General features: G+C 40.0%; 1 protein-coding gene across 6 annotated transcripts; it reads left to right on the forward strand.

Moving 5' to 3' along the window:
- The first annotated feature begins 19097 nt into the window (after positions 1-19097).
- LOC126174836 (SAGA-associated factor 29) lies at positions 19098-80976 on the forward strand. Of its 6 annotated transcripts, none has more exons than XM_049921220.1 (6): positions 19098-19115; positions 28786-28948; positions 38179-38313; positions 45855-46136; positions 57357-57585; positions 80780-80976. In XM_049921220.1, exons 2-6 carry the CDS (start codon positions 28910-28912, stop codon positions 80968-80970), a joined length of 876 nt encoding a protein of 291 aa, XP_049777177.1. In that variant the 5' UTR covers positions 19098-19115; positions 28786-28909; the 3' UTR covers positions 80971-80976. The 6 variants fall into 6 exon arrangements, with proteins under 6 accessions (XP_049777177.1, XP_049777176.1, XP_049777175.1 ...); XM_049921219.1 differs by lacking the exon at positions 19098-19115 and adding an exon at positions 19497-19684; XM_049921218.1 differs by lacking the exon at positions 19098-19115 and adding an exon at positions 19497-19684 and having other exon boundaries at positions 28789-28948.
- Positions 80977-144179: the final 63203 nt, after the last annotated feature.

The raw sequence follows: 144179 nt of genomic DNA on the forward strand, positions 1-144179 counted from the left end.
CTGAGTGCTTTAGCTGGCCCTCTCACTTCCATCTCAGAAAACTGGGCCAATATAGCACTCAAGGTGAATTTACGAAACCAATCGGCGATTGACATTCTCCTCGTTTCCCCACCATAAATAATGAAGACTTGTCTCTTCAATGCCAGAGGCTACTTTTGAGGGGGGGGGGGGGCAGTATCCTGCCATTTAACGACAGGATACTGCAAAGATCATTGACTACTTTGACGAGCTCCATTCCCATCACAGGAAGGCACACCCTTAGAAACCCCATAGGGTCGCGGTACTCTCCTGTCGGATTTTCGATTCTTGTGAATGATATTCCCTCCTCAAAGGCGTCTGCAATCACCGAGTATTGTAACTGCAGAATGGTGTCACTGACCCGATGTCCTTCACTAAAAGGACGAGAGAGGGAATTGTTGTTAGTCACAGGATCTTCTCTATAACTAATAATACTACTACTAGAGGGTGATGAGGTTCATCCTGTTGATGATGGAGTCGGTGAGGTGTACAGGGGTATGCGCCCAGGCACACATACCTTTCCTTGCAGGCGATGATGTTGACAAGGCTGAGAGGGATGATGAGGAAGCCACTACCACATCAGGCCAGTGGGAACAGCTTGGCCGAGGCGACGGTTCCTGATGCTACTGCTGCAGTTGTAGGGCTGACTGAGTAGCCTGAGGAGTGGTAGCTCCTTGCATGACCCAGAGACGAAGAGGTGTGGTGGTTTTGGCGGCTGCCGCGGTTGCAGCGGTGGCGGTGGCTGCAGTTTCTCGCTCGGTGACAAACGGCGCACTTGCTGGCGAAGTGTGCCGCACAGGACTCCGTCTCGATTTTATAGGCTTCGCCGCCCCTGGTGCCCATGTCACGCCGTACTGCATGAATTCTACAGCAGATGCGGCCGCTGTAGAGGAGAGAAAGACAAATGAACACAATTAAGTACAAGGTTCTAGACATTGCTTGCTGCTGCTGCTGCAGCAAGGAAAGAAGGAACACTGATTATTTTTAAGGAGAGTGAGTAATTACCTTTCACACTCTGTATCCAAGGCGTGAGCATTTTATCGACATTGTCATGTATCTCTACCACCCCTTCAGGGAACTCATGGTCTAAAAGGGCCAGGTCACACTGCCTTTGCAGCTGTTCATTTGTGGCCATTTCCCTGACTCATTCAGATACTCATCTCGTCAGAACTGATATGGCGCCTCTGGTCCATTTTGTCTACAACAACACACACACACAGATTTGTTAGAGATGAAGAAGGAGAAGAAGAAAAACTTTCTATACTACAGACACAAACAAACAAAATTATAATCCGTTTTTGCTTTTTTTCCACTTACAGGACTGCTCTGCTGTCTTACTGGGTGCTGGAGACTGCTGCTGCAGTTGGCGAATAGCCTCCAGCTGCCTGACTAGGAGGTCTAGCCTCTCTACAGTTGTTGCTGTAACAAGACAAAACAATTTTTTTATTTGACTTACATAGCTACTGCTACATACACATTTCTTTCTTTGGCGGCATTTGGTGCTGTGTATTCACTGTTTGAGTATGTTCCATAGCGTGTTGCTGCTGCATTTTTTCAGCCTCCAGCATTGCCTCCAGCTAGAGCTGCACTTTCACCATGTGAGCTATAACAGGTACAAGTGTGATACAAGAAATAAACCAACGATACAAAAAACAAATTACGCTACCACTACCAAGAAATTTTCTTTTTTTAATACTCACATGGCAGCTCTAGTTGCAGACTTTCCACAGGAGGCTGATCCACGACAGGGAGAGTTTGCTGTGTCCCAGCCTCCTCCTCCTCCTCCCGTCTACACTTCCAATCCAGGATAATATCCTGGAGTTGTACTGTAAAAGAAGGAAAAAGAATTGAATTACCGACGAGAATTTTTTAACACACTGAATGTTTTTCCTGATTTCAACACCATAACCACACATTTACAAAAACAAATTATTTACTTACGTGGCATTTAGTATTCTTCTTCTTCTACAAGTCTACATCGTTTGCCACTAATGTTGATGGTGTTTGATGTCACCGAATGCTTCATCTTCAACAACAAACAGACACACACATACAACTGAAAGAACTACCACTCTGGGGAACTGACGCTGGCAGAATGAGACTGGGAGTGGAGGGGACAGGATTTACATAGACATACTGATCTGGCAGGAACCAGTCAGGAGGGGCGGTTGATGGAAAGTCCTGAACAACATTTTCAGGAACCAATAGGAGTGCTGCATTCCATCCCACCTACCGATGAATGCATGTCTGAGCACACAGGAGAAGTTGGTGGTGGCCTGACTGAGCGCAGTTTTCACTCACTCGCGGATCCGTCCGGAAAACCCTACTTCTGGTTGGCACTTCACTCTTTGGTGACCTGAAAGACATGATGCCTCTTTGTGGTTCTCGAGTTACGACCATGCATCGAGGAGCAAACTATTGTGATAGTGTATTTAACAATATTTTTTATATGCTGTAGGGGCGTCTTCAGAGTTTCCACAGGATGTATTTCCACCCATTCATTTTAGTTTCAATTCATAAACAATATTACCCAATGATTTTTTTCTAGTAAATTTTGCCATAATGTATTTCCATTCCACATGCACCTGGGAAGATGGTGCAGTGTTTCGTGTGCGAGTGTATTTGAAACAAATTATTTAAAGCAATGTTTCCAGATGTATTGAGGCCTTAAACACTTTACCTAATTTGTTTATGAACACAAATATTCCAGAGTAGTGGAGGAAGACTGACAGGTTTCACAAGTGCGCCACGATCCTTTTAGAGACTGTGTCCAAGTGTGGCCCTATACACTGCAAAATTCAAGCAAACTATTTTGCAGCAATCCTTCTGAAAGTGCATTTGGAGACATATTCAATTGGATTTAGCAACTCCTGAAGTAGCTCGTGCTCAAAGACAAGGGCATCTGCCACAAAAGTGCACGAAGTGTCTCAGGGACGATTTCACAAGTGTGTCGCGATCTTTTTTTAGCGTCTGTGTGCAAGTGTGGTGGTGGTATTCTTCGGAATAAAATGTGTTATTACACTGAAAATTGTTTAACTATTCTTGTGTCATCTGCAAAGCTCTCTCACTCACTTTGTGCAGTGGTACATTTAGCTCCTGTGACATCTTCAAGTTATGTATTTGACAGTATTCTGCACATTGCTTAAACACCTGATGCAATATCCCAAAGCAGTTCGTGTTCAACGACAAAGGGTATTCATGTACTGGGCGAGGGATGGAGGAAGGCTGTGGGTATTTCCAACGTGACAGAAAGTATGCAGCCACCCCTGTGGCTGCCATGTGGTGATGCCATGAGCCCAAAGCGTGGCCTCTAGGGCAGGAAGTGGACACACTGGAACGAGCGTTTTGCTTCTTGTGCTCCGGAAGACTGACTGGACTTTTATCGAATGATCTACAGCTATGGCACACACATTTATCAGCATGAATTGCAAAGTGTAACTTATCCCCATCCTGCTGCATCTTCATTATTTGATGAAGCATATTCATCTTCTTCATACATTCACCAAATATCACTGCTATCCAAACATCGTGCAGGTGGCTATGGACACAGTCCTCAGCTGCACGATTTCAGATAATATACCAGTTGAACTCATCCTTCTCCTGCACAGACATCTCATCCATTGAACACATAGTACGTCCATTAAACAATTACATCCATGCTCCCAGTCCAGCACCGAGACACAGACTGGGTCCTTTTCCTGCCAATTTTCTCCAGACCGCCATTTTAGATTACATCTCGTGAGGGGAGAGGGGGAGGGCTAGCAGTATCCTCTGGTGGTGCTGTTGTGAATTAGATCATTTGGATTCTGGACTTCAAAGGAAACACACTGGATGGAGCTACTGCCTACGACAACTCAAACTGTTCAAAAAAACAACTCATACAAAATAATGATTTACGTCCATCCTAATCGCCAGCACAGCACAGACTGAGCCCTTTTCTCTCCAATTTCCAGATGGGGGAGGGGAGGGAAGGGGAAAGGAGCTTGTTTAAATAAACAATGCATACAAAATAAAGATTTATGTCCATTGTATCTGGCAGTCCAGCATAGTCTGAAGCCTTTTCCACCACTTTACAGATTGGAGAGGGAAGGGGTTGGAGTGAGGGGAGGGGAGAGGGAGGGTGTAAGAGAGGGGGGACTAGAGTTAGGTTAGTGGAGGTAGACCAATTGACCTATTTTCGCGCCAAATTTTGAACTTCCCGCCATGACATAACTGTGATATTGCCACATCTATGGCCGCCATCTTGGATTCGCCTTCTTGTATAAATTTGGCAACAATGCAGAGTGGGGTGCTACCTGCTTTGCCCTAACACTAACAGCCCGTTACATAGTCATATCAGATTAAAGCTGTCACTCATGAAGAGCCTACTAAACAATCAAGTGAAACTCTACCAGACAAACGAAAGAATCAAGATCCTCATCACGTAGAAGGGAAAACAACAACTGTCGAGATGCTAAGCAACCCAAAGATACCTGTAAGAACATTTGATCTTGACATTATTCAGTAGTAAAATTACATTGAGGAGGATAGCATTAAGGCCAATGAAATGGGCAGACGATGAAATATCCACATAGCCTAACAATAAATGGTGCAGTCATGCCGTCAGTAATATTTTCACTCTTTAACATAAATCAGATATCCGATGTTACTAAGATAGTTACTCTTAAGAACTTCTTAATGGAGATTAAATATGATATAGTTTTAGTACAAGAAATCACAAGCGAAGCAGTTAATCAAATTGTCGAGTTCACAGTAATTTCTAAGATCTACCCAGAGATTAAAACAGATACTGCCTTATAATACATCGTGACATTGAGGTAAAGGAGGTAGAATTTTTACCGAGTGGGTGTAGAATCGCTTGTTCCACTAATGATGTACTCTTGTGAATGCTCACACTCCATCTGGTAGTGAAAAACAAGAGCAATAGAAGCCGTTTCTTTGGTCAAGAAATTTGCCAGTTACTTCATCGAAATAATATAAGCTTGTCATCAGTGGCGATTTTTACCTTGTAATTAATAATGATGATCAAAGCCTATTCCAAACTAGTGTAATAAACCTACATCACTAGTTAACAGTTACCCTCTCGAAGACACTTACCGAATTTTGAACCCCAATAAAACCAAGTACACTTATTTTTATACTAATATACACAGCACACTCGATAGGATATACATATTACCTTCAGTCCTAGCTCAATTAATTGAAACTGAAACAAAACCGGTAATATTCTCGGGTCATTGCGGCTACATCTGCCAAATTAAGTTCCCAAAAACACATTTTTCCCATAAGAAAAGCATGAAAGGCTGAACATCAGCCAATAGGGAAACTGCCTATTGATGGAAGAATCAGTCACATGACAAGAGTTACTCAAAAAGCGGTGCCACATTTAAAGCACTTTGGAATGTTGGCTCATGCAAGCTAAGCCTGCTCTTCGAAATTAATTAATCAACTACAATGCCAAGAAAGCCCTTCGGCCCCGATCAACCTCATAATTCCATCAGAGTTGTCCACAAGATTTCGATAGGAAAATGACAGTTCAACCGAACTTACTGCAAAGTTGAAACAAATTAAGGTAAAACTTGCATGAGACCTACGAAAGAAAACTCAAGGAACCCTTATAAGGGGTCAATCAGTGGAAGGCAACACAGAAGAACCTATCTCAATCTACCACTTAAACATGGAACAAAAAAGAGGTGGGAATTGCTTTATAAGAAACAAAAAAAGAATTATAGACGTTGACTTCGAGTGGGCACTGATTGTAATCAATGGGGAAAACTGAAAATTTGTGCCTGACCGGGGGTCTTTATAAGGGAATGGAAAAAAACATAAACGGCCAGAAAACTACCGGTGAGTATGAAATCAAAACCGAAATCACCACCCACTTTACAAACCTATTCAAAGAAAGCGACATCAACCCATCCGCAACAAACAGTTTTCTTCAGGAAACACCTCTCATGCTTACGGGAAATAATCAGACGTACCTTAAGGCTTTTAGACGAAACAGAGGAAACAATCAAAACAAGTTCTAAAAGAAAATCTCCAGGGGTGGATGGGGTTCCTGTTGAATTTTATCTGAAATATGTTAATACTTTAAGGGAAGTTTTACTAGATATTGCTAATGAAAACCGTAATGCTGATGACATACTGGAAGAATTTCTAATAGGTTGCATCACATTGATTCCAAAATCTAAAGAAGCACCAAATTTACAGAAGGTACAGGAAATCACATTACTCAACCTGGACTATAAACTGATCATATGGTGCTTCGGTGTGAGATTAAAGCAAACAATGAAAAAAAGTGGACAGTCATTATCAAATGTGTGCCAATCCGGACAGAAATACGTAAGATGTCTTGGAGATTGTACACTGACGAAAAAAAATCGCAGCACCAAAAGATAATTGAGGTAGAGTAATGGAATTTCAGGAATACTTTTGTCTAGGTAACATATTTTAATGATTAACATGACAAGATCACAGATTAATGTGAAAGGGAGATAAGCAATTGTAAATGTGAAATACTGGTACATTAATTACCAGCTTAACCGCCAGAACGTTGACTGCAAATGTGTAAACGTGCATGCATCGTGTTGTACATGCACCGGAACTCAGTTTGTGGCGTGGAACTCCATGCCTGTTGCACTTGGTCAGTCAATACAGGGACCATTAATGCTGGCAATGGATGACACTGGGGTTGTCATCTGATTGTGTCCCATGTGTGCTCGGTTGGAGACAGATATGGTGATGGAATAGGCAAAGGCAACATGTGGACATTCTGTAGAGCATGTTGAGTTACAACAGTGGTATGTGGACGAGCATTATCCTCTTGGAAAACACCTGCTGGGATGCTGTTCATGAATGGCAGCACAACTGGTCGAATCACCACACTGACTTACAAATTTGCACTCAGGGTACGTGGGATAACCACGAGAGCGCTCCTGCTGTCATACAAAATCGCACCCTAAACCATAACTCCAGGTGTAGATGCAGTGTATGTAGCATTCAGATAGATTGATTGCAGGCCCTCAACTGGCCGCCTTCTACCCACCACACCACCATCATTGGCACCAAGAAAGAACCAGCTTTCAACAGAAAACGCAACAGATCATACACTGACCTCCAACGACCCATCACTTGATTCCACTGAAGTGGTGGTTTTGGATTCAATGGAATGCACACTACATGGTGTCTGGCTCGAAGCTGTCCTTGAAGAAACAGATTTGTAATAGTTTGTTGTGTCTCTGTGATGCCAACTGCTGCTCAGATTGCTGCTGCAGATGCAGTAAGATGCACCAGACGCAATGGTTTTCTCTCTCAGTAGTGCTCTCAGGAGCCCGGTCTTCTTGCGATCATATATTCCCTTGCCAGTTGCTGCCATCTATTATGTACAGGGCTACATTATTGCAATGTCTTTCTGCAGTAACACAGAAGTAACGTCTAGCTTCTGGTAGAACTATTACGTAGCCTCTTTCAAACTCAGTGAGGTGCTGAAGATGGCGTCTTTATGGCTTTAAAGGAATTCTTGATTAACATCAACACATCATGTCCAATCTCAAACTTAACTAAGAATCACGACTGTTAAAGCGTGTATTTCATCAAATGTGATTTGCATCCTCATAGTCGTGCTACGAGCGCCACTCTTATACAACTGGAGCGAAATTTTAATAGACATCATATTTTAGAAGCAGAAACACGTCTGCCAATTTTCGTTAATATCGCACAACTCCTTCTTGGTGTTGTGATTTTTTCCCAAAAACCGACATATCAAAGGTAGCAGCCTATTTTGATGATAGACTTTAAAAATGCTTTCGATAGGGTTAGTCATAAATATCTGGGAAAAGTCATGACTAAAATGGGCTTTGGCACCAAGTTCACGATTGCAGTTCGGAATATTTTGGTCAATGCTGTGTCACATGTCATTATTAATGGCAGGTTAAGTAAGAAAATCCCATCTGATCTCAGTCAGACAAGGTTGTCCATTATCTATGGTGTTATACGCAATAGCTTTAGATGCAATCCTCTCCTCTGTACCAATTATTGTGAGTGTGAGGGAATTTCAGTAGGAAATGAACGGCTCACATGCAGAGCTTACACCAATGACATGGAAATTTCAAGAGAGGCTGACATCTTACATAATATGCTATGACATTACGAAAAAGCTATAGATGCTATTGTTAACCCAAAAAGACTGTGATGTTGCCAACTGCAAATAATAAGTGGAATTTTCACCGGAATTAATTTACTCTCAAAGATCAACACCAAGCGTTAGGCGTCATCATGACAAATAACTCACAAGGAATGGAGGCTCTCAATTGGTTCAAATGGTTCAAAAGGCTCTGAGCACTATGGGACAACTTCTGAGGTCATCAGTCCCCTAGAACTTAGAACTACTTAAACCTAACTAACCTAAAGACATCACACACATCCATGCCCGAGGCAGGATTCGAACCTGCGACCGCTACGGTCGCGCGGTTCCAGACTGTAGCGCCTAGAACCAGTCGGCCACCCAGGCCGGCCTCTCAGTTGGCGCATGACGCTACATAAAATAAGGGCGATAGACAACTGTGTGCAGGTAGACATCTAGCTGTGACAGGAAAGTTCAAGTACACAGTCAACACACAAATACTTACAAAAAGGTAATACTTAGCTCAGGTTTTCCCGGTATCCAAAAAAATAGGGAGGGCTATACAACAAGTGATATATTGGCTTGTATGTAGGAGTGAAATCCTTAAGGCCTCTCTGCAGACCTGCGTCCTCAGCTTAAATGAGGGTGGACCAGGACTAACGGTCTTACATGCAAAACGTGCAGCACTACTCGTCAGCAGAGCTACGTATGTAATTGAAATGGGACCACACTCGCCAACTGCTGTAGGCTACTGTTTCACAAATAACACCTGACATCAGAGCTAGCACCGACTAAAATTGTCAATACCACACACGAATTAAGCTTTGTCTGAAATTATTATCTCAACTCAAGCTACACTTCAACAGACGTCTTGAAACAAAGCAAGTTCGTAACATGGCCACAGATCTCAAAGGAATACCAATTCCTAATAAATGGGAGCTGCGATTACCACAGCATAATTGGAAAATCGTATGAGAAAATTTAGCGACGAAAATGATAACAGAAGATGCCAGATCGACAGGGTACAAAGTGATAAATCGGACAATAGAGACCAACTCCAAACCTTATTCCATCCAGCTAAAGCTGTCAGTTCTATGTTGAAATTTTAATTTGGAGGGCAGAGTCGAACATCGTTTTGAGTGCCCAAAATTTGTTTTGATATAGCACGCAGCAAGGAACATGATTCGACTGATCTATAGAATGACATTAGCAATACACAGGCTACTAGAGCCGTGATACCCGAATGGAAACACTTTTCCAAAGCAAAGCGACACACAATAACGTGACTCGTGGTGCACACAAATCATATAATTTTTTGACTTAAATCAACGGTAAACTTCCAGTATCTGGCATACTTTTGGATGAATACCAGGAAGTAATTCGTCATCCTAAATACAGGATTACATACGAAAATTGTCTCAAGATTCCACTATGTAAAGCGTTTGATAATGTTTTAACATAAAAGTTTACATAAAAAAAGAGAAATGAAATATGAATTCTGCAGAAGTGCCATTTGAGAAATAACTCAGTGGACAACTTCTTGCTGATTTCCATACTAAAAACCGAAATGTAAATGTGCTCTAGAGTAGATAATTATTTTTAAAATGAGTTTGTTTTCTGTTATGTAATATTATTATGAGAAACTGTTAAATAACAAACATCTTAAAAAAGAAAAAAAAATCGTTGCCAACTAACTCTTACTTGCGCTGGGCTGGAGCACTTCTGGCCACCAATTCGTCGGGGTCACCCACTGCCAGGCTGATAACCCCTACTGTTCTTTCAGAATGCAGGCCGAAGACATGTGTGGCGTCATTAGAAGCAATAAAACAGTAATAAAGATTATTCCATTTATAACTCAACATACAAGTCGTTGCCATGTCTTCGACGGCTGGAATCTACATAATATGGGGAGGAATCTGCTGAATCCAAAACGTTCTCACGGGTGCCAAAGACGCTGCATCAGCTCAGAGCGGATGTTGATGATACCCTTATGTGGCGGACTGCCGCCCGCTGGTGAGGTAGGCACACTCTGTAGGTAGCCCTAATTAGAGATGGCGATGACGGCGACATGTGTGTTTGATTCACATGCCTCTTCGAAGAGTACTCAGTTGCTCATAGATCTTTGCCCACGTAATCCTCTCAGATGGACCGCGATGACAAATGCTATGCTGAATACTGAACCTAGCCTGCCAGTACGATAGGCCATCAGACTCTTGGAAGCTGGAGTTTTAGGGCAGCTTCTTCCCTGGACCGGGGCCATGTCGCTAGACCACTGGCTGCTGTGCTGACTTCAGTACTGGATACTGGACTTCATTATCTGCAGCTAGGATCGCCGAACTTCTCGTAATGCAGAAAATGTAAGACCAAAACTGGGATGTCACCAAACCATGACCAGACAATCCACTGCAAACTACATGAACGCCATCAATCTTGCTGATCGAGTGCTCTAAACTTGAGGGGGTGGAGTATTAATGTCGTCGAGGAGAGGCTCCAATCTACGGCATCATAATGACCAAATCAGTTATGCTTATCTTGGGTTGTTGCAGTCTGAAGTTCCACTACATTTGCTCAACGAACTTGTTACAGTGTCTTTACTGCTTAGTCAAATTTCTGTTGGCGATGTTGCGTCCTACCAATCATCCTTTACAAAACATTATTAGAGCAACGAAGCCAGTTCGGTCTGTGCTCTTCATACCATTTTCTGCGAAGCCCACAGTCGCACACAATAGGGTGAGATTGCTATCTCCCTGATCGAGAAATGGTGTTGAATTTTTTACGCTTCCCAGCATGTGGCAGTTGATACTTCCACATGTTTGAGTAATGCCGGCTGTGAGAACATTGAAAATTCTACTGTCCCATTTCCTTACTACTTATGTCGTGTAACTGTCATACACTGTGTCTAAGAGTCATCAGGCACATTTTCTCTGGTGTTTCAACGCCCACTGTCGATGGAAAACGTCGTTTTCTTTTCCGTTACAAAGAAAAATATTTTTAAAGAGAAGTTTTGTGTAGCTGTTTGACAGAGTGTCCCCAGGTTAGCCTACAGCGCTACCTGTTTTCTCGATATGTATTGGCAGAGACAGTGAAACACGAAGAATGAACAGAAATTCAGCAGCGACTCAGCTTTGCTGCACGCTTCACACTGGCAGTAAGTGTGGGTCAGGACAGTTCTGTCAGTTCTGGAGTATCAGTTATTGTTTGAGTTTTACTGCTCCTGTTAATAAATATCGATAAATCAAATATCGCACTAGACTAATCTGGGACGCTCTATTGAATCGGTCCGTAAAATTCCGCTTTAAAATCATTTTGTCTGTAATGGGAACAAACTGACGCTTTCTGTCGACACTGGGCATCGCATGAAAGACATGCTGAGCTCTATTTGTTTGTGATGACTCCAGCCACACATAGCAAAAATCTAACTGGAAATATCAGCTGAAACACCAGTAAAAATGCGCCTGACGAATCTTAGGAGAGATACCCCATGCATATATAGTTTACTTACATGTTGCTTTAGTAATAATGAGCTGTTGTTGACATTCTCTGCTTCAGCACTGCTTGTACTGACACCATACTATTACAGTGTGTATGTTACTTGGTTTATTGAGGCTCTGTGACATCTTGGATTTTATTGACATTTAGCACAAGACACATTGCGTATTATAAAGTAATGTTTCTGTCACATTCTGTGATATCATTGCTACAACAGATATTAATTAGTACATATACAATAAATATGTAGATGTTTAGGTGATTATGTTAATATTATTTCATGTGTTTCTACATCTAACTTCTTTGGAACATCACAAATGAGCCACACAGGGTAGCTGTGCAGTCTAGGGCACCTTTCCACTGTTCGCACGGCTCCCCCCGCTGGAGCTTCGAGTCCTACCTCAGACATGGGTGTGTGTGTTGTCCTTATTGTCCCTAGCGTAAGTTAGATTGAGTAGTATGTAAGCCTAGGGACTGATGACCTCAGCAGTTTAGTCCCTTAGGAAATTACCATAAATTTCCAAAATCGCAAATAATTCTTGTTTTATTCCAATACATCGTTCATCCACATGAAGCATCCAGGGACGAAATTTTTGAGAGTTTCATGGCTGTAAGTTCATGGTTCTCAAAGCTTGTCCGAACGCTGATACGAGCTTAATGAGCAATAGCATCAGCAAATTCTAAGAATAAATAAAACTGCAGTTCTGGTCTCAACAGTGGGTGGGTTTTGCCATTTGTTGAGTGCAGCAAGCAGGTGAAGTCAGTCAGCAGAGCCACTGGCGTGCAGCTCTAGTGAATGACTGTATGAGTCAGTCATGAGAATCTGTCTCTAAGATAATTCAACTGTCATTGATACAAAAGTTCTATGAAATGGTTAAAAGTTTAGTTAAACTAGTAGCCACATATCTTGATAAAATATATGGCAATGGCATGTAGTATTTAGTGAAGTTTGGTTATGGTAGAAGAAGCTAGCAGTGATAAAAAATAAATATTATCAAGCAGAAATATTGTGTAAGACAATTAAATCAGTTTCCTGATTCATACTACATCTTGCTTTAGGGCAAGAGAGTTGGAAGAGATCTACGAAATAGCAAGCAGTTTGAGTGTAGAAGAAGTAATGTTATAAGTGTCTTAGTTTAGCTATATTTGTAGAGCACAGGATTACGGCTATAGGTGTATTAATAAGAGACAGATCTGGTGTTAATCCTGCAGAGACTTCTTCAAGAAACCGAATTTTTGATAACTACTTCACAACACACACACACACACACACACACACACACACACACACACACACAAGCAAAAGCATCCAGATGTCATTATATAACTTGGGTCTGACCACTAGATGTCATGAGAGACAGATCAGCCAGTATAAAAGGAGGCATGAAATAGTGTGTTGGCAGTAGAAGGAGTAAGCACTGAATGATTTGCTGAGGAGACCACAGTGACGTCGAACATGGACTAACTATTGGATGTCACCAGCAGAACGAATCCACTGGGAGCATTTAAATTCTTCTAAAGATGCCTGCAGCTGAAAATGAGGGGAAACAACAGCTATTAATTTTCAAAAGGACATGCTGCTCTACCATAGCGCTAATGATGACATTCTTTTGGGTAAACCTATCCTTGAGGTAAAATTGTCTTCCACTCAGAGCTATAGGAGAGCTGCTCATGAGGATGTCATCAGGAAAAATAAAACTGACATTCTATGGACTGGAGCTTGAACTGTTAGATCACCTAATCTGGTAGGTAGATTAGAAAATTTAAAGGGCAGTGGATAGGCTGAGGTAAAATGTAGTCGGACTTAGTGCAGTTCTGTGGTAGGATGAACAGGACTCCTGTTCAGTTGAGTGCAGAGTTATAAATTAAGCATCAATTAGGAATAACACAGGAGTATATCTAATAGTGAATAAGAAAGTGGGAATGTGACTAAGGCACTATAAATAACATAATGAACACTGTACCATAGCCAATATAGACATGAAGCCCATATCATCACAATAGTATAGGGGTCTAGGCCAACTAGCACAGCATGTGATGAATAGATTGAAAGTATATACAATGACACTACAAAAATAAATTATTCAGAAAGGTAAGGGAGAGGAAAATGTAATTGTGATGGGTGTCTGGAATTCGACTGTAGCAAGAAACAAGGAAGAAAAATAATAGGAGAATAAGGACTGGTGGAAGATCATGAAAAGAGGAAGCCACCTAGTAGCATTGAGCATAGAGCGTAATTTAATCATCGTTGACAATTGCTTTAAGAAATATGAAAGAATGTTGTATATGTGGGAGAGACCTGGAGACAGAGGAGGGCTTCAGATTGTTTACATAATGGTAAGACAGAAATTTCGGAATCAGATTTTAAACTATAAGTAATTTTCAGGGGAAGATGCGGACTTTGACCACTAGTTACTTACTAGTTATGAACTGTCGATTAAAACTGAAGGAACTGCAAAAAGATAGGAAATTAAAGAGAGGGGAACTAGATAAATTGAAGTACTTAGGTTTGTTAAAAGTTTCAAACGAAGTATTAGGCAACATTTTATTGAAACTGGAGAAAGGAATAAAGTAGAAGACAAAGGGGTAGCTTTGGGTGTGAAATAGTGAAGGCAGTAGAGGATCACATAGGTAAAAAGGCTAGGCCCAATAGAAGTCCTTGGATATCATAGGAATTTAACTGATGAAAGAAGAAAATATAAAACTTCAGCAAATGAATTGGTCAAAAGGGAACACAAATTTCTGAAAAATGAGATTGACAGTAAGTGCAAAATGGCTAAGCTGAAATGACTAGACGACAGATGTCAGGTTTTTGAAGCATATTTCACTAGGGGAAAGACAGATACCATCTACAGGAAAATTAAAGAGGCCTTTGGAGAAAAGAGTAGTATGAATATCAAGAGCTTAGATGGAAAACCAGTACCAAGCAAAGAAAAGAAAGCTGGAAGGCTGAAGGGGTGTATAGGTTCTGTACAACGGAGATGAACTTGCAGACAATAATATAGAAAGGAAACAGGATTTAGATGAAGAAGACGTGGGAGAAACGATACTGCAAGAACATTTTGTCCGCGTAATGAGAGACCTAACCTGAAACAAGGCCCCTGCTTTGGACGACTTTCCCTGAGAATTACTGATACTCTTGGTAGAGCCACCCACATCAAAATTATTCCACCTGGTGAGCAATGTCCTTGATACTGTGGAAATATATCAGAATTGAAGAACAATATAATAATTCCAATTCCAAAACAAAAAAGCATGTGTGACAGGTGTGAATATTAGTGTATTATCAGTCTCATAGGCCATGTTTTCAAATACTGACACAAATTATTTACAGAAGAATAGAAAAGCTAGTACAAGCTGACTTTCAGAGAAGAATAGTTTGGGTTGTGGAGAAATGCTCTGCTCTCCAAGTGGTGATCTGCATGGCAGCCATACCACAAAATTGCATGGCTGGCCGAGCTCCAGTTACAGCGAGCTCAATGTGTGCTAAATCTGGCATCTGCTGATAAGAAGATTCACCATTCGCCATTTAATAGACATTACAAAGAGATTTCATTTGTCAGTTGGTTATTTACTCATTTGTTTCGAAGAAATGTATTTACAGCCAACGTTCATGTCACCATATCCACCAATACTGAACATAGTGTGTGGTTGCAATAGTAAATCCAGCTCTATCAAAAATTTTTGAGAAAGTAATGTATTCAAGAGTAGCCTCCCATATTTGTAAAAATAAAGTACTAACAAAACGTCAGTTTGGTTTTCAGAAAGGCTTTTCAACAGAAAATGCTATATACGCTTTCATTGATCAAATATTAAATGCTCTGAATAACCGGACATCACCCATTGGTATTTTTTGTGATCTCTCAAAGGCCTTTGATTGTGTAAATCATGGAATTCTTTTAGATAAGCTACATCATTATGGTTTGAGGGGGGCAGTGCACAAATGGTTTAATTCATATTTAACTGGAAGAATGCAGAAAGTTGAAATAAGTGGTTCATGTAATGTTAAAACAACAGCTGATTCCTCAAACTGAGGGGGGGGGGGGGCTATCAAGTATGGCGTCCCACAGGGTTCGGTCTTAGGTCCTTTACTGTTCTTGATATACATTAATGACTTACCATTCCACATTGATGAAGATGCAAAGTTAGTTCTTTTTGCTGATGATACAAGTATAGTAATAACATCCAAAAACCAAGAACTAAGTGATGTAATTGTAAATGATGTTTTTCACAAAATTATTAAGTGGTTCTCAGCAAACGGACTCTCTTTAACAGTATATACAGTTCTGTACAGTAAATAGCACAACTCCAGTAATAAATATAGACTTTGAACAGAAGTCTGTAGCTAAGGTAGAATTTTCAAAATTTTTAGGTGTGTCCATTGATGAGAGGTTAAACTGGAAGCAACACATTGATGGTCTGCTGAAACATCTGAGTTCAGCTACGTATGCTATTAGGGTTATTGCAAATTATGATGATAAGAATCTCAGTAAATTAGCTTACTATGCCTACTTTCATTCACTGCTTTCATATGGCGTCATATTCTGGGGTAATTCATCGTTGAGTTGAAAAGTATTCATTGCTCAAAAACGTGTAATCAGAATAATTGTTGGAGCCCACCCACGGTCATCCTGCAGACATCTGTTTAAGGATCTAGGGATCCTCACAGTAACCTCACAGTATATATATTTACTTATGAAATTTGTTGTTAATAATCCAACCCAGTTCAAAAGTAATAGCAGTGTGCATAGCTATAACACCAGGAGAAAGGGTGATCTTCACTATGCAGGTTTAAATTGACTTTGACACAGAAAGGGGTAAATAATGCTGCCACAAAAGTCTTTGGTCACCTACCAAACAGCATCAAAAGCCTAACAGATAGCCAACCAACATTTAAAAATAAATTAAAAGAATTTCTAGATGACAACTCCTACTCATTGGCTGAAATTAAAGAAGAAAAAAAAAAACTTAAACATTAGTGTCATGCAATATTTTGTGTAATGTAATATCTTGTACAGACATTTTTTTTTTATTAACATGACACATTCCGCATCATTACGAAGTGTCGTATTCATGATCTATGAAACAAGTATTAATCTAATCTAATCTAATCTAATCATTGTATGACTGACATGTAAAGGCGATATTCACATGTTTCTGCTTCATTGATCTAGTGAATTATCTTAGAAGAAAGGCAAACCTATGCTTACAGCATTTGTGAACTTAGAGAAAGCTCTTGACAATATGTGACTGGAATATACTCTTTGGGACTCTGAAGGCAGTGGGGAGAAAATACAGGGAGCAAAAGCTTAAATACAAATTTTGCAGAAACAGATGGCAGTTATAAGAGTTGAATGGCGTGACAGAGAAGCTGTGGTTGAGGATGGAGTGATATATGTTTATAGCCTATCACTATTGTTACTCAGTCTGTAAATTGAACAACAGGTAAAGGAAGCCGAAGAAAAGTTTGAACAAGAAATTAAAGGTCAAAGAGAAGAAACAAAAACTTTGAGGTTTGCTGATGACATCGTAATTCCATCAGAAACAGTGAAGGACTTAGAAGAGCAGCTGAACAGAATGGACAGCACGATAAAAGGAGGATATAAGATAAACATCAACAAAAGCAAAACAGGGTAATGGAATGAAGTCGAATTAAATCAAGTGATGCTGAGGGAATTATGAAATGAAATGCTAAAGGTAGTAGATGAATTTTCATATTTGAATAGTAAGGAACTGATAATAGGCGAAGTAGAGAAGTTATAAAATGAGACTGGAAATGGCGAAATAAGCATTTCTGAAGAAGAGAAATTTACATATTAGGAAGTCTTTTCTGAAAGTATTTGTGTGGAGTGTAGCATTGTGTGCAAGGGAAAAGTTGACAGGAAGCATTTCAGACAAGAAGAGAACAGAAGCTTTTGAAATGTGGAGCTACAGAAGAATGATGAAGATTAGGTGGGTAATTCTTGCAACTAATGAGGAAGCATTAAGTGGAATTAGGGAAATTTGTGGCATACGTTAACTAAAAAAAAGGGATAGGTTGGTAGGACACATTCTTAGACATTGAGGAATTATCAGTTTAAAATGTATGTGTGGAGAAGGGGGTTAAAACTACAGAAGGAGACCATGAGATGAGTACAGTAAATAGGGACAAATGAACATAGGTTGCAGTGACTACTCTGAGATGAAGAGTCTTGCATAGAGTAGTGTGGAGAGCTAATCAAAGACCAGGCAGATCTCATGTAATGATGGACAATTAATATCGAGCACCATGGAGAGTGGTTGTAAAAAGTCTCATGAAATCAGTTCAGTTCTAAAGTGTCACTCACAGTCCAGCTGGCACGACTGTATGTAGGGAGATAAAAAGAATAGGTGTAATGGTCGAGCATCTTCTCGCAAGAAACACATTTCCATAGTAAATGCTAAGTGATGCTTGTTGTTTAAAGAGTGATGCCACTGGGATGAGTGGAAACGAGTGATGAATCACACTATACCTTGTATAGTGTAGTAAATGCTAAACTGCACTTGTGTAAAGAGTAACGCCACTGGGCACTGAATTACTTGAAACGATGATTTGGAGTGATGAATCACACAATAACCTGTGGCAATGCGACGGAAAGGTTTAGTTTTGGCGAATGGCTGAAGAACGTTATCTGCCAAAATATGTAGTGCCAAGAAACATTAAATGTGGAAGAGTACAGCGTTGTGTACTGTGCACAGCAGAGCAACAGTTCGGAAATGTTTGTATTAGTATAACAATTTATCCTGTCATAAAGTAGCAACTTTGAGGAATAGTTGGTGGGCAATAACTTTCCAGAAATGCACAGGCTTATCTGAAGTCCTGAACTGAATCCAATGGAACACTTTTGGGGTGAATTAATACGTCCAGGCCCAAGTATGCAACATCACTCCCTTCTCTTGTTTCGGCTCTTTAGGAAGAATGCGCTATTATTCCTCCACAAACATTCAGACACCTTACTGAAAGTGTCATCACAGAATCCAATACTTCATAACCGTGGGGTGGACACAACCAATATTAATGACCACTGAAAAGTTGAACTTTCTGCAAATGCTATTTCCAACAGCTGTAACTCATTTTTTGAATGCCTGACATGCAGATATTGGTCTTTGATTACATCTACCGGTTTCAGTATTAGACCATCAACATGGTATAAATGATCAGTTATTAATGACATGCCTTTGCATCTGTTATTATGGCAGTCTACGTAATTCTTGTCTCATTTAAATTGCTAATCAAATGCAGAGCCCAACTGGTTTTCTTTGCACAGATGATGGTGTGTCCAGTTTATAAATTAAGTGGTAATCGGATTTGTGTGTGCATTTAGGACTGCAGTAAGGATATATTAGTGCTATCAATTTCCAGGTATCTTAGTGATATTCGTAACTTAACGTTAGCTGCCATGACATCTGACAAATGTGTATCTTTGATTTGAACACAGGAAGAAAAACAGACTAGAAGAATTTAAATGTAAGTTTCATTCATTCGAAAGTGATTTTGAAGATCATTTCGGTCTCTGACGATATCTTTCATTTGCGTATTCAACGCCCAGAAATGAATTCTGTGATGAATCTATTTTTATATACGGTATTTGGTGGGTCTGTCTTCTCTCCTTTAGAGTTCCTTCAAACTTTTAAACAAAAATCTTCACAGCTACATGCAGTACCTGTCAAATTACTACCTTGCGTCTAACAACAAAAACTGACCTCCGAAGTCGTCAGTGGAGGACACATGTGCAAGTTTTAATTGCCTGTGGGAACACCGCTGTACGTGCTCTCAATAGATGTTGTTCCTACGAATGCCTCTTTCCCCACCTTAGAATACTTTCCGTTCTCATTGCACTGTCGAGTCTTATCTTTGGAATGGAATGTATTTTAGGTCGAGGAAATAAAGCTACAATAAGGAGCACGTGTTGGTCCTAGCGTCTCCGGGATCAGCTATACCAAAATACCACTCATAGTCTCATAGTGTATGTTCATCACAGTCGAAAATGTTTGGGTGTGATGTTCATCTTCAATGATACCAACCAAGGAGATTCGGTGCGTATAAAATCAAAGATTTTTCTTCTCCACAGTCTCTACTGCAGACAGAAGGACTTGTGTTTGTTTGTTTACAAATAAACTACCGTGACAATTTTTCGTAACAGCTTTTGTCATTCGCAGTGTTATGTGAACAGGAGTTATGAGAAATGAGAAGCAATTGCGACATGTAGTGAATTTTGTTAGTATACACATTGGAGAACGTGAATTTTACTCGCATTTTTTATCGGATATATTGCATTGATTATCCAATAAAGATGTGAATGAAACTGTTTGTTTAGTTTCTTGCACGAGAATAAGTGTATACTTTGTTTATTTATTTACAAGTCGAGGAGCGCCGGAACAAAAACCGATAAATCCGCATTTGCTGTTAATACAGAAAGTAACAAATAGTGATCTCTAAATGGCTCCACAAGCTATAAAGAGAAAAAAAAAACACCATAAAACACTTGATGTCGCGTTGTGCTGAAAATTATTTTGTGGCAGCATGTATTTTTACTTCCGTATCTCCCCCCGACAGCTCAAACACGCGAATACAGCAAAATGGATATATCGGGTTTTGTTCCGGTGCTCCTCAGTTCTTATGACTTTAAATGAAATACTTAGGTGAAAGTTAATGTAATGTTATTTCGTGTCCACCTAAACAGGGGATCTTTGAACACTACAAATACACAGCTTATTTGCTATATATATTTTCGCCGTCGGTGATTTTTTTTTAAAAAAACGAAGTACGTTACATTTACATTGTGTTTTAGAGTTTGTGTGTAGGTGCTTCGTTGTAGGATATTTACATGTAATGGCAACAAAAGTCTCGTCTGAGAACATTGAGGGGTCAGGCCGTGCTTTTTTTGTTACGGAAGGACACTTTTCTGTGGAATCTGGGTAAAAAACTTTAATTAAAAATCGAAAACTAGTGCGCAACATGTAGTTGTTGTGGTCTTCAGTCCTGAGACTGGTTTGATGCAGCTCTCCATGCTAATCTATCCTGTGCAAGCTCCTTCATCTCCCAATACCTACTGCAACCTACATCCTTCTAAATCTGCTTAGTGTATTCATCTCTTGGTCTCCCTCTACGATTTTTACCCTCCACACTGCCCTCCAATGCTAAATTTGTGATCCCTTGATGCCTCAGGACATGTCCTACCAACCGATCCCATCTTCTAGTCAAGTTGTGCCACAAACTCCTCTTCTCCCCAATCCTATTCAGTACCTCCTCATTAGTAACGTGATCTACCCACCTAATCTTCAACATTCTTCTGTAGCACCACATTTCGAAAGCTTCTGGTCTCTTCTTGTCCAAACTAGTTATCGTCCATGTTTCACTTCCATACATGGCTACACTCCATACAAATACTTTCAGAAACGACTTCCTGACACTTAAATCTATACTCGACGTTAACAAATTTCTCTTCTTCAGAAATGCTTTCCTTGCCATTGCCAGTCTACATTTTATATCCTCTCTACTTCGACCATCATCAGTTATTTTGCTGCCCAAATAGCAAAACTCCTTTACTACTTTAAGGGTCTCATTTCCTAATCTAATTCCCTCAGCATCACCTGACTTAATTCGACTACATTCCATTATCCTCGTTTTGCTTTTGTTGATGTTCATCTTATATCCTCCTTTCAAGACACTGTCCATTCCATTCAACTGCTCTTCCAAGTCCTTTGCTGTCTCTGACAGAATAACAATGTCATCGGCGAACCTCTTTAAAGTTTTTATTTCTTCTCCCTGGATTTTAATACCTACTCCAAATTTTTCTTTTGTTTCCTTTACTGCTTGATCAATATACAGATTGAATAACATCAGGGAGAGGCTACAACCCTGTCTCACTCCCTTCCCAACCACTGCTTCCCTTTCATGCCCTTCGACAACATATATTCTGCAAATTGTTACAAGCAACAGGATTTTTTTATGCATTTAAATAGTAATATTATGTTTCCATATTTTCAAAATTAATTATTTTGCTGAGTGTTACGGAAGGACAAGAAGATCACTGCTTTTTTGATACTTGAATATTCCTGCTCTGATGTTTATGTTTCACCTAGAAAATTTTTTAACTGTTTAACTGTATCTGTTTAGTACACAAATAAGGGCATAATAGATTTTTTTAGCTCTTAGATTAAATGCTGCATCCAAGAAAGTGAATAGTTGCAGTGTTACGGAAGGACATTTTTTCCCAGCTATACAAATTTGACTTTTAACACAAAATACATTGTTATTTATTGAATTTTGTAACAATAAATGCTATCATACAAGTTACATATTAATTTATTTCTGAAATTAAAATTATGTAGCATAGGAAAATGAAATTATTGTTAGTAAAATATAGACTTTTGTACATACATAATTTAAAACACTGTTCTGAGAAAGTACCCTTTATATTTAATAAAGTAACACTGGAAAATGGTTTATAAACATCCAAATAATTGAAAAAATACTACTTGCTTAAGACAGCATGAGTAATGGTGCTGAGATATTTCTTTTTTTGTTTTTTTAAGAAAGTACCAGGAAAAAAAACTTTCATTTAGTTATTGTTCCTAAACATCAACAGGATCTAAAAATTTATAAGTAAGTCTTTCAGAACTACCATTAATATTTGGTTCACTTGACACAGTAGTAATGTCAGCAGGAGAAACATTAAAGACATCATTCTGGACAATTTTAAATGTGTTTTTAGTATTGTTTGTTGACTTCATTCCCATCACTTTGTAAATGCCTTTATCAGCATTAAACTTCTGACTAATTCATGCATACCTGTATACAACAGCCGTATCACTAAATACTTTGCAAAGTAAAAATGACCCATTAGGCAAGATTGAATCATTTGTTAACTTGCTTTGAACTACTTGGTTTTGCTGCTGCTTGAAAACATTTGCACTCTGAATAAGTTTGTAGGTCCTTCCACTACTATGCTGCCCAGAAAAAAACAGAATTTTCCAAAAGAGTGACGTGTTTTTTTGTTTTTTATCAAAAGAGGGTTGGGCAAAATGATATTTTTGAAGGCCACTTATAGGCAAACACTTATTCCATCGTCTTTCCAACATTTTCTTTACTGCTTCAATTCTTGACTCTGGGATGTAAATCACAACAATATTTTGGCAAGATCTTTAGCAGCTGCTGCAAATTCCTCTGCATTATTTACTACTATTTTTTTTCTGGAGTATGGAACGAAAAATGACTCTCTTCAGTACTACTCCGGTGCCATCAGTGGACCCTTTCCATGAGCTGTTTCGAAGTAACTTCGATCACCTGTTACACCAAAATCTTCTTCATGAAAAAGAAAATCACAAACAGAGAACCGACTTTTGAACTGACTTGCAGCTCCATCACTAAAGTAGTGGACGTGTGAAATTGGAAACCCAACTTTTGTTTTCAGATGTGCTAAAATTACCTGATTGTAAGCATGGACACTTTCCTTACTATGTTCTAAAGAATCAGATACAACACAGTAGCTTATATGCTTCAGTTCAGGACACTTGTAATACACAATGGCTGTAAAAATAGACACACTGGGTGAACACCAGTGAGCCTGCATGATCTCAAATTGATGTTTTATCGAAAAGCTTTCTGAGAAATCCGCTAGTACAACAATGTCTGTTTCGGGAAGGACACGTTTTAACGTGCACAATTCCGAGTGCTGCCTACGTACATTGTAAACATGCCTGGTCAAAGTCTGTAGTTTTAAATAAAGTTGTACCTTTGCTTCTGACAACTTTGTTTGCATTTCTTGTTTCTTTGTACGACCTTCTTCTAGACACCATATATAAAAAGTTATTCTTTCGTTTAAATCTAACCCTTCAAAACAGCTGTCAAGGTTTGAAGTGCCACACTCTTCACAATTCCTGACTATACAGCTGATATTGGTGGAATCACAAACTGTTTTCTCAAGTACTTCATCTAAACTTTTTGGTATGCTTGGCACATGCTTCTTCAAAGACCTTAATAACATAGCAGCATTTTCATGATAAATGCAGACACAAACTTCTCGATCTCTTAGTGTTTTAGGTACAACATGCTTTGGTCGTAATTGTTTGAATTTTGACAGTCCAATTGGTAACTTTGCAGAAAAGTTCATAAATTTCTTTAATATTGTAAGAAAAATCTCTCTTGCCTGTACTCTTTACCACGTGTAATAGAAATTAATTTCTTTCTGCCAGGGCACTGCCAGCTTATGTCATCTCTTTCATAAAATTGTGTCACCTTCTGTATTTTTAGATTTGGCACAGAATCCCTTCTTTTTTTTCTTTCAGATACTGATTGTTTTACATTCCTAGCAGTAAAGCCAGTAATTTCAAAAAAATTATTAAGTTTTTGAGGTGAAAAGGATTTGACGAGTTATCCAAGAACTTCGGGATGCTTGGAAGGTGATTTTTGGGAGACATCTCTTGATTCTAATAGTAGCTTTACCTAACGTGCTAGGTGACATTTTTAATGTTGGATTTGCACTGGTTTGATGAGCAAGGGCGCGTTGCATCTATTTTTCTTTTCTTTTTCATATTTTCGTAAATGATCTATCTTTCCCTCAGCTATTAACTTCTGTTGTTTTGCTTTCTTTCTCTCGTGATCTTTTTGATGATACACTTCTGCTGTTCCTTCGTTCATTTTTCATTTTCTGCATTCCTTGGCACGCTCGGCACCAGTTTTGGTCATCACACCTGCACATGTATTCAAGAAACTTGTTAAGTCTATAACTGAACCAAAGAAGCAATTGAATTTACATTACATATCCAAAAATTTCATAGTAAGCCATTGATGTACATTACATTTTATTTGCAAGCTCAAAGAGTGAACATATGCTCAGCTCAAAGGAGATATGTCGTGTTTGTTTAGAGTATAAATTAAAAATTACAAAGCCAAAAAATTGAGAAATTCTTTTTACATGTTTTTAAAAGTGTTGCACATAACAATGTCACCTAGTCTTTGCAGAGTAGGCAACGATATTCCTTCACTGTTAATAATTATAAAAATATTTGGAAGTTGTCAGATAAATACTAACAATATTAACAAGATGCCTTAGCATGTAAATATTTGATACACTTGCTTATATAGAACATGGAATTATAGCCTACATTCTTCACTCAGGATTTTGAAGTAATCAGGCTTATTCGAAAAAATGTTTCAGACTTGTGCATAAGTAAACAAAGTTTGTTTACATTAAACTAATACTTACTTTCAAATTGTTTATAACTTTAATAACAAGCAAATTTACACTTCCAACATGAACAACCACTTGAAACCTATACAACAATGGAGAGAGAGAACAGAAAACTGGAGGGAAAACATCTGACAGAATTGTTTCATTGGCTAGCTAGGTAAAGACATGCCGTGAGTGGCTGGTTTCATTTTTAGAGGGAAACTCAAATAGACATTTATAACAAATGTCCTTCCGTAACAAAAAAATGTCCTTCCGTAACAAGTTTTACAAAATAAATATTTATTAAATAGTTGTGTTTCATGTGGCTTTATGGTACTGAAGACATCATAATACTCTTATATTAGGAAGTTATGGAAAAGAAATTTTTATATTAACTTTTCATTATATTTTATATTGAAATTATGTCAACAATTTGTTACGGAAGGACATTTACAATTTTGGGGGAAATTTTATGTCTTTGATAAACATACCAAATTCCTTCTTTTAATACCAATGTATTCCTGTTAGGCTGACTTAAGTGCCCAGATAGATTTTGTCACAGGATCATCAATGTGTGTGATACAAATAATAAAAATGAAATGTCCTTCCGTAACAGAAAATATTTTATTTTTTCTAAATGTACGAGGAAAAATTACACTAATAATTTTTTTTAAATGAAAATGACCATAGCATATGAAACTACATAGTTTTCTGAACAAAACAGCACAAGTTTTATAGTGATTAAAAGGTTTTTGAATTTCAGTACTTGTGGCATACCCTGAGCTACCTGTACAACTTTAATTTACTGTGTAAATTTAGTTTGTATGACGAAATGTCCATTGAATATGGCGCTAACGTAGACATCATGCGATCTCACAGATTAGTCTGTTACTATAAATTTTAGGTCAGAGTAGTATTTACACCCCACCCCCAGAATCTTGGTTATAGTGACAGACTGATCTGTATGGTAGTCCAATGTTTAGGTTAGCTTGAGAGGTGATAATTTGAATTGTGAATGTTTTAAGTTAGTACCATATTTAAATGCACTTTGCCGAATTTAATGGACCTTTTCTCATAAGAACTAAAAATCCTAGATATATGCAGAAAACATAGTATTTTGATGCATTGCACAGACTGATATATATTATACATAAACTACAAATATAATGATGTAACTTTTACCCAGCATTTATATTTATTTTGTAGCTTCACCAAAGCACAAAGAACTTGTTACTTCCCAACCCAGCATAAATCTTCAGCTACACTATATATCATCCTGTGACCATTGTGTTCTGGTGGAGCTACTATTATGCTCCAACTACATTTGTGTGTAATTTATTGTAACTTTCAACTTTTTGACCAACAAAATTGTTGGTATCTTTCTTAAACTGTATAGTGTTATGTCCTATATCCTTGTGAAAGTGATTCACAGATAAATAAATACCAGAACAAGTCTGCAAAGGCACATGTCCTATTTGATACACTCTGGTGTATGAAACTGGAACTAGAGCCCAGAACCTTCCTTGTCGTGCGCACTGCTCATACTGCCCTGAACTACATATGTATGACTCAACATTTGCATTCACAGCACTAATTTGTGCAGTGCCTTTCTCCAGTTATCAGAGCTTCACGGAGGTCTGCATGGATAACCATGTTAGCAAGAACACTGCCGATGATATATAAGATTCCAAGTTAAAGATCCATGTCGACATAGGAGCGTAACTGGTTATGAATGTTAGTTGGTTATATATTTATACTCCAATTTTAAATTGTAAGCCTAAGAACTCACTGATGTAACTCACTTCTGTTGTTTTTCCTTGGAGTCTTATGCAGTAGCATGTAAACTCTTATCTGTTTGTAGGCCACATCACTTCATATAAAACACTTGAGCTTTCAGTAGCTGTCTCTACCATCGTTATGAGGAGTTAAAAACACTGACTGCCAGGACTGGCATGATGTTCTCCTTGTTGTGTTGTCTGTATAGATTAAAGACCAATATGTGTGTTCATATTAGTTTAAAGCTTGCAAAAGAAGCTGGTTGAGGGATGAAATATGCATTAGTGCTGAAGTAAATGCAAAGTTAATATCAACTTTCGAAATTCTATTGAAAATATGCTTTGTTGCAAGATGCTTTCTTAGCTTTCTGTATTGAAGGTCTGTCAGATTCTGTAGCTATAGAGTTTGTTTCTGAGGTAGTCTCTCTCTCTCTCTTTTTTTACAATAGTATACCATAGAACTCGGGCTGGGAGAGAAACTGTGCTCAGTAGTTGAAAAGGCTTCCTTAGTTACACCTGTCTACTAGAAGGATAGCAGATATGATGCACAACACTGGTATCTGGCATCTTTGACATCTATCTTTTGCAGAATTTTAAAACAGAATGACCTCCTTCATGCCATCGAGCATTAATTCCAAAAACATTGTTTTCTCAAAGCTCAACTAATACTTTTCTCACATGACATCGTAAAAAAGCAGTCAGGTAGATGCAGTAATTGTTGACTTTTTAGTCATTATCACACCAATGATTGTTAACAAAAGTAAAATCAAATCTGTGTACTGGACTGGGATTTGAACCTTGGACCTTAGCCTTTAACGGGTTAGTGCTGTACCGACTGAGCTACCATGAGTTGGGCATGGAACTCAGTTTGGTGGAGCACATGCCCCTGAAAGGCAAAGGTCCCACATTCAAGTACCAGGCCAGCACACAGTTTTAATCTGGCAGAGTGTTTTGTATCATGGCACACTCTGATGCAGAGTGAAAATTCATTGTGAAAAGTAAATTTGTATGAAGTATCAAACAAAATGTGTGACCAGACTGAAGATTTCTTGGGTGGAGGATGCAGTACATTATCTTAGATGGAGAATCATTGACGAGAAGTAGACATAACTTCTGGCATGCCCCAGAGAAATGTCCTTGCTTTTTGTGTTGTGTATTAATGACGTGGCAGACAATATTAATAGTAGTCTCGGGCTTTTTGCAGGGGATGCAATTATCTGTAATGCAGTACTAACTGAAAAAGCTGCACCAGCATACAGAAAAATCTACATAAGATAGTAGTGCAAACGTTGTCAACTTGCTTTAAATGTTCAGAAATGTAAAACTATGTGCTTCACAAAACAAAAAAGAGATTTCCTATCACTCAGTATCAGTGTATCACAATTGAAGTCAGTCAACTGATACAGATACCTGTGGGATGCTCTCCTCTGATGTTTCAGGTCAAGTCTGAAACCTGAACACTATGAAGAATACAGAATGCTGCAAAATGCCATAAAATTCAGTAATATGAGCTGTGTGATTCTGTGGAAGATTCTCTGTAGATGTGACATGTGGTAGATTGAATCGGGCTTAAAAGTTTCTCAGATAGCAGAAGTGGTTAAGACGACCATTCCTGATAATTGGGAAATCCATGTTTGAGTTCCAGTCCAGGACATATTTTCATGCGTCATAAACAGCTGTTGTCAATGTATGCTCACAATATGCAAATCTGTTTCGTAATGTTTACCACAGCTGTAATTGTCAGTGACAGTGTCTGCTCTTTCAGAGAAACATGCATGTTTTAATGACATTGTATTGTGAAGATACAGACACTGTACAAACATAGACACTGTAACCATCCGTATCTCTCAGAAAGCAAATCACAAAGTTTCAAAAACCAACATTAATGGAGGAACCTTGGTATATAATAAAACTTCTGCAGGGAGCACAAAGACAAGATTTTTTATAATGATTACGGCACGCACAAACACATATATGCAGTTTTTCTTCCACACTCTGTACAATGAATAAAATTGTAAGGAACCCTAATAGTGACACAATAGGAAGTACTATCTACCATACATTTCACAAGTGTTTTTGTTATGTTCCTTTTTTCCAGTGTACTGTTGATTTGTACACCCATTCCTGATTTGGCAAATGATAGTGTTGCTGTATTTTGTGCAATGGAATTTATTTTGTTCTCCTCCAGCAGGTATTGTCCATCGTAGTGTTCATTGCTTGGGGTTATGTGATAGCTACTGGTCATTATATGTCAAACCAAAATTTAAGAAAAAGTCAACTGATGTGTTAAATTTCTTATAATATTCAAAGTCATGGCATTTTCTGCTGATGCTGCTGCTTTCCAGGTGCAGGTAAGTTATTAAAATTATTTTTCTATTTTCTGTAAATAATTATGATTAACTACTCATTTTAGTCTCAAATTTTCCCCATTTGTTTGAAATATAGATAATAGTTACATCTTTGTCATTATGTTCAAATAATAGTTATTTTATTGTTTAATCTGCATGTATTCCTGTATAGAAGAAGGTTGTCCACCAGTGAAAATATTAGGCTCTCATTGGGAAGGGTGGCAGTTCATGTCCCCATCCAACCATCCAGATTTAAATTTTCAGTGGTTTTGCTAAGTTACTAAAAGTGAAGACTGGTTACTTTGAAAATGACTTGACTCAGTTACCCTTCTTGTCCAAACCAGGTTTGTTCTGTGTATCTAGTGTTGATGGATTGTTAAACACAGTATAATAGACTACTACAGGATGGCAGTGGGGATAGGAGTAGGCCCTGCCTATGTGCATTAATTTTCATGGAGGAGCCATTAACAACACTGTGACATAACAAAGAACCTCTTTGATAGTCTTTTTAAAACAGACATGATGTCTAACAATTGCTTCTGAACTTAATGTTTTATCATTATGGTAGGCTGTACCTGCAGACAACTAATACTGTTTGATCATTACGGGAAGCTGTGCCTGCACACACAATACTAGTTGTCTGTGGTCTTCTGACTTCTGCTAGTGCAGGTGTAAAGAGCTGAACACTAGAAAATGTTTGTAGATTGTATGAAGATAATCTGCTGCGGGATGATTATACCTTTTTGGATCAGTATAAGATGAGATAAGGAAAGGTACCTTGACAAAAGTGCACTGACAGTGTACTGTGGCATTTCTGTTGAATGCTGTTGTTGGTAACTGTGGGCATGGTGAATGATGGGGAGTCAACACGACTTGTTATGAGTCAGTTGTCAGAAGTCAATCGCCATACTCATCTGTAATTTCCAATGGTTCATGAATGAAGGTAGCTGATATTTTGTCCCATTAAGTTACAATATAACAACAGGGTCAAAAATAAGAGCTAGAAGGTTATTGCATTGTCCAACATATATTGTGCTGCACATTAGGCTATGACGGCAATCATATTTTCATGTAGATAATTTGTTGTCTTCATTAATTAACAACCAAATTGTCACCCTCCAACCTAACCTAGGCCTCAGAATTTGCTACTGGTCAATATGTCAGCTCATCATTACTTTGCATTACATCAGGTTTTCTTCCTAGTCTCCATAATGAAAACAGATCAGATCACCCCTTCACCCAAAATGAATCATTAGAATCAGTGACTCTCAATGATTACCATTTATTATCATCCCATCAGTTATGACCAATGGAAACATATAGCCATCAGCAGCTCGTAGTGGAGGAAGCCTAGGACACTAGCTGGCTGGTCCTTTTTAACTAAATGAAGAGCTACACATTGTCCAAGTAAGACAATATGGACCAAACAGTAAATAGGGCTACAATGGTGTATTTTATTGCATCATTAAGTATGCTCAGGCAATGACTAGTATGAATGTTTACCAAAAGGACATCTTAAAACTAATATGGGCCTAATACAAAAGGAACAGAATGTATGATATAGTATTTTTGAATTCTTATGTGGCTCCTACTCTCATTCTCATGTAATTTTTTGCTGTAGATAATGAAGGTATGTTGTAAAGAAATGATAGACGTCTTCATGTAATCTCCGACATAACTCCAATGCCATCAAAATGCTTAAATACAGTTCTGTCTCTCAATGTCTCTCCAGTAGTTACTATTTTATTCATGTAGTGCATGCTTCTTTATTACTTGCCGAATGGGCTCTTAATGAAGGCTGATAGTATTTAGCATGTCATTAAGTTTCATGTATAAAAAGTTATGTTGAAGACTTTTATCACTGAATAAAGTGGTACAATGATTAAGGCACTGGTCTCAGATTTGGAGGATTGGGGTTTAAAATCCAATCTATTTAAAGTTTCCATTGTTTCTCTAAACCACTCATATGTCGTCAATTAAAACTTCTTGTCTGTGTCGAATGACACCTTTCTGTATAGTAATGTTACATGAAGCATAATCTTTCTTCCACCCCTTTCCCGAGTACGTTTCTGACTGGTATAAAATTCGGTGTGAATTGATATGCATAATTTTACTGAAGGCAAACTGTATTTTCAATAGAAAAAGAGGTTGCACACACACACACACACACACACACACACACACACACACACACACACACACACAAGTGCAACTCACACATATGACTGCAGTCTTGGGCAACTGAAACCACACTGCGAGCAGCAGCACCAGTGCATGATGGGAGTGGTGACTGGGTAGGGATGAGGAGGAGGCCAGAGTGGGGAGGGGGAGGAATAGTATCGTGGAGGTGGTGGACGGCGAAGTGCTGCAGGTTAGTCTGTGGGCAGGGAAGAGGTGGGAAAGGGGGGGGGGAGGAGTAGTGGAAAAGGAGAGAAATAAAAAGACTGGGTGTGGGAATGACAGCTGTGTAGTGCTGGAATAGGAACAGGGAAGGGGCCGGATGGGTGAGGACAGTGACTAATGAAGGTTGAGGCCAGGAGGGTTACTGGGACATAGGCTGTATTGCAAGGCACCCACTTGGCACCATCCTATGCCAACCTATTCATGGGCCATCTAGAGGAATTCCTCCTAAAAACCCAGAATTCTAAACCCCTCACCTAGTTCAGATTCATCTTTGTTATCTAGATTGAAGGTGAGGACACGCTATCCACATTCCTCCAAAACCTAAACAACTTCTCCCTCATTTGCTTCACCTGGTCCTACTCAACCCAACAAGCCACCATCCTAGATGTTGACCTCCACCTCAAAGATGGCTACATCAGTACCTCCATCCATATCAAACCACCATCAATACCTCCACTTCGACAGCTACCACCTGTTCCATACCAAGAAGTCGTTTCCGTACAGCCTAACCACCCATTTCCGTCACAACTGCAGTGATGAGCAGCCCCTCTTGAAATATACCGAGGCTCTCACTGAAGCTGTAACTGACCATAATTACCCTCCCAACCTTGTACAAAAACAAATCTTCCGTGCCTTATCTTTCCAGCCTCCCACCACCTCCCAAAGCCCCACCATCCAGCCACAGAGGAGCATTCCCCTCATAACTCAGTAACACCCAGGACTGGAGAACTGAATTACATACTCTGCCTGGGTTTCGATTACCTCTCACCATGCCATGAAATGAGAAATGTCCTGCTCACTAGCCTTCCCATCCCCCCCACAGTGGTATTTTGCCATCCATCAAACTTACACAGTATACTTGTCCATCCATACACAACTCCTGCTACCAATAAATTACCTCCTGGCTCATGCCCCTGTAATAGGCCTAGATGCAAGACCTGTCCCATACATAATCCTACCACCACCTACTCCAGTCCGGTCACTAACATCACTGGTCCTATCAAAGGCAGGGCTACCCGTGAAACCAGTCGTGTTGTCTACAAGTAAAACTGCAATGAATGTGCTGCATTCTATGTAGGCATGACAACCAACAAGCTGTCTGTCCTCATGAATGGCTACTGACAAACTGTGGCCAAGAAACAAGTGCACCACACTGTTTCTGAACACACTACCAGACATAATGTCCTTCATTTCAGTGACTGCTTCACAGCCTGTGCCATATGGATCCTTCCCACCAACACCAGCTTTTCTGAATGAAGCAAATTCTTACATATTCTTCCATTTATGCTTCTTTGACTTTTGTTTCTGTCAGTCACACCACTTTCCTTCCCCATCTCTTCATTACTTGTATTTCTGTCACATTCTTCTTATGTTCTGACTCACTCCATCACTTGTGTATGTTGCTGCTAGTGCCCTCAGTGTGACTTGTTCTGCTTCTCATGAACTAATACGAGCTCTGTTTCTTGTACTTGACTACTATCACTTTCCAGTATTGTTGCTGTAGTGATTTCGAAGCAGTTTATCCCATACTAAGTGTAAGTCTTGTTTTAAATATATGTGCTGTTATGTGAACACAATGTGAAATATGTAGAATTCCTGGTCAGATATGAAAGAGGGCTCGAAAATTACACATATACCATGTGTATTAAATGTTAAATTTTAATTGTGTAACTAGAATATAAATTTGTGCGTAAGATTCAATTTCATACAATTTTTGAAAGCCTTATCTCCTTTTATTTTTAAAAAAGCTGATGAGTAATATATTAAACAAGCTTCCAGCTTCACCAGTAACACATGTTGCTAGTTTGAGGACTCTATATGTTACACAATAATTAATAATTTTTCGTTCCTCTTGTATTATGATCACTTATGTCCTTGGTGAGGAGCTTATATCACTGACCACCAAAGATACAATATGAAGATGGCATCTGTTCTTTCAGACATGTCCGAAAGAACAGATGCCAGTGGTGACCGTGCAGCTCTCTTGAACGAAATTACAATTAAATCATTACCATTAGCTGCTGACAGGCGTTGATATATATCAATGGGGGCAGTTGAAAATGTGTGCGCCGACCGGGACTCGAACCCGGGATCTCCTGCTTACATAGCAGACACACTATCCATCTGAACCACCGAGGGCACAGAGGATTTGAGGATTTATCGGTGGCACGCCCCCTCCCCCCTCGTGAGACCCACATTCTCAACTTATAGTCCACACACTACCTTCGTAGTGCCCCTGCCATTATACCCGTTACTCGTGGCAGATGATCCACCGAGTCCCGTAAGAGTTCAGGCAATTCGTGTGCATCTGCACTGAAGGTCAACAGCTGGTTAGCCTTAACGATATGAAGATGGCATCCGTTATTTCGGACATGAAATTACAATTAAATCAATACCATTAGCTGCTGGTGGGTGTTGATATACATCAACAGGGACAGTTGAAAATGTGTGCCCTGACCAGGACTCGAACCCGGGATCTCCTGCTTACATGGCAGGGGCACTACAAATGTAGTGTGTGGACTGTAAGTTGAGAATGTGGGTCTCACGGGGGGCGTGCTGGCGATAAATCCCTTCAGTCGCACTATCCTCTGTGCCCTCTTTGGCTCAGATGGATAGAGTGTCTGCCATGTAAGCAGGAGATCCCGGGTTGGAGTCCCAGTCGGGGCACACATTTTCAACTGACCCTGTTGATGTATATCAACACACATCAGCAGCTAGTGGTACTGATTTAATTGTAATTTCAAAGATACAGTAGTCTGAGAGTCATCTGATAGGAAATTAGAAATGTAGATTAAGAGAATTTTCTTAAGAACAGTTTGATGTACCAGACAAAACTAAGTAATATCTTATAAAGATTAGATTAGACTCAGTTTTAGTTCCGTAGACCAAAATTGAGATGATTCTCTTGACTGTGGAACATGTCAAAAAGTATAGTGATTTTAGGTCTTTATGTAGATTGTTCTTATTCCTAATGTTGATACTATCTATTGAGCTATTGGTTGGAAATAGAGATATATTACTTACAACAAATTTCATTAAGGAATAAATATACAGAGAAGCAGTGGTTAGAATACAAAGTTCCTTAACAGGCTTCTACAAGATGTTCTTGAATTTACACTACAAATGATTCTTACAAAACGCTTTTGCACGCTAAAAACTTTTTCCCGGTTTGATGAGTTACCCCATGATATGATGCCATATGACACAATAGAATGAAAGTAAGTTAAGTATGCAAGTTTTTTTTTATATTTATATCTTCTACATATGACATAATTCTCACTGCAAATACAGACTTCAGCAGTTCTATGGTATGCCTTCCCCACTGAATCTATTATTGAGTTGTAATCCAAGAAATTTAACACTGTCAACCTCTTTGATCTGCACATGCTGGAAGGAAATCTCTTACAGGTTCTGAACTGCATAGAGTGGGTCTTTTCAAAGTTTAATGAGAGTGAATTAGCTTTAAACCATTTATTAATGTCAGTGAAAATTTGATTAGCAGCTATTTCTAAGTCTGTACTTGACTTGCTATTTATTGCAATGTTTGTATCATCTGGAAACAAAACAAACTTAGCACATGGCAGTGTAATAGTCGAGAGGTCATTAATGTACACAAGGAAAACCAACGGACCCAAGATTGAACCTTGAGGAACACCACATGTAATAATTCCCAATCAGATGAAGACTGACTGCTTACTGCACAGGTATTTCACAGTGACACCCTCTATTTCCTGTCAGCTGAATAAGGCTCAAGCCATTTTCCGGTGATACCATAATATTCCAATTTACTTAAGAGAATGCTGTGGTTCACACAGTCAAAGGCTATTGACAGGTTACAGAAAATGCCAGTAGCCTCTAATTTATTATCTAATGAATTAAGTACCTTCTCACTGTAAGTGTAAATAGCGTTCTCTATATGAGAACCCTTAAGAAAGCCAAACTGTGACTTGGACAATATATTATTTGTTGGCAGATGCTTAAGGAGACACTTAACACAACCTTTTCAAATACTTTTGAGAAAGCTGCCATAAGTAAAATTCGTCAGTAGTTTGATGGTATCTCCTTATCCCCTTCGTGTTAAGAGGCTTAACTTTGGCGTATTTTAGTGTCTGGAAATGTTCTGCTGATAAGAGATTGATTACACAAATAACTTAAGAACTCAACTCACATGAGCATTCTTTGATTAACTTCATTGATATATTATCATACCCTCTAGAATATTTAGATTTTAAAGATTTTATGATGGATGCTGCTACTTTGGGAGACAGGAGTGTCACTTCCATTTTACTGAAATTATTTTTAAAGACTGGTCTCAGGTGCTTAACTGCACTTTTCATCGAACCTGATAACCCAAACCTGTCAGTAACAGAAATGAAGTACTTGTTTAAGAGGTTTGCAACACTACAAGCATTTTTACCAAAGTCTCATTTATTTTTAGAGCTATCTGTTCCTCTTCTTTTCTGGCCCCAACTGTCTCTGTCTTCACTATATCCCATACAGTTTTTATTTTGTTGCCTAATGCAATTATCTTTTTCTCATAATAAAGTTGCTTTGATTTCTGGATTACTTGCTTCAGTATTTTGCAGTACTTTTTGTAATGCATTACAATGCTAACATCAGAGCTGTTCCTAGATAGCAGATAGTTTCTCCTTTTTGTCCCACATAATATCATTATTCCTTGTGTAATCCATGGATTATTTTTTGGCTTTTGTGTTATTTGAGTTACCTTTAGGGGAAAACAATTTTCAAAAGTAGAAATAACTTTATTATGGAATGCTTTGTATTTTCCATTTGAGCCAGAAGTGTTGTAAATGTCTATCCAGTTCATGTCTGTAAGTAATTTCCTGAATTTTTCAATTTTTGACTAATTTATTACCCTCGTGTATTCAGATCTAATAGATTTTTTATCCTGACAAGTTTCAACATTTAACACAAGATGCTGCATTTCATGATCAGAAAGCACATTTACTGTTCATTTTGTGATATGACTTTTTCACCTAGAGTTGCCTACAATGATATTATCGATAGCAATGAAGATTTTTCAGCCAGAGAGCAAAAGAAAAGAAAAAATCTCAAATAGAACGAGACAGCTATTAAGGAGAAGATAAGTGTCAGGCAAACAAGCATAGGAACATGAAAATAAAATGAATTAAATAAAATTAAAATTAGAAGACTTCTTTATGCCTGTACAGTTCAGAAGAGAAAACAGAAACAGTTGATACTGAAAGTAATGACATTCTGGAAGTAAAACCAGGTGAGATTTATAAAGTTATATTACTGATTAAGAGTGTAAAGACATCTGCAAGCATTGTTTCAGTAAAAGTGGTTGAATTTGAGGACACGTAATGTAAAAGGAACTTGGAAAATTATTTACACAATGACTGTGGAGGAAGACAATTCAATGTATCTGAAACAATGCTGTAACTGCTCTATTTCAAAGAACAAAAGCTGTAGACACATCAACCTTCACTGTGTAATGTATGAGATACTTGGTAGAATATACAGCCTGCATAGATAAAAATGTTGGATTTTAGTAAAGCAAAGGAAAAGTTCAGAAATATTTGTAATGCTATGAGCCAGCTTCACTTAATCAAGAATTCATGGATTTTGAGGTGGTTTTTGAACCAGTTTCAACAAAATTTGTACTTTTCCAGAAAAAAAAAAACATTGATGTTAGTAGGCTGAGGAATGTCTGTGTCAGAACACAGCTTCCACTAGACTGCGTCAGGACAGTGGGAAATTCAGAACTGAAGAACAGTTGGACAAGTAAATTCCGTGTCACTATACTTGACTCAGCAGCACTGTGACACATTTCCAGATCTTAAGATGAAGGAGGTCATTTGTTACTGAATACACATCTGAATAATTTTCATGCTGCAGATGACCAGTTTGCTTGTAATACAGATAAACTTCCAACATCTAAGGAATGAAGAAGGGAGCAAGTTTGAAAGTCGGTATAAAGATCTTCTACAATAATACAAAAGTAATATATAGTCCACACATTGAAAAGAAAATAGTACAAATCAACGATGAACTTACAGAACTGGTTAATGAATCTTTTTTTCTGCTATTGAACATGGCAAGATGGACAAGGAAAGAAATAAACAGAAGTGTGTTTTTGGTAATAAACCATTAAAAACTGAGGAAAGCTCAGCAAGCAATGGAGAGATGCATCCTGGCAATTACTAGGAGAAACAGGACTACAAACGAATGAACCAGCAATTAAAAACATAATTATGACTGTAATGAAACTGGAATGTGGGTAGACAGGACATGTAACCTGGAAAATAGAAGGCAGATGTTTGTTGAGTTCCATGAAATAAGAGACTGGGAAGTGGGTGGATGGAATCATAAAATACACAAGAGCAAGATGCATGTGTGCAGCTGAAGACTGTAATGCACGGAAAAGTCTAGAGAAAGAACTTCAATCAGCAGTGGATGCCATATGGCTAGCCATGGTGATAACATTTTACAAAGAGATTGCAAATTGTGTATATATGTGGGGCGGGGTAGGGTGGGCGGGGGTTTCACACGTACACATACCGTGAAACATCCTTCATGATTAAGACCAGCTATGATCTTGTGTTCAGCATTAGCTAACTCTAATTATAAACATGAACAGCCAGCTGATGACGAACCTTCTGGTTCAAAACTGGCAATGGCACTATTTGGTTTTAATAACTAGCCTTACTAACAGTGAGTGGTTGTAGTCTGTTTTTCTTTTTTAAATTTTTTTGTGAGAATTAAACTGTAAATAAACATTTGATTCTGAACCATACAAACATTGATGTAATTGATTATGCTTAATACACTGATATATTTTCATTTAGGAACGACTGAAAGCCTTATATCATCTTGTGCATGAGATTGAAGAAGAAAGAGTACGGAGTGAACATAACCTTAACAACATATCTAAAGCACATGACAAAATAAATCAAGAAGAAAAAGTTTCTCCATATTACCAGGTAAAAAGTGCTCTTTTTAATAGCACCTGGGAACAGTTTTGTTCCTGTACTTGTATTCAATTGCTGTTTATCGATGGTTACAATTCAGTCATAATTTGACCATTTGGAAATTTATTCCTTATTGTATCATTTATATCAAAATAAACCTGAAAATTACAGCATACAATGATGTTGTCCCATCTTATTATGGGCTTTCAGAGGGGAGACATGCATGAATTTGGTTTTTATGCAGCATTATCACCATTGTAAGATATAGAAGTAACTTGCATGTGTGCCCCAGGAAAATGTGTTACGACCTTTGCTGTTCATATTGTATATTAATGAACTTTCAGACAATATTAATAGTAACCTCAGACTTTTTGCAGATGATGCAGTTATCTATAATGAAGTACTGTCTAAAAGAAGCCCCATAAATGTTTAGTCAGATTCTGATAAGATTTCAAAGTGGTGCAAAGATTGGCAACTCGTTTTAAATGTTCGGAAATGTAAAACTGTGCACTTCACAAAAAGAGAGAAAAGAAAAGAAAGAAAGGGCAGTATCCTATGACCACAATATCAGTGAGTCACTATTGGAATCAGCCAATTCATACAAATACAATGTAACACATTGTAGGAGTATGAAATTGAATGATCACTTAGGCTCAGTTGTAGGTAAAGCGTGTGGTAGACTTCGGTTTATTGGTGGAGTACTGGGGAAGTGCAGTCAGTGTACAAAGTAGATTGCTTACAAATTACTTGTGCAACTGGTCTAGAATATTGCTCAGATATATGGGACCCATACCAAATGGGACCAACAGGGGATATTGAACCTATACAGATAAGGTCAGCACAAATGGTCACAGGTTAGTTTGATCCATGGGAGAGAGTCACAGAGATGCTAAAGGAATTGAGCTGGAAGACTCTTGAAAATAGATGTAAACTATCCCAAGAAAGTCTGTTTACAAAGTTTCAAGAACTGGCTTTAAATGATGACTCTAGGAATATATTACAACCCACTACAAATTGCTAACAATGCGTATAAGATTAGAATAATTACTGCATGCACAGATGCATTTAAACAGTCATTCTTACCATGCTCCATACGTGAATGAAATGGGAAGAAACCATAATAAGTGGCACAATTGTTTGCAGAGAACAGACTTAAATGTAGATATAGATTATCTCCTGATAGTTTCGAACATCGGCCTTTAGGCTATATATATTTAAGGCATTCAATTAGATTCAATCCAGAATCCCCCTTTTTTAAAAAGCTTTCGAGCTTGCAAGGAGGCTGATAATGCTGAAGTTACATAATTTCAGTGTAGGAATAGCAAATCTAGCGATATTAGTTCAGCTCATACAGTGTAGGGCACGTGAAACAGTAAGGTATATAATTTTTCTTAGCAGTTGCAATTTCCCAAACTACTAAAACACTTACATCAATAGTTTGCAATGCAAGCTTATTTCAGTGAAATAAAAAGTAACTGCAGATCGACCTTGCCCCACGTCGTGAATCAGTAAGATTTCAAACATTTTGCACCTTGATTCAGAAGAGAAGAAACTGAAAATTATGTTCATTAACACAGAAAACAAACTGCAGAATAGACCATTTGCAATTCTGCACTTTCTTATGTTTTTCACCTTGAGATTTGTGCAAATAACATATAGTAACAAGAATGTTCATTGCTTTCGTAATGTGCGTGTTTCATTTGTAACATTTGATTCTGAATATGGTTTTTAAGCCTTCTGGTGACCTCAATTCAGTACATTGTGGAAGCAGAAATATGGTCTGATTTCTGAATACCAAGCAACAACACACAATATGTGTGCTAATCAAATCATCAGCTACCATGCACTAATAGAGCTGTTTCAGTATCCTGAAAGTAGAAAAACATTTTGCTAGGAGACTGAAGGACATTGGGGTATGTAGTCAGAGCTGCTATAAGGCAGCCTGTGACTGACTGTCAGATTAATGGCATGTCTACCATGGAAGATTATGCCTAAATTTTCTTTTACTGGTTTAACCCTTATTTAGACTTTAATACCCTACCCATCCCATCCTCTCTAGTTTTGTATGATCACTCAGAGGTGCAGGATACTGGTAATACTTAATATGTAGACAGGTTTTGCTGATCCTTTATCTCCCACCATCTATTCTGTATACTTTATCATACATCATCTGCATTCATTGATGGTAATGACAAACTCCACCCACATCTTTTCAATGGAGTTGAGGGCTAGTTACTTCAGCACAAAGGGAAGAAGTTTTATTCTTCGCTGTTGTTGGAACCAGTTCTCGATAGCTCTGATGCTATGAATGAGATCCTGTAAATAAGTAATCATGTGTTAAATTTGAAATATTATATTTCTGACAAATGCTATGAATTTTTAATTTTGAGACTGTGAAAGAAATTGGACCCCTGCAATGGCTGTGTCATCTAAGCAAGAGGTTTAAAAGTCGTACTCAGAAAAGAGTTTTCAGAATCCAAGATACTTCAGTGAGTGCGGCAGACAGAAAAGCACGGCCACAAGAGGAGGGTTGGGGATTGGGATCAGAGTAGGGAGTGAATGAAGATGTAGTTTAAGATACCAAACATCTCACATTTTTAGGCTTTCGTTCAGGACGTATCGACCTCGGCAAACATATAAGATTAATTTAAAACAGCCTCAGCTTTTGTAATGGTGAGATATTCAACTGTGTTTGTTGTTAGGCTGGCCTGTTTGAGGTCTAGCATTCAATAAAAGCCATGTAAAGTGTTACTTTTTTGTTTTCCCTGATGTCAGAATTTTTGAACTTCTATTAGATTCTGTTTCGTGTCTGCAAGCAGTATTTTGCTTCACCTTTTCAGTTCAATAACTAGCCTTTACTTTATTTTTTTCCCTCTCTTTCCACTCACAAAGATACAATAAATATACAGATCTATTTTCAGGCGGAGATAGTCTGTGCGAACATCACACATGTTCAGTCACTCAATATGCGGCATTTACTGAAGGCAGCCATGGCCACTAGTGTTGCCTCTTTGCACCTTGTGTGAATGCCATCACTCATGACTTTTCGTTCTTTTGATATATATGCATAAATAGAAGGTTAATAAACTGTAGCTGAAATAAGTCAGACAATGCTGAGGCAATTAGCCTAGGGAATGAGATGCTGAAATAGTGGATGAGTTTTGCTATGTGGGCAGCCATGTACATGATGGCTGCAGAAGAAAAGTGGTTATAAAAGGTAGACTGGCAATACCAACAATAGCTTAAGAGATAAACATGCTAACGTCATATATAAATTTGAGTGTTAGGAAATCTTTTCTGTAAGGATGTCTGACGGTTTTCCTGCTATTGTTTAATGCTGTTGGTTGTTTTCAGTACACACAAACACTAGGATTTACACATTATCTGAGTCACAGAAATGGAAATAATTTTATTAGAGTATTATTCAATATTCTACTCTTCTTAGACACGTGGCCACACTGCATATCTGAAATTTGGAGTGTACAGTGTCTCATATTATATTGGATATCTGGATTCAGTCATGCAGGATTCCAGCTATGAAAATGCATTCTTCTTGCCATTAGTATGGCCAAGACAGTGCAGCATTGTGGGCATTGTTTGGAAACACTGTTGTCAATAGGGATTTGCCAGTGTGGGACTGACTTATCCTACTAAATTTGCTTTATCTTTCTTTGTCATCTGGATGAAATATTCTGAATAAGTCCTACTTAAGACATCACATCAAATTACTAAAATAAACTTTTTTGAGTCCAAAGAGGTTGTTTCATATGTTAAGTTACCCCTACTCTGTCTTTTCACATTGCGAAGTATCTACGTCAGTTTGATTTTGGCAACGAGAGGGTGTTAACTGCACCAATGCTTTGTCAACATAGTTTTTAAGTACGCGCTTTCTAAAATGGGAGCGCCATCTGAAACTAGTACAGTTTTGCTGCTAAATATGTATCTAATTAATTCCTTTTGCTGTGCTTTAATTGAGCTGCTAACTGTCACAATCAAGCGATGAATCTTAACCCTTTGTCTAATGTGTATCCTGGCAACCCTGCAGGAGTTGCCATAATCGTCTGCTTCGTGAGCATCAAATTACATCAGCAACAAAAAAAGAGAAAGTGTCAAAAAAGGTTCAAAGCAACTGTAAGTGTGACAAATCTAATTTTGTTCATATCTTGATATCAAAGATGATAGGAAAACTTACAGAAGCAACGAACAAGTTGTTATTTATGATGCATATGGGGGTGAAAAAGTAAGAAAGTACACAACTGCACTAGCCTACTTCTTCTGTTTTGTTTCTGCTTCAGTAGTCATAGATTCAGTTTTTTCTTATTAATCCACAGTTTGGCTTCAATGTATTTACTCTATAATCCACATCATCTCCATATTTTGTTGGTATTCCTAGTATTTTAGTTGTGTACGGCACAAGACCAGGTACAATCCATTTGAGGTGGACAGTGCATAGATCTTACTGTTTCTTTGGACAAGATCATTTTGCACTCAGTTTGTGAAAATAAGCTTTCACCACTGGCCGAGCACGGTAGGGGTACAATTCATTTGTATTTTTCAATGCCTATGTTATCTGCTCTCAGATTCACTTAGATGAGTGTCTGCTAGCACAACTCCACTGATGGCTGGCTGGAGCAGGCTATGGATAGCAGTGAGGACAACGTGAGCCATCCAAGAAGTTCATCATATTGTTAGTGCAGTTAAGATGTCACCAAATTGCAGCGGATGTTTGGTACCTCTGTGCTCATTCTCTCTCTCTTGGGATTGGTGCTGAGAGATCCTGCTAAATTCTTATAATATTCTCTTTTATACTGTGAAATAATTTGTAGTAGTCATTATGTTTGTATGAAAAAGAGATCACAAATTTAATTTTTCAACCCTAAGAAGGTCATTCCACACTTAAATTGCAACTGGTTTTATATTTCATATTGTGAAGTGTCAGCATTAGCTGTCACCAGAGAAATGTTAGAGAGCTGATTGTGAAAGTGTCATGTTAGCTCCTTGGAGCACGCTTGTCTCATGATCTAAGGCAGGCATAGTTGCTGGTTCATATCTCGTTAGTCTAGCGAGGTGTATGACTTCAGTTTTTATTTTCTCTTTGCAAATTGCCAGAATGGAATTCAGTAACAAAAGACTGAGAAAACCTTTGCATTGCATCAACTGAATTATTACCCAATTTTTATTTTTCATCTTCAACAGTCTTCTGTAATGCAATAAACTTCATTCATTACTAGTTTGTTGTTATTATTATTATTATTATTATTATTATTACTATTATTCATTCACTTGCAAGAGCTTTCCTAACCCTGTTTAGTACTGATACATATGATTACTATTATTCATTCACTTGCAAGAGCTTTCCTAACCCTATTTAGTACTGATACATATGACAGTGAATATGGAAGAATGGAATATTGTAGGTTTTTCCATGCAGAGAACACACATGTATATTTGTGACTGATGATCACAGCAATAAGAAATGCCCAGTAAGAAAAGGCAACATCAGCATGGTACAGATTTGTGATCGTGACAGTGGTTTACCCGTGGCTCAACTACAGGTTGCAGTGTTACAACTGTAAATGGAAAACCAAAATCAAATTTTTTGTTCTGCTGCTGTTTGAATGGGCTATGCCGATGGATAAATTGGTGTGTTTTTTTATTTATTTATTTATTTTTTTTTTTTTACATTACCACAGCTATTTAAACTTCTACAGAAATTCTGAGTAATCAGATTCGTGTTTCACACTTGACTTTTGATTTCGAATATCATTGGTAAGCCTTCTGGTGACTTTGTTCCAGTACCTCCAGGAGCAGATGTAGTGGTCTGCATTATGAATACCAAGCAATAGTACACAAAAAAAGTCACTGGAAATATTCAGAAGAGCTATCAGTGATACGGAATGACATGGCGTTGGATTTTTTCGTCATTTAGGGACCAAATAAGAGTGTAACATTATGAAAGCAATGGACAGACTATTTAGTATATATTATTTGTATAGATCACAAGGTGAAAAATGTATAAAGGTGCAGAGTTGGACATTGCTAATATGTGCAGTTTAGTTTCTGTGTTAATTGCGCAAATACACCATCATTTGGCCATTGCACATACTCCTGTATGGAGAACATAGTAATAAGCATTGCTGGTTTAGAGAAACAACTGAAAGAGTTCAAAACAAGTAAGTCACCAGGTCCTAATGGAATCTCAGTTCGGTTTTATGAAGAGTACTCTACAACATTGGCTCCTTACTTAGCTTGAATTTGTTGTCAATCTCTCACCCAGCACAAAAACCAAAGCAACTGGAAAAAAGTGCGGGTGACTCCTTTGTATAGAAATGGTAAAAGAAAGGACTCACAAAATTACAGACCAAATTCCTTAACATAGGTTTAGTCCAGAATTCTTGAGAATATTCTCAGTTTCAATGTAATAGATTTCCTTGAACGGGAAAAGCTTCTATCCACAAATCAGCATGGTTTTAGAAAGCACTGCTCTTGTGGAACTGAGGCTGCCCTTTTCTCACATTAGATCCTGTGAACCATTGATGAAGGGCGACAGGTGGAGTCCATATTCTCAGATTTCTGTAAAACATGTGAGGCAGTGCCACACTACTGACTGTTAACAAAGGTACAAGCATACGGAATAGGTTACCAGATATGTGGCCGGTTGCTGTGGCTGAGTGGTTCTAGGCGCTTCAGTCGTGACCCGTGCTGCTGCTATTGTCACAGGTTCGAATCCTGCTTCGGGCACGGATGCGTGTGATGTCGTTAGGTTAGTTAGGTTTAAGTAGTTGTAAGTCTAGGGGACTGATGACCTCAGATGTTAAGCACCATAGTGCTTAGAGCCATTTGAACTGGATATGTGAGTAGCTTGAAGACTTCTTAAGTAACAGAACCCACTATTTTGTCCTCGATGCCAAATGTTCATCAGAGGTGAGGGCATCACTGGGAGTCACCCAGGTAAGTGTGATAGGAACACTGTAGTTCTCTATATACATAAACAGTGTGGTGGACAGGGTAAACAGGAATCTGTGGCTGTTTGTTGATGATGATGTTGTGGTGTATGGAAAGGTATTGTCATTGAGTGGCTGTAGGAGGATACAATATGACTTAAATGAAATGTCTAATTGGTGTGATGAATGACAACTAGCTCTAAATGTAGAAAAATGTAAGGTAATGCAGATCAGTACAGAAAATAAACTCACAATGTTCAGATACAGTATTAGGGGTGTGCTGCATGAACAGTCACATTGATTAAATAATTAGGCATAACGTTGCAAAGCAATATGAAATTGATTGATCATGTAAGGATTGTAGAAGGAAAGTGAATGATCGGCTGCAGTCTGTTGGGAGAATTTTAGGAAAGATTGGCAGCCATGTGTTAGGCTGGATGCCTTTCATTTGGTTTTAAAATGCAGGCTTTTATGCCGTTTGCTTATCCATTTCACAATAGCATCAGTGCTAATGCAGAGTGAATGTTTCTTTCAGAGACATTTTATATTTGTTAGCAATGGTTTTGCTTCTAAATCTAAATTTGAATGTATATTTGCTATATATTTCAGCAAAAATTGAAAGGCTTATACAAAGCAGCAGTATCTGATGCAGCTCAAGAAGAGGAACTTATAAGAAATGCCCTTAATAAAGTGAATGAAATTCGGGCAATTAGAAATGAAAGGAGAATTCAAGCAAGAAATGCTGGTAACAAGGAGACAATTCGTAGAGGGGCTCTCATGAAAATGTTGCAGAGTTCTGCTCAGACCTTACCACTTTGGGTGGGAAAATTAGGGGAAAAACCACCACCACTTTGTGGAGCAGTTCCAGCAGAACCTACATATATTGCAAAGGTTAGTGACATGCTGAGAAATGTACAGTATAACAACAGTATTAAGTACTTATTTTTTAGACTAATTGCTATATCATACTTATAAAGTTGACTAAATTGTACCTGTTTACCTTTTTTAATTCACATGAAAATGGAAATTCCTTGTTGGGATATACACAATGCAAGGAGTAAAGGTAGCAACTCACTACACAACTGAGACATTGATTGGTCAGTAATTACATAAACAAGACTGAAAACATTAGTAAGCTTTTGGATAATGTCCTCCTCTGGAGCTAACTAGTGCAGAATACTCATACACCTGTATGGCTACGTTGTAGTCAGCAAGGACAGTGTAACCGTGAAAGTGTATGTGTAATCTGCACTAGTTAGCTGTGAACAAGAACAATGTTCGAAAGCATTACAATGTTTTCAGTCTTGTTTGTGTGGCTACTCTCCACACCCTCATCCTCAGTATGTTACAAAATTAAATAAACCAGTGTGCAGGGCATATCATTGTCCTGTGTTGGTATTTAGTGTCAGTGCAATTTGTTCTCTTAGACCTAGGAGAAGTTTATTAACAAAATATCATAATTTATTCACTCTCCAATATTCTTTGTTTACTAATTTCTGTTTGGGAGGGAATTCTGGTGAATTTACATTCTGCTCAGTGCGTCAACATAATGAAAAATTTATGATATGAATATAATAGAGGGAAACATTCCACGTGGGAAAAATATATCTAAAAACAAAGATTTTGAGACTTACCAAACAAAAGCACTGGCAGGTCGATAGACAAACAAACAAACACAAACATACACATAAAATTCTAGCTTTCGCAACCAACGGCTGCTTCGTCAGGAAAGAGGTAAGGAGAGGGAAAGACGAAAGGATGTGGGTTTTAAGGGAGAGGGTAAGGAGTCATTCCAATCCCAGGAGCAGAAAGACTTACCTCAGGGGGAAAAAGAACAGGTATACACTCGCGCACACACACACATATCCATCCGCCTGCTTGTGTCTGTGTATGTGCGGATGGATATGTGTGTGTGTGCGAGTGTATACCTGTCCTTTTTCCCCCTGAGGTAAGTCTTTCCGCTCCCAGGATTTGAATGACTCCTTACCCTCTCCCTTAAAACCCACATCCCTTTGTCTTTCCCTCTCCTTCCCTCTTTCCTGACGAAGCAGCCGTTAGTTGCGAAAGCTAGAATTTTGTGTGTATGTTTGTGTTTGTTTGTGTGTCTATTGACCTGCCAGTGCTTTTGTTTGGTAAGTCTCAAAATCTTTGTTTTTAATGAAAAATTTAGTTAGACATAAATTGTGCACTTGCTTTCACCTTACCCATTCCCATCCTTTAGACAAACAGTGAAATTTATATTACTTAGTGAATTTAGGAGCTGTCAAACATGCACACACAAACAAACCATTAACATTAAGTAATAAAAGGAGAAGTATAAAGATATTGATAGTAATGATTCCAGTTTACTTAATCAGTACTTTTGTAAATTTCCCAGCATCTACATCCACATCTACATTTATACTCCGCAAGCTACCCAACGGTGTGTGGCGGAGGGCACTTTACGTGCCACTGTCATTACCTCCCTTTCCTGTTCCAGTCGCGTATGGTTCGCGGGAAGAATGACTGCTGGAAAGCCCCTGTGCGCGCTCGAATCTCTCTAATTTTACATTTGTGATCTCCTCGGGAGTTGTAAGTAGGGGGAAGCAATATATTCGATACCTCATCCAGAAACGCACCCTCTCGACACCTGGACAGCAAGCTACACCACGATGCAGAGCGCCTCTCTTGCAGATTCTGCCACTTGAGTTTGCTAAACATCTCTGTAATGCTATCACGCTTACCAAGTAACCCTGTGACGAAACACGCCGCTCTTCTTTGGATCTTCTCTATCTCCTCTGTCAACCTGACCTGGTTCAGATCCCACACTGATGAGCAATACTCAAGTATAGGTCGAACGAGTGTTTTGTAAGCCACTTACTTTGTTGATGGACTACATTTTCCAAGGACTCTCCCAATGAATCTCAACCTGGCACCTGCCTTACCAACAATTAATTTTATATGATCATTCCACTTCAGTCTTGTACGTGGCAAGTTTGAAAGAAATCAGCAATTTGAAGATTTTTCAGTTCATTATATTATTAGCATGGACATCAGTGTGTGTATCCTTTATTGCAGACTGTTCCAAGTTAGCTGGACAGGGTACAGGGTGCCCGTGGGTGTTCACAGGTTCACCTGGTGAGCAGGCACTTACGCGGTAGGCTGCCTGCAAGGGTTCATTTTACTGCATACGCGCACCCGCCATTTTACGTGCCTGGCACCTAGTTGCATCTTGTGCTTTTTAATGGACTTAGTGAAGACAGTCACAGATCAGCCCATTGCCATTTTCATGAAGTTGGAAAGAACAGTTTTTGTTTCCTGAGAAAGATGTGTGGCCTCATTTCCTTGTGTGTCACAAAGTTTGAATACAATGAAAGATAATATTGTACAACGCCACTACATGTCTCTTTACATGAAACAGTATGGTGAGCTCGATAGTAATGCAAGGAAGCAAATCATTTTCACACTGAAGGACGAAGTTCAGCAACAGGCAAATGATGCAAAATAAATAAATATATCAAATGAATACATATTTCTTCTACGCACTCTGTGTGTGTGTGTGTGTGTGTATATATATAAAAAGAAAGATGATGAGACTTACCAAACAAAAGCGCTGGCAGGTCGATAGACACACAAACATACACACAAAATTCTAGCTTTCGCAACCAACGGTTGCCTCGTCAGGAAAGAGGGAAGGAGAGGGAAAGACAAAAGGATTTGGGTTTTAAGGGAGAGGGTAAGGAGTCATTCCAATCCCGGGAGCGGAAAGACTTACCTTAGGGGGAGAAAAGGACAGGTATACACTCGCACACACACACATATCCATCCGCATATACACAGACACAAGACATAATGTCTGCTTGTGGGCTTCTGTATGAGCTCAACAAATACACATGTCACTGTCAGCATGTAATTTATGAAATCACCTACCCCATCAGTTCTGTAATGAGATTTTGATGGCATTGAACCACAGTCATGTAATACTTTCTAAGAGAGTAAACCATCATTTTACTGTGTATTATTATAATTATCTTCTGTACTATCTAGATTTTGGCTTTAATGGTGTAACAACTTTTAGCATTGTTCTTGATAATGGCATAAAAGCTGAAATCTGAATAGTACAAAAGATAAATATAATAATACATGGTCAAATAGTAATTTACTCTTTTAAAAAGTTCAGTAATGTGTTGTAGCTAACACTGACTGCTATGTTGGGTTCAACCTCACATCCAGTACCAATGCTGCTAACATCACAGTTAAGGACCCAGCTACTTTAAAGCTATTGCTAGCGCCACTGGTCTGTCATTGCCTCTGTGAGATGTGAAGTCAATTACACCACACATTCACTTGCTGGAGATGCTGTTAGTAATCCCAATCTATATATGAAATGAAATCTCAGACATTCCTCATTCTGTCAAGAAATCAAATAGTTGCCAACTGCTGCCAGTCTGCACATGAGGGGTCCTTGCATAGGAATCTTAAAAGAATGGTATGTAGGTGATGAATCAATTGCTCTTCCCCATTGCAGCTGACCACTTCTTTATTTTATTTATTTATTTTATTTGAGATACATTTTCCATAGATCCAGTCTGACGTGATTACGCATGGATGTGGAACAAGTCAAAGCAGATACAATATAGATATCATACAATACAATACTTACTGGTATATTACACATGGTAGATGAATGATTCAAAACTTGTACAATACAATAATATATTAGAGATAATAAACAATACAATACAAAAATACAATAGTGATAAAAAACAATACAGATACAATGACAAAGTAAATAATCTGAATTACTACTCAAATTATTTATCTCTGCTGAAGAATTCATCTAAAGAGTAGAAACATTTTTCCAGTAGGAATTCCTTTAACCTTTTTTTTTAATAGCATTTTATTTTCTTTTACACACTTTATATTACTCGGGAGTGTGTTAAAGATTTTTGTACTTGTGTACTTCACCCCTTTTTGTACCAGAGACAGATTTTTCCATTCACAGTGCATATCCTCTTTCTGCCTTGTGTTATAATGATGGTATGCCTCATTTGTTTCGTACAGGGTGGTGCACGAAATGTGTTACCAATTGCTTCTTTCACAATTTACAACGCACATTAGATATCCCGCTGGGATCTCTACAGCAGTACCAGCAGAGTTTGGAAAAACAAATGAGTTACGAAACGACGTGTAATTCACGATACTGCCGCTAGGAAACTAGTAAGCAGCAATGGCAATTGTGTTACTTTCTCATGAAATGAAAAGCCTTGTTGTGACTCAGAGGCGTTTCCGACAACAGTTTAACACACGATGGATCCCTTGCAAGAAGACCATCCACAGGTTGTACTATAAATTTGTACAGGAAGGAACAGTATTGGAAGCAAAGCAACCTCGGGCCTAAGCCTGTTTGTTCGCCAGAGAATATTGAAGCGGTATGAGTCGCTGTACAGAGAAGTTCCGGGAAATCGTGTAGAAAGGCAGCAGTGCAACTGGGAATATCCAGACACTCCGTTCAACACATTCTTAAAAGTGACCTCCATATGTACCCATACAAGATGACCTGTGCACATAAGCTCACTGAAGAGCACAAGCAGCAGAGACTACTGTTTGCTCAGTGGACGGACGATAAAGAAGAAACTCTCAACAACGATTGGTTTTCAGACGAGGCGCATTTTCATTTAGATGGTGTGGTTAACAAACAAAATGTACGCTTTTGGGCCACTGAAAACCCACAAGTGCTTCATGAATGACAACATTATGCTCTGAGGATTACAGCGTGGGCAGCAATTTCCAGTCACGGACCTATTGGACCCTTTTTCTTTGAAGAAACTGTGAACAGCGAGTGTTATTTGAGCATGCTTCGCAATAGCTTCATTCCACAGCTTCGTGCTACTGCCTTGCCCTTCAACACGCAGTGGTTCATGCAAGATGGAACAAGGCCACATACTGCAAACACTGTGTTGGAGTTTTTACACGAGCATTTTGACATGTGGATCATTTCACTCAGGTTTCCAGGTTGCTTCAATGATGGACAAAATTGGCCCCCCAATAGTCCAGACCTCAATCCATGTGACTTTTTTCTTTGGGGGTACCTAAAGGAAAAAATTTTCCCGAAACGTCCACGTGATTTAATGGAGCTCAGAAGACTTATTCTTCAAGCTTGCAGTGAAATTACGGAAGACATTTGCCGTAGGGTAATACTAATTTCAGTGTTCGTTTGAAGGAAGTTGGGAAACGAAATGGTGGACATATTGAGCATGTGCTGAGTTAGAACAAATCTCCATGGATGGCTCTTCATTGTAGTATATGTTCCTTTCAGATTGTATTGACAATAAAGTTTATATTCAAAACAAAATGGTAACACATTTCGTGCGCCACCTTGTATTCAGAGGCATTGAGAAGTGTGAAAGCCATGAGTGAGAGGAGATATTGTGTGTAGTGGTTAATATAAGTAACTGTTTAAAAAGATTGGCTCTTGGAGGCTTTTTCTGGCTTACAAAAATTTTTTTTGAAAGTGGTGAGTTGCCCCAAAAGATTATTCCATAGCACATCAATGAGTGGAAGTAGCCAAAATATGCAGACTTTGAAATGTTGATGTCTCTAATTTTGGAGATTATTCGGATGGCAAATGTTGGTGAGCTAAGCTTTTTTAGTGTTTGCTGTATGTGGAATTCCCAGTTGAGCCGGTTATCTATGTGAACGCCTAGGAACTTAATGCACTGAATGGTCTGTAACTGTTGGATCTCGTGTGCAATGTTAATCTCTTCTGGGCTTATGTAACTGGGTTGGAACTGCATGTGATTTGTTTTACTGAGGTTTATTGCTAGAGAATTTACTGTGAATCAGTTCAGAGCATTTGCAAGTCCTTGGTTGGCATTTAACTCAATGTCAGTGGAGGTTTTGCTGGCTGTCACTGTACTTGTGTCATCTTCAAACGTTGTGGTATTGCTAGCACTGTTTGAGAACAGGGGTAGGTCATTAATATATATAATAAATAGGAGGGGACCAAGCACTGACCCTTGTGAGACTCCATGATGTACTGCTCCCCAGTCAGACTCTACCTCTCCTACTTGTAGATTGTTAACACCTAATACTATTTTTTGTTATCTGTCTTCTAGATATGATCTGAGCCAGTTACCCATTTGTCCACAGGTTCCATATTGGGCTGCTTCTCCTAAAAGTATTCTGTGATCAAGGCAGTTAAAACCTTAGTCAGGTCACAGAATATGCCAACGGGTAATTTTTTCTTGTCAAGGCATTCTAAAATGTTATTTGTAAGTGTGTAAATTGCTTCGGTTATAGATATACCTGATCTGAAACCAAATTGTTGTTTACTAATTAGTGCAAATTTTTCAAGGTGATTGACAATCCTGACATATATTAATCTTTCAGAGACTTTAGAAAATGCACTTACAAGAGAGATAGGACGATAGTTGGAAACATCTGTGGGATCACCTTTTTTGTAGAGGGGCTTCACAGTAACATACTTCATTCTGTCAGGGAAGATACCTTGATTTAGAGAGGCATTGAATATATGAGCTAGAACTTTAGAGAGTTGATTACAGCTGGCTTTTAGCAGTTTACTGGAAATATTGTCTTCACCCGATGAATTTTTACTTTTTAGAGAAACTATGTTTTTCTTACTTCTTGCACAGTTATGGTGGCCATACCTATCATGCCTATAAAGTAAGGGAAAAGTTCTTTCAGAGGTTTTATTGCCTTTTCTGAAGAGCCTTTGCATGCTGTTTTCTCAGCAACAATTAAAAAGTGCTCATTAAAGATTTTAGCTACAATATCTTGATTTTGAACTAGCTTACCTTCATTGTTAAGAGCAATATTTTGGGTCTTGTTGGAGTAATTTACACCAGTCTCATTTCATATCACCTCCCATATAGTTTTGATTTTATTAGTGGAGTTATTATTTTTGAGCACAGATGCGTACTTATTGATTTCTGAATGACTGTGTTCAATATTTTACAGTATTTTTTATAGTTATTTAAAAGGTTAGGGACATCTGATTTTTTTGAAGCAGTGTACAACTCACTCTCTCTTTTGCATGAAATCCTATTTCCAGTGGTAATCCAAGGCATATATATATATATATATATATATATATATATATATATATAAAAAGAAAGATGATGAGACTTACCAAACAAAAGCGCTGGCAGGTCGATAGACACACAAACAAACACAAACATACACACAAAATCTAGCTTTCGCAACCAATGGTTGCCTCGTCAGGAAAGAGGGAAGGAGAGGGAAAGACAAAAGGATTTGGGTTTTAAGGGAGAGGGTAAGGAGTCATTCCAATCCCGGGAGCGGAAAGACTTACCTTAGGGGGAAAAAAGGACAGGTATACACTCGCACACACACACATATCCATCCTCATATACACAGACACAAGCAGACATTATGCCCAAACTCTTTGCCTTTACAAATGTCTGCTTGTGTCTGTGTATGTGTGGATGGATATGTGTGTGTGTGCGAGTGTAAACCTGTCCTTTTTTTCCCCCTAAGGTAAGTCTTTCCGCTCCCGGGATTGGAATGACTCCTTACCCTCTCCCTTAAAACCCAATCCTTTTGTCTTTCCTTCTCCTTCCCTCTTTCCTGACGAGGCAACCGTTGGTTGCGAAAGCTAGAGTTTTGTGTGTATGTTTGTGTTTATTTGTGTGTCTATCGACCTGCCAGCGCTTTTGTTGGGGAAGTCTCATCATCTTTCTTTTTAAATATATTTTTCCCACGTGGAATGTTTCCCTCTATTATATATATATATATATATATATATATATATATTGGGAAGATACTTTCAAATATTAGAGCCACTTCATTACTGAAAAGGTTGTATTCGGAATAGGCATTTTATACATTATATACTGGACCCCAGTCTACGTTTTGGAGACGTGATTTAAAGATCTCAATAGTTTCTTCAGTAGATTTACTATTAATTTTCCAGTTGGGACCACTATTAATCTGACAAATACTTGAATTGTTAATGGTGAGTCTTTGTCCATCATGGTCAGAGAGACTATTCAGGTCTTGCCTGACAGCTATCTCATCAATCTTGGCTATATCAGTAAACACATTATCAATTAACGATTTTGTTCATGAAGTTATTCTGGTGGGAAAATTTACAACAGAAGCAAGATTATATGAGGACATCAAGTTCTCAAGGTCTGTTCTGTCTCTGGAGTTCGTTAGGAAATTTGCATTGAAGTCTCCAACAACTATGACATCTCTACTGAGTTTAAATATGTATTTAAGAGTGCATCTAACTGTTTCAAAAAATGCTTAAGTTACCTGAAGGTGCCCTGTATAAAGCTACTACTGCTATGTAAGAATTATTTAAAGCCAGCTCTATGGAACACACTTCAAACTGTTGATCTATACAAAAATTCTGCGCATTAATTACACTACATGTGATGCTGTTTGTGACATAGATTGCTACTCCACCTTTTTCTATGAATTTTCTACATTAAGATGTTGCTAAGCAGTAATTATCTATAGCAAGTTTTTCAATATCTGACATAACATGGTGTCACTAAAGCACAGAACATGGACACAATCTATAACTTGTGTCTCCTGGATGTTAATTAAGAGTTCATTAATTTTGTTGCTCAGGCGACATATGTTTTGATGGTAAAGAGTCAGATTTTGATTTTCAGAACCACTTACACATTTATCCCTAAAAAAGAAATATCGGTTGACAGAGTGGGTTTGGTATTTTTCACTAACCATATATTCAAGTTGGTCTGTTTTCACGTAATGTGAGATTGGGATGAATCAGCTTTACCTGGTGTTTTCAGCAGCCATTTGTCCAAAGTTGTCTGTCTAGACCCATTCCTGCAGTCTTCTTGTGATGTGGAGCACTCATTCTTCGAATGTGTGTTTTGAGTATACGTTGCTCGTAGGATTTACGACGATTTCACAAATAATGGATGCTAAGTGACTTTTTCAATGCCAATTGAGGTGAAGGCCATGTATGGTGTAAAGTTCTCTACTAAAATTTTGCACGTTAACCATTTGTACATTTGCATAAGAGTTAAAAATTTCTGCATATTGACTGTCTGTATATGCTACTGCCCTGTTAACACACGAGAACTGAGGCAAGTCATATCTGTCTGGAATATCGCGAACAATGATGTTTGAGTCATTTAGGTGGTTTAGAGCAGATTTTAAGGCATTAACAGCATGCAAACCATCGCCTGCAACTTCATTTGCACCACCACAGATTACAATGAAGTCTTCCTTCATTGTCTTTCGAGAAATATTGTTTACAGTTGAAAGCACTTGGTCAAAACGAGTGCCAGGTTTAATAAAATCTAATTCATTTACTTCACTGTTTACACTTTTTATTTCGTGTGCAAGGCCTCTAAGATTACTGTCACCCATTAAATATACATTTATTCTTCTTGCTGCATTTGTTGTGTTAGTTAAATTAACTGTCATCTTGAATGTTGAATTTACCTTGCTTCTGTTTAGGACTGATGGTTTTGGCTGGCGAGGTTCCACGTTTTGCTTAATAACAGAATTTTCTTTCAGATGGTGCCCAATTTGATCTTTTGTAGTAGGCCTACCATTTTTTGGAGCACGCCAGGAGAATTTATTACTAAAGATGACAAAATGTTCACGCTATGCTTAGCGTTACCGGTTCACCCAGAATGTGTTGGAATACTTGAAATGGCGACAGAATCTTCGGTCACTGTGTACACTTTATTTCTGTCGAATTCACTTATGCCCTGCTCGGCAGTTTTTAGTTTTCTATGATCATTTTCAAGACATTTGAGTCTTTCAGCTAACACTTTGTTTTCTGCCAATGATCTGGGCACAATTTCTTGCAACAAATTAATAGTATCAACTAGTTTTGGTTTCTCAGGATGGGATTCACATTTACACACTTACATTTTTAGCTGGATGATTTTTCACTGCGGATTTTTTTGCGTGGCACTAGAGTTGAAACTTTGTGAAGAATTTTTGTTGATCATCTTCTTGCTATTGATGCCAGATAACATTTGAAAATTCGAAATATCTAGAGGCACAAATTCACTAAACTTTTCAATCACCGCCTTCTTTGCATGGGCCCAGTGCAGTCCCCCTAACTGAAAGTGTAGACTGCATCATTGATATTCTCAAATCATTGCATAGAGTATGTATGTGTCATCTACATGAATCCAGATGTCTCAGTATTTATTGATGTTTTTTCAGACTTAGCAAAAGAAATGGAAGCTTTTCATTTCAGTAATTTTTATCCTAAGTAGGCATTTATACAAGTTAAATACTCACCATACCCCATGTACAAGTTTTTACTAATATTGCTACAGTGTAGGTTATTGTCAACAATATATTTTTTATTATGGTGGCTTGTGTGGAACTTAAGAGCCCCCTGTTCAGGCCTGTCATCTCTGTGGGACTCACTGCTTTTTCATAAATAGTGTAACATTCCATGCATGAAATAAGTCACATTTATTAATGTAATACCATAAGTTATATACCTTTGAACATGTGTCACTAATTGACTTTTTTTTTTTTTTTTTTTTTGGGGAGGGAACTGATGAATTTACATTGTTGATATTGTGGCTGAATTGGCACATGCTGTAACATACATTTAAAATACGTTTTTCCTTTCCGCTGTGCAGAAAGCTACAGATCAGACCGAGTCTAGTTACTTCTTTGTAAAATTGTAAGTCATTAATAAAAAAAGAAATAAATTTTCAAGAATATTGGAGAGGATGACACAGAAGAAATGTAGAATTTCTATAGCCAGATGTCTCTGAAGATTTTTGTAGGTGGGCCAAAATACAGTAAAAGTCAAATTAGGAGAAGAGGGAGAGATATTTAGCTGTGCAGTACTCCAAGGAAGTAAACTCTGATCATATATGTATTACCATTTTAGGAGGCAGTTATTTTATAATGCCATTTAAACTCTGATATGATTACTTATAATGTTAAATTAGGTATTTTAGAAAATGAATTTTTTCTGTTAATTTTTGCACCATTTGTATGAAAAACTCTTAAAAAATAATATCTGTTTGTAATTCTAGCTGATGAAGATGATTTTGCAAAAGACATTACATTCATCCCCTATTTCATTAAATTACTTCAACAAAAAATGCATAGTTCACTATTTTTCAGATGGGAGATATGGTGGCAGCTTTAGTTAAAGGTGCTGAGGAAGGGGACAATTGGATTCTGGCTGAGGTTGTGCAGTTCAACCAGGCAACAAATAAATATGAGGTGGATGACATAGATGAAGAACAGAAGGACAGGCATATTCTTAGTAGGAGGCGTGTTGTTCCTCTTCCTTTGATGAGAGCTAATCCAGAGACAGACCCCCATGCTCTGTTTCCTAAGGGAGCCACAGGTATGTTTCATAATCACACAATGAAAACATTTACAATTCTCATTTCTTTGGAAAGTAACTTCAATTTAATATGAATGCGTGCGTGTGTGTGTGTGTGTGTGTGTGTGTGTGTGTGTGTGTGTGTGTGTGTGTGTAATATTACTAGCGTAAGTCATAAAATTGGGTTAAATGATCATGAAGTATATGTTATATACATAATGCGGGCAATGTAAAATGCAGAATACCTGGTTTCTACAGTGTGGCATGTGAATGTGGCGAAAATCATGTAGGGCTGACAATTCACACCATAGCTGAGCTTTGCATCGAATGTAGCTGGCACATCATGTATGTAAATCTTGAAAAATTAGTGATAATTGTAGCCCTTACTGAAGGACGTAAGAGGCATAAGATCAACTTTGAAAATATGAGGATCCTCTGCCACATATTGAGTTACTATGATTTTGTAATAAAAGAAGCAGTAGAAATTTTCATTTGTGTCTATAAATGAGGCGTTGGCGCAGGAAGGGTATGAAGTGCCAAGAATTATTTTTTTCATTTTTTTCTTGGATAAGGTAGTAACAGCCAAAGTGAACAGCACACAGAAAGTTGTTTGTCCAATGGCAATTAGAACAGCTTGAAAACATTTCTGCTAGGTGGCTCCTGTAACAAGTACCAGGTTCAACATGCAAAGAAGGCAGTAAGTCCATTCTACACCAATCAAGCTCAACAGATTAATGCTTGAAAATGACAGAAAATGTATTGTTGCACAGCAATATGCCTCCAAAGTCATTTCCTTGTAAAATGGTATGCTTAAATTCTGTTTTTGAGTTGTCAGTTTTCTGACTCGTTTGATGTGGCCCACCATGAATTCCTGTCCTGTGCCAGTCTCTACATCTCAGAGTAGCAGTTGCAACCTACGTCCTCAGATATTTACTGGATGTATTCCAATCTCTGTGCTCCTCTACAATTTTTACCCTCTATAGCTCCCTCTAATACCATGGAAGTTGTTCCCTGATGTCTTAACAGCTGTCCTGTCATCCTGTCCCTTCTCCTTGTCAGTGTTTTCCACATTTTCCTTTCCTCTCCGATTCTGCAAAGAACCTCCTCATTCTTTACCTTTAAGTCCACCTAATTTTCAACATTCTTCTGTAACATCATATCTCAAATGCTTTGATTATTTCTGTTCTGGTTTTCCCACAGTCCCTGTTTTACAACCATACAATGCTGTGCTCCAAATCTACATTCTCAGAAATTTCTTCCTCAAATTAAGGTCTGTGTGTGATATTAGAAGACTTCTCTTGGCCAGGAATACCCTTTTTCACCAGTGCTAGTCTGCTTTTTATGTCATCCGTGCTCTGTCTGTCATGGGTTATTTTGCTGCCTCGGTAGCAGAACTCGTTAACTTCATCTATTTATATTATCACTTAATTGTTGCTGTTATCATCAGTGTCCCAGAAGGAACTACTTCTACAACTTTGCTGCTGGAACTGATAAATGTTTGAGTGCGTCTCCCCTTAAAATGAGCGCCCTCAGCTGGATTCAAATTCCCAGAGAATATTTCCCGATGACTTAAATGAGGCAGCCGTTCAGTCAGCTTTAAATGTGGAAATACGTTATAATATTCAAAAGGCATGAGTCATTCAAGGCTATCATAAGTCTTTAGAATGGGGGAGAAGAGTGATTCTCAGCGAGGTGAAAAGGCAAGACTTATTATCAATGATGGACTTTTTCAGTGAAAAAGAAACCTGCATTTTACAGAGAATTTTGTGACTAATGAAAAGAGTTTCTTGTAGGAGTATTGATTGTGCTAAACTTTCTATTCCAATAATGTATAAACTACTAATTAACCAATCACACTATGATTAATCCTCAAAATTCAGTTTTCAGTATATTGAGTGAGTGGATTTCTTCAATTTGGAATAATTTTTTATAGAAAGTGTCAGTCATCACAAATCATTTTTTCATCTCCTGGAAAATTTCATTTTTGTTACTTACTATCTTTCCCATGTCAACACCTAAATTGGTTCAGAGGTACAGGTAACCGTCTCAGTGGCAACTGGAGATGAGACTTGACAAGAAGCATCTCCAAAAATATATAACCAATAGATGTAATTCTTAAGCAGATAGAATTCCACCCCTCTATCATGTCTCACTGGGTGGAAGTGGAACTTTCTGCCTAACTGCTGATTTCCCGCATCTGCATGTGAATCCTGTCCACCAGGTGACATCACTCCACCGGTAAAATGTAGAATTCCAACTGATGTATCACTCAACCAATAAAATTTGTAATTCCAACTGATGCGTAATGCTCCCCAGTGTTGATGAGTAATTTTTTCAAAAGCTTGATTACTTTATATTATTTTTCTCACATTACTGTTTCTTCATGGCCATGGATATTAAAAAGCTCGGACTTCTCCTTCGGTTTCTGCAGTAGATACTTGAAATATAAAAGTCAGCATAATATGCAGTTGCGTAAATAAGTACAACATTTCTCCAATCAATGTGACGTGTATTCTTTCAATACAGTTCTCTTCATGATGAAGTATCTTTCTTTCTCTAGGAACAGTGCAGTAATTACTTGACTCACAGTCTCAACATAAATATCAAGTTGATGGATTAAAATACAACAACAGAACAATCAGTTTTTGACAGATCTCTCTGTATGTCTTGTGATCACTGTGACATCATGAGCATTGCCACTGCCTGCTTCTCCTAGCGAGGACATATTGAAACATAGAACAAATGCAATACCCAGCAGCTACCACAATTCATGGTAATATTGTAATTACCATTCCACCTTGAAGACACATTGTCCATCCTTATCTGCTCACATGCAAAAACCTCCAAACAGTTTTTGATTCCAAAATATTTAAGTAATAAATGGTTCCACGTTCTGTGATCGTTATCCATCAGCTAATTAGGCATTGAGTAAAACATTACTCGGCTGGAGTGATATGTTACATGACTATAAGGGAAGCAGCCATTACTTTCAACAGTCAGTCATCTCCTAATGAAGATTGTGATTATCTTCAAAAGCTTGCGATTTAACTCAGATTTGACCAGAATACTGAGAAGATAGGCACACATATTCTTGTCAGTTTGTCACATCAGCATTGCAAGTAAATGGTTTCATCAACATGCCTCTTTCTGTAAGCTAACTGGTTGCTTCCCATTTGATTTCCATTGCCATATTTGTTAATGTGTCAGATAAAATCGGCAGGTAATAAGGAAGTTTGACACAGTTTAGAGAAGAAAGAGTATTATTTTATTTTATTTTATTTCAGGCTGAGTCCATGTCACCAGATACAATAATGATACATACAGAACATTGGTTTGATTTAATTACAAAATATAAAACACAGTTAAAAGAGGTATGGGATCAACAGAGTAGTCTGACTACACCGTTACAGTAAAAGCAATGAAATTTTTTAGCAAGAGATCTATTCGTGAAACTAAGTGCTTCCCCAAAAGAAAAATAGGCCTAAATTTATCAGATTTTATGAATATATGTACAGTGTCCTCGCCTGTTCATCTGTGTGTGTTATTATTTTGGAGTCCCATAGTACAGTTTCATTGTTCCTGTTGACTCAAACCAATGGGTAGAAGTTTCTTTTCTGACCCTGAATAATTCAACTTGTTTTTGTTGAGACTATGACTAGCAAATGGTATCATTTGACACACACATCTTTCGGGATCCCATTCTCTTTGGAACAATTCACGTGTGAGAAAGTATTCTGGTGTATCATTGCCAATTTAAACTGTTCATTCATTTTAGAGCGATTGAAAATTTCAGCTTCTAGCACTGTTTGCTTTATTTTGTTGAATACCTCATCTGCACCATCACCACATATCCATTTAACCTATAGTTTTAATAAGTTTAACATAGTGGGTGAATATGGATTGGGGGTAAGAAATGAAAGAGGAAGCCGTCTGGTAGAATTTTGCACAGAGCATAACTTAATCATAGCTAACACTTGGTTCAAGACTCATAAAAGAAGGTTGTATACATGGAAGAATCCTGGAGATACTAGAAGGTACAAGATAGATTATATAATGGTAAGACAGAGATTTAGGAACCAGATTTTAAATTGTAAGACATTTCCAGGGGCAGATGTGGACTCTGACCACAATCTATTGGTTATGATCCGTAGATTAAAACTGAAGAAACTGCAAAAAGGTGGGGATTTAAGGAGATGGGACCTGAATAAACTGACTAAACCAGAGGTTGTACAGAGTTTCAGGGAGAGCATAAGGGAACAACTGACAGGAATGGGGGAAAGAAATACAGTAGAAGAGGAATGGGTAGCACTGAGGGATGAAGTAGTGAAGGCAGCAGAGGATCAAGTAGGTAAAAAGACGAGGGTTAGTAGAAATCCTTGGGTAACAGAAGAAATATTGAATTTAATTGATGAAAGGAGAAAATATAAAAACGCAGTAAATGAAGCAGGCAAAAAGGAATACAAACGTCTGGAAAATGAGATCGACAGGAAGTGCAAAATGGCTAAGCAGGGATGGCTAGAGAACAAATGTAAGGATGTAGAGGCTTATCTCACTAGGGGTAAGATAGATACTGCCTACAGGAAAATTAGAGAGACCTTTGGAGAAAAGAGAGCCACTTGTATGAATATCAAGAGCTCAGATGGAAACCCAGTCTAAGCAAAGAAGGGAAAGCAGAAATGTGGAAGGAGTATATAGAGGGTCTATACAAGGGCGATGTACTTGAGGACAATATTATGGAAATGGAAGAGGATGTAGATGAAGATAAATGGGAGATATGATACTGCGTGAAGAGTTTGACAGAGCACTGAAAGACCTGAGTCGAAACAAGGCCCTGGGAGTAGACAACATTCCATTAGAACTACTGACGACCTTGGGAGAGCCACTCCTGACAAAACTCTACCATCTGGTGAGCAAGATGTATGAGACAGGCGAAATACCCTCAGACTTCAAGAAGCATATAATAATTCCAATCCCAAAGAAAGCAGGTGTTGATGGATGTGAAAATTACCAAACTATCAGTTTAATCAGTCACAGCTGCAAAATACTATCGCGAAGTCCTTACAGACGAATGGAAAAACTGGTAGAAGCTGGCCTCGGCGAAGATCAGTTTGCATTCCGCAGAAATATTGGAACACGCGAGGCAATACTGACCCTATGACTTATCTTAGAAAATAGATTAAGGAAAGGCAAACCTACATTTCTAGCATTTGTAGACTTAGAGAAAGCTTTTGACAATGTTGACAGGAATACTCTCTTTCAAATTCTAAAGGCGGCCGGGGTAAAATACAGAGAGCGAAAGGCTATTTACAATTTGTACAGAAACCAGATGGCAGTTATAAGAGTCGAGGGTCATGAAAGGGAAGCAGCAGTTGGGAAGGGAGTGAGACAGGGTTGTAGCCTCTCCCCGATGTTATTCAATCTGTATACTGAGCAAGCTGTAAAGCAAACAAAAGAAAAATTTGGAGTAGGTATTAAAGTTCATGGAGAAGAAATAAAAACGTTGATGTTCGCCAATGACATTGTAATTCTGTCAGAGACAGCAAAGGACTTGGAAGAGCAGTTGAAAGGTATGGACAGTGTCTTGAAAGGAGGATATAAGATGAACATCAACAAAAGCAAAACGAGGATAATGGAATGTAGTCAAATTAAGTCGGGTGATGCTGAGGGAATTAGATTAGGAAATGAGACACTTAAAGTAGTAAAGAAGTTTTGCTATTTGGGGAGCAAAATAACTGATGATGGTCGAAGTAGAGAGGATATAAAATGTAGACTGGTTATGGCAAGGAAAGCGTTTCTGAAGAAGAGGAATTTGTTAACATCGAGTACAGATTTAAGTGTCAGGAAGCCATTTCTGAAAGTATTTGTATGGAATGTAGGCATGTATGGAAGTGAAACATGGATGATAAATAGTTTGGACAATAAGAGAATATAAGCTTTCTAAATGTGGTGCTACAGAAGAACGCTGAAGATTAGATGGGTAGATCACATAACTAATGAGGAGGTATTGAATAGAATTGGGGAGAAGAGGAGTTTGTGGCACAACTTGACAAGAAGAAGGGACCGGTTGGTAGAACATGTTCTTAGGCATCAAGGGATCACAAATTTAGCATTGGAGGGGAGCGTGGAGGGTAAAAATCATAGAGGGAGACCAAGAGATGAATACACTAAGCAGATTCAGAAGGATGTAGGTTGCAGTAAGTACTGGGAGATGAAGAAGCTTGCACAGGATAGAGTAGCATGGAGAGCTGCATCAAACCAGTCTGAGGACTGAAGACAACAACAATAACAACAACAACAACAACAGCAACAACATCCTAGGATCATTCGTGGCCTGACCTATTACAAATCTCCTGTAGAAACCAGCTAAACTTAAAAACGATAGTAGGTGTTACACATTTTAGGTTTGAGACAGTACTGGGCGGCTCTTATTCTTTCAGGGTAAAGATGTATTCTTGCAATTTCTAATTTTAATTTTTGTCTCAGGTAATGCAGGTTAGAGAGTTTTATTGTTTTTCCCTTTTCTTATAATAGACATAATGTTCAAAGTAGTAATTTACCTTCCTATGAATTAGAAACAAGAAGTAAATGATCTACGGTATTATTAAATCCTCAACTCTCTGCCCAAATATTTATCTCAAGCTTGAATAAAAACTTCTGCTGAAATATTTAATCCAGAAGCAATACCTTAAACTGGTATGACTTACTTTTTGAACAGAAAGGCTGTAAACAGTTTTGATTCTTGAGCTAATGGAACCTGCCATGTTAGGTTCATTGAGGTAAAGAGCCAGATAATAACTGTCCAATAGGTACAGTTGTATCCCTTTCAGTCTGTGTCCTTATTCAGTTTTCTTGAGTCTAAAACCAAATGAACTCTGACTGCTGCTTTCTTAATTACTGACAACTAATTATTATACACACTAAGACTGTTTCACATCATTATCAACCATCTTCTAAATTTCTTCCGTAATAGCAGCCCTAAGACTCATGCATACAGAATAAGGTTTACAGAAGAAAGATTTATCCTCCTCCATCTCAGACTTACATATGTAATCTTTATTTACATCTGGTTTATCTGAAAAAACTTTCTTCTATTCTTATTTCATATTGAGCTTTTTCTTCTCGAGTCAGATTATGTGGTTCCTGAGAATTTCAATTTGATACTTTTCTGTAATTCTTGCAAAAGCTTTTCTTGCTCATTTGCTACAGTATTATCACTTGATACTACCAAATGAATATGCTATATTTGTTCTTCTGTAAACTCCATTCAATTATCTTGGGGAACTGTAGTGGCCTCTACACCACGAACTCCTCATAAAACCCCTTTTCCTATAAAAATCTGATACCAGTTTCTTTTCCAGTAACCCGTCTAAACATTACAGGATAATTGTGTTTAAATTAGATGTTACCAACATAGTTTGGGCAGAAAGTGTATGAGGTAATAGTGAAAACTAATTGTGTTTCCTCGTTAATTGGTTTCCCTAATTTACCATAATTCCAACAACATACATCCATGTTATTGGTAGCACGCGACAACAAAACATTTCATAATCATGCTAGAAATTTCTGCAACAACGAAGATATTTCATGTCCAGAATTGAAATTAATGTCTACTCTTCTTCTGCAAATTTCGCCTGCTGTAATAGATCCTAACCGTTCCTTTTGAAGTTCCATCTTTCCTTGCTCAAATAATCACTCACAAATAGATAGTGGATGTGTGAGTGTGCTACTACCTTGTTTTGCACAAAGGCCTACCAGTCCATTGAATGTCTACATCTACATCTACATCTACATTTATACTCCGCAAGCCACCCAACGGTGTGTGGCGGAGGGCACTTTACGTGCCACTGTCATTATCTCCCTTTCCTGTTCCAGTCGCGTATGGTTCGCGGGAAGAACGACTGTCTGAAAGCCTCTGTGCGCGCTCTAATCTCTCTAATTTTACATTCGTGATCTCCTCGGGAGGTATAAGTAGGGAGAAGCAATATATTCGATACCTCATCCAGAAACGCACCCTCTCGAAACCTGGCGAGCAAGCTACACCGCGATGCAGAGCGCCTCTCTTGCAGAGTCTGCCACTTGAGTTTGTTAAACATCTCCGTAACGCTATCACGGTTACCAAATAACCCTGTGACGAAACGCGCCGCTCTTCTTTGGATCTTCTCTATCTCCTCCGTCAACCCGATCTGGTACGGATCCCACACTGATGAGCAATACTCAAGTATAGGTCGAACGAGTGTTTTGTAAGCCACCTCCTTTGTTGATGGACTACATTTTCTAAGGACTCTCCCAATGAATCTCAACCTGGTACCCGCCTTACCAACAATTAATTTTATATGATCATTCCACTTCAAATCGTTCCGCACGCATACTCCCAGATATTTTACAGAAGTAACTGCTACCAGTGTTTGTTCCGCTATCATATAATCATACAATAAAGGATCCTTCTTTCTATGTATTCGCAATACATTACATTTGTCTATGTTAAGGGTCAGTTGCCACTCCCTGCACCAAGTGCCTATCCGCTGCAGATCTTCCTGCATTTCGCTACAATTTTCTAATGCTGCAACTTCTCTGTATACTACAGCATCATCCGCGAAAAGCCGCATGGAACTTCCGACACTATCTACTAGGTCATTTATATATATTGTGAAAAGCAATGGTCCCATAACACTCCCCTGTGGCACGCCAGAGGTTACTTTAACGTCTGTAGATGTCTCTCCATTGAGAACAACATGCTGTGTTCTGTTTGCTAAAAACTCTTCAATCCAGCCACACAGCTGGTCTGATATTCCGTAGGCTCTTACTTTGTTTATCAGACGACAGTGCGGAACTGTATCGAACGCCTTCCGGAAGTCAAGGAAAATGGCATCTACCTGGGAGCCTGTATCTAATATTTTCTGGGTTTCATGAACAAATAATGCGAGTTGGGTTTCACACGATCGCTGTTTCCGGAATCCATGTTGATTCCTACATAGTAGATTCTGAGTTTCCAAAAACGACATGATACTCGAGCAAAAGACATGTTCTAAAATTCTACAACAGATCGACGTCAGAGAGATAGATCTATAGTTTTGCGCATCTGCTCGACGACCCTTCTTGAAGACTGGGACTACCTGTGCTCTTTTCCAATCATTTGGAACCTTCTGTTCCTCTAGAGACTTGCGGTACACGGCTGTTAGAAGGGGGGCAAGTTCTTTCGCGTACTCTGTGTAGAATCGAATTGGTATCCCGTCAGGTCCAGTGGACTTTCCTCTGTTGAGTGATTCCAGTTGCTTTTCTATTCCTTGGACACTTATTTCAATGTCAGCCATTTTTTCGTTGGTGCGAGGATTTAGAGAAGGAACTGCAGTGCGGTCTTCCTCTGTGAAACAGCTTTGGAAAAAGGTGTTTAGTATTTCAGCTTTACGCTTGTCATCCTCTGTTTCAATGCCATCATCATCCCAGAGTGTCTGGACATGATGTTTCGAGCCACTTACTGATTTAACGTAAGACCAGAACTTCCTAGGATTTTCTGTCAAGTCGGTACCTAGTATTTTACTTTCGAATTCACTGAACGCTTCACGCATAGCCCTCCTTACGCTAACTTTGACATCGTTTAGCTTCTGTTTGTCTGAGAGGTTTTGGCTGCGTTTAAACTTGGAGTGAAGCTCTCTTTGCTTTCGCAGTAGTTTCCTAACTTTGTTGTTGTACCACGGTGGGTTTTTCCCGTCCCTCACAGTTTTGCTCGGCACGTACCTGTCTAAAACGCATTTAACGGTTGCCTTGAACTTTTTCCATAAACACTCAACATTGTCAGTGTCGGAACAGAAATTTTCGTTTTGATCTGTTAGGTAGTCTGAAATCTGCCTTCTATTACTCTTGCTAAACAGATAAACCTTCCTCCCTTTTTTTATATTCCTATTAACTTCCATATTCAGGGATGCTGCAACGGCCTTATGATCACTGATTCCCTGTTCTGCACTTACAGAGTCGAATAGTTCGGGTCTGTTTGTTATCAGTAGGTCCAAGATGTTATCTCCACGAGTCGGTTCTCTGTTTAATTGCTCGAGGTAATTTTCGGATAGTGCACTCAGTATAATGTCACTCGATGCTCTGTCCCTACCACCCGTCCTAAACATCTGAGTGTCCCAGTCTATATCTGGTAAATTGAAATCTCCACCTAAGACCATAACATGCTGAGAAAATTTATGTGAAATGTATTCCAAATTTTCTCTCAGTTGTTCTGCCACTAATGCTGCTGAGTCGGGGGGTCGGTAAAAGGAGCCAATTATTAACCTTGCTCGGTTGTTGAGTGTAACCTCCACCCATAATAATTCACAGGAACTATCCACTTCTACTTCACTACAGGATAAACTACTACTAACAGCGACGAACACTCCGCCACCGGTTGCATGCAATCTATCCTTTCTAAACACCGTCTGTGCCTTTGTAAAAATTTCGGCAGAATTTATCTCTGGCTTCAGCCAGCTTTCTGTACCTATAACGATTTCAGCTTCGGTGCTTTCTATCAGCGCTTGAAGTTCCGGTACTTTACCAACGCAGCTTCGACAGTTTACAATTACAATACCGATTGCTGCTTGGTCCCCGCATGTCCTGACTTTGCCCCGCACCCGTTGAGGCTGTTGCCCTTTCTGCACTTGCCCGAGGCCATCTAACCTAAAAAACCGCCCAGCCCACGCCACACAACCCCTGCTACCCGTGTAGCCGCTTGTTGCGTGTAGTGGACTCCTGACCTATCCAGCGGAACCCGAAACCCCACCACCCTATGGCGCAAGTCGAGGAATCTGCAGCCCACATGGTCGCAGAACCGTCTCAACCTCTGATTCAGACCCTCCACTCGGCTCTGTACCAAAGGTCCGCAGTCAGTCCTGTCGACGATGCTGCAGATGGTGAGCTCTGCTTTCATCCCGCTAGCGAGACTGGCAGTCTTCACCAAATCAGATAGCCGCCGGAAGCCAGAGAGGATTTCCTCCGATCCATAGCGACACACATCATTGGTGCCGACATGAGCGACCACCTGCAGATGGGTGCACCCTGTACCCTTCATGGCATCCGGAAGGACCCTTTCCACATCTGGAATGACTCCCCCCGGTATGCACACGGAGTGCACTTTGGTTTTCTTCCCCTCCCTTGCTGCCATATCCCTAAGGGGCCCCATTACGCGCCTGACGTTGGAGCTCCCAACTACCAGTAAGCCCACCCTCTGCGACTGCCCGGATCTTGCAGACTGAGGGGCAACCTCTGGAACAGGACAAGCAGCCATGTCAGGCTGAAGATCAGTATCAGCCTGAGACAGAGCCTGAAACCGGTTCGTCAGACAAACTGGAGAGGCCTTCCGTTCAGCCCTCCGGAATGTCTTTCGCCCCCTGCAACACCTTGAGACGACCTCCCACTCTACCACAGGTGAGGGATCAGCCTCAATGCGGGCAGTATCCCGGGCAACCACAGTCGTAGTCCGATCGGGGGATGCGTGGGACGAACTGGCCGTCCCCAACAAACCCCCATCCGGACCCCCACAGTGATGCCCATTGGCAACAGCCTCAAGCTGTGTGACCGAAGCCAACACTGCCTGAAGCTGGGAGCGAAGGGATGCCAACTCAGCCTGCATCCGAACACAGCAGTTGCAGTCCCTATCCATGCTAAAAACTGTGCAAAGAACGTCTGAACTAATCTACAGAGAGCGCAAACAAAACGACACAAAATTGAAGCGGTTATTAAAATACAAGATTGCCTAGTAAATGCAGTAATGCTGCCACTTGTGCACTGCTGACACACTGCTCGGCGGCGGAAGGAGACTACGCGATTTAACACTATTCGAGTACTAAAACGTGATGCTACAACTCTCAAATACTATAATACGCCCGAAATTTATGAATTAAACAATGCAAGTACCAAAAACACGCAAAGAAATTAAGAATTAAACTATGTAACAAATGAGTGAGCTAGGAGTATACGACTTGCTGCTGCAGCTGCTTATCCAACGGCGGCAGGGAGCACACTGACTGTGACCAACCGACACTGGCCGTTCAAAACAAAAACAGTTGACAGACGACTACGCGAATTTACACTATTCAGGTACTAAAACGCGATGCTACAACTCTCAAATACTATAATACGCCCGAAATTTATGAATTAAACAATGCAAGTACCAAAAACACGCAAAGAAATTAAGAATTAAACTATGTAACAAATGAGTGAGCTAGGAGTATACGACTTGCTGCTGCAGCTGCTTATCCAACGGCGGCAGGGAGCAGGAACTTAGCTCCTGCTTCAGAACAGCATTATTTCCTGGCAACTTGTTCTGAAAAGGCCACTGTGTTGGTCTATTTACATATTCATTGGTTGTATTCTCTGAATTAAATGATTTTACAGTATTTGCCCAACATCTTCCAGATATGCTGTTTCCTCCTGGGATGTATCCCCTTCTAAATAACTGAAGACAAAAATCTATTTTTTTTTTTTTTTTTTTTTTTTTTTTCATATCACCCCAATGCTTTGATAGTGCTCTTGATGAAGTGTGGGATGGACATTCCCTCTGTCATTAAATTCCGTACTTGAGTTTATCGCTGATTCTAAATGAAGTTCTTCTAATAATTCTATGGGAAACCCACAACATCTATTACATTTTTTTTAATTATGTGAAGAATTTTATTTAGAATTGGCGACAAATTTGAGTAAACAGTTCCCAAAATTTAAACATGAAGGGGTTGTCCATCTTGTGGTGTCACCGCCAGACACCACACTTGCTAGGTGGTAGCTTTTAAATCGGCCGCGGTCCGCTAGTATACGTCGGACCCGTGTGTCGCCACTATCAGTGATTGCATACCGAGCGCCGCCAAACGGCAGGTCTAGAGACACTTCCTAGCACTCGCCCCAGTTGTACAGCCGACGTTGCTAGTCATGGTTCACTGAGAATTACGCTCTCATTTGCCGAGACGATAGTTAGCATAGCCTTCAGCTACGTCAATTGCTACGACCTAGCAAGGCGCCATTTATCCTTTGCTGGTTATCTTATAAAGCCTGTACCGTCAGACCTATGTTCTCCAATTATGGAATAAAGTTAAGTATTCTACCAGTTACTTCCTGTTTGCTAGTCTTATTTCTCTGACCTGTGAGTTTGCGTGAGCTTTAACAGCGTGCATTTCGGCCTCCTCAAGAAACACGGTGTTGGCACTTTTGTCAACACTTCACATCTTACATATTGTTTTCAATATTATGAGAAGGAAAGTTGCTGCTCACCATATAGCAGAGATGCCGAGTAGCAGATAGGCACAACAAAAAGACTCTCGCAATTAAATCTTTCAGCCATTAAGGCCTTTGTCAACAAAACACACACACACACACACACACACACACACACACACACACACACACACACACACACACAGGTTAGATTAGGTTGTGTAGTGCTGGAATGGGAACAGGGAAGGGCCGGATGGGTGAGGACAGTGACAGACGAACGTTGAGGCCAGGAGGGTTATGGGAATGTAGGATATGTTGTAGGGAGAGTTCCCACCTGCGCAATTCAGAAAAGCTGGTGCTTATGGGAAGGATCCAGATGGCACAGGCTGTGAAGCAGTCATTGAAATGAAGGAGATCATGTTTGCAGCATGTTCAGCAACACGGTGGTCCACTTGTTTCTTGGCCACAATTTGTCAGTGGCCATTCATGCAGACAGACAGCTTGTTGGTTGTCATGCCTACATAGAATGCAGCCGAGTGGTTGCAGCTTAGCTTGTATATCACATGAATAGTTTCACAGGTAGCCCTGCCTTTGATGTGATAGATGAGGGATAGGGGTATTACGGGGTATCAGCCATGATTGGGAGCAGGGGTTGTGTAAGGATGGACAAGTATCGTGTGTAGGTTTGGTGGACGGCGGCATACCACTGTGAGAGGGGTGGGAAGGATAGTGGGCAGGACATTTCTCATTTCAAGGCACGACAAGAGGTAATCGAAACCCTGACAGAGAATGTAATTCACTTGCTCCAGTCCTGGGTGTTACTGAGTTATGAGGGGATTGCTCCTCTGTGGTTGGATGGTGGGACTGTGAGAGGTGGTGGGAGACGAAAGATTAGGCACGGGAGATTTGTTTTTGTACATGGTTGGGAGGATAATTACGGTCAGTGAAGGCTCCAGAGAGACCCTCAGTATATTTCAAGAGGACTGCTCACCACTGTACATTCAATGATCACGGGTGGCTATGCTGTATGGAAGTGACTTCTTCCTGTCGAAGTGGAGGTATTGCTGGTGGTTAGTAGGTTTGATATAGATGGAGGTACTGATGTAAACATATTTGAGGTGGAGGTCGACATCTACGAAGGTAGCTTGTTGGGTTGAGTAGGACCAGGTGAAGCAAATTGGGGAGAAGTTGTTTATGTTCTGGAAGAATATGATAGGGTGTCCTCACTTTCGGTCAAGATAGCAAAGATGTCCTCAGTGAATCTGAACCAGGTGAGGGGTTTAGGATTCTGGTTTTTTTGGAAGAATTCCTCTAGATGGCCCATGAATAGGTTGGCATAGGATGGTGCCATGCAGGTGCCCATAGCCATACCCTGGATTTGTTTGTAGGCAATGCCTTCAAAGGAGAAGTAAATGTGGGTGAGGATATAGTTGGTCATGGCGACTAGGAAGGAGGTTGTTTGTTTGGAATCCATCAGGTGTTGGGAAAGGTAGTGTTCAATAGTGGTAAGGCCAAGGGCATTAAGAATGTTAGTGTACAGGGTGCTGGCACCAATTGTGACGAGCAGGCACCTTATAGTAAAGGGACAGGAACTGTGGAGAGTTGGTGGAGGAAATGGTTAGTATCTTTTACATAGGAGGGTAGGTTCCAGGTAATAGGTTGAAGGTGAAAGTCTACAAGAGCAGATAATCTCTTAATGGGGGTACAGTAACTGGCCACAATGAGGTGTCCAGGATGGTTAAATTTATGGACTTAAGGAGGCTTGTAGAAGGTAGGAATGCATGGAGTGGTAGGATTGAGTAGAGAGGTGGTCTCTGGGGAGACTAGGGTGGGGCTAAGGATTTCAGTAGTGACGAGAGATCCTACTGGATTACTGGAATGGGGTCACTGTGGCAAGGTTTGTAGGTGGAAGTATCTGACAGCTGGCAGAGTCGTTCCGCCAGATAGTCCTTGTGGTTCAAAACAACAGTGGTGGAACCTTTGTCCATAGGTAGGATTAAAAGGCAGGATCAGTTTTTAGATGGTGGACTGCCGTTCTTTCTATGGATGTGAGGTTAGTTTGCATGTTGAGGGATTTGGGGACTGATACTGAGGCAAGGTAAGAGGTAAGAAATTCTGAAAAGTTAACAGTTTAGGGGCAGTGGGGGTGGATCATGGTTGGCTGGAGGAGTGAACTTAGTTAGGCAAGGTACAGTATTGGTCTTTGGTTGAGTCTGATGGTAGTATTGGTGGGGAAAAAAAAAAAGAAAAGAAAAAAAGAAAAAAGAGTTTCCACTGTAGGGACTTGGAGGAGAGAAGGTCTTTAACAAGTCCTGGCATGATTGAAATTGGGAGTGGGACAAAAGGTGAGACTTTTGGAAAGGACTGATATTTCTTAGGGGCTAAGGCTTCCGGAGAAAAGGTTCATGACTGTGTTGCAGGTCTGTTTAGGTTCTGGATTCTGTGTGATGGTGGGATGGAGTTTTGGATGGTGGGGTAAGTGTAGTCTGCAATGTCTGCTTGTGTCTGTATATGTGCGGATGGATATGTGTGCGTGCGAGTGTATACCTGTCCTTTTTTCCCCCTGAGGTAAGTCTTTCCGCTCCCGGGATTGGAATGACTCCTTACCCTCTCCCTTAAAACCCACATCCTTTCATCTTTCCCTATCCTTCCCTCTTTCCTGATGAAGCAACTGTGGGTTGTGAAAGCTTGAATTTTGTGTGTGTGTTTGTGTTTGTTTGTGTGTCTATCAACATACCAACACTTTCGTTTGGTAAGTTACATCATCTTTAATGTGCAGGATGCAGTGAAATTAATGGGTGCGAATTGGGATAGAACGGAGAAAGGGTGGGGAGGTGTTTGCAGGATGAGATACAAGAAGATCGTGTGGCACTGGAAAGGTGCGGGCGTTAACACAAAAAAATATGGGTGATGATGCAGGGAGAGTGATCTGTTTAAAGTATAGGATTAATGATATCGGCGGGAGTAATGTGGGATATAAGATGCTGCACCAACAAACAGCGTGGTCTTATAGCTGTCTGTTGCGCGCAGCCAAGACAGTTGATCAGTGTGGCTTGTAAGTAGAGTGTGTAGTGTGGTTTGTAAGACAGAAAGAGAAACACAGGAAAGAAGAGGGAAAAAAGTATGGAGATCGAGTATTGTGATGCATATTTTTTCAGAGCATTTTCAAAGCATTGGAGTGATATGAAAAAAGTGGATTTTGTTCATAGTTATTTAGAAGGGGATGCTGCCGACTGGGCAGCAGCACGTTTGAGATGTACTAACAGATGACTCCATCTTTTCTTGCACTTTTTGTTCAGTCATATTATTCTAATGTTACTAACGAAATTAATTATTTAATTAGTAATTAATAATTAATTTTAATAATAATTATCATAAATATTAATATAAAACCAAGATTAACAATATTAATAATAATAATTTATCAATAATAATAAACTTAATGATCTCATAATGTAATTCATCATTTAAAGTAAGTATAATTGTTTTTAATTCTACTATTTCTTGATTTATGTTCGCCTTTTTATGACATGTCTCAGCAATATGTTCCTTGTAACTTATTAGCTTGCTGCTCTATCTTTTCATCAGTTGCATCTAATTTGACATTTGTCTCAGGAACATTAATATTTGTTTGTCCTATCTCTACTTTCAGATCAGTAACTAAGTCAGAAATAGCTCGTAATCTGACACTTGACTAGAAATTCACTGCTTAAATTAAACTCTTTTCTCTTTCACTGTCAAAGTACCATACAATACAGGAAAAAAAAAATTAAAATGTTCTGTTGTTTATATGGCTCCCCCGCGTGCACTGTGCTGTACACCGCATTTTGATGTGTACTGCACCATGTCTGTGTTGCTCTCGTAACACTGTGAAGTAATTGTGCGACTGTCTCCGGAGCTGAAAATTGCTGCATATTCACTGCGGTCAGTTAATATCTGCAAAGTAATCGTCTGTCTTTGGTCTGTTCCTTCTTCTTTTAAAAGTCTTTGCTGTGACCTTTAATTGTAAGTCATCAGCACCTGATTACTTCATGTTGCCTCCCTGGTCCTATGATTATCATGCACAATTTCGTTCTTTAATCTGTTAGGTATTTCGTTGCTATTGACAGTGCAACCCCTTTACGATTATTGTTCATATACACCTACATCTACAAGAATACTCTGCAAATCACGCTTAAATTCCTGGCAAAAAAATTCACTATTATTCCACTCTCAAACAGTGTGAGGAAAAAACGAACATCTATATCTTTCTGTGCATCCTTGGATATCCCTTATTTTATTATGATAATCATTTCTCCTCCTCCTACTTCTCGACAATACAAAATGTGCTGCTCTTCTTCGAACTTTGTCAATGTACTCTGCAAACACTATCTGGTAAGGATCCAACATTGCACAGCAGTACTCCAAAAGAGCATGGACAAGCATAATGTAGGCAGTCTTTTCAGTAGATCTGTTGCGCCTTCTGAGTGTTCTGCCAATAAATCACAATCTTTGGTTTGTCTTCCCCTCAACATTTCCAGTGTGTTCTTTCTATTTTTAGTTGTTCTTAATTGTAATTCCTAGGTATTTAGTTGAATTTTCAGCTTTTAGGTTTGACTGATTTATCAAGTAACTGAAGTTTAATGGATTCCTTTCAGAGGTCCCGTGAGTTACCTCACATTTTTCATTATTTTGGGTCAATTGCTAATTTTTGCACCATACAGATATCTCCTCTGAATCATTTTGCAATTTTTTTTGATCTTCCAATGACTTTACTAGATGATAAACAAGAGCATCATCTACAAACAGTGTAAAACGGCTGCTCAGTGTGACTCCTAAATCAGCATTTATATAGATACAGAACAGCAGAGTGTCTGTAACACTACCTTGGGAAAAACCAGGAATCATTTGCATTTTACTCGATGGCTTTCCATTAGTTACTATGAACTATGACCTCTCTGACAGGAAATCACAAATCGAGTCACACAACTGAGATGATATTCCATAACCATGCAATTGATTACAAGCCACTTGTGAGGTTCTGTGTAGAAAACAGGTGTTTCTTCACATATGTTTCCTTCCTATACTCTTCTTTTAAAATTTTGTTTAATATTCTTCGCTTTTGTCATTATTTGTGGTCTGCATAATATTCTCTTTTGAAATTTAAGTTTTTGTTACACTTTCAGAAATAAACTGTTGTCATTTGGACTGCATTCTGCAATTGAGGCACCACAAATCAGGTATAATATTCAATTTCTTCTCCGACTATAACACCTTTAAAATTGTGGATTGCTATGCCACATGTCTATGAAATAACTTGTGAGACTCCTGTTGCGTTAACAGCATTTATATTCTCTTCGCCAATAGATACATTAATCTGATTACATTAATACTTTCTTGATTCAATATCCAGAATATCAGTGAGAAACTAAGTTCATTTTACATTCCTTATAACAAGCTTCCATGCGTTAGAGGTCTGCTCATTTCCAAGGCTATATGTCATGCAATATTTATTTCTGTGTCCGAGCCGGTATTCCCTCTCATGAAGTCACTGTGATCACTGTCCCCTGTTGCAGATGCACATTGTTCCTTGATTTATGAGGATGAATCAAAAAGTAAATTTCACTTCGAAGTTATGGCCATTTTTTTAACCGCATATACCTTCACAACACTGCCATGACAACATACTAAGTAAGTTTGCTTTTCCACATAGTCTCCAAGGGACTTCCCAGAACAGGTAACCATCTTATCGATTCTGGATGAATAGGAATCATATCCAGTGATATGTTATCACCTACATATAGCTGCTTTCACCTTCTCATCGTTTCGGAACCACCACCGTCCGAGATCCCCTTTCATCTTGCTGGAGACATAATAATGACACGTCGCTAGGTCTGGACTGTATGGAGGATGTTGCCATACCTTCCATTTGAATCACTGCAGCAGTCCTAATCTTTGACGAGACAAGTGCGGTGTTGCATTATCATGCAACAAAATCACACTGGTGCTCAGTTTTCCCGGTCGCATTTCTTTAATTGTGTTATGCAAAAGGTGCAATGTTTTAACAATACGGAGCAGAGTCGATTGTCATGTATTTTGGCACAAATCTCAGGTGCACTGCACCTCCTTGTCAAAAAACCATCGCCATCACCTTTCCTCCTGAAGGTAGGACCTTAGCCTTCTTTCACTGTGGTGATGTGGTGTGCACCCATTCCATCAGTGTTCTCTTTGTTTTTTTGGGGGGGGGGGGGGGGTGAAGTGATAGTCTCACATTTCATCCCTTGTGATGATTCACTGCAGAAACTTGTTGCCCTCCACAGAATACCATTCCACAAATGCCAGTGACAACTGAAAATGTTGCCCCCTTGTGAACATTGGTGAGCAGCAGTGGGACCCATCTGGCACAGTTTTGGTATCCAACTTGCTGGTGAACAGTGTAGAACACACTGCCATATGAAGTGCTCAGCATGCTGGCAGTGTTATGCAACAATCCTGTCTGATAATCACATCCACGCCGTCAACATTTGCAACATTACTGACGTTGCGGGTCTGCCTTTGCAATATTTGTCAGTGAGATCCATGTGCCCTGTGTCAAATCGTGTACACCACTTTACAATACCTGGACGAGAGATTGTGTGCTCATCATATACAGCAGTGACTTCATGATGAATGTCCATTCAACTGAGCTGTTTAACCTACAGAAATCTGATCATTGCATGCACCTTCAGTTTGGAATGAACATCCAGTTGACATGCCATTGAGCTTAGCCCACTCCTGTCAGATGTGTTAGCAGTTACTTTGCATGCTACTCACTGGCCATGGTCAGGACATACAGCATGCTTTTCCAGCGAGTTAGTGTAACTTACTTTTTGATTGTGACATTTGAATCACTGCAGCAGTCCTAATCTTTGACGAGACAAGTGCGGTGTTGCATTATCATGCAACAAAATCACACTGGTGCTCAGTTTTCCCGGTCGCATTTCTTTAATTGTGTTATGCAAAAGGTGCAATGTTTTAACAATACGGAGCAGAGTCGATTGTCATGTATTTTGGCACAAATCTCAGGTGCACTGCACCTCCTTGTCAAAAAACCATCGCCATCACCTTTCCTCCTGAAGGTAGGACCTTAGCCTTCTTTCACTGTGGTGATGTGGTGTGCACCCATTCCATCAGTGTTCTCTTTGTTTTTTTGGGGGGGGGGGGGGGGTGAAGTGATAGTCTCACATTTCATCCCTTGTGATGATTCACTGCAGAAACTTGTTGCCCTCCACAGAATACCATTCCACAAATGCCAGTGACAACTGAAAATGTTGCCCCCTTGTGAACATTGGTGAGCAGCAGTGGGACCCATCTGGCACACAGTTTTGGTATCCAACTTGCTGGTGAACAGTGTAGAACACACTGCCATATGAAGTGCTCAGCAGGCTGGCAGTTTCTTGCAGTGTTATGCAACAATCCTGTCTGATAATCACATCCACGCCGTCAACATTTGCAACATTACTGACGTTGCGGGTCTGCCTTTGCAATATTTGTCAGCTTTTAACTCACCACATGCAAAAGAAAGATAAAACCAACGAACAGTATCTGTACATTTATACTTGACCTGTTATTCTATGTTACTATTATCGTACTGTATTATTAACTTTCGGTTACAAGTATCATCTGTTTATCACATAACATTTATATTACTATTTTAACTAGCTAGTTTCTCTTCTTCTCCCATCCATCTTTACCTCTCACTCCTTTGTATCCAAGTCTGGCAGAGAGCTTACTGATGCAACTTTTTGACCACACTCTTATGCCTTTTTCTTTTGGTTAGATACCCTTCCTTCATTAGTAGTGCTGTTTGTTTATTTCTGTGTGTTTCTACCTACCGTACTGGCAGTTGCAGCCTTTGAATGTCAGTGCTGGCAGTCCATTTATTTCTTAGTGAATTTAATGAATTTAATATTACATCATCTCACATTAGCATTTTATTTAAATGTTTAATCTGCTAATGTGATGGGGAGTGATACGATGCTTGTAATGATTTAAATAAGTTAAGCCTGTCTCACAAAGGGATGTTACAGAGTGGTACTCTGCAATTTTCAGCGTATTTGTAGGATTTGAAGATTGGTGCCCTGTTATCAGTTTCCTAAAACACTGCATTTAAAAACTAGAATATTTTTGAATGATGTTAGGAATAAAACATTTGATGCTGGTTGGCAAATTCAGTGGTTGCTCAGCACTTAGCATAATCGGTTTGAAATCATAAAGTCACTGGAGTAGATGTTGCTAGCAGCATACTTTCTTTTTAAATTCCATATATTTGGTAACAAATGTAAATGTTAATTAATGAATAGAAAACCATAATTTTTAATGAAAAATACACATTTTTCAGAATAAAATTAAAATGCAAAACACCAAATAGAGAACCAAAGAGACATTTAACATTTCTGTATGAAATTTGTATTGACACATTTCTGTTAAAAATTATGATTCAGTATTTGTTGGTTTGTTAGTTATCCGTAGAAATATTGGAAAACGTGAGGCAATACTGACCCTACGACTTATCTTAGAAGATAGATTAAGGAAAGGCAAACCTACATTTCTAGCATTTGTAGACTTAGAGAAAGCTTTTGACAATGTTGACTGGAATACTCTCTCTCAAATTCTGAAGGTGGCAGGGGTAAAATACAGGGAGCAAAAGGCTATTTACAATTTGTACAGAAACCAGATGGCTGTTACAAGAGTTTGAGGGGCATGAAAGGGAAGCAGTGGTTGGGCAGGGAGTACGACAGGGTTGTAGCCTATCCCCAATGTTATTCAATAAGTATATTGAGCAAGCCGTAAAAGAAACAAAAGAAAAATTCGGAGTAGGTATTAAAATCCACGGAGAAGAATAAAAACTTTGAGGTTCGCCGATGACATTGTAATTCTGTCAGAGAGAGCAAAGGACTTGGAAGAGCAGTTGAATGGAATGGACAGTGCCTTGAAAGGAGGATATAAGATGAGCATCAACAAAAGCAAAACGAGGATAATGGCATGTAGTCGAATTAAGTCAGGTGATGCTGAGGGAATTAGACTAGGAAATGAGACATTTAAAGTAGTAAAGGAGTTTTGCTATTTGGGGAGAAAAATAACTGATGATGGTCGAAGTAGAGAGGATATAAAATGTAGACTGGCAATGGCAGGGAAAGCGTTTCTGAAGAAGAGAAATTTGTTAACATCGAGTATAGATTTAAGTGTCAGGAAGACGTTTCTGAAAGTATTTGTATGGAGTGTAGGCATGTATGGAAGTGAAACATGGATGATAAATAGTTTGGACAAGAAGAGACCAGAAGCTTTCGAAATATGTTGCTACAGAAGATTGCTGAAGATTACATGGGTAGATCACATAACTAATGAGGAGGTACTGAATAGAATTGGGGAGAAGAGAAGTTTGTGGCACAACTTGACTAGAAGAAGGGATCGGTTGGTAGGACATGTTCTGAGGCATCAAGGGATCACCAATTTAGTATTGGAGGGCAGTGTGGAGGGTAAAAATCATAGAGGGAGACCAAGAGATGAATACACCAAACAGATTCAGAAGGATATAGGTTGCCGTAGGCACTGGGAGATGAAGCAGCTTGCACAGGATAGAGTAGCATGGAGAGCTGCATCAAACCAGTCTCAGGACTGAAGACCACCACCATCACCACAACAACAACAACAACATTTGTTAGTTAACATTTCCATTTGTTAATAATTATGGAATTTAAAAAAAGAAAAATATATATGCTTCTAGCAGGATTCAACCAGCAATTTTGTGATTACAATCCAATTACACTGCTCCTCAAACTACTGGCAAAAAGGACTCAAAAATTTTCAAATCATCAAAGGTGAGTTTTAAAATTTTTTGAGGATTTTGTCATACTGCTGTAGGAAACTGATGTTCAGACACTGACCCCCAAATCCTATAGGTATGAAGAGAATTGAAGAGGACAGAGCAGTCTTTAAGGTCCCCTCCTCAGTATAAATATGAAATTAAGTTAATTACATTGTACAAAGTATTAATAGATCTGTATTTTTGCAGTAATGGCATTATATCCCCAGACAACTTGCTTCTACAAAGCAGTTGTGAATCAGCTGCCAACTACTTCCACTGAAGAATATGAAGTTCTGTTTGAGGACTCATCTTATGCCGAAGGTTATTCACCACCTCTCACTGTGGCACAACGTTATGTTATATCCATAAAGGACAAGAAAAATAAAATTCAAACTTGACACACATTGTTTATCATATTATTTATTCCTATTTCCTTGTCAGATTGAGAATATCTATGCTTATGGTTTGCATGATATGATCTGTGTATTTTTGAAATGAGATCACAGTATGACTGAACATCAAGCATATGGTACTATCTGACTGAATCACAAGTGAAAAATGGAGATGAGGGTGATATGAAAACAGGAAGTAAAGCGGTATGTCGATGTTTCCAGTTGGTTTAAGCCAGATTTGTTTGTAAAATAAAATGCTAATGATCAATAATGCAAATTCAGTGGTGGTTATGTTGATTTACTCTAATAATTAGAAGCTAAAATTGAGTTTTTTTTAGATGCTGAGATTTACAAATGGTAAGAAATTTACTTCAAAGAGTTTTTGAGGGGGGGCTCCTAAATTCCAATTCTCAGTTTCAATTAGTATAGTAAAAAAGCTAAAAATCTTAGACAACAGGTAGTTGTATTAGCAGTCTGGCATAAAATGAGTTGTTTACTTGCCTCTGAAAACAACTATTTTAGCCGGAGTGAAAATGCAGCAGTGAACTACTGTGTGTAAAAATGATTTTTTTTTTTTCCAAAAGGCTTTTCTTCATTGTCAGATTTAAAAATTTTTCATACAAATATTTGTAACTTTCTTACACAAAATGCATATGTTGAAATGATAATCTGGTTCATTCTATTATCCTTTTGCAGCAAGTATCCAAAACAAACAAGACCTGCTGTAATTTAAAAACACCTGCTCATTCTAATATGATGAAAATAGATGGTGATACTTCGCAATGTGACATCAAAGTCTGCACACTCGTAATTTATACCTAGAAATAATTACTACCATCTAGTAAAATTAATAACAAATAATTCCTCAGGCATTCAATGTGCTTTATGTATCCAAAAATTACTTTCAGTCACCAAGTGGTTGAGCAATTGTCACAGTTGATTTATCAACTACTTTGACCTCATATAACCCAAAAATGTTGAATGACACTGTTTTGAAATTTTAAAAATTGCACACCTCATCCATTGGGCTAATATTAGTTTCAAAATACTACCAACAGTAAAATATGCAACAGACATAGGACATGATAGTAAATGTGAAGTTGCTTGAAACAAACTACTTATATTTGAATAATATCCCAGCAAAGAGAGTAGAATTTTTGAAAAATTTTGATTTGATGCAATCCATGTATGTCCCTAAATTAGAACTACCAATTGCAGTCAAATAACTTTCCATCCTGCACTGAACCCATACCTTTGTGATGTCTGTTTGATGGTAGTACATGACGATATATCTGTGTGAAATGAATTTTACGATACCATTCAAATTCTAATGATGTTTCTTTGTAATTGCAAAACTTATTTTCATTTACAGAATTTTAGATATCATTATGATGATTGGCAACTGTTATTTGAAATTTCATTTATCATATTATATTGTGAAAATCCATTTCTTTCATTTCCATGTTGCTTGTGAAAACATTAATTATCGTATGAAACTGCATCGCCTTCTATCATCAGTAAGTGCAGAAATTTGAGCAGTAACACTATTTAGATATCAAAACTACATTATAAAATTATACCTAAAATTATTTCATTGTATTATAATTATAAAATTGTTTATTTCTTGAATATTAATTTTTTGGTAAATGTGGAATTGAACTAACTTCAGTATTCACCTTTGACTCATTGCACCATTGAGTCAGGCTATCTTTGTTTACTGCCTGTTTGGTATGACTTTTAAGGAGTCTTCAGTGTGTGCTGAGAAAGGACAGAGGCATGGCTGTGACTTGCCCCTATGTAAGATGGAGTATAATTATTGTCTGGTGAACTGACATCTGTTACATGCATGTGAAATCAAAACATTAATTTTTGTAAATCTGAGAGTAACTTCCACCTCTGTTATTAAGAGGATTACAGAGGATTATTTACTAGGGATTGGCAAACTTGCTGCAATCTTAACAGATAATGCTTCAGATGTCACAAGTAGTAAATATTTTTTTTTTTTTTTTTTTTTTTTAAGGAACAACAAATAAGGCTTAGTTTGGTTCCGCATATTCACCCATAGGGAAGTCCAATATAGAGAGTATTCAAAGAACTCAACAGGTTTATTATAACCTACACTCCCCACAAACAGACTAAATGGATAGCGTATTTAGGTCCATTTCAACAACTTGTCAACAACCTTCCCCACACTTCCACTGTTTTCATGCCGACAGATATAGTGTTTTGAAAAACTAAAACAGATGAGTGGCCCAAACCACTACCACAAATGCCTCAGAATGAGGTATCATTGGAAGAAAAGGTGAGCCAGGCATTGTTACTCGTATTGAGAGGGCAGAAAAGAGAAAGAAAACATATGACAAGAGATTAGAGCATATGTGTATATTCAGAAGTACTCTTTACACATCCTCCTCAAATCAACCAATCGGAAGAAATTAAACTGCAAGTGGCAACTGTTATATATAGGGCCATACATGATATCTGACATTCCACATCTTGGATGCTATCTTTTGGAACACCCAAATTCAGGAAAGGTGCAAGGTTTATATCCGCATAGGGGTCTAAAGAATTTTGTACACTGAAACAAACATGTAATGGGACATAGTATACTAATGCCAAATATGACAATTGACTGAAGGTGATAGATACTGATAAAACTGCGCAAATGTAAATATTAATTTTAAGTTTAGACTTAAGAAAGATTAGACTAAGAAAATGGACTAAGAAGGGAAATGTGAACTATTATATACAAAAATCTGAACTTTACTGTAATATGAGCTTGTGGCGACAACACTTTGACATTCTTTGCCACGAGCTAATTAAAACTATACTATTTACTAATATGTACACTAATATCTATAAGTAGCAACTCCAGTAACTCAAAACTCTAGAGCTAAACACGATGATTAACATCGAGTGGAATTGGAAACAATTATGAGACATAACAGTACACTGTGCTATTGTGAAGGATTTATGACATAATTCAATGAGCATGATTCTCAAAAGGTAAGTTTTACCAGCATATTTTTACCAATGACAAATCAAATTAGGCATAAAGTTATTGTGCCAATGCAAGAGTTAATACGTGAACTCACTAGTATGAGCTTCATCAGGGCGAGTCTAATTTTAGTACTTGTAGACAGTGTGAGATACAAGAATGACATTTCACATGAGTGGGAAATAATGTGTTCTAAACTACTCTGCCAGTATTTTACTTAGGTATGAATGGTATGCTGGCTTACCTACAGCTAGTCATGCAATTAGATATTATGTATAGTGGTAAATTTTAAGTGAATGATGCGGGTGCTCGTCTCAATTAGTAGAGGAGAGTATTTATGAAGGTATGTGTAAATACAGTGATAGGAGCAGTGAGGCCACGGCTGATACGAAGTGTAATTGGGTATGAGTGTGTGTGTGTGTGTGTGTGTGTGTGTGTGTGTGTGTGTGTGTGTGTGTGTGAAGATGAACAATATGTGGAGTAGCTAGGCATGCATGAATATTCATTACTGTGGATGTAAAAGTAACGATAGCTGTAACATAAGAGCTGAAATTGTATGCTGTGTGTCTGTCCTGATACATACAGTGAATCATGGAAGAATGACAAGAATCAAGCTACACATCAGTTAATGGTGTATGTTTCACAGACTCGTGTAAAAACATTTAACAATATAAAGCAAAACTAACCTTTCACCTCTCCCCACTCAGGATGTAACCATTTGCATTTTACGTTAATTTAATACGGAACCATTGGTAGTACCAATACTTGCATAAAATACATTTTTCAACCCTTTCACTACACCTGTACTAAATACAATACTCGATATTGCTCATTCATGAAGACAGTGCATTAGTAGAATAGTCACACATTTATGTGTAAAACTATAGGAGAAATGTGGATTACTAAAATTTGCCACATAGGAGAATGAGGTTAATTATGTCGATATTTATAGTTATAAGAATGGCTGATGGAAAAAATGACCAGAGGTAGATACATATATATCACTATATGAGAGGTAAAATGACAGTTGAAATGATGAAAGTATATTTGCAGAGTTACAAAAAGGATCAAAATTGGAGAGGACTTGTGGGGCGGCAGGTGGAATAATAGAATAAATGTTTTGTATTTATGCTGTTTGCCGTTCTCAACACTGGCTCTCTAACTACAATATTGGCAACCAGAAAGTGATTAGCAAAACGTGAAGCCTGTAATTAAAATTCCTAGTGCCCACTTCATCTGAGAAATACATTTATAGCTACAGCTTATAGCTCTGAAGAATTAGGAGATTGTCTGGAAGAATTAGGAGATTGTCTGGGATTCACAGTCAGAAACCATTCTCTCTAAAATTTTCACTATATTCTGAAAGTCACAGACCAAAAAGAATCCACACAATCCAACTACCAGAGCAGTTCAGAGTCTAATGCGCTGATGCCACGATAACTGTTCAAATTAAATGTTTAAGTGAATGCTCGCCATAATTTGATGATAATGTTCATCAAACGCCACGCTAATAATCATAGAATGTCTGTCCTGTGGCAGCATGTGAAAATACGACATACACAAACTGAAGATAGATCATTAACGTCGTCCCAAAATTAACACTTCACTCGAAAACGATTTCATGGTTACGCGTATCCTGAGTAACTTATTACTGCATCCAAGGCTGTTTACATCAACGATACCGATGCTACGCAACGCGACTCCCGGCACAGGTGGTGCGCTAATCAGCGTCTGGAGAGAACTGGGGCCTTCCTCTTCTCGCGCAGCATTCTTACATATAAAGCCGTGGTGTGGACGGCTAAGGGAACGCCTGATCAAATCTGCTCTCCCGACTAGCCGCTGGGCTAGTAATGCACCACTTTAAGTTATCGAATAAATCATTGCTTCCTTTGCTGATGGCCGATGAAGCTTTCAATTTAATTGTGCAATCAGCACACAAGTAAGTAATCATAATAAAAGTCTGACGTGGCTAAGTCAAATATTTTGGGCGAGAGAATTAATTTAATTACACTACACGCAGTAGACGAGCTCTGAACTTGCTCTTTGGAGATATGCTATAACTGTAGTTTTATAGTTATTCTGTTGAAACTTCTCACATTTTTATGATTATAGTGGATCTCCCTTCTACTTAAATTTAAACATCCTAGCTTTATTTATTTGCCTACTTAATCCATCTTGCTTCCTTAATTTCTAAGACAAAAACCAGAAAATCATGAATTTCAACTAAAATTTTAATTTGTGAGATCCAGAATACTGTTTCTACTGAATTATTATGCAAAAGGAACCTAAATATAAATTTTTAAGTTCCTAGCTCTTTTCTGTTGCGCTAATGATTTTTACAGAAAAACGTCCAAATTTCGAAAATGGTTAAAGTTATTGAACTGATATTCAACACATATTGGTTTAGTATTACTCCTGACATGCTAGAAATGTTTCAGGTTATTTACTTGATTTTTAAAGTATTGCGCAATATTTATGACATCAGAGCTAGTCACAGCAGACTGGCTGGCACACAATGGAAAGACTGATGTGAATTTTATAAGGCGTGAGTAGGCTGCTTCCCTACAGACTGAACGATACCACCTATGAAAGTTGAAAATGATGTTTTGATGCAGTATAGTGCGAATACAATGTCGCCTCCTGTTTCAAGTCATCTGTGTAAATATTGCAACTGGTGGGAAGGTAGATATTAGGGTACACTACATTGTTCATTATAATTTCTGTCTCAATGAAACATTTCCATTGTAGATTGGCCATGTCTCTTCTATTTGTAGAATATGTAAGCCTGTATTATGTTGGGTCTTATCTTCATTCCTGCAATTGAAAGACAGCTTCTAAGTAGGTAAAGTAGTACTCTCTCCAACTTTTGTAGTCCTGTCTTCCTCAGTTGCGTGTAATATTACGGTATATTGATAATTTTTACTTATGGACCATCTGACAGCAACTGAATAAAACACAGTTTTAGTGCTATATGCGTTTCGCCTTTATTTTCTGCAAGGCATCATCAGTGGCCTGGAATATGTACATATGTTAGCTATTTAATTTACATTTTTGTCACTGTGCCTATAGGTTATAAACTGTTCCGCTGGTTGGTATTTCCTATTAAGTAGTAATGTTTTGAACTGTACTTACAGGCTGCATGGACAATTTCTTACATATTACGCTCCTGTTGCATTTTTGGTGTTGTTCTTCTTCTTATGAATGCCAATTTGCAGTTTTTGTCCCACATTCCACAGCACTATGAACTGAACGCTTGTTTCAATGCAATGTTTTGGTTTCTGTTGCTGACTGTCAAATGTTTTCACCAAAATAACAAGAGCAGCCAAGGGAAATGTAACAGTACTTATGGATAAAGAGCAATACATCACAAAAACCAAGGAATACATAAACACCAATGCCATACAAAAACTGAAGTCAGACCCAACTACACGATTCCAGGCAAATGTGAAATGAACACTGAAAATCATTGAACACACACTCACAGACAAGCAGAAATACTACATAACACAGAAAAACCCACAAGCACCAGCACTCCGCAGTCAACCGAAAGTACATAAAGACGGAATGCCAATGACAGCTGTTATCAACTTCAAGAAAGCCCCAACATATCACATAGCCAAACACCTCCTTAGTTACAAAACACTATAAAGTAGAAGACAACAGTACAGTGAGAAACACAGGAAACCTAATAGAAAACATACAGGTACCACACACAGCATCACGGATTTCATACGATATAGAAAATATATATACCTCCATCCCTATCACAGAAACAATAGAAATCATAGAACAAAATCTCTCATCCCACAGCAACCTCACCACAGACGCAATAAAAGAAATAACAGATATGCTCAGACTGACACCTGAACAAAACTACTTTCAGTTTGAGAAAGAATATTATCTGCAAAGTGATGGACTGCCCATGGGATCCCCAATATCAGGAACACTAGCAAACATTTTCATCAGTCACCTAGAAAATCAGATATTTGAAAAGATTACCACTGATGAAAGTTACAAAATCATATATTGGTACAGATACGTGGATGACATTATTTGTCTGGTAGATGAGCAAAGTGAAAAAATAGATGAACCCCATTCAGAAATGAACAAAGCTCATCAGAACATAAAATTCACACTTGCAAAAGAAAAAGAAAATCAAATAAATTTTTTCGACATTACAATAAAAAAAAAAAATGGCAAACATACATTTAACATCTTTAGAAAACCAACAGCCACAGACACAATAATACATTCCACATCCAACCACCTCCACAGCCAGAAATTTGCAGCACTAAGACACATGTTGCATAGATTAAACAGAATCCCACTCAGCAAGAGAAACTATGAACAAGAAATGAGTACAATCATACAAATAGCTAGAAACAATGGGTATGACACACAGGTGGTACACAGGCTCAATCAAAAAATAAAAACACAAATACAAAACAAACACAACATTTCCAGAATACAAAAGAACTCACAAACTGAAAACTTACACGCACACTCAACAAACACACACAATGACAACACCACACAGAAAAGAACCAGATGGTACACCATGACCTACACACATAAACTAACACACATAGTTGCAAACATCCTAAAGAGACAGGGCTTCAGAATAGCATATAAGCCTAGGCAAACCCTCCAATCACACCTAAACCAGCCAGCTACCAAGAGGGACAAATTACAACAATCAGGAATATATAAACTTGAATGTCAAAGTTGCGATGCGGTATACATAGCCATGACATGCAGGAATTCTGAAACAAGATACAAAGAACATATCAGATGTTGGAAGTATGAAAAAAACCATTCCACATTTGCAGAGCATTTAAAACACCATAACCATCATCCTACAAACATGGAACAAGAAATGAAAATAAGCAACCAAGACAAACATCTTATACAAACGCAAGAAAACTTCCACATCCAGAAAGCCATAGCAGAAAACAAACGTGATAAATGAACAAACACACATCAGCACAGGCTCCCTACTACACTTAATAAAGGAAATGATAACATAAAACAAACAAAAAAAAATTCTTCACCACACACACACACACACACACACACATACACGAACATATCACAGATACTTCAATAATTACACTCGAAAGTTTGGCAATAACATTTGATCTTTGGCAAAAACATTTGACAGTCGGCAACAGAAACCAAAACATTGCATTGAAACAAGCGTTCAGTTCATAGTGCTGTGGAATGTGGGAAAAAAACTGCAAATAGGCATTCATAAGAAGAACAACACCAAAAATGCAACAGGAGCGTAATGTGTAAGAAATTGTCCACGCAGCCTGTAAGTACAGTTAAAAACATTACTACTTAATAAGAAATACCAACCAGCAGAACTGTTTATAACCTGTAGGCACAGTGACAAAAATGTAAATTAAATAGCTAACATACGTACATATTTCAGGCCACTGATGATGCCTTGCAAAAAATAAAGGCGAAACGCGTATGGCACTAAAATTGTGTTTTATTCAGTTGCTGTCAGATGGTCCATAAGTAAAAATTATCAATATACCGTAATAGTACTCTCTCATCTATAGATGCTGTTGATCTAGTAGCAGGTGCGTGGATTACAGATTTTTGATTAAGATTTTCTGATAGCTACTGTGGTGTTGATAACATGCAATGTTTCTCTTTGCCTATAAAATGAGAAACCATGAATTAGCTTACCATCCTTTGAAAAAAAAATATTCCACAGTATATACTGTGAATTAATAGGTGATGTGAAAATCCCAAATGTAATTTTTAAATAGGAAAGTTTTCAAATGTAAGAAATCAAACTTTAATGTACCTTTATATGTAAAGAGAAGTGTAAAGTATACATGTAAGTCGAACTTATATGACTGTTACCACAGCACTGAAGAAGAGATAAATGAGACTTCGGTAAAGTGAAGTTTGTAGAAATGGGAAAATTATACAGTTCTACAGTGAATACCTGTAAATACTTTTCAATTAAAGTGATAAAGTTACTTGTGCTGTGGAGTGTTGGCTTTGAAGTAGAATTTCAAGTATGAGTGAAGGTAAACATGCCCCAAAGGAACAGCAATCAGTGCCACAAGATGGACTACATCAAACTAAATTACAATTACTTGCCAAAGTTGCTGGGCTAACATCATGACTGTATATACCATCTTCAGCTTTCACTAGGCCATGGATGCACTGTTATAATATCCTGGAGATACAGGTACATCAAGCAGGCATGGGGCTAAAACCAGTGTATGGCCTAGTGTATTTGCGCCGCCCAACGGTCTGAAGCTTGCCTAGACTTCAGCAAAGCTGTTGACGTTATTGAAATTGACATTTTATTTCTCAGACTTAGCAGCGTAAATTTCTCGCCAAATGCTGTATAATGGATTCGGTCCTACATGACGTCTCACTAGCAATGTGTTGTGTCTGGCACTATCAAGTCATGATGGAGGCAAGTAGTATCAGGTGTCCCCTCTGTCTCACATTAGATCATATACTCTTTTCATTGTATGTCAATGATGTGTCATCAGTTTCGTCCTGTTGCAAATATCACATGTATGCTGATGACCTCCAGTTGTAGCTAAGTGCAAAACCAATAAATCTGAAGACAGCTATCATGAATTTCAGTACTGACCTACGCTCACTGTCAAAATGGGCACAGAATATAAGGTTATAGCTCAGCCCATCCAAAACCCAAGCAGTACTGGTTGGTCATTCCAGACTCATTGGCCCAAGAAATTGGGAATTCCTGTAATATTTAACCCTAAATGGGACAAATATAAGTTTCTCTACCTCAGCAAAGACTCTATAGAGTAAATAGTAGATGAAAATCCAAATGAGACTCAGCATGTCACAGCATTATGCAAGAAAGCATGTGTGTGTCTCCATTCCCTACAAAGAATACAAAAAGCTCTTCTCTCTTGGCCTGAAAAAGAAACTTAAACAAACACTTACAGTTCCAGTTATTGACTAAGGCATTGTTGTCCTGCAAGAACATTCTCTGAAAAAGCTTGTGGTCCCTGGAACTAGTTGTGAACACCTGTGTTTGATATATCTGTTATGTTTAACTCTTTGATCATATTTCATGATCATATGCACAGTCAGCCTGGCTGTGTGTAGAGAAGTGCAGAGATCTCCATACACTCTGTCTCCTCTATTGTCTTGTCAACACACACTGTCCCTCATATCTCTCCTAAACCTTAATGCTCTTGTCTGAACAACATAGTAGAAACATTTAGTGAAAGTGTGAAACTAAACTTCTAATTTTTGTTGTTTATAGGTCCTCTAACTCCGACTTCAGAGCATTTCTTCTTAAGCTAGAGAGGGTTCTTGATCCACTTTATAGACAGTACCAGAAATTAGTTATATGTGGTGACTTCAATACTAATATTTGATAGTGGAAGAAAAAGGATGTTGATCTAAATTAATATGATCTGATGCAGATTGTGTTTTTTCCAACTAGGGTGCAGGGAAACTGTAGCACAGCCATAGACAATATTTTTAATCATTCTTCATTACTAGATGGGCATTCTGATAGTAAAAGAGTGAATGGCCTTTCAGACAATGATGCACAAATTTTAGCACTAAAGAGCTTTTATACTCAAACAAATGTCACACATAATTACAAACTATGTAGGAAAGTTAATCCAACAGCGATAGAGAGTTTCTTAAACCTCATCAAGGAACAAGAGTGGCAGGATGTTTATAGTGCCAATAAAATAGATGGCAAATGTAAAGCTTTCTTTAACACATTTCTCATGCTCTTTGAGAGTTGCTTTCCATTAGACATTCTGAACGGGGTACTAGCAGTAAAAAGCAGTCTGGGTGGCTGACTAGTGGGATACTGATATAATCTAGAACAAAGTGGGAATTATATCAAAATGTTAGAAGCTACAGTAGCCCATTACAAACAGTACTTTAAGATGCTTAAAAAAGTTATTAGGAAGGCAAAGAGTATGTGGTATGCAAATAGAATTGCTAATTTACAGGATAAAATTAAAACCATATGGTCAGTTGTGAAGGAAGTGTCTGGTCAGCAGCACAATGTCGACGATATAAAGTCAGTTCATAGTAAAAATATTTCTGTTACTGATAAATCAGACATATGTACAGTATTTAACAATCATTTTCCGAGCATTGCTAGTGAATTAAATAAAAATTTTGTTTCTACAGGGAATCGTATAACTCTCTTGGCAAATGCCTTTCTGAAATTGATGTCTGAAATACTCCTCTGTGATACCTACAAGGGGGAAATTGAGTTGATAATTAAATCACTGAAGACTAAGGGCTCCCATTGACGTGATGGAGTCTCTAGCAGAATATTAAAGTGCTGCACTGCACTGCACTGCACAAGTTAGCCCTGTACTTAGCCATATTTGTAATTTTTCCTATAGGACTGGTCAGTTTCCTGAAGGATTAAAATACTCAGTAGTAAAGCCGCTTTATAAAATGGGAGAAAAGGATTATGTAGACAATTTTGGACCCACTTCTATCATTTCTATGCCATCAGTGTTTGCTAAAGTTATTGAAAAGACTGTGTATGTGAAGATAATTGATTGTTTTATATCACATAATTTGCTATCAAATGTACAGTTTGGCTTTAGAAGTTGTTTAACAACTGAAAATGCTATACTCTCTTTTCTCTGAGGTACTGGATGGGTTAAGCAACAGGTTTCGAATGCTAGGCATTTATTTTTAATTAAGGCATTTGAGTGTGTTGATCACAAAATATTGCTCCAGCAGTTGGACCATTATGGGTAGCTGACAATTGGTTCACCTATTATTTTAGCAACAGACAGCAAAAGGTTATTATTCACAGTTCTGAGATTGGCTGTGATGTGGGGTCTGAGTGGGGCATAGTCAAGTTGGGGGTGCCCCAGGGATCAGTGTTTGGGCCACTCCTGTTCCTTATTTATATAAATGATATGCCCTCTGTATTACGGGTAACTCTAAAATATTTCTGTTTGCTGATGATACTAGCTTGGAAGTAAAGGATGTTGTTTGTAACATTGGCTTGGTTTCAAATAGTGCAGTTCATGACATTATTTCTTGGCATGGAGAAAATAAACTAACGCTAAATCACAGTAAGACTCAGTTTTTACAGTTTCTAACACACAATTCAACAAAACCCAACGTTTAAATTTCACAGGATGGGCATATTATTAGTGAAACTGAACATTTCAAACTTCTAGGTGTTCAGATAGATAGTAAACGGTTGTGAAAGCCCATGTTCAAGATCTTGCTCAAAGACTTAATGGTGCCATTTTTACTATTTGAATGGTATCTGAAGTAAGTGGTTGTTCTTCGGTTATGTCATGTGATGATATATTCTGGGAATGCTCTTCCCATTCTAAAAGGATATTTTTGGCTCAGAAACAGGGAATTTGGGCAATAAGTGGTGTAAGTTCGTGACCCTCTCCTTTCACTCAGTTAATACTTGGCAGAAATCCAACCTGCATCTGGATCGGACCTTCTTAACTCTTGTGCAGTATAATGCCACATCCATTTTCAATAAGCTACCATAAGAAATCAAAAATCTCAGCAATAATCCACGTGCTTCCAAACTGAAACAAGAGTTTCCTCATGCGTCACTCCTTCTATTCTGTTGAGAAGTTCCTTGAAAAATTAAACTGATTCCTATGTTATCTTGATGTGTAAATAAAATAAAATAAATCAATTACCATCAGAGAAAAATCCTTTCTGTCTCCCTTTAACACTCAGTCACTTTCTCAAAGTCCTTCTCAGTATCAGGAATCTGATTTTGGAGTAACCTCCCTCATTGTATTAGAGAACAGAATAACATCTCCAGTTTCTAGAGGCAGGTAGTGACATATCTACTGAAGCAACAATAATGATTGCCATTGTCCTTGTACACACTCGTTACCCCTTTACATTCTTCTTTCCAACCCAATCTTCCTCATTTCCCAACATTCTTAGCTGGTGGAGTCTCCTTAAATTTCCTTCCCCAGTACTCGCTATATCAGAAAATGTCTATTTTGTGCACCTATAAATTATTATTATATCTGACAATCTCATAATCAGTATTATTATCACTATTATGGAATCGGCAGTAGTAGAAGTACAGCCAGTGTTAACTTTATCAAAGTGTAGCCAGGAATATTTATTCACTTTTCCCAACAGACACTCAAATCATTTTATACTATTTGTCATATTAAAATTATTGTTATTTCTTAGGTAACTATGATGTTAAAAAAAGAAAGTAAAAAATTGCACAAAATGCTTACCTAATTTTTTCATACTGTACCTCATTCATTATTCAGTCTACAGCAGAGAACTTGTCGACAAAATGACACTACGTCAACAGCACAGCTTCTGAGAAACTCATTCACTGGGTAGATATTATCATCGAGTAATTATACATCAACCGCATTATTTCACACAGCCACTCACTTTATTGAACAGTTTTCATTTATAATTTAGCTAATAGTCCATGATGTATATTGATGTTAATACTATCATGTGAATACATACACTTGTTAATTATTTTACAGTTAATTTCAGCTTAAGCCTGCACTAACATTATAATCTAGAGACCTCCTCAGCTTGTGTTGTTGATGACAGTATAAAGTCCAGACAGACATACAACTGTATAGAGACGTTGAATTTTGTAGTGGATGGCTACATATGCATTACATGGATTCTTTCCATAAGAACGAATGCATTTACACTTCATTAAAACTGTTGTAATATGACCACACTTCACTTCAGACATACGAATACACTTAGAACTGGACATGCACTAGAGCTGGTGGCGGTACCAATAGCAGTTGTGGCAGTAGTGTAAGTGCTCACAGGTTATCAGCAGTCTGGTCGAGTGATATATCTCTAAAGTATTTGTGTTGGTCCCACTTCTGCAATGACAGACAAAAAAATTGTGAGACTAAGAAGGAACTGTGTGACAAAAAAAAAGAAAGTTGGTAGCATGTTTCTGCATCTTAAAGATTGCATATAGTGAAATTTTGCATCAGTCGCATAAGCGAGGCACTGGTAGCACCACTATGAGGATGCAAATCAATTTTTCTCTAAATACATGGTGTAACTGTCATGAGCATTAGTTACCTTTGAAGTTGACTGTGGTGAGTTACATTAGTCAAGAATGCCTTCAAGTTGACAAAAATGCCATTATCAGCAGCTCACTGAATTTGAATGAGGTCATGTAACAGGGCTACAAGAAGCTGGATGTTCCTTTTTCAATATTGCAGAAAGACTTGGCAGGAATGTAGGGCCACTGTACATGATCGCTGGCAGTGGTCACCCGAATGAATGGTCACAAGAAGACAGGGCTCTGGACAACCACATGACACTACCGAGAGGGAAGACCATCATGTTCCACATATGACTGGTGCATCTTACTGCAGCTACAGGAGTAATTGGCACCACAGTGACACAATGAAATATTACAAATTGGTTACTTCAAGGACAGCTCTGAACCAATCACCTTATAGCATGCACTCAACTGACCTGAAACCATCGCCATTTGTGACTTCAGTGGTGTGAAGCAAGAGCTTATTGGAAGCCAGGTTGGAGGTCTGTTGTGTCTTCATATGATATCTGGTTATGCCTCGGTGCCAGTGATGACCCTGAGTTGGTTAGAAGGAGGCCAGTTGAGAACCTGCAACCAACCTGTCTGTGTGCAAAATTTTCTGGACCTATACCCGGAGTTATGGTCTGGGGTGCAATTTCATAAGACAGCAGGAGCACTCTCATGGTTATCTCACACACCCTATTGCAAATTTGTATGTCAGTCTGATGATTTGACCTGTTGTGGTGCCATTAATAAAAAGCATTCCAGGTGGTGTATCTCAGGAGGGTAATGCTCACCCACATACCACTGTCGTATTCCAACATGCTCTAGAGAATGTTGACATGTTTCCTTGGCCTGCCCAATCACAAGATTTGCCTTCAATCGAGCACATATGGGATATCATTAGATGACAGTTCCAGCATTATCCATAACAACCATTAACAGTCCCCGTACTGACCGACCAAGTGCAACAGGCACCGAACTCCACCCCACAAACTGAATCTGGCACCTATACAACACAGTGTGTACAAATTTGCCTTCTTACGTTCAGCATTCTGGCAGTTACACCAGTTATTAATGTACCAGCATTTTACATTTGCAATGTCTTATCTCACACCTACATTAACCTGTGATTTAATGTTAATCTCTTAAATACATTACCTAGACAAATGTGTTCCTGAACTTTCATTGTTGTTGTTGTTGTTGTTGTTGTTGTTGTTGTTGTCTTCAGTCCTGAGACTGGTTTGATGCAGCTCTCCATGCTGCTCTATCCTGTGCAAGTTTCTTCATCTCCCAGTACTTACTGCAACCTACATCCTTCTGAATCTGCTTAGTGTATTCATCTCTTGGTCTCCCTCTACGATTTTTACCCTCCACGCTTCACTCCAACGCTAAATTTGTGATCCCTTGATGCCTCAGAACATGTCCTACCAACCGGTCCCTGCTTCTTGTCAAGTTGTGCCACAAACTTCTCTTCTCCTCAATTCTATTCAATACCTCCTCATTAGTTACGTGATCTACCCATCTAATCTTCAGCGTTCTTCTGTAGCACCACATTTCGAAAGCTTCTATTCTCCTCCTGTCCGAACTATTTATCGTCCATGTTTCACTTCCGTACATGGCTACACTCCATACAAATACTTTTAGAAGCGACTTCCTGACACTTAAATTTATACTAGGTGTTAACAAATTTCTCTTCTTCAGAAACGCTTTCCTTGCCATTGCCAGTCTACATTTTATATCCTCTCTGCTTCGACCATCATCAGTTATTTTGCTCCCCAAATAGCAAAACTCCTTTCCTACTTTAAGTGTCTCATTTCCTAATCTAATTCCCTCAGCATCACCCGACTTAATTTGACTGCATTCCATTATCCTTGTTTTGCTTTTGTTGATGTTCATCTTATACCCTCCTTTCAAGACACTGTCCATTCCATTCAACTGCTCTTCCAAGTCCTTTGCTGTCTCTGACAGAATAACAATGTCATCGGCAAACCTCAATGTTTTTATTTCTTCTCCATGGACTTTAATACCTACTCCGAATTTTTCTTTTGCTTCCTTTACTGATTGATCAATATACAGATAGAATAACATTGGGGACAGGCTACAACCCTGTCTCACTCCCTTCCCAACCGCTGCTTCCCTTTCATGCCCCTCGACTCTTATAACTGCCATCTGGTTTCTGTACAAATTGTAAATAGCCTTTCGCTCCCTGTATTTTACCCCTGCCACCTTTAGAATTTGAAAGAGAGTATTCCAGTCAACATTGTCAAAAGCTTTCTCTCTGTCTACAAATGCTAGAAATGTAGGTTTGCCTTTCCTTAATATATTTTCTAAGATAAGTCGTAGGGTCAGTATTGCCTCACGTGTTCCAACATTTCTGCGGAATCCAAACTGATCTTCGCCGAGGTTGGATTCTACCAGTTTTTCCATTCATCTGTAAAGAATTCGTGTTAGTATTTTGCACCAGTGACTTATTAAACTGATAGTTTGGTAATTTTCACATCCATCAACACCTGCTTTCTTTGGGATTGGAATTATTATATGCTTCTTGAAGTCTGAGGGTATTTCGCCTGTCTCATACATCTTGCTCACCAGATGGTAGAGTTTCGTCAGGAGTGGCTCTCCCAAGGTCGTCATTAGTTCTAATGGAATGTTGTCTACTCCCGGGGCCTTGTTTCGACTCAGGTCTTTCAGTGCTCTGTCACACTATTCATGCAGTATCGTATCTCCCATTTCATCTTCATCTACATCCTCTTCCATTTCCATAATATTGTCCTGAAGTACATCGCCCTTGTGTAGACTAGAGATGGGGGATCCGCTCTTGTACTAATTCATAGAGTTCAATCTTTCAAAGGAGTGAACAATCAGTGATTCAGAAAAAAAGAACGGTAGCTCCAAACGTTTCCCACGGCAGAGAGAGAGAGAGAGAGAGAGAGAGAGAGAGAGAGAGAGAGAGAGAGAGAGAGACGGAGCATATCAGCAGCGCCTCTGCTGGTCAGAGCACAGTGCACGCCACACAACACAGCCAGCGCCGGCCTCTGCCCTGCTTCTACCTTGGCTGCCTGCATTGTGCAGTGCCCCATTGGATTTTGTGTTTCACATATGCCGTGCCGTCTCTGTGCGTCGTCTGCCGCGCAGTGTCTGGCGCAGCGTAACTTCGCATCGCACTCTGTCGGCGATCGTTTCAGTCACACGTCCTGCCCTCTGGGCAGTTGATGCGAGCAACAGGACAGAGAGCCACCTAGCGGATAACATAGGAACTACTTGCAACAACCTGCTTGCAAGGGAACGGACGATTTGTCTCGGAGCGGGTGAGTTCACCGCTCCCCCCACCCTCGGAACTCGCCCGCTCCACGCTCACCCCACTGTCTCGACTCTAGGCAGAACGTTGAGCAAAGCGACTCATGTGTCACTGTGGTCTCTGCAGTCTCAGCTCACGCAGTAACACAGCTTGCGGCTCGACCTGCTCGACTCAGCGCCTCTGCATCGGAGTTCGTCCCTACTGGATATTGTTCTTCGTAGTAATACCGCTATGTATATTACATTATTATGTTATGTATACATCAATGGTTTTTATTTTATTTTTATTTGTTTAAACTGATTAGATTAGGTTCCTGATGACTCCTCTTACTATAGGATTTTTATTATGGACACTCGAATTTACGCTTTAATTACGAGCGAACCGATAAACGTATCGCAAAATGTGATACACCAATATTTTCCTTGTTTTATTCTGCGTAAAGCTATATGCAGCACTTTAGTTTTACAGTCAAATTTATATATTTTTTTCTTATTCTGGTATGGATTTTGCGATTTTAGGCGTCTTCGGAAGGAAACGTTCACTTTAAAAATATATGGCTTGCGATGTATTTGTATGAGGTTAATGAAATTTTAATACATTATAGCCAAATATATTGTTAATGTAAATCTCAAGTTACAACATTTTCTGATCACCCAAAAAACCACGATAGTGCAAAATAAATCAGTAATCAAAAACTTTGTCATATCGTGGAAATTTCAATAAACAATACAAAATTCTTACTCATTATCTGTGTTACTTCAAAATAGGATCAAATAAGATCAAAATACAGGTATAGTACTGGAATAAACCAAGTTTAAAGGGCAATGTGCCTTCCATTTATTTTCTATTGTAAATGAGTGGTGAGTCATGAAAAAGAGCTAATTCATTTCAGGGAGTGAACAGTTCAGATCCAATCTCTGAAAAGAACAGTTTTGCCCATCTCTAGTGTAGACCCTCTATATACTACTTCCACCTTTCTGCTTTCCCTTCTTTGCTTAGAATTGGGTTTCCATCTGTGCTCTTGATATTCATACAAGTGGCTCTCTTTTCTCCAAAGGTCTCTTTAATTTTCCTGTAGGCAGTATCTATCTTACCCCTAGTGAGATAAGCCTTTACATCCTTACATTTGTCCTCTAGCCATCCCTGCTTAGCCATTTTGCACTTCCTGTCGATCTCATTTTTCAGACGTTTGTATTCATTTTTGCCTGCTTCATTTACTGAATTTTTATATTTTCTCCTTTCATCAATTAAATTCAATATTTCTTCTGTTACCCAAGGATTTCTGCTAGCCCTCATCTTTTTACCTACTTGATCCTCTGCTGCCTTCACTACTTCATCCCTCAGAGCTACCCATTCCTCTTCTACTGTATTTATTTCCCCCGTTCCTGTCAATTGTTCCCTTATGCTCTCCCTGAAACTCTGTACAACCTCTGGTTTAGTAAGTTTATCCAGGTCCCATCTCCTTAAATCCCCACCTTTTTGCAGTTTCTTCAGTTTTAATCTACGGTTCATAACCAATAGATTGTGGTCAGAGTCCACATCTGCCCCTGGAAATGTCTTACAATTTAAAACCTGGTTCCTAAATCTGTCTTACCATTATATAATCTGTCTGATACCTTCTAGTACCTCCAGGATTCTTCCATGTATACAACCTTCTTTTATGATTCTTGAACCAAGTGTTAGCTATGATTAAGTTATGCTCTGTGCAAAATTCTACCAGACGGCTTCCTCTTTCATTTCTCTCCCCCAATCCATAATCACCTACTATGTTTCCTTCTCTCCCTTTTCCTACTCTTGAATTCCAGTCACCCATGACTATTAAATTTTCGTCTCCCTTCACTACCTGAATAATTTATTTTATCTCATCATACATTTCATCAATTTCTTTGTCATCTGCAGAGATAGTTGGCATATAAACTTGTACTACTGTAGTAGGCATGGGCTTCGTGTCTATCTTGGCCACAATAATGCGTTCACTATGCTGTTGGTAGTAGCTTACCCGCACTCCTATTTTTTTATTCATTATTAAACCTACTCCTGCATTACCCCTATTTGATTTTGTATTTATAACCCTGTATTCACCTGACCAAAAGTCTTGTTCCTCCTTCCACCGAACTTCACTAATTCCCACTATATCACCAATAGGACTAACATTCTTTCATGGAATTCGCACACACTGTGATTATGTTAATATTTACCACCATTTTGCATGCACACACTCTAATGTCAAAGTGCCTTACATAAATTATGATAATATCAGGTACAGAGATTTGTACTTTAAAAGATGACTTAAGGTAAACAATAGTGTAAATGGTGTGCCACCAGTGTTGCAGGCGTCGCATAGGTACCACACCAGTGTGATCTATTCAATCAGTTTCTATCTTCAACTTTGGTCTAACCATCTAAAGCAAAAAATTTCCATGAAAGTTACACCACTCACATAAATGACTTGACCAAAGAATATTACTGTTTTTAACTTAGCACCACATATATTAGTGGCTAAGTATTATGTCTACTTGGTTCATACATTAGCTTCCACTAACACAGCAATGACTGTGTGTGTATACTTTTCATTTACCTTACAAAGTAATCATTGTTGTAGTTGCTGTTGTTGTTGTTGTTGTTGTTGTTCGTCTTCTTCTTCTTCTTGTTGGGGCATATTGCATCATCATAAGACGGGGTTTGTCTAAACTGATTGCAATTGTGTGTGTCCTTAATATGTGTGAGGGGGAGTACATCCTACATTAAGATGATACTACTAAAAGTTACAAAATGCTTCTGCTGCTCAGTCTCTAGATTTTTTCACAAATTGAACTAGCTGTTACTGCTAGCACATAGGTTTGTACTTCAAGCTGTGATGTATATCAGCAGTTGAGTAGTGTGTCTCTCTGTTTCATATGTTAATATACATAAATTGACTGAAACAACAATTAAACAGGGATTTTCTATCCATTTATCCCACAGAGTTAATATCCATGGTGCTCTCTCTCTCTCTGTATATACTTTACATGTATGAAAATGGGCACATCCTGTGACACGAGCCATCAGTTATAAGACTCTGCTGCTGCAAGTTTGACTGCTAGCACTTTATAAAGTGCAAGTGCATGTGCTGCACAGGGTGATTCCATGGTGATGTTACAAATTTTCAAGGATGATGGAGAAGGATAAATGTTTCAATTTGAGGTGAGGTTCCCTTACAGGAAACAAACGAGTCGAAAGTTATAAGCATTCTGATACCTCTGACAATGGAATACATGTACCGGCTTTGTTGTAACTAAGATTGAAGCATATGGATTTTTCAGAGGTGGAAATATGTACCAAAATCAGAAAAATATCTTAGTACACAAGGCATCTAAAAAGCAGACCTTAAGAGCTATGAGCACTTGTTCAATAGAGGAAATGAGTTTCATGCTAGTGAAGATGAACAATTGCTCATAGCTCCTCAGACATTTTTTGTTGCCGTGGTCCATACTACCACCTCTGAAAGTTGCATACCCTACATTCTTAGCAGTACTGGTACATATATTCCAGTGCAGAGGTATCAGAATGGTGCTCGCTTATAACTTTCAACTCATTCGTTTCCGGTACAGGGATCCTTACTTCAAATTGATACGTTTATCCTTCTCCAGCATCTCTGAAAGTTTATAACATCATCACGGAATAACACTGTATATACGTAGATTTACAGACGCCGGCGCCTTTAACTTTGACACTCTGTAGTGTTGTTGGATGACGTTTCTGAACATGAGTTTCCTATGTAAAATTTGATCTACTAAGTCCCCTCTACAATCGTGTGTGTGTGTGTGTGTGTGTGTGTGTGTGATGGTCCAGGGTATAGTAGGTCATCTAGCTCTGTAATAGTGACAAAGTTCTAAGTAAAACGACATGCACACATAGTAGTAATAATAATAGCAATAATAATAATAATAATAATAATAATAATAATAGTTCCTGTGGAGGCCCGGGAAAAGAATAGGCCTCCGGTATGTTCTGCCAGTCATAAAAGGCGACAAAAAGAACAAACCACTAATAGGGCTAACCCCCCTTTTAGTGTGATATCTTGGTACAGGACAGAACCCCTAAAGAAGCCTCGGACAAGTGCCGTCATGGTCGGGGACGACGCTTGAACCCTATGCCTGCCCACAATGGTAACGACACTGCTAGCCAACTGGAAAATGATTTAAATCCAAATAGAGGTGTTTTGCAGGATATGCTTCCTGCAACCACCCTAGAAGGAAAACAAAGACAGAGGATGAGATGGTCAGATGAAGTTAATCGACACCTCATGTTCTGTTATTACCAAGCAACAAACCTAGGAACCAACACAACTGGATACAGATCACAAGTATACACAACATTTATTACCAGATACCCGGAATTAAAATTTTTAACAGAACAACGACTAGCTGATCAGATCCATGTAATAATAAAAAATAACAGGATACCCCAGTCAGAATTAGAAAACATCAAACAACAAGTACAACAAATACTGGAACAAAATAATGTGCAATTAGAAGAAGAAGAAGAAAATACATTCCAGAGAAAACAAACAAAGAACAAAACGCGTCAATTAAACAATCAGAGGAAAACGAAATCTTAAGACAGCCACCAGAACAATCACAAATAGAACACGAAGTGACACACATGTTAGATATAGAAGAAAAATTTCAGCTGATATATATAGAATACAAAGACACAAACACAGACATTAGACCATTCTTGCATAGACCACCAAATAACCCACAAGTCGAAACAACAATAACAACTATCAACACAATCATACGCAACAAAATAAATGAAAATACAACTATGGAAGAGTTACAACTACTGGTTTATGTAGGAGCACTCACTACACTAAATGTACACACTAGGCAGAGATCAGAACCAACCAACACACAGAAGAAACCCACAAAACCAGCATGGCAACACAGGCTACAGATCAGAATATAAAAACTGAGAAAAGACATCGGACAGCTAATACAATTTATAAGAAATGAAATATCCGACAAAAATGAAAAAGGTTAGGTAAAATCTCAGAACAAGAAGCGATAGAGCAATTAGATGAAAAGAAGCAGAAATTACAAGCATTGGCCATACGACTTAGAAGATACAAAAAAAGGGAAAATAGAAGGAAACAAAACCAAACATTCAACACAAACTAAAAGAAATTTTACCAAACAATAGATAACACACACATTAAAATAGACAATCCACCAAACATAACAGACATGGAACACTTCTGGAGAAACATATGGTCAAAACCGGTACAACATAACAGGCATGCACGGTGGATACAAGCAGAAACAGACTCATACAAGATGATACCACAAATGCCTGAAGTGATAATTTTGCAACATGAAGTCACCCGAGCAATTAATTATACGCACAACTGGAAAGCCCCTGGAAATGATAAAATAGCAAATTTGTGGCTAAAGAAGTTCACCTCAACACATTCACATCTAACTAAATTATTTAACATATCTAAAAACAAAGATGATGAGACTTACCAAATGAAAGTGCTGGCAGGTTGACAGACACACAAACGAACACAAACATACACACAAAGTTCGAGCTTTCGCAACCCCCGGTTGCTTCGTCAGGAAAGAGGGAAGGAGAGGGAAAGATGAAAGGATGTGGGTTTTAAGGGAGAGGGTAAGGAGTCATCCCAATCCCGGGAGCAGAAAGACTTACCTTAGGGGGAAAAAAGGACAGGTATACACTTGCACACACACACATATCCATCCACACATATACAGGCACAATATGTCTGCTTGTGTCTGCACACGTGCGGATGGACATGCGTGCGTGCGCGAGCGCACACCCGCCCCCCCCCTCCCCCCCCCCAAGGCAAGTCCCCCCGCTCCCGGGACTGGAACGACTCCCCACCCTCTCCCCCAAAAGCCAAATCCCCCCACCCCCCCTCCCTCCCAACCCCCCGACGAGGCAACCGTTGGCCGCGAAAGCAGAACCCCGTGTGTACGCCCGTGCGTCCATCGACATGCCAGCGCCCCCGCCCGGCAAGTCAAATCATCCTTGTTTTTTATATATATATATATATAGTTGAGCATATATAGGCGGGATAAAATTGTATAGTAGATTACGGTAAAAGGGGAAAGTGAATACAAAGTGAAACTACTGGTAAAAACAGAAAGAGCAAATAAAGAGAAAAAAGAGAAATAAGACGACAGGAAAGATTTCGAAATGCAAAGGCGACAATAACAAACGTAATTGTTGGGTTCAAATTAATGATATGGTTATAATAGAAGGAAACATTCCACGAAGGAAAAATATACCTAAAAACAAAGATGATGTGACTTACCAAATGAAAGTGCTGGCAGGTCGACAGACACACAAACAAACACAAACATACACACAAAATTCAAGCTTTCGCAACAAACTGTTGCCTCATCAGGAAAGAGGGAAGGAGAGGGAAAGACGAAAGGAAGTGGGTTTTAAGGGAGAGGGTAAGGAGTCATTCCAGTCCCGGGAGCGGAAAGAATTACCTTAGGGGGAAAAAAGGACGGGTATACACTCGCACACACACACATATCCATCCACACATAAACAGACACAAGCAGACAGTCTTTAAATATGTCTGCTTGTGTCTGTTTATGTGTGGATGGATATGTGTGTGTGTGCGAGTGTATACCCGTCCTTTTTTCCCCCTAAAGTAAGTCTTTCCGCTCCCGGGACTGGAATGACTCCTTACCCTCTCCCTTAAAACCCACATCCTTTCATCTTTCCCTCTCCTTCCCTCTTTCCTGATGAGGCAACAGTTTGTTGCGAAAGCTTGAATTTTGTGTGTATGTTTGTGTTCGTTTGTGTGTCTGTCGACCTGCCAGTACTTTCATTTGGTAAGTCACATCATATATATATATATATATATATATATATATATATATATATATATATATATATATAAAGAAAGATGATGAAACTTACCAAACAAAAGCGCTGGCAGGTCGATAGACACACAAACAAACATAAACATACACACAAAATTCTAGTTTTCGCAACCAATGGTTGTCTCATCAGGAAAGAGGGAAGGAGAGGGAAAGACAAAAGGATTTGGGTTTTAAGGGAGAGGGTAAGGAGTCATTCCAATCCCGGGAGCGGAAAGACTTACCTTAGGGGGAAAAAAGGACAGGTATACACTCGCGCACACACACACATATCCATCCTCATATACACAGACACAAGCAGACAGCTAGAATTTGTGTGTATGTTTATGTTTGTTTGTGTGTCTATCGACCTGCCAGCGCTTTTGTTTGGTAAGTTTCATCATCTTTCTTTTTAGATATATTTTTCCCACGTGGAATGTTTCCCTCTATTATATATATATATATATATATATATATTTAAAAAGAAAGATGATGAGACTTACCCAACAAAAGCGCTGGCAGGTCGATAGACACACAAATAAACACAAACATACACACAAAACTCTAGCTTTCGCAACCAACGGTTGCCTCGTCAGGAAAGAGGGAAGGAGAAGGAAAGACAAAAGGATTGGGTTTTAAGGGAGAGGGTAAGGAGTCATTCCAATCCCAGGAGCGGAAAGACTTACCTTAGGGGGAAAAAAGGACAGGTATACACTCGCACACACACACATATCCATCCACACATACACAGACAATGTCTGCTTTTGTCTGTGTATGTGTGGATGGATATGTGTGTGTGTGCGAGTGTATACCTGTCCTTTTTTCCCCCTAAGGTAAGTCTTTCCGCTCCTGGGATTGGAATGACTCCTTACCCTCTCCCTTAAAACCCAATCCTTTTGTCTTTCCTTCTCCTTCCCTCTTTCCTGACGAGGCAACCGTTGGTTGCGAAAGCTAGAGTTTTGTGTGTATGTTTGTGTTCATTTGTGTGTCTATCGACCTGCCAGCGCTTTTGTTGGGTAAGTCTCATCATCTTTCTTTTTAAATATATTTTTCCCACGTGGAATGTTTCCCTCTATTATATTCATATATATATATATATATATATATATACTTACCAAACAAAAGCGCTGGCAGGTCGATAGACACACAAACAAACACAAACATACACACAAATTCTAGCTTTCGCAACCAATGGTTGCCTCGTCAGGAAAGAGGGAAGGAGAAGGAAAGACAAAAGGATATGGGTTTTAAGGGAGAGGGTAAGGAGTCATTCCAATCCCGGGAGCGGAAAGACTTACCTTAGGGGGAAAAAAGGACAGGTATACACTCGCACACACACACATATCCATCCACACATACACAGACACAAGCAGACATTTGTAAAGGCAAAGAGTTTGGGCAGAGATGTCAGTCGGGACGGAAGTACTAAGGCAAAGATGATGTTGAAAGACAGGTGAGGCATGAGCGGCGGCAGATTGAAATTAGAAATTAGCGGAGATTGAGGCCTGGCGGATAGCGAGAAGAGAGGATATGCTGAAGGGCAAGTTCCCATCTCCGGAGTTCAGACAGGTTGGTGTTAGTGGGAAGTATCCAGATAACCCGGACGGTGTAACACTGTGCCAAGATGTGCTGGCCATGCACCAAGGCATGTTTAGCCACAGGGTGATCCTCATTACCAACAAACACTGTCTGCCTGTGTCCATTCATGCGAATGGACAGTTTGTTGCTGGTCATTCCCACATAGAACGCTTCACAGTGTAGGCAGGTCAGTTGGTAAATCACGTGGGTGCTTTCACACGTGGCTCTGCCTTTGATCGTGTACACCTTCCGGGTTACAGGACTGGAATAGGTGGTGGTGGGAGGGTGCATGGGACAGGTTTTACACCGGGGGCGGTTACAGGGGTAGGAGCCAGAGGGTAGGGAAGGTGGTTTGGGAATTTCATAGGGATGAACTAAGAGGTTACGAAGGTTAGGTGGACGGCGGAAAGACACTCTAGGTGGAGTGGGGAGGATTTCATGAAGGATGGATCTCATTTCAGGGCAGGATTTGAGGAAGTCGTATCCCTGCTGGAGAGCCACATTCAGAATCTGATCCAGTCCCGGAAAGTATCCTGTCACAAGTGGGGCACTTTTGGGGTTCTTCTGTGGAAGGTTCCGGGTTTGAGGAGATGAGGAAGTGGCTCTGGTTATTTGCTTCTGTACCAGGTCGGGAGGGTAGTTACGGGATGCAAAAGCTGTTTTCAGGTTGTTGGTGTAATGGTTCAAGGATTCCGGACTGGAGCAGATTCGTTTGCCACGAAGACCTAGGCTGTAGGGAAGGGACCGTTTGATGTGGAATGGGTGGCAGCTGTCATAATGGAGGTACTGTTGCTTGTTGGTGGGTTTGATGTGGACGGACGTGTGAAGCTGGCCATTGGACAGGTGGAGGTCAACGTCAAGGAAAGTGGCATGGGATTTAGAGTAGGACCAGGTGAATCTGATGGAACCAAAGGAGTTGAGGTTGGAGAGGAAATTCTGGAGTTCTTCTTCACTGTGAGTCCAGATCATGAAAATGTCATCAATAAATCTGTACCAAACTTTGGGTTGGCAGGCCTGGGTAACCAAGAAGGCTTCCTCTAAGCAACCCATGAATAGGTTGGCGTACGAGGGGGCCATCCTGGTACCCATGGCTGTTCCCTTTAATTGTTGGTATGTCTGGCCTTCAAAAGTGAAGAAGTTGTGGGTCAGGATGAAGCTGGCTAAGGTAATGAGGAAAGAGGTTTTAGGTAGGGCGGCAGGTGATCGGCGTGAAAGGAAGTGCTCCATCGCAGCGAGGCCCTGGACATGCGGAATATTTGTGTATAAGGAAGTGGCATCAATGGTTACAAGGATGGTTTCCGGGGGTAACAGACTGGGTAGGGATTCCAGGCGTTCGAGAAAGTGGTTGGTGTCTTTGATGAAGGATGGGAGACTGCATGTAATGGGTTGAAGGTGTTGATCCACGTAGGCAGAGATGCGTTCTGTGGGGGCTTGGTAACCAGCTACAATGGGACGGCCGGGATGATTGGGTTTGTGAATTTTGGGAAGAAGGTAGAAGGTAGGGGTGCGGGGTGTTGGTGGGGTCAGGAGGTTGATGGAGTCAGGTGAAAGGTTTTGTAGGGGGCCTAAGGTTCTGAGGATTCCTTGAAGCTCCGCCTGGACATCAGGAATGGGATTACCATGGCAAGCTTTGTAAGTGGTGTTGTCTGAAAGCTGACACAGTCCCTCAGCCACGTACTCCCGACGATCAAGTACCACAGTCGTGGAACCCTTGTCCGCCGGAAGAATGACGATGGATTGGTCAGCCTTCAGATCACGGATAGCCTGGGCTTCAGCAGTGGTGATGTTGGGAGTAGGATTAAGGTTTTTTAGGAAGGATTGAGAGGCAAGGCTGGAAGTCAGAAATTCCTGGAAGGTTAGGAGAGGGTGATTTTGAGGAAGAGGAGGTGGGTCCCGCTGTGACGGAGGACGGAACTGTTCCAGGCATGGTTCAATTTGGATAGTATCTTGGGGAGTTGGATCATTAGGAGTAGGATTAGGATCATTTTTCTTCGTGGCAAAGTGATATTTCCAGCAGAGAGTACGGGTGTAGGACAGTAAATCTTTGACAAGGGCTGTTTGGTTAAATCTGGGAGTGGGGCTGAAGGTGAGGCCTTTGGATAGGACAGAGGTTTCGGATTGGGAGAGAGGTTTGGAGGAGAGGTTAACTACTGAATTGGGGTGTTGTGGTTCCAGATTGTGTTGAATGGAATTTTGAGGTTTTGGAGGGAGTGGAGCTGGAAGTGGGAGATTGAGTAGATGGGAGAGACTAGGTTTGTGTGCAATGAGAGGAGGTTGAGGTTTGCTGGAATGGTTGTGAAGGGTGAGTGAGTTGCCTTTCCGGAGGTGGGAAACCAGGAGATTGGATAGTTTTTTAAGGTGGAGGGTGGCATGCTGTTCTAATTTGCGGTTGGCCTGTAGGAGGATGCTCTGAACAACCGGTGTGGATGTGGGAGAGGAAAGATTGAGGACTTTTATTAGGGACAGGAGTTGATGGGTGTGTTGCTTGGCTGAGTGGATGTGTAGGTGAAGGATTAGGTGGGTGAGGGCAATGGATTGTTCGGTTTGGAACTGGTATAGGGACTGATGGAAAGAAGGGTTGCAGCCAGAGATGGGAACTTTAAGTGTGAGGCCTTTGGGGGTGATGCCAAATGTCAGGCAAGCCTGAGAAAATAAAATATGGGAGTGTAATCTGGCTAGGGCGAAGGCATGTTTGCGGAGGGAATGTAAATAAAACTTAATGGGGTCGTTGTGGAGGTGTTGTGAGGGTGACATGGTACTAGAAGGTGGAAAGTGGAACACGAGGCTGAAATGAAAATGAAAATAAATATAAAAATATATGGGGGGAGATAAAGGTAAAACTAGAAATCAAATGGAGATCTGGTGTGAAAAAAGGCGAAAAAGGGTTGGTTAGAGCTGGGCTATGTTGATCCTATGGTGAACTTGTGTAGGTAGATAATGATGTGCATAAAGGTTAGGTGGCTGTGTTGCCGCCAAAACACGTTAAAGGGTGGAGAAATACGGGAAAATTTCGAAAAAACTACGTGAAGATGTATTAAAAGGGTGGTTTGGTGGTGGCAGATTATGGAAATGAAGCTAAAAATTGTCTGATGAAGAAATAATGACGTTAAAACCTGTAGGAAGCGGCTAAAAATGATCGATGATTTGAGAAAAACGGAAATGGAAATAAAGCAAAAGATATTAAAACTGGCCGAAAAGGTTGTTTAATAGCTGAAAGGAACTGTTTGTGAACTGGAAACGGCGGATTTTATAGCAGCGGTAGTGTTGAAAGCGGAAAAAAAAAAAATAAATTTTTGGTTATGGTTTGGAAGTGGGTTACGTATTATTACGTATTATTGAGTATATATCGGCGGGATAAAATTGTATACTGGATTACGGTAAAAAAGGAGAAGGTGAATAGAAAGTAAAACTGATGGCAAAAACAGAAGGAGGAAATAAGAAGACAGAAAAGACTACGAAATGTAACAGTGACAATAACAATAACAATAACAAACGTGATTGTTGGGTTCAAATTAATGATATGAATATAATAGAGGGAAACATTCCACATGGGAAAAATATATTTAAAAAGAAAGATGATGAGACTTACCAAACAAAAGCGCTGGCAGGTCGATAGACACACAAACAAACACAAACATACACACAAAAATCTAGCTTTCGCAACCAATGGTTGCCTCGTCAGGAAAGAGGGAAGGAGAAGGAAAGACAAAAGGATATGGGTTTTAAGGGAGAGGGTAAGGAGTCATTCCAATCCCGGGAGCGGAAAGACTTACCTTAGGGGGAAAAAAGGACAGGTATACACTCGCACACACACACATATCCATCCACACATACACAGACACAAGCAGACATTTGTAAAGGCAAAGAGTTTGGGCAGAGATGTCAGTCGGGACGGAAGTACTAAGGCAAAGATGATGTTGAAAGACAGGTGAGGCATGAGCGGCGGCAGATTGAAATTAGAAATTAGCGGAGATTGAGGCCTGGCGGATAGCGAGAAGAGAGGATATGCTGAAGGGCAAGTTCCCATCTCCGGAGTTCAGACAGGTTGGTGTTAGTGGGAAGTATCCAGATAACCCGGACGGTGTAACACTGTGCCAAGATGTGCTGGCCATGCACCAAGGCATGTTTAGCCACAGGGTGATCCTCATTACCAACAAACACTGTCTGCCTGTGTCCATTCATGCGAATGGACAGTTTGTTGCTGGTCATTCCCACATAGAACGCTTCACAGTGTAGGCAGGTCAGTTGGTAAATCACGTGGGTGCTTTCACACGTGGCTCTGCCTTTGATCGTGTACACCTTCCGGGTTACAGGACTGGAATAGGTGGTGGTGGGAGGGTGCATGGGACAGGTTTTACACCGGGGGCGGTTACAGGGGTAGGAGCCAGAGGGTAGGGAAGGTGGTTTGGGAATTTCATAGGGATGAACTAAGAGGTTACGAAGGTTAGGTGGACGGCGGAAAGACACTCTAGGTGGAGTGGGGAGGATTTCATGAAGGATGGATCTCATTTCAGGGCAGGATTTGAGGAAGTCGTATCCCTGCTGGAGAGCCACATTCAGAATCTGATCCAGTCCCGGAAAGTATCCTGTCACAAGTGGGGCACTTTTGGGGTTCTTCTGTGGAAGGTTCCGGGTTTGAGGAGATGAGGAAGTGGCTCTGGTTATTTGCTTCTGTACCAGGTCGGGAGGGTAGTTACGGGATGCAAAAGCTGTTTTCAGGTTGTTGGTGTAATGGTTCAAGGATTCCGGACTGGAGCAGATTCGTTTGCCACGAAGACCTAGGCTGTAGGGAAGGGACCGTTTGATGTGGAATGGGTGGCAGCTGTCATAATGGAGGTACTGTTGCTTGTTGGTGGGTTTGATGTGGACGGACGTGTGAAGCTGGCCATTGGACAGGTGGAGGTCAACGTCAAGGAAAGTGGCATGGGATTTAGAGTAGGACCAGGTGAATCTGATGGAACCAAAGGAGTTGAGGTTGGAGAGGAAATTCTGGAGTTCTTCTTCACTGTGAGTCCAGATCATGAAAATGTCATCAATAAATCTGTACCAAACTTTGGGTTGGCAGGCCTGGGTAACCAAGAAGGCTTCCTCTAAGCAACCCATGAATAGGTTGGCGTACGAGGGGGCCATCCTGGTACCCATGGCTGTTCCCTTTAATTGTTGGTATGTCTGGCCTTCAAAAGTGAAGAAGTTGTGGGTCAGGATGAAGCTGGCTAAGGTAATGAGGAAAGAGGTTTTAGGTAGGGCGGCAGGTGATCGGCGTGAAAGGAAGTGCTCCATCGCAGCGAGGCCCTGGACATGCGGAATATTTGTGTATAAGGAAGTGGCATCAATGGTTACAAGGATGGTTTCCGGGGGTAACAGACTGGGTAGGGATTCCAGGCGTTCGAGAAAGTGGTTGGTGTCTTTGATGAAGGATGGGAGACTGCATGTAATGGGTTGAAGGTGTTGATCCACGTAGGCAGAGATGCGTTCTGTGGGGGCTTGGTAACCAGCTACAATGGGACGGCCGGGATGATTGGGTTTGTGAATTTTGGGAAGAAGGTAGAAGGTAGGGGTGCGGGGTGTTGGTGGGGTCAGGAGGTTGATGGAGTCAGGTGAAAGGTTTTGTAGGGGGCCTAAGGTTCTGAGGATTCCTTGAAGCTCCGCCTGGACATCAGGAATGGGATTACCATGGCAAGCTTTGTAAGTGGTGTTGTCTGAAAGCTGACACAGTCCCTCAGCCACGTACTCCCGACGATCAAGTACCACAGTCGTGGAACCCTTGTCCGCCGGAAGAATGACGATGGATTGGTCAGCCTTCAGATCACGGATAGCCTGGGCTTCAGCAGTGGTGATGTTGGGAGTAGGATTAAGGTTTTTTAGGAAGGATTGAGAGGCAAGGCTGGAAGTCAGAAATTCCTGGAAGGTTAGGAGAGGGTGATTTTGAGGAAGAGGAGGTGGGTCCCGCTGTGACGGAGGACGGAACTGTTCCAGGCATGGTTCAATTTGGATAGTATCTTGGGGAGTTGGATCATTAGGAGTAGGATTAGGATCATTTTTCTTCGTGGCAAAGTGATATTTCCAGCAGAGAGTACGGGTGTAGGACAGTAAATCTTTGACAAGGGCTGTTTGGTTAAATCTGGGAGTGGGGCTGAAGGTGAGGCCTTTGGATAGGACAGAGGTTTCGGATTGGGAGAGAGGTTTGGAGGAGAGGTTAACTACTGAATTGGGGTGTTGTGGTTCCAGATTGTGTTGATTGGAATTTTGAGGTTTTGGAGGGAGTGGAGCTGGAAGTGGGAGATTGAGTAGATGGGAGAGACTAGGTTTGTGTGCAATGAGAGGAGGTTGAGGTTTGCTGGAATGGTTGTGAAGGGTGAGTGAGTTGCCTTTCCGGAGGTGGGAAACCAGGAGATTGGATAGTTTTTTAAGGTGGAGGGTGGCATGCTGTTCTAATTTGCGGTTGGCCCTTGTCAAAGATTTACTGTCCTACACCCGTACTCTCTGCTGGAAATATCACTTTGCCACGAAGAAAAATGATCCTAATCCTACTCCTAATGATCCAACTCCCCAAGATACTATCCAAATTGAACCATGCCTGGAACAGTTCCGTCCTCCGTCACAGCGGGACCCACCTCCTCTTCCTCAAAATCACCCTCTCCTAACCTTCCAGGAATTTCTGACTTCCAGCCTTGCCTCTCAATCCTTCCTAAAAAACCTTAATCCTACTCCCAACATCACCACTGCTGAAGCCCAGGCTATCCGTGATCTGAAGGCTGACCAATCCATCGTCATTCTTCCGGCGGACAAGGGTTCCACGACTGTGGTACTTGATCGTCGGGAGTACGTGGCTGAGGGACTGTGTCAGCTTTCAGACAACACCACTTACAAAGCTTGCCATGGTAATCCCATTCCTGATGTCCAGGCGGAGCTTCAAGGAATCCTCAGAACCTTAGGCCCCCTACAAAACCTTTCACCTGACTCCATCAACCTCCTGACCCCACCAACACCCCGCACCCCTACCTTCTACCTTCTTCCCAAAATTCACAAACCCAATCATCCCGGCCGTCCCATTGTAGCTGGTTACCAAGCCCCCACAGAACGCATCTCTGCCTACGTGGATCAACACCTTCAACCCATTACATGCAGTCTCCCATCCTTCATCAAAGACACCAACCACTTTCTCGAACGCCTGGAATCCCTACCCAGTCTCTTACCCCCGGAAACCATCCTTGTAACCATTGATGCCACTTCCTTATACACAAATATTCCGCATGTCCAGGGCCTCGCTGCGATGGAGCACTTCCTTTCACGCCGATCACCTGCCGCCCTACCTAAAACCTCTTTCCTCATTACCTTAGCCAGCTTCATCCTGACCCACAACTTCTTCACTTTTGAAGGCCAGACATACCAACAATTAAAGGGAACAGCCATGGGTACCAGGATGGCCCCCTCGTACGCCAACCTATTCATGGGTTGCTTAGAGGAAGCCTTCTTGGTTACCCAGGCCTGCCAACCCAAAGTTTGGTACAGATTTATTGATGACATTTTCATGATCTGGACTCACAGTGAAGAAGAACTCCAGAATTTCCTCTCCAACCTCAACTCCTTTGGTTCCATCAGATTCACCTGGTCCTACTCTAAATCCCATGCCACTTTCCTTGACGTTGACCTCCACCTGTCCAATGGCCAGCTTCACACGTCCGTCCACATCAAACCCACCAACAAGCAACAGTACCTCCATTATGACAGCTGCCACCCATTCCACATCAAACGGTCCCTTCCCTACAGCCTAGGTCTTCGTGGCAAACGAATCTGCTCCAGTCCGGAATCCTTGAACCATTACACCAACAACCTGAAAACAGCTTTTGCATCCCGTAACTACCCTCCCGACCTGGTACAGAAGCAAATAACCAGAGCCACTTCCTCATCTCCTCAAACCCGGAACCTTCCACAGAAGAACCCCAAAAGTGCCCCACTTGTGACAGGATACTTTCCGGGACTGGATCAGATTCTGAATGTGGCTCTCCAGCAGGGATACGACTTCCTCAAATCCTGCCCTGAAATGAGATCCATCCTTCATGAAATCCTCCCCACTCCACCTAGAGTGTCTTTCCGCCGTCCACCTAACCTTCGTAACCTCTTAGTTCATCCCTATGAAATTCCCAAACCACCTTCCCTACCCTCTGGCTCCTACCCCTGTAACCGCCCCCGGTGTAAAACCTGTCCCATGCACCCTCCCACCACCACCTATTCCAGTCCTGTAACCCGGAAGGTGTACACGATCAAAGGCAGAGCCACGTGTGAAAGCACCCACGTGATTTACCAACTGACCTGCCTACACTGTGAAGCGTTCTATGTGGGAATGACCAGCAACAAACTGTCCATTCGCATGAATGGACACAGGCAGACAGTGTTTGTTGGTAATGAGGATCACCCTGTGGCTAAACATGCCTTGGTGCATGGCCAGCACATCTTGGCACAGTGTTACACCGTCCGGGTTATCTGGATACTTCCCACTAACACCAACCTGTCTGAACTCCGGAGATGGGAACTTGCCCTTCAGCATATCCTCTCTTCTCGCTATCCGCCAGGCCTCAATCTCCGCTAATTTCTAATTTCAATCTGCCGCCGCTCATGCCTCACCTGTCTTTCAACATCATCTTTGCCTTAGTACTTCCGTCCCGACTGACATCTCTGCCCAAACTCTTTGCCTTTACAAATGTCTGCTTGTGTCTGTGTATGTGTGGATGGATATGTGTGTGTGTGCGAGTGTATACCTGTCCTTTTTTCCCCCTAAGGTAAGTCTTTCCGCTCCCGGGATTGGAATGACTCCTTACCCTCACCCTTAAAACCCATATCCTTTTGTCTTTCCTTCTCCTTCCCTCTTTCCTGACGAGGCAACCATTGGTTGCGAAAGCTAGATTTTTGTGTGTATGTTTGTGTTTGTTTGTGTGTCTATCGACCTGCCAGCGCTTTTGTTTGGTAAGTCTCATCATCTTTCTTTTTAAATATATTTTTCCCATGTGGAATGTTTCCCTCTATTATATATATATATATATATATATATATATATATATATATATATATATATATATATATATATATATATATATATATATATATAGACACACACACACATCCAAAAACAAAGATGATGTGACCCACCAAACGAAAGCGCCGGCAGGTCGACAGACACACAAACGAACACAAACACACACAAAGCTCAAGCCTTCGCAACAAACTGCCGCCCCATCAGGAAAGAGGGAAGGAGAGGGAAAGACGAAAGGATGTGGGCTTCAAGGGAGAGGGCAAGGAGCCACCCCAGTCCCGGGAGCGGAAAGACCCACCCTAGGGGGAAAAAAGGACGCGTACACACTCGCACACACACACACATCCATCCACACACACACAGACACAAGCAGACATATTTAAAGACAAAGAGTTTGGGCAGAGTATTTAACAATTACATTGCAGACCCATACACATTCCCTGATACACTTACACATGGAATAACTTATCTGAAACCTAAAGATCAAGCAGACACAGAAACCCAGCTAAATATCGCCCCATAACATGCCTACCAACAATCTACAAAATATTAACTTCAGTCATTACACAGAAATTAATGACACATACAACACAGAACAAAATTATAAATGAAGAACAAAAAGGCTGCTGCAAAGGAGCACAAGGATGTAAAGAGCAACTGATAATAGATACAGATGTGACATATCAAGCTAAAACTAAACAAAGGTCGCTACACTATGCATACATTGATTGTCAAAAAGCTTTTGATAGTGTACCCCACTCATGGTTACTACAGATATTGGAAACATAAAAAGTAGATCCTAAATTGATACAGTTCCTAAACATAGTAATGGAAAACTGGAAAACCACACTTAATATCCAAACAAATTCAGATAATATCACATCACAACCAATACAGATTAAGCGTGGAATATACCAAGGGGACTCATTAAGTCCTTTCTGGTTCTGTCTTGCTCTGAACCCACTATCCAACATGCTAAATAATACAAATAATGGATATAATATTACTGGAACATACCCACACAAAATCCCACATTTACTATACATGGATGATCTAAAACTATTGGCAGCAACCAATCAACAACTCAACCAATTACTAAAGATAACAGAAGTATTCAGCAATGATATAACTTTGGCTTTTGGAACAGACAAATGTAAGAAAAATAGCATAGTCAAGGGAAAACACACTAAACAAGGAGATTACATATTGAATAACCACAGTGACTCCATAGAAGCGATGGAAAAAACAGATGCCTATAAATATCTAGGATACAGACAAAAAATAGGAATAGATAATAGGAATATTAAAGAAGAACTAAAAGAAAAATATAGACAAAGACTAACAAAAATACTGAAAACAGAATTGACAGCAAGAAACAAGACAAAGGCTGTAAATACTTACGCTATACCAATATTGACCTACTCATTTGGAGTAGTGAAATGGAGTAACACAGACCTAGAAGCACTCAATACACTTACACGCTCACAATGCCAGAAATATAGAATACATCACATACATTCAGCAACAGAAAGATTCACATTAAGCAGAAAGGAAGGAGGAAGGGGATTCATCGACATAAAAAATCTACATTATGGATAGGTAGACAATTTAAGAAAATTCTTTATAGAACGAGCAGAAACTAGCAAAATACACAAAGCAATCACTCATATAAATACATCGGCTACACCACTGCAATTTCATAACCACTTCTACAATCCTTTAGATCACATAACATCAACAGATGCGAAGAAAGTAAATTGGAAAAAGAAAACACTACATGGCAAGCACCCGTATCATCTAACACAGCCACACATCGATCAAGACGCATCCAATACATGGCTAAGAAAAGGCAATATATACAGTGAGACAGAAGGATTCATGATTGCAATACAGGATCAAACAATAAACACCAGATATTACTGCAAGCATATTATTAAAGATCCCAATACCACAACAGATAAATGCAGACTTTGCAAACAACAAATAGAAACAGTAGAGAACATCACAAGCGGATGTACAATACTAGCAAATACAAAATACCCCAGAAGACATGACAATGTAGCAAAAATAATACATCAACAACTTGCCATACAACATAAAATAATAAAACAACACATTCCCACATACAAGTATGCACCACAAAATGTACTGGAGAATGATGAATACAAATTATACTGGAACAGAACCATTATAACAGATAAAACAACTCCACATAACAAACCCGACATGATACTCACCAATAAAAATAAGAAATTAACACAACTAATCGAAATATCCACATCCATTACAACAAATATACAGAAGAAAACAGGAGAAAAAATTGACAAATACGTCCAACTGGCCGAGGAAGTCAAGGACATGTGGCATCAGGATAAAGTTGACATTATACCAATTATACTATCAACAACAGGAGTCATACCACACAATATCCACCAGTACATCAACGCAATACAGCTACATCCAAACGTATATATACAACTACAGAAATCTGTAATTATTGATACATGTTCAATTACCCGAAAGTTCCTAAATGCAATGTAACATATACCATAGAGTTAAAAGGATGTCACGCTTGATCAAGGTCTGCGTCACTTTCCATTTTTAACCAGACATAACGTCTGAGAAAGGAAAGAAATAATAATAATAATAATAATAATAATAATAGTAATAACATTGAGAGAGTGAGGAAATACTGACATGTGTTTCTAGCACAGCTCACAACTGCTTCAGCGTCTGAGAAAGGAAAGAAATAATAATAGTAATAACATTGAGAGAGTGAGGAAATACTGACATGTGTTTCTAGCACAGCTCACAACTGCTTCAGCTTCTTTTGTGGTAGGAGAGTGGACAGACATTTTAAAAAGGATATACATTTCCAGCAAGTGCAACATATTGTGTTGGCCAACTCAATCAGGTAATGCACCTCCTCATCATTCTGCCGCAATGTAATTATTTGTTGGACAATATTCCTCTTGTTTGCAGTCATATGCTCCCCCATCATTCTGCTACAATATAATTATTTGTTGGACAATATTCCTCTTGCTTGCAGTTTCTCCTCCACATTGTCTCAAACCTTCGTTGAATCTTCTCCATCTCATTTATTAGTCCTACCTGTTAACAATAGCAATAACTTGTTAATGACCAAATGCAATTATGGTGATAGGATCATTCCACCATATAAGTATACAGTCAACTCATGTAACCCCTCACAGTCCTTCTGTAGCAGTTATGTCTTTGAGGGATCATACTAAACCATTAACTCTTGGTAGATTACTTAACTCTTGTACTCTGGGATGCAATATCTCTCATCTTTCTGGAGAAATTTCTGATATTGCTGGAGTAGGTTATCAGCCACAGTTCTGGTAGAGATCACGATCTTATCATATTTGGTCACCCAGTTTTCGAGTTATATTCGAGGTCGTGAGTTAACTCTGTGAATTAAGCAGTCCGAGCCTCCTTTCATTTGAGGCCCGAACTTCATAGTGAGAGGATCATTAAGTGCCAGCAGAAGCAGCAGGACCCAGCCAGCACCCCCAACCACGAGGGGAATAAGACTGGAATCAAGTATAAAAAAATAACATAATCATTGTTTAACATCATATAGTGGAGATGCAGAGTCGCCAACTCACACACATGATTACAGTCCCAAGCTGCTGAGGACAGACTGTGAGCAGCACCACATGGTGGGAGAAGCAGCCAGGTGGTGGGGTTTAGGAGGACACTGTGGCAGGGAGGGGGAGGGGTAGCAAGGTAGGTGTGGGGGATGTTAAATTGCTGCTTGTGGGAGTATACATAGACGAGGTGGAGAGAGGTTAGGGCAGCTATGTGTAATTTGGTGGTTAGCGGAGATTGGGGGGGGGGGGGCAAAAAAGGAGAGAAGTAAGAAGACTGTGAGTGTGTTGGTGGAACAGAGGGCTGTGTAGTGCTGGAATGGGAACAGGGAAAGAGCTAGATGGGTAAGGACAATGACTAACGAAGCTCGAGGCCAGGAGGGTTACGGAAACATAGGATATATTACAGGGAGAGTTCCCAGCTGCGCAATTCAGAAAAGATAGTGTTAGTGGGGAGGATCCAGATGGCACAGGGGTTAAAGCAGTCATTGAAATGAAGAATGCCATGTTGTGTGGCATGCTGAGCAATGGGCTGATACAGCTATTTCTTGGCCACAGGATTTTCCATTGTTTGATAGTTATTACTAATGTTTTTAACAAATGTATATTGGAATATTTATTCATAGTTTGTTATTCTTCCAGCAGCACAGTGCATCCCTGAACCTGTGATAGTAGAGCTGTTGGATGAGGACACTTGCATCATACTGTGCATACTGCTGCAGCAGCAGCTGCCCTCAAACGAGCTTCAGATTTATTAGATTTGATGTCTTTCAACTATACTCTATTTCTGCCACAGCAGCCCCCGTCATTCAACTATACAGTACCAGGCAGCTGTGGCAGTGCCAACAGTCACCATCATTGGATGTGCCACAGCTCACAGAACTGCAGACAAGTCCACTGTCAAGAGTACTACTGTTTGCTAGCACATACAGGGTGTCTGGAAATTCCCATTAGAAAATTCTAGGACTTATAGAAGGCACTGAGTAGATAATATTTCGAATTAGAACTCATGTCTGGAAACATACTATTTCCACACTACAACCATTTGAAAACATGTCGGTAACATGACCACTTTTATAAATTTATTGGGCATGACCCAGTATGTTACTTGTTCTACAATTCCATTCTTTAATAACCAAAGAAACTTAATCAGTTTTCACAAACACTATTGTTTACAGTGCAGCCTCTTCCATTTTGTGTGTGCTGCATGTCCTTGGAGCACCACAGTCATACCTGCTGATGATGAAGTTACCCCTTTCTCAAAGTCGTTGCATAATTGTGGTGAAAGGACATGCAATTGATTCGGACATTGTGTTCAACAATCCTGATAAAGATGATGAACAGGCTCTTCCATTATCATGAGCTTCACCATACTGAAGGCTCATGTCAGTGTATTCTGCAAAGGTGTACCCAACCATGTTGCTCTAATATTTATGGACATACGAATGAAGCTCAAAGCAGGTCAAGGAGTTAGGTTGGATGTCAAATGACATCAGCCGATCTGATGTGAGCACCTGTTACCATAATTACCCTGTTGCACACCTACCTCGTAAATATGTTTTCAAACAGCTGTAGCACAGAAATGGTATGTTTCTGGACATGGTTATCAATTCAAAATATTGCCTCCTTAGTTCCTTCTACAAGTCTTAGAAGTCTGTAATGGAATTCCCAAACACCCTGTAGAATGATCAGTGTGTGGATCTAAATGTGTAAATTTGGTCTGGATCCGGATAATAGATCTGCATTATTATTGAAATTGAAAACTCACAGCATGTTGAATCTGAAGTTCAGTATTCATGGTACAAATGGGAATATATGAGCAGCTTGATGGATTATATTAAGGATAAGGTGATGGATGAATATGATCCTTTATGTACTCCCACTGACATTCCAATGCTAGACTGTAAAATTGTCATAGGAGTGATGTACAGTGAGGCCTTGCTAGAGTTAATTTCATTGTGTCCAAACATAAATTTAAAATATTTGAGGGTTGTGAAATTAGACAATGCGTACTGGGCCATAACGATCACTATGAAATGGTTGTCTGCTTACTATGAGAGTGTTGTGATCCTGGGAGTCAAGCACTGCCTCCAGGCCACTGCCACTGTGCCATTGCTCCTGGCCCATGGCTCAGTGGTTCCACCCCATGGTGGTGTTAATATAGTCAGCCCCCACCCCCCAGATGTGTCACTACCACCACCAGGGGTGCTGTCACTGCCTGCTGGAATGATGTCTACAATTTGATCAGAACTGAACAAGTGCTAGATATGAAGTGCATGTTGAGACAGCTGCTGGTAAGCTGTTTATCAGCTCCCTGATAAATGACTGTCTACAGTATGTGAGTAGATCATATGTCTGCCTGTGATGGTTGGAGTGAGCAAGTGAGGTCCAGCTGTCTCTCACTGAAATAAGAGTCGTGGCTTGGTAAACATCTACAAAATATATACACATTGAGTATGAAAAGGAATCATTTATTGTTTTCCATTTTACAACCAACACAGATCATTTTAATAGGTGGAGGCCCATCTGTCTGCCATCAAGTTTTCACTTTGTAATGTTTATAGCAGGGCTCATACAGAAAAAGAAGTTCTTCATTTTTCAACACTTGAGGTAGTAAATTAACTCTGTGTGAAATGTCACATAACAAAGGTATAAACTGTGTATGATGTAGCTAACAGTCTACTGCATTTAAACTGTTATGTCTTTCTGTAAGCTTCCTATAAATGTCCAAAAGTGCTTTACAAACATTTCATGATTTCATCCACTCAAACATGGAATAGGTGGTTGTAAGTCACTGTCATCCTCTCAGAACCAATAATTCTCCATCTGAGTCATCGTAACCTACTCAGGAATGCCCAGGGTGTTTATGTTAAGTTGTCTTCTTTAATACACCAAAGTTGTCTAGTCACTAAATAGAGATGTAGTGGTCAAAACATCAGTAGCTCTGACTTGCAGTCTACACTCAGTGCCCTATCTTAAGTTAATGATTAGCACAGTTGCTCCACGAAAGATCATTACCTTATTCATTCTTGCTCTGTGCTAGTTGCAGAGGCCAGTGCTCGATCAATAGCTCACCCAGCCATGAGGGAACTGGCAAAGGGCTAAGTTGCTGAAGCACACAGCACCAGTAGTTGAGGTGAAGAGGTCACAGGATTTGGTAGTTACATTGTTTAACATTAGCTGAAGTTCAAATAACACAGGCTGTAAATGCATCAGTGTCGGTATGATATCTGACTGAGAGTTCTATCCTGTGATTGTATTTGAAAATCCATGGTTTTGTGATGCTGAAGTGATATTATCTGCAGTTGTGAAGTATCAACTATGTGATACGTAACTTCCTGGCAGATTAGAACTGTGTGCTGGACCAATACTTGAACTTGAGACCTTTGCGTTTCTCGGGCAAGTGCTCTACCAGCTAAGTTACCAAGCACAACTCACAGCTTCCATTCCACCAGTAACTCATCTCCTACCTTCCAAACTTCACGGAAGCTCTCCTGCAGACCTTTCAGAACTAGCACTCCTGGAAGAAAGGATATTGCAGAGACATGGCTTAGCCACACCATGGATGATGTTTCCAGAATGAAATTTTCCCTCTGCAGCAATGTGTGCACTGATTCGAAACTTCCTTCAGATTAAAACTGTGTGCCGGACTGAGACTCGAACTAGGGACCTTTGCCTTCCATGGGCAAGTGCTCTACAGGCTGAGCTACCCAAGCACGATTCACTACTCGTCCCCACAGGTTCACTTGCCTGCAAAAGGCAAAAGTCCCAAGTTCGAGCCTCGGTCTGGCACACAGTTTTAATATGCCAGGAAGTTTCACAGTAGATCTAGTTTGTTAGATGTGCTCTTTATATGATATGTGCAGAAATTCAACGTGGCCCCTTACTGTACTTTATTATCTGCTGAACCTTAGCACCCTTGATGAAATTTGCATTTATACGGGAAACCAAAACTACATAGCTCTTAAACATTAAGATTTTCTTATTGTTTTTTCTCTGCCTCAGGTGAAACCTCAATCTCACTGAAGATTAAAATAAAAATGTTGCTAGGAAGTCTTGTCTTTCAAAATAAAAGACTTTCTTGACATTCCTTTGATGTCAAGTTAGCCATCAACCTCAGAAAAGGAAAAGAGGAGTTCTCGGAATCTATGACCATAGAAGAACATAACATAAAATACTCAGTAAGTGTGTAATGTGTGTAATCAATTCACTTGCCCTCATCAACTTAGGAATGTTTGTATGTCTTGTTCCAAAAACCATGATTAGATAGGCATTTTTCAGAATATACTTTTTTGAACTCAGTCAAAGTCAGAGATGTCATTTTATTTCAAGTTGTATGTGATGCCATGGTCGATAACAAGATATATTATTTTCTTTTCTTTTACTCCCTTGTACTCCATTGATATATTTCTGATGTAGAATAATTTTCATTTGGTTATGTAGTGTAGAACATGAAATGTGTGTGACTATGTTAAGTGTGCTATTTTATACGAGTTCCTTATGTAAAAACTTTGATTTTGTTTCTGGTGATCTTTCAAATAGTTTTATTAGATGTATTGTGTGAAATGGAATGCAATAGGCAGGAATGTTGTAAGAACAGTGGAGTGAGAGAGATATCAATAGTTGTCTGATCGAACAGTGTTCAGACAGTGGCGGTTGGCATGAAAGCATGACGTTTGACGCCATAACTGCCATCAAGCTGAATGATTTTGCCAAACATCTAACCTCAAATTCCAAGAGCCCAAAAGATAAGCAGACAAGAAGGGAAATCAAAACCCTGCTCAACGCCAAGAAAAGAGCAGCCCCAAATTCTTCTGAATTTTCCAATCCATTCAATGACGACGAAGTAAGAGATGCCATCAGAAACTTGAAAGTTGTGAAGGCAGTTGGATTCGTTGGGATGCACCCTGAATTTCTCACACACTGTGGACCAGCAACTATCAAATGGCTTTCTCACTTTTTCTCAGACATTCTCTCCACTGGAAATCTCCCACCATTATTCAAGAAAACCAAGCTAATATCAACCCTTAAACCAAACAAAGACACAACAAAAGTAGAAAGCTACCGCCCAATATCACTGTTAAGTGTTATTTGAATGACTCATCTACAACAGGATCTATGAAGCAATTAATAAACAAATACCCAAAGAACAAGCTGGATTCAGGCCTGGTAGAAGCTGTAATGATCAAGTTGTTGCATTAACAACCCATATCGAAAATGGTTATGAGAAGAAATGCGTAAGCATAGCTGCTTTCTTGGATCTATCCGCTGCCTATGACACCGTATGGTGAGAAGGCCTTCTCTTAAAATTTGTTAGCATCATCCAGTGTCAGAAACTCACAAACTTACTTAGGAAATTGCTGAGCAACAGAATTTTCCAGATTTACTCTGATAACGACAGAAACAAAGTCTTCAACGTAGGCGATGGACTACCTCAAGGATCTGTATTGGTGCCTCTCCTTTTCAACTTATACATTTATGACCTGTCAGCCACAACCTTAAGGAAATTCATATATGCTGATGACATCTGTTTGGTAACCCAGAGCTCCAGTTTCACCACAGCTGAAAGCACATTAACTGCTGACATGGAAATCCTGGACACATACTTCAGGAAATGGTGCTTCTGCCTAAAACCTCAGAAAACTGTTACTTCAGGATTCCACCTACGGAGCAGACACCCTGACTATAAACCAGAAGTTAAACTACGAGGACAAACCTTGAAGTACTGCAGCACACCCAAGTACCTCACAATAACACTCAATAGGTCCCTAACTTTCCGACAACATCTCTCCAACATGGCCGCAAAAGTGAAGACCCATAATAATATCATTCAGAAGCTTGCTGATACCTCCTGGGGTTGCAGCACTCAAACCCCAAGATCAACTGCTTTGTCACTATCATACTCTGTTGCTGAATACTGTTATCCAACTTTGATGAACAGTGCTCACTGTAGCAAGATAGATGTGCAACTCAACCAGACAATGCGAATTATCACAGGCTACATACATAGCACTCAAACTGCATGGCTACCAGTTTTAAGTAATATCCAACCTCCAACTCTACGAAGATCAGATGCTTTCCTGAAGATCTGGAGAAACATTCAGAAGAACCCCCCAGCTACCCGTACACCGTGATATATTAGTAGCAGAACATCAGCGTCTGAAGTCAAGAAAACTGCCTTGGCGAACTGCACAACATCTTGAAGCCTCCATCTCTAACATCAACGAATTATGGAGAAGTCAGTGGGAAGAATCGTCAGTGTTCAATAGTCCTCTGGTTGAAAAGCCTTCCATGCGAGTTCCAGGTTTCAAACTCCCCAAACGTCAGCAGACAACCATCAACCACATCCGAAAAGGACAAGGGAACTGTGGATATCTAAAGCACAAATGGGGCTGGGCAACATCTCCAGATTGTGACTGTGGAGCTGCCCTGCAAACAATAAATCATATTGTTGGTGAATGCCCGAAACAAGCCTTCAGGTGATCAATAAATGACATCCACCATGCATCATCTGAAGGGCTCAACTGGATCAACAGATTGGACTTAGAAATCTAAGAAATTGTGTAATGTGTGCATAATTTAGCATAATACTTTGGAAATTTGATTCTGTACCTGTATTTTGCATGTCATTTCTTACACTATATACTCTTAAAATCATGTATTGGATCCAATCTCTGTATCACCATACAATAAATAAATAACGCGATATTAATACCAGACGTTTTTGTGTTAGATTGGTTTGGAACTTGACTTTAGGATGAATATTCTAAAAGGACATTGTATTATGCAAACATTGTACGTTTTTGCAGAATGATGCCTGTGGCATTGACAAGGCACTCATGGCCAGACAGTATTGTCGCCAGTGTGGAATTGAACTGCATTACATAAACTGTGAATTTAATATTGCACGTTCTTACACTACAATATAAGACGTGTGCTAAAACACTAACTGTCAATGTGGAAACTGTGAAGTGTGTTCCTATGTGACTGTTTTCGCGGGAACAGTGTTATTATGAACCATGAATATTAACAGTAGATGGACTGTCTAGCTTCGCAATTGGCAAAGTATAGCAAGTGGAACGTTGATTTAAACACATCATGTGGACTCTGCCACACTGTCATGTGTGAAAGTTGCAGTTGCACTAATATGACCTTCATGTGCTGTATGAGCAGGTGAACAGCTACGTAAGACCTGACAAGATTCTTCTTGTAATAGACTATCTCTTAATATTTATGTCTATAAATAAGTGTATTGTAAAGACTGTTCACCTTCAGTGATTGTTGACCCCACCCCTATCAGTAGTTTTTGCCATCATTTATTTGTTTATGTTCTTCAAAGTATTTGCACTAGTCATTGCATGCGTTGTACGTGTTTTTTGGAAGGGCCTGCTTCGACGTGTATCTGCAGAATTTATACAGGAGAATTTATGTGTTGCACTGAGAATTTGTGTGTTGCACTATAAAATGTGGCTAAACGTATAAGTGGAGGCATCTGCCATTGACGTTATTTACACCAACCAGTTACAAAGAACTAGCTTATTCACCATTGGCTCAAGTTAGTGTATTGGAGGGAAATTTGAATCTGACAGTTGTTAAAAGTATGAAATCATTGTTTACATGCTACTTAATGTCATATTCCCATTCATTCACGTTTAGGTGCAAATTTATCTGGGTTTAACTGTTAGTGGAAAGCAAAAAGTCAGTACACTGTGTCATTATTTATCAAATTAGCTTCAGATTGTTTTACTGTTTTCCACTATCAAAGGATTCTGTTATCAGGAGTTTAAAAGGATTCAGAAACTTCTCATATAGAGGTGTGCTTTCGAAGTTTCCAGATGTAAGATGGGTTTGTTGGGTTTACACAATATTAATTTTCTTAATGCAGTTTTTCGTGAAACATTTTCTGATTACAAATTCGCGGTCACATTAAATCTCCAGGAACCGTTTTCTTCACATGTGATGCCCTTTTCAAATTTCGTTGTTTTTTGAAATAAGAAAAAATTTGTTTTCTTTTTGTTGATATTTTTAAGTAACATTGCTACAGGAAACACGTAAAACCTCAATAAAAATATTTCAACCTCCATTGTCTTCTTTTTTTGAGATGAGACAGTCTTATAAACAGGTAATCCATGTAATAACTTCATTTCTTTTGAGAACATGACTGCTAAGACCTAACATAAGCAAGAATTTCTAGTTTTCAAACTATTAAAAGTTTGGTTAAAGGAAGGCCAGAAATGCTATGCAATTTATGAGTATATAAAAATGTGGAATCAATTAAATGGATACCTAAAGTGAATAATATCTCAAGTGTCAATGAAAAGAGAAGTTCATATTTGGTTGCTGTTCTGTAAATGAATATGTCAATAATAAAAATATCTCCAGTTGATGCATCTGCAACAAAAAATAAAACACTTTTGATGATATGTTACATCATTGTACAATTTGTAAAACTATGTGGATGCTAAGAATAAATATTCTAAGCCAAGAATATGCAAACAAAAGGAGAGCATTCTACATATAAGAATATATACAGGAAATTAGCAAAAATCTTGAACAGTTCTTGAGTGATATACTTCTAATTTTTACATGATACTATATTAAACTTACCAACAGACATATGCTGTGCTCTTTTATAATGGATAAATATGTATTACATATATAAAGGGGAAACATTTTTAGTAAAAATCACGACCAATTTACTCCTAATTTTTAAATAATTTTCTAAAAAACATTTGGACGGGCGTATCCTACATATTTTTAATATACATGGTACACAAATTTACATGTAATACATAAAGAGGAAATGTTGTTAGCAAAAATCTCGAAGTTGTTGACTGGCTGCTTTCAAATTTTTACTCATTTATCTTACACAAATTTGGTCAGACACAACCTCTATGCTATGGCACCTAAATCATTTCAAAGTTTGTAGGCCTACAGGTTCACAGTTTAAAACTATCTGAAGTATTGTCATTGAAGTTACTATCCTTACAGATCCAGCAGCTCTCATTCCCTGTAACCAATGATCCCAACTGATTTACCCATCCATTCTAAGCAACTTAAATTTCAAGCAAGGTTTTCTTTGCAATAACAATAATCAAGGGTCAAGGACAGAGGAGCGCGAGGGGGGGGGGGGGGGGGGGGGAGTGAACAAGATAATGGATGTGTCCGATTCCACCAGTCTGCTTTGACCCATGACGTCACCAATATGGCGGAAATGACCATTCACAACAACTCCCATATCGCGCCTATGATGTTGTTACATACACATTACAAATAGATCGAAAAATATAATAAAACTAACAGGACAAGTCGGGGAAACTGGGGGTTTTTGGGTGGGGACAAGCTATAAATAAACACACGCCACTAAACAAAACGATAAAATAAAACAACCACAACCTTCCCAAAATCAACTAAAAACAATATCCACTGGAATTGATCACTTCCCTTGACCTATATAGATCAACAGAAACTACCGATACCAAATCATAAAACCCAAAACTATCACCACCTCCATAATCATTGCTACCACAAAAAACTACAACAACAAAATTTGAATTGAACACTTCCCTTGACCTATATAGGTCAACAGCAGCTTACAATACCAAACCACCCACAGCTACAACCACACATCGGAATCGAACACTTCCCTTCACCTATACAGGTCAACAGCAACTCACAACACCAAATCACAAATGTTGTTGTTGTTGTGGTCTTCAGTCCTGAGACTGGTTTGATGCAGCTCTCCATGCTACTCTATCCTGTGCAAGCTTCTTCATCTCCCAGTACCTACTGCAGCCTACATCTTTCTGAATCTGCTTAGTGTATTCATCTCTTGGTCTCCCTCTACGATTTTTACCCTCCACGCTGCCCTCCAATACTAAACTGGTGATCCCTTGATGTCTTAGAACATGTCCTACCAACCGATCCCTTCTTCTAGTCAAGTTGTGCCACAAGCTCCTCTTCTCCCCAATTGTATTCAATACCTCCTCATTAGTTATGTGATCTACCCATCTAATCTTCAGCATTCTTCTGTAGCAACACATTTCAAAAGATTCTATTCTCTTCTTGTATAAGCTATTTATCATCCATGTTTCACTTCCATACATGGCTACACTCCATACAAATAGTTTCACAAACGACTTCCTGACATTTAAATCTATACTCAATGTTAACAAATTTCTCTTCTTCAGAAACGCTTTCCTTGCCATTGCCAGTCTACATTTTATATCCTCTCTACTTTGACCATCATCAGTTATTTTGCTCCCCAAATAGCAAAACTCCTTTACTACTTTAAGTGTCTCATTTCCTAATCTAATTCCCTTAGCATCACCCGACTTAATTCGACTACATTCCATTATCCTCGTTTTGCTTTTGTTGATGTTCATCTTATACCCTCCTTTCAAGACACTGTCCATACCTTTCAACTGCTCTTCCAAGTCCTTTGCTGTCTCTGACAGAATAACAATGTCATCGGTGAACCTCAAAGTTTTTATTTCTTCTCCATGGATTTTAGTACCTATTCCGAACTTTTCTTTTGTTTCCTTTATTGCTTACTCAATACACAGATTGAATAACATTGGGGATAGGCTACAACCCTGTCATACTCCCTTCCCAACCACTGCTTCCCTTTCATACCCCTCAACTCTTATAAATGCCATCTGCTTTCTGTACAAATTGTAAATAGCCTTTCGCTCTCTGTATTTTACCCCTGTCACCTTCAGAATTTGAAAGAGAGTATTCCAATCAGGATTGTTAAAAGCTTTCTCTATGTCTACAAATGCTAGAAACGTAGGTTTGCCTTTCCTTAATCTTTCTTCTAAGATAAGTTGTAGGGTCAGTATTGCCTCATGTGTTCCAACATTTCTATGGAATCCAAACTGATCATCCCCAAGGTTGGCTTCTATCAGTTTATCCATTCGTCTGTAAAGAATTCATGTTAGTATTTTGCAGCTGTGACTTATTTAACTTATAGTTCGGTAATTTTCACATCTGTCAACACCTGCTTTCTTTGGGATTGGGATTATTGTATTCTTCTTGAAGTCTGACGGTATTTCGCCTGCCTCATACATCTTGCTCACCAGATGGTAGAGTTTTGTCAGGACTGGCTCTCCCAAGGCTGTCAGTAGTTCTAATGGAATGTTGTCTACTCCAGGGGCCTTGTTTCGACTCAGGTCTTTCAGTGCTCTGTCAAACACTTCACGCAATATCATATCTCCCATTTCATCTTCATCTACATCCTCTTCCATTTCCATAATATTGTCCTCAAGTACATCACCCTTGTATAGACCCTCTATATACTCCTTCCACCTTTCTACTTTCCCTCCTTTGCTTAGAACAGAGTTTCCATCAAAGCTCTTGATATTTATGCAAGTGGTTCTTCTTTCTCCAAAGGTCTCTTTAATTTTCCTGTAGACAGTATCTATCTTACCCCTACTGAGATAAGCCTCTACATCCTTACATTTGTCCTCTAGCCATCCCTGCTTAGCCATTTTGCACTTCCTGTCGATCTCATTTTTCAGACGTTTGCATTCATTTTTGCCTGCTTCATTTACTGAATTTTTATATTTTCTCCTTTCATCAATTAAATTCAATATTTCTTCTGTTACCCAAGGATTTCTGCTAGCCCTCATCTTTTTACCTACTTGATCCTCTGCTGCCTTCACTACTTCATCCCTCAGAGCTACCCATTCTTCTTCTACTGTATTTCTTTCCCCCGTTCCTGTCAATTGTTCCCTTATGCTCTCCCTGAAACTCTGTACAACCTCTGGTTTAGTAAGTTTATCCAGGTCCCATCTCCTTAAATCCCCACCTTTTTGCAGTTTCTTCAGTTTTAATCTACGGTTCATAACCAATAGATTGTGGTCAGAGTCCACATCTACCCCTGGAAATGTCTTACAATTTAAAACCTGGTTCCTAAATCTGTCTTACCATTATATAATCTGTCTGATACCTTCTAGTACCTCCAGGATTCTTCCATGTATACAACCTTCTTTTATGATTCTTGAACCAAGTGTTAGCTATGATTAAGTTATGCTCTGTGCAAAATTCTACCAGACGGCTTCCTCTTTCATTTCTCTCCCCCAATCCATAATCACCTACTATGTTTCCTTCTCTCCCTTTTCCTACTCTTGAATTCCAGTCACCCATGACTATTAAATTTTCGTCTCCCTTCACTACCTGAATAATTTATTTTATCTCATCATACATTTCATCAATTTCTTTGTCATCTGCAGAGATAGATGGCATATAAACTTGTACTACTGTAGTAGGCGTGGGCTTCGTGTCTATCTTGGCCACAATAATGCGTTCACTATGCTGTCAACAACCAACCCCCCCACAAATAACCCACCAACCATCTAAACAGACAAAAAAATAAACCAAAAAAGAAATAACTCACCGCAAAAAGTACTGGCGCTGCCCTCTAGGTCAGACACCACAATCTCACACACACACACACACACACACACACACACACACACACACACACACACACACACACACACACACACACACACACTCGCTACACCCCAACCCTCCCACCCTCCCCAAAAAAATCAAAGACCAGTTATATATATATAATAGAGGGAAACATTCCACGTGGGAAAAATATATTTAAAAAGAAAGATGATGAGACTTACCAAACAAAAGCGCTGGCAGGTCGACAGACACACAAACAAACACAAACATACACACAAAAATCTAGCTTTCGCAACCAATGGTTGCCTCGTCAGGAAAGAGGGAAGGAGAAGGAAAGACAAAAGGATATGGGTTTTAAGGGAGAGGGTAAGGAGTCATTCCAATCCTGGGAGCGGAAAGACTTACCTTAGGGGAAAAAAGGACAGGTATACACTCGCACACACACACACATATCCATCCGCATATACACAGACACAAGCAGACATTTGTAAAGGCAAAGAGTTTTGTGTCTGTATATGTATGGATGGATATGTGTGTCTGTGTGCGAGTGTGTACCCGTCCTTTTTTCCCCCTAAGATAAGTCTTTCCGCTCCCGGGACTGGAATGACTCCTTACCCTCTCCCTTAAAACCCACATCCTTTCGTCTTTCCCTCTCCTTCCCTCTTTCCTGATGAGGCAACAGTTTGTTGCGAAAGCTTGAATTTTGTGTGTGTGTGTTTGTGTTCGTTTGTGTGTCTGTCGACCTGCCAGCACTTTCATTTGGTAAGTCACATCATCTTTGTTTTTATATATATATATATATGATGTGAATATAATAGAGGGAAACATTCCACGTGGGAAAAATATATTTAAAAAGAAAGATGATGAGACTTACCAAACAAAAGCGCTGGCAGGTCGATAGACACACAAACAAACACAAACATACACACAAAATTCTAGCTTTCGCAACCAACGGTTGCCTCGTCAGGAAAGAGGGAAGGAGAGGGAAAGACAAAAGGATATGGGTTTTAAGGGAGAGGGTAAGGAGTCATTCCAATCCCGGGAGCATTAAGACTTACCTTGGGATACCTTAGGATACCTGTCCTTTTTTCTCCCTTCCTACCTTCCAAACTTCACAGAAGCTTCTGTGAAGGAGATGAGGTACTGGCGGAATTAAAGCTTTGAGGACGGGGCGTGTGTTGTGCTTGGGTAGCTCAGTTGGTAGAGCACTTGCCCGTGAAAAGCAAAGGTCCCGAGTTCGAGTCTCGGTCCAGCACACAGTTTTAATCTGCCAGGAAGTTTCATATCAGCGCACACTCCATTGTAGAGTGAAAATTTCATTCTAGAAACAACCCCCAGCCTGTGGCTAAGCCATGTCTCTGCAATATCCTTTCTTCCAGGAATGCTAGTTCTGCAAGGTTTGCAGGAGAGCTTCTGTGAAGTTTCGAAGGTAGGAGATGGGGTACTGGCGGAATTAAAGCTGTGAGGATGGGGTGTGCGTTGTGCTTGGGTAGCTCAGTTGGTAGAGCACTTGCCCGTGAAAAGCAAAGGTCCCGAGTTCGAGTCTCAGTCTGGCACACAGTTTTAATCTGCCAGGAAGTTTCATATCAGCACACACTCCGCTGTAGAGTGAAACTTCCATTCTAGGAGCTTCCAATGTTTGCATTCCCTTACATTGCAATGGTACAATTGAAGAACAAGTTAGTGCAATTTTTGGACACAGGTAATTCCATTTCCTAGGTAAGTGAAAGTGAGTAGTGCAGTAATCATGGGCGTTCAGGCAATAGGACATACATTGTTGCAGAAGCAGAAAATATGCTGTTGTTACATGAACTATGAGATAAATTATATGTTAAGGATTTTACTTGCAAATTTCATGTGAGAAGTCACATGACTTACTAGTATCAGTTTTCCTGATTTCAGATTTTATTCAACATATGGGCCCTATACATAACTGGTGAGAATGCAAATATTCTTTTGGTGTTTTAAGTACAAGACCCATACATTTTTTAACATATGGGACCACTGGTGGCTCAAGTTGATGTTGAGTATAGTATCGAGAAGGAAGAATAAGATTTTGAATGTGATCATTTGTTATGACATATGTCGGTCAGTTTCTGGTGTGTGCACTGTTTCAGATATGTAACTTAATCCCCATAGTAACAATATAGCATATGTGACTATATTCATTTGTATGAACAATGTATGGCTGTGTTGTGTACAAATTACTGCAACACGAAGGAATTTTGTGATGCAGTGATCCACATACTGACCCAAAGGCACAAGGCTAACAACACAGCCAGCCTACAAACCACCACATCATTATATCAGCATCCAACTAGACTCAGTAAAGACTCATCAAAGAGCAGTGCATGCTGTCATAGCCAAACAGCAAAACCACTTGGTATGAAAATGCTCAGTGGTACTATGTGGTTGTACTGTGTGTGTTGTGGACGTACAGACTCTGCCAGACCACTGCTAGCCACACTCATCTAGGTCTGATGTTTGATGCCATTAGGCTGCCCATGGAAGCTTGTAAGTGCTCTACTTCCCAGCAGTGTGCATGACTTTCAGTGATGATCATTGTTTGATACCACCAGATGAGTGTGCGCACCTGTATCTGTTTTAGTTTGTTTAATAATAAAGAGTTTTCTTGAGCTCCACCTATTCTGCTGCTGTATCCTTCGATTCTTATGTATTTACCATCGGCCCATTGAATATGTAATGCCCAGGTTGGGGAAAAGCTATGCCATCCTGAATGGTTGAAAAATGGCTTCTCAGCCCTCTGTAGTGATTCTATCACTTTGGTGTCAGAAGTGAGATTGGAGGAAGTATTACTGGTGTCATCAACACCATCATGAGTAAGTAGCATCTTGTGTGAACTTTAGATGCTTGTACGTGCCATATGTCATATGTTCCTGATTAAATATCAGTCCTCTTTTTGCTTTTCTGTGTAGAAATACACCATAGGCAATATGTCAGGAATGTGGTGAGTGTATGTTGGGAAAATACAGGAGAATGTAAATAGTAGATGTCACATTATTTAATAAAAGCACTGTTGTCATGTAGGTTATAGATTTAAGAATCCTCCTGGAATCTATGCTAGTAGACATGAAAGTTAACATTTATAGAATACCTGGGTCATGGGCAGAGATTTTCTATTCCTTTTCATTTCTGTGCCACACTGCTTCTGCCTCTTTCTATGACTTTTTTCCCTATTTTCCTAGATATAAGCCATGATACACTACAGACCAGTGTCTCAACAGATACTACACATTCACAACAGTATCTCCTGGTAAGATTTTTCTTTCTTTTGATCATGCAACATCTGAATCAATAACAGTGTATTATGGTGCTGAAGTACTGCACGAATGTGAGATAGGTCACATTCCATGATGTCACTGCTCTACTGCTCCCAGTTCTTCAAGCTCAGCTGGAATGATAGCAAATAGTCTGCCTGAGATAGCTGTCAGAACCACTGTAGGGCACTATGGATGGGCACAGGATCAAGAGAACCATTTTGTAATAATGTGACAAGGACTGCTGGTTGCATAATATTAGTTAACATTAGGTGGCACAGGCTCAGACTGAAAGTGCACCTGTGGCTAGTTGTGAAACAGAAGCCGAAATAAGATAGCATAGGTTGAAGCTGTAGAGTATCTATGGCTAATCAGCTGTGTCAGTCAAATCCCAGAGTTTATGGAAAACACACCTTGAGTATTTGCCCTCTGAAAGTAAATGATTTTCTCTACAAACAATGGAAAATCCAGGATGGAATGTAACAATATTATGAAAAGGAAAGTTACTACTCACCATGTAGAGGAGATGCTCAGTTGCAGGTAGGCACAACAAAAAGACTGTCACAAATAAAGCTTTCAGCCAGTAAGGCCTTCATCAAAAACAGATGACAGACACACATATACGCACTCATGCAAATGCAACTCACACATACATGATGCAGTTTCAGGCACCTTTGGTGACACTGTGAGCAGCACCACCAGGGCATGATGGGTGGGGTAAGGAGGAAGCTGGGGTGGGGATGGAGAGGGATAGTAGGGTAAGGGTGACCAACAGTGACCACACCCTCCGCCACACACCGTCAGGTGGCTTGCGGAGTATGGATGTAGATGTAGATGTAGATGTAGATAGATGTAGACGTGCTGCTGGAGAGCATGCAGGGACGAGTTGGAGAGAGTAGGGCAACTATGTGATGTTGGGTGATTAGAAGGAGGTTCAGCAAAGACGTAGCAGGAAAGGAGAAAAGTGCAAAGAGTGGGTGCAGTGGTGGAACGAGGGCTGTTCAGTGCTGGAATGGAAATGGAAATGATTATATGGTAGTGTTGGTCAAGAGGCCCCTTTTGGGGGAGTTCAGCCATCGTATTGGAAGTCCTTTTTAGGTGACGCCACATCGGCGACTTGCGAGTCAATGATGATGAAGGACGCACAACACCCAGTCCCCTGCCGGGAATCAAATCTGGACCCCCTGCATGGTAGGCAGTAACACTACCACTACACTACGGAGGCAGACACTGGAATGGACACAGAGAACAGACTGGAGGGTTACGGAAATGTAGGCTATATTGAAGGGAAAGTTCCCACCTGCACAATTCAGAAAAGATGATGTTTTTGGGAAGGATCCACATGGCACAGGCTGTGAAGCAGTCACTGAAATGAAGGATGTCATGTTTGGCAGTGTGCTCAGCAACAGGGTGGTCCACTTGTTTCTTGGCTACAGTTTGTCAGTGGCCATTCATGCAGACGGACAGCTTGTTGGTTGTCATGCCCACATAGAATGCAGCACAGTGGTTGTAGCTTAGCTTGTAGATTACATGGCCGGTTTCACAGTTAGTCCTACCTTTGATGGGATAGGTGATATTTGTGACAAGACTGAAGTAGGTGGTGGTGGGAGGATGTATGGGATAGGTCTTGCATCTAGGTCTATTAAAGGGGTATCAGCCATGAGGTAATGGGTGGGGAGCAGGAATTGTGTAAGGATGGACAAGTATATTGTGTAGGTTTGGTGGACGGCAGAATACCACTTCAGGAAGGGTGGGAAGGATAAGGGGTAGGACACTTCTCATGATGAGAGGTAATCGAAACCCTGTCAGAGAAAGTAATTCAGTTGCTCCAGTCCTCGGTGGTACTGAGTTACGAGGGGAAAGCTTCTCTGTGGTCGGACGGTGGCACTTTGAGAGGTGGTGGGAGACTGGAAAGATAAGGCACAGGAGATTTGTTTTTGTATGAGGCTGGGAGGAAAATAACAGTTTGTGAGAGCTTCAGTGAGACTAACGGTATAGTTTGAGAGGGACTGCTCATCAGTGCAGATGCAATGGTTATGGGTTGCTAGGCAGTATGGAAGGGATATCTTGCTATGGAATGGGTGGCAGATTTCGAAATGGAGGTATTGCTGATGCTTAGCAGGTTTGATATAGACGGAGGTACTGATGTAACCATATTTGTGGTGGTGGTCAACATCTAGGAAGTTAGCTTGTTCGGTTGAGTAGGACCAGGATGAAGCAAATTGGGGAGAAGTTGTTTAGATTCTGGAGGAATGTGGACAGGGCGTCCTCACACTCGATCCAGGTGGCAAAGATGTCATCTATGAACCAGGAGAGGGGTTTAGGATTCTGGAAGGATTCCTCTAGATGGTCCATGAATAGGATGGTGCCATGTGGGTGGCCACAGCAATACCCTGGATTTGTTTGTAGGTAATACCTTAAAAGGAGAAGTAATTGTGGATCAGGATATAGTTGGTTATGGTGTGTAGGAAGGAGGTTGTTGGTTTGAAATCTGTCAGGTGTTGGGAAAAGTAGTGTACAATAGCGGAAAGGCCATGGGCATTGGGGATGTTATTGTAAAGGGAGGTGGTATCAGTACTGACGAGCAGGACACCGTGTGGTAAAGGGACAGGTACTGTGAGAGCCAGTGGAGGAAATGGTTAGTATTTTTTATATAGGAGGGTAGGTTCTGGGTAATAGGTTGAAGCAGGCAGAGATTTTCTCAGTGGGGGCACAGTAAATGACCACAATATGGCATACAGGGTGGTTGGGGTTATGGACTTAGGAAGCATGTTGGAGGAGGAGTGCAGGGAGTGGTAGGGTGAGCAGAGAGATGGATTCTGGGGAGAGGTTCTGGGTTAGGCCTAGAGTTTTTAGGAGTGACTGGAGATCCTTTTGGATTTCTGGGATGGTGTCACTGTGGCAAGGTGTGTAGGTGGATGTATCTGACAGCCAATGGAATCCTGCTAGGTAATCCTTGCAGTTCAAAACAACACCCCCCTGTGGGTCTGGGAATTAGAATAGGCTCAAGGTATTCCTGCTTGTTGTAAGACGCAACTAAAAGAAGTCTGACACATTTCGGCATTTATGTGATGGTCACCTGTAGGGTTTGACCGTCAATTTTCAAAATTTTGCTGAAGAGCGAGTCAACTGGGGAAGGGTGCCTTATATGGTACATCGTGTCCATTGTGCATTGAGATCTTTAGCCCACTTTCTCATTGTCACATTGCAGTCCTCCCATTCTCCATCTCTTGGATGAGGACACCTTCCTGGGTGCGTTTCCCACCATGCACTATGCAGTGTCACTTTCTGTGCCAACGATGACCATTTAGCACCTCATATCCAGTACGGTAGCCAGTCCATTGTGGTGGGGCCACCATGTACCCTGTTGATGGTAGCCCCCTGACAACACAGGGATCACTCTGCTGATGCCTGCGCCATTAACTCCCCACATATGCCAAGGAGTAGATGCTGTCACCATGGGGCATCGGGACTCCCAGCAATGGCCATCCTGCCAGGTGGTCTTTGCTGCATCTGGGTGGCGCCTGTGGGGAGGGCCCCTGGTTGGAGTGGCTGGCATCAGGGTGGATGACGTGCCATGGAGTGTAGTACGTCATCTGTTGCTGGTGGTCTGCTGCCAGCAGTCTCTAAGCGGGCAAAGTCTCACTTTAATGCAAAGAAATATGACCCCAAGTCGTTCCCCTCCCTGGCCACACCATGGGAGTAACACCAGGCTAAGGATGGCAGTGAAGCTTATTCGCCCCAGTACCTCGTATGTACGAGAGTTGATGGGGAATCTTTCATGTCCATGAAGCCTCAGTTTTTTGTGGATCATTTGGAGGACAACTATGAGGAGGTGGAGGGCTTGTCCAAAATGCGCTCTGGGTCAGTTTTGATAAAAACAGCCTCCACTGCCCAGTCACAGGCATACTGGCTTGTGGCAAGTTGGGGGTTGTTTCTGTTACCATCATGCCTCATAAGAGACTAAATATGTTCCAGGGTATTATATTCCACAGGGAGCTTCTTTTGCAGTCTGATGACAAGCTGCATGCCAATTTAGAGTACCAAGGTGTTCATTTTGTTGGGCGCATCCAGCTGGGTCTGAGGGATAACCAGGTTGCCACCGGTGCCTTCATCTTGGCCTTCGAGGGTGACACATTGCTCGAGAAGGTCAAGGTGGTGGTCTGCTGCTGTGACGTCAAGCCATATATCCCTCCCCCAATGCACCAAGCGAGGTGGCGCAGTGGTTAGCACTCTGGACTCACATTCGGGAGGACGATGGTTCAAACCCATGTCCAGCCATCCTGATTTAGTTTTTCCGTGATTTCCCTAAATTGGCTCAGGTGAATGCTGGGATGGTTCCCTTGAAAGGGCAAGGCGAATTTCCTTCTCCATCCTTACCTAATCCAATGGGACTGATGACTTCGCTGTTTGGTTCCCTCTCCCCAAATCAACCAACCTTCCCCAATGCGGTGCTTTAAATGCTGGAAGTTTGGCCATATGTCTTTCCACTGTACTTCCAGTGTCACATGTCGAGATTGTGGACGTTCATCCCATCTGTATGAACTGCAGAGAGCATCATTCACCTTGCTCGCCAGACTGCAGAATTTTACAGGAAGAGAGGAAAATCATGGAGTATAAAGCCCCAGACTGACTGACTGAGGCTAAGAGTAAATAAGAGCACCTACATGCTGTGGCTATGACCTCCTCTTACGCCGCCACTACGAGAACAGTTGTCGCCCCATCAGTTCCTCACATTCCTGCCGCCTCTCAGAACTAGAAGACTCCACCTGTCCCCTTGATGGTTGGGGATGGGGCAATCCCCTCCCTGTTGCTCCTGCACTACCTACTTAAGGAGCAATGCCCCTTCCCCCAACCATCGGGGATGTCATCAGTCCCCACTTCTGAGCCACAGAAACATAAGTCCAAGCATAAGTCTTCTTCGGAAGGGAGGGTCCCTTGGGTCACTTCCTTCCCAGATTTCTTCTGCTAGTGGGAAATATGACACCCGTCAATGGCTGAAGAGCCCAAAAGAAGCTGGCTGGCCGTAGGGCTTCACACTCATCCTTAATCCTGAAGACTGAATCAGTGAAGTCCTCTGGTCCAGGGAAACCCAAGGAGCAGTGAGAGAAATCCAAAACGAAGGTCCCCAAGACAAAGGGAATTGCGGTGGCACCCACACCACTGCTACCTACAAGCTCTGTGTCCGTGTATGGTGGAGATTTGGGCATCTGCTGAGGACCTAGATCTCACCAGACCCTCAGACAATGGATATAGACTGATCAGGCAAAAAGTCGGTGGCAGCATGTGAACCTGATGCATAAACTGCCTCTTTGAATGTTCCATGCCTTCCCAGTCTTACGATGACATCATCCTCCAGTGGAATTGCGGCAGTTTTTCACCCACCTGCCTGAGCTATGGCAACTGTTAAGCTTTACACCTGCTTTCTACATTGACCTCCAGGAAACCTGACTCCTGGCAATGCGGACCCCTGCCCTCCACATCTATAAGAGATATTACAGGAGCCATAGCAACTATAATCAAGTGTCAGGTGGAGTTTGTGTTTATGTCGTAAACCCAGTCTGTAGTGAAACTGTGCCCCTTCAAACCCTTCTTAAAGCTGTGGCTGTCAAAATGCTGACAACACAGGAAATAACTATCTGCTATGTATATCTTCTTCCAGATGGTGCAATATCCCTGAATGTATTAACCGCACTGATTAATCAACTCCCTAAACCTTTCCTAGTTTTGAGGGATTTTAATACCCATAACCGCTTGTGGGGTGGCACCATGCTTACTGGCTGTGGCAGAGATGTCGAAACTTTACTGTCTCAGTCCGACCTCTGCCTCTTAAATACTGGGGCTGCCACACATTTCAGTGTAGCTCATGGTAAATACTCAGCCATTGATCTATCAATTTGCTGCCCAGAACTTCTCCCATCTATCCACGGGAGAGCACATGACGACCTGTGTTGTAGTGACCACTTCCCCATCTTCCTGTCACTGCCCCAGCGTTAGACCCACAGATGCCTGCCCAGATGGCCTTTAAACAAGGCAGACTGGGGAACTTTCAACTCTGCGGTCACTGCTGAATCTCCCCCACACAGTAACATTGATGTGTGGCTGAGCAGGTAACTGCAACAATCGTTTCTGTGGCAGAAAACACAATCCTCATTCTTTAGGGTGCCCCCAGTGAAAGGCAGTCCCTTGGTGGTCGCCGGAAGTCGCTAAAGCAATTAAGGAGCATCAGCGAGCGGTACAGCAGCATAAGTGGCACCCTTCCCTGGAGCACCTCATAGCCAAATGGCTCCCTGCTTCTGTTCACCAACTTATCAAATGACGGAAGCAGGAGTGTTGGGAGAGATATGTCTTGACCATTGGTTGCCATATGTACCCTCCTAAATCTGAGCAAAGATCAAATGTGTTTTTGGGTACCAGACCTCAACAGGTGTTCCCAGTGTTAACATAAATGGCCTGTTATCTACTGACAAAACATGTTTGCCAAGCACTTAGCTGAGCACCATGCTAGAGCCTCTGCATTGGAGAATTACCGCACAGCCTTTCGCACTCTCAAATGGCGGCCTGAAGGGAAAGTTCTCTTGTTCACTACACCCCACAATGAATCCTATAACGCCCCATTTACAGAGTGGAAGCTCCTCAGTGCCCTTGGTATTGTTCTGACACAGCTCCTGGGTCAGATCGGATCCACAGTCAGATGATCAAATATCTCTCATCTGACTACAAGCGACAACTCCTTGTCGTCTTCAACCGGATCTGGTGCAGTGGCGTCTTTACATCGCAGTGGCTGGAGAGCACCATCATTCCGGTGCTAAAACCTGGTAAAAACCCACTTGTAAATTACATGACTGGTTTCCCAGGTAGCCCTGTCTTTTATGAGGTAAGTGATGGTTGCGGACTGGAGTAGATGGTAGTGGGAGGATGTACGGAACAGGTCTTGCATCTAGGACTATTACAGGGATATGAGCCATGAGGCAATGGGATGGGAGTGGGGCCCATCAGCCTCACCAACATTCTTTGTAAGCTGCTGGAAAGTGGAGTGTGCCAGCAGTTTTGTTGGGTCGGGTCCAGGAGTCACGTGGCCTACTGGCTCCATGTCATGGCACCTTCCACCAGGGTCGCTCTACCACCGATTCTCTTGTGTCCCTCGAGTCTGCCATCCAAACAGCCTTTTCCAGATGCCAACATCTGGTTACCAGTCTTTTTTGATTTACGAAAAGCATATGATACCACCTGGTGATACCATATCCTTGCCACATTATATGAGTGGGGTCTCCTAGGCCCGCTCCCAATTTTTATCCAAAATTCCCTGTTGCTTTGTACGTTCCATGTCCAAGTTGGTGCCTGCCATAGTTATCCCCATATCCAGGAGAATGGGGTCCCGCAGGGCTCTGTATTGAGTGTCTCTAAATCTTTAGTGGCCATTAATGGTCTAGCAGTAGCTGTAGGGACATCCGTCTCACATTCTCTGTGTGGAGACAACTCCTGCATTTCGTACTGCTCCACCAGTACTGGTATTGCCGAGCAGCATCTGCAGGGAGCCATCCACAGGGTGCACTGATGGTATCTAGCCCACGGTTTCCAGTTTTCAGCCACAAAGTCATGTGTTATGCACTTCTGTCACTGTCTTACCATTCATCCAAAACCAGAACTTTACCTTAATGGCAATCCACTCACTTAGTGGAGAAATATTGATTCGTAGGACTGGTTTTCTGTGCCTGATTGACTTGGCTTCCACACCTTCATTAGCTTAAGTGGAAGTTCTGGCAGCACCTTAGTACCCTTCACTGCCTGAGAAACACCAACTGGGGTGCAGATCGGTCTACACTGCTGCAGCTCTACATAGCCCTTGTTCAATCCCAACTTGACTATGGGAGTCTGGTTTATGGTCTGCTGGCGCCCTCAGCTTGCGTTTACTTGACCCAGTGCACCACTGTGGCATTTGCCTAGCAACAGGAACTTTTAGGATGAGTCCGGTGACCAGCATCCTTGTGGAGGGCGGAGTCCCTCCATTGCAGGTTAGACGTGCACAACTGCTAGTCAGTTATGTTGCACACTTTTGTAGTTCTCCTGCACATCCAAATCACCGTCTCCTTTTCCCCCCATGGAACTTCATCTCCCACATCGGCAGCCCAGGTTACGGTTTCCAATTGCATTTCGTGTCCAATCCCTTCTCTCCGAACTGGAGTCCTTTCCTTTACAACTTATACTTGAGGTCCATTCACATACACCTCCATGGTGTAAACCTAGGCTGTGGCTTTGCCTGGACGTTTCACATGACCCTAAGGACTCAGTTAACCCCGCAGCTCTCCGCTGCCACTTTGTCTTGATTCTTGACATGTACCAAGGCCACAAAGTGGCTTACACCGACAGCTCAATGGCTGATGCTTACGTCAGCTTTGCATATGTCCATGGAGGATGTATTGAACAGCACTCCTTGCCCGATGGCTGCAATGTTTTCACTGCTGAGCTGGTGGCTATATCTCGTGCTCTTGAGCACATCCATTCATGCCCTGGGGCGTTGTTTCTTCTGTGTACTGACTCCTTGAGCAGCCTACAAAATATCAACCAGTGCTACCCTTGTCATACTTTGGTAGCGGCTATCCAGGAGTCCATCTATGCCCTGGAATGGTCTAGTCGTTCAGCGGTGTTTATGTGGACCCCAGGTCACATCGGAATCCTAGGCAATGAACTTGCTGACAGGCTGTCCAAACAGGCTATGCGGAAATTGCTTATGGAGATTGGTTTCTGTGCAACTGACCTGTATTCAATACTATGCCACAAGGTTGTGGCTTTGGGAGATGAAATGGCGTAACCTCAGCACGCACAACAAACTGTGTGGCGTTAAGGAGACTATGAATGTGTGGCAGTCCTCCATACGGGCCTCTTGCAGGGACTCTATGTTTCTCTGCCGGCTCCACATTGGCCACTCTTGGGTGACACACGGCTACCTCAGTGTCGGAGCGGCGCTCAGCTGACAGTGGCTCATATCTTGGTGAGCTGTCATTCTTTGGGTGCCCTGCGACGGAATCTTCAGTTACCGGACTTGCCATTAATTTTAGCTGACAATGGCTAAATTGGCTAA

Source organism: Schistocerca cancellata, chromosome 3 (assembly GCF_023864275.1).
Source record: "Schistocerca cancellata isolate TAMUIC-IGC-003103 chromosome 3, iqSchCanc2.1, whole genome shotgun sequence".
NCBI classification, from domain to species: Eukaryota; Metazoa; Arthropoda; class Insecta; order Orthoptera; family Acrididae; genus Schistocerca; species Schistocerca cancellata.

Coding starts and splice junctions, on each gene's coding strand:
- LOC126174836 (XM_049921220.1), top strand. CDS start 28,910: ATGGCATTTTCTGCTGATGCTGCTGCTTTCCAGGTGCAG. Junction 38,314..45,854: donor AAGTTTCTCCATATTACCAG/GTAAAAAGTGCT, acceptor TATATATTTCAG/CAAAAATTGAAAGGCTTATA. Junction 57,586..80,779: donor GTTTCCTAAGGGAGCCACAG/GTATGTTTCATA, acceptor GTATTTTTGCAG/TAATGGCATTATATCCCCAG.